This window comes from Sander vitreus, chromosome 24, assembly GCF_031162955.1.
Source record: "Sander vitreus isolate 19-12246 chromosome 24, sanVit1, whole genome shotgun sequence".
NCBI classification, from domain to species: domain Eukaryota; kingdom Metazoa; phylum Chordata; class Actinopteri; order Perciformes; family Percidae; genus Sander; species Sander vitreus.
In genome coordinates this window covers 12058340-12202518 of record NC_135878.1, presented here as the reverse complement: position 1 = coordinate 12202518, position 144179 = coordinate 12058340, and the positions used below count along the sequence as shown (strand labels likewise).

The following is a 144179-nucleotide window of genomic DNA, read 5'->3' as shown; positions in this document are numbered from 1 at the left end:
AGGCAGCATGACGGAGACAACAGCAGGACAGAGAACACTACAGGAGGGCTTTCACCGGTGACCCGATAGCTGCTGGTTAGTAAATACGCAGGAACACCAAAAGTGGGAGGAAGCGTGGGTTAATATGTGGATTGATACTGGGACGTCTACACAACTGTGTGAGTCGATTGACTTCAAAAAGTTCGCCACTTTACTCGAACCAAAGTTCAAAACACCAGTTGATGTATGTCTTCTTTAGTCTGTTGGCTATTTAGGTTTTTTCCTGGAACACGTCACATTTTGCACTTACTGCAGCATCTTGTGTAGACTGTTTACATACTTATGACCATATGTAGGCTACATTTTATGTACCGGTGTTATTGTTGAATACATTGTGAATACATATTTCTAAAATTGTATGATGTTTTTGTTGAGTTATTATTACACAATACTTTTTCTGACCTTTTTGAATATTGCCCTCAACAAATAACCCATATTACAAAAAAAAAGACTAAAACTAAGACTAAAACTAATAAAAAACTAAACTAAAACTAAGCATTTTCAAAAAATAAAAACTAAACTAACAAACCCGCTTTAAAAACTAATTAAAACTAAACTGAATTTGAAAACAAAAAGTCAAAACGAAATAAAAATAAAAACTAATGAAAAATGCAAAACTATAATAACCTTTGTAGTGACAATGCTTAACGTCAACTTGCGACGAAACTACGTTTTGCGTAGTCTAGTTTATTCACAGTTGGAACCGCTTCTAATTTGCATTCTTTTTTGCGACATTTTAAAAGTTTGTTAAAAATGAGCTTGACAATTAGACGGAAACATGACTACTGTTAGGGTTATTGCCTTATTCCTGGCTGACAATGCAAATAAAGTATGTACAAACTATGGCTGTCACATAGTGAAGTGGAGCGTTATTTGTTTATTTTATTTTCCATTTTTGCCAAGTTTCATATATTTTGCTAAACAGCTAAATATGAGCACTGGATACACGTTTCCAATGATTTAACTAAAATGGTAGGCTTTGACAAAAACGTTTGCACTGAATCTCTGAAGCAGCAAAGAGCCGATAAGAAAGAGGGAAAGTAATTGCTCAAAGACGAGCATGAATATTGAGATACATATATGAGTTTTGAAAGAAAAAGCATCTTATTTTAGACAGAGGATGAAAATTAACTCTGCAGCTGGCTGGTTATAGAGAAAATTGTCCACGTCTTGGAATAAAATCACTGTAATGTACGAGATGTATGTCATTATTGTGTTTGGAAACATTACGTGGTCACTGGAGCCACAGTGTCTCTTCCAGAACAGAAGATGCCTATATACCCAATATATAGAACATAGCTGGCCTTTTTGCTTACAAAGTTTCATATTGGACTTCTTTAGTTTACCTGGGGGAATTGGAGCATTTGATAAGTGTTCACTGTATAATTACGCATTTTGGCATTGGAAAGTTAAAGCAACATCACGTAACTATTGTACCTTAAAATAAAAGCTTCAAAATCATTTTGATGCTACACTGACTTGTAATAGGGAAAATAGTTCCTCTATCATTCCCACTCTGCGCCTCGTGAGCAGATACGATCTCCTGGGAGAAGTGTGTAACGTTTTACGGCATTAAGTCACCACACCACCACTGATTTTGGTGAAATTGGATCATTTTTATAGAGATGTTTTCTGGTTTTCCCTCTGATGTTTCAGGTTCAGAAGCCTCTATTGACCGTACGCTGTGGACATCATGGAAGAAGAGAAGAGACCGAAGAGGACCTTAATGGAGGAAGCTAAGAAAAGGAGAGTGTGACCGAGCAAAGAGACTGCTTTTTATGACAGCGGTGTAAAGTTAAAAGTGCACTATGAAACCGTAGGGGCGCCAAAAATCACTTTTACTGCTTTAACTGTTTTGAGGGCTGAGATGTAGCAACATTTCTTCTAAATCCATTTATTGTGACACATAAACATATCCCTTGTCACTTTTTCTGACTGCTGTGAACCTGATATATGAAAGCACAATGCATCGCCCTGGCAATCCGCAAACGTGTCGCAACTGTGCATTTGAAAAGTCTTTTTAATATGAACCATTTTGATGGTATCCCATATGTCCTTGATATGGACATGTCAGAGATTGTAATAAGCTTAATTCATATTATGTGAGGAATGGAAAAGAACAAATCTTGCAGCAACCCTGTTCAGTTGTTACAACACCCCAGAGTGCGACAGTTTTCAACAGCAACAAGCTGTGCTAAAGGATAGTGCATGGAGGTCATTCAGATCTAAAATGTGTATCACCCTGGGATCTTGATTGTACTAAGGAAGCTTCTAGGCTACGTATCCGCCTCTTGGATAATGAGATATCTTGTGTGTGACATTTTTGCCTTGATGGCGACACTAAGGTCAGAGGATCATAGTAAATATGTGGACTATTTCAAGATTTTTTTGTGATACAAAATCATCCTCAATGGACTAAAAATATCCATATCAAATTCCTTCTCTGACAGATGACACAAGTAGTGCCTGACTGGAATTCCACTCCGATTTCAGACTAGGACAGACGCTGTTACATCAACAGCTTTCTTACATGGCTGGACTGTCAAAACATCTAGCTATACATAATGATGTATAGCTAGATGTTTTGACAGATACTGTACGTGTTACAGGAACATTCCTTCTCAAATTATGCGTGTGTGTGCGTGTGCGTGCGTGTGCGCTTGTGTGTGTGTGCTTGTGTGTGTTACAGTACATACGACAGGAAGTTCTCCCATGTATCCAGATAAGGATCATAGTATATGGTTCCCTCCGGTGCCCCCAAGTGGTGTAGAACAGCTTTTATGGGGTGTAGACCCAGAGAAGGCTGCATCTGTTCCAGCAGCCCCAGGCTCAGAGCTCAGACCTGCTGAGGCCAGCTTATCCAAACTGGGGCTGGTCGTGGAAGTCCAGATCTGTTTATTTAAAGTCCAGTAAACTTGACTTGACCTACGTCGATTATATCGACCATAAACTCCATAACCTGTTCCACTGCTCCGAAACACAGAGTCTGCTGGCAGGAGGTGGGAGGAGTTTCGTCTCAGACAGCGAGGAGGGCGGAGCAATGGGCGGGGTGTTATGTTTTCCATAATGACTGCCTGGGTTAAGTGTGTCTGAGCTGTACGTCTGAAGCTTGCATCTTGTACTCCTCCAGTTCTGTTCACCACTTCTTCATCACTCCCTTCCTCTCCGTCTGACTCAGAGCAGGAAGATGGGGAGGCATCTAGTTCCTCCTCCTTGTCTTTCACTCCTCTGCCCATCTGGACTACACTCGCAAGTAACATAGAAGGTCCAAGTAAATGAGGTTCAATAGATTTTACTTTAGAAGGACGTCCATATCGCATTGTTAATCCTACATCTATGATGGACTGTCGCTTCTGTCCACTGGCCACCAGTAAGCCAACACTGGGGCGCCTGCGCTGTTCAATACTAACTGGAGGTAAACCAACAGAGGATCGTCTGGACTGTACTAATGCTACAGAGGGCAGACCAACACTAGAGCGCCTCCTGGCTTTACTGGTCTGAAGAGCAGGACCGGGTTGACGTACTGCAGCCGGATGTATCTGTCCTTTTTGGCGACGGCGGAAATGACGTTGGAAAAAGATATCCATCACGTCTTGGAGCGCAGTGCAATTTGGAAGGTACTAAAAAATGGTATGTGGCATTTGCTAAGATTGGGTAAGGAACATTCAGTAGCCTTCTCCCTGTCTTCTCCGATACCAAGCTAAACATTAAAAGTCAGATCAGTTCACATGTTTTAATATCCGTGCAACAGAAGATGGTATCCATGATAACTGATGATAGTCCAGCTTCTGTCCTTCTCTCCAAACTTCCTTTGGAAATGCTAAAAAGGGACAAATGGGCTTTTGTGTTTATTAAATGTGTTCACTAAATGACATCAACAGAGAGTATTAGAGAAAAGAAACCTTAATAAAATGTACATTTTCTTCTAAACAAATTCAATAGGTAAATTGTTCCCATGCTTAATCATCTAACTAGCTGTTTTAATTAGATAAATGGATCCCTGATGCAGTGCTGCTTTGTTCAAAGGCATTCATGTCCTCAAAACTGGTATCAACCAGTAGTCCCTTCACTGGTTCCCTTAACATTTGCAGTATGATTGATGCATTCACTTGTTTTTCTTTCACAGCGTTTAGTGACTCATATACTGTCATGACTGCATTAGTGGTGCATCACTGTCTTTTGTCCTTACGGACATAAAAGCCAAGATCCTCAACACAGACACTCAACAATATGTGGGACACAATTAGTTCAACTCAAAACGTCCACTTACTAGCTTTTAAGAGCTTTCAAATAATTCAAACCATTTGCTGAAGACCACAAGCTCCAAAAAAAAAAAAAAAAACATTAACTGGACCTTTGAGTGAAAATCATTTTTGTCTCAGACAGGCAGTTCGGTTTACTTTACTATGATTTACTCATTTAAAATACAAGCTATATAATACTGCTGCATACATTCAAACTAAAGGTGAAGCAATGCTGTATTAAAGTGCTCATTATTACTTTTTGGCTTTTCCCCTTTCCTTTGTGTTATATATCTTTTTGTGTACGTTATAGGTTTACAAAGTGAAAAAGGCCAAAGTCCACCACAAAGGGACTTACCATCTTCCAGAGAAAACACTGTTCACAAACTGCTCCAAACAGCTCTATTGTAGTCCAGCCTTTACTTCCATAACGAACGTGCGTCACTTTGTAACACACATTATAATGCTCGCCTAGCTGCTAGCATGGCACTCCCTCATGCTCTGCAACTGAGTAGCTAGCAGTACTTACTGCGCATGTGCAACTCCCCAACAAAGATGGAACAGAAGTGAGATGTCTCACTCTGTAGCTAAAACGGAGAGCTCAACACACAGGGTGAAAAGAGGAGCTGCAGCAATGTGCAGTACAACAAATATATGGTGTTTTCTTAAAATTAAACCACATAATCCTATTCTGGTACAACCTCTAAATACAATTATGAACCTGAAAATGAGCATAATATGAGCACTTTAACAATTAATTAAAGTTATAGTGCGTAGTTTCTGTCACCCCCATGAGGAATTCTAAGTAATGAAAAAACTGTCGGCGCGTCCACATGATACAAGCGTTCCGTGACCGCGGACCCCCCCCCCTCCTCCGTGCAGTTGCTAGTAGCCAAGGAGGACACAGAGGATTAAAAAACATGACGCACTCTTCGGAAGACGTAATTATCTTCACTCGAGTTTCTGCGCGGGAAAGTCACCGGACGACACAATCTTCTGAACATAGCCATACTGAGACATACAGAGAGAGTTGTGTGGAGCTGATAGTCTTAAATAGCTTCGTAGCAACTCATTTAGCGATGGCTTGAATGTAACGGACGTTCATCAATATCAAAAAGTTACGCACTAAAACTTTAAATGTAATGTGATGGGTCGCACTGACAAACTTCCAAAGAATTATCATCGACTATGCAGCCTTTGCCTCATTTAGCTAATGGTACTGTTGTTTCTCAAGAGTTGGTAGAGCTAAAATAGAGTGAATATTGGACGTACATTCATCAGGTAGACACAAACATGACTTCAAATAATTACAGTAGACAACTGCCCTCTCAAATGCCAGAAAACTAAACTAATACAGCATTAATAAACCCAGTGCCACTTAGAATCAGTAACAATTATTGGACAATGTGTTTATATGCTCCACAGAAAGTAGAGCTTTGACTCTCAGCCCAAACCTGAGGCTGCCTCATCTGACATGTCCCTTTTTGACAAGAGGATCTTTTCCAGGAACCAAAAAACGTTTGCTGCATTTTGACTGCCGGATCACACAGTATTCTTATTGTAAGTATTAAAAATCACTGTCTAATCAAACACAAGCCTGGCAACTGTTACAACTTCCAGACAGACTTGATCAAGGGCACTGACTGTTTTTTGATGGTTGGGGGAAACCGGAGCACCTGGAGGAAACCCATGCAAACATGGGGGAGAATATACAAACTCCACACAGAAAGGCGCGAACGACCTGGATTCGAACCCAGAACCTTCTTGCTGTGAGGCAACAGTGCTAACCATTGGGCGACCATTTTGACATGCCTTGACTTGCCCTTCTGGTGCTTTAAATCTTGCTTTTTAACTCGCACCCTTCCTTTCCAACACTTATCAGAAAACACAGTCGCACACACTCGCTGCGCTGTGTCTCATCAGCAAAGATTAAACATATTTTATCGGTCTAATCTTTGTGGTTCTTGATAAACAGTGGAAATGCAAATACAAACTTACTAAATTCACTGCTCACTGATGTAGCTTTTGGATGTCTTAGTTTTTTGTAACTATTGGGGCAAAAAGGCCCTTACGTGTACTAGGTTCAGCCAATGTTACATTCTGATTTCCGCAGGCTTGATGGGACTTTAATTGTGTCTTACAGTGTAGCAAAGTATAAATCTGTCGCTCTAAGCCCTCAGGTATTTGGTGGACCAAATTTTGCTGAGTCTGAAAGTATCCGTTTATGCTGTCACTAGCACAAACGTGAGCTAAGGTAAATTGAGAAAGCACTTTGTCAGATGACACCATTAAACCTAATCTGCACTTTGTAGCTTCACATTAGACCAAGGCCACAGATTTAATTATAGAGAACCTCCATCTATTGATTTGCATGGATTCAGAGACGTTCACAATAATACTGACTTCAGTGAACTTTGCCTGCTTCAAACTGCCTTGACATTGACGACCTTACAATAAAGGTAGGTTAAGTGTTGCACAACCCATGAGTAGTCACTACATCAACACGGTTTTGGCACAGGGTTTTGTTTTGCCGAGCGTAAATGGCAAGATTTGTCTTGTTGGATGGTTAAGGTACTGTGAACAAATCCACCACATGCAAAATATTCATCCTTACGAAAATAAAAATCCTATAAGAACTTTCATGAAGAATTATTGCAGGACTATTGTGTATATTTGAGCAATATGACTCATCCTGTCAAACTATGAGCAATATTTCCATTATAAGCCAACGGGCCTGAAACTGCAACACGCATAAGTACTGACTGTCAAAACATTATCTCTTTTTACCGTATCGGTCCTTTATTACCCGTCAGCAAGGGATCAAATAACTGTTGCGTTTCCTGCTGTAGACACAGTTTAGTACAGTTTACAGTATGCAAGACACTCAATTTGTTGAAAACTATAAAACAAAAAAGGGCTCTGTGGTTATGATAGTGGGGAAATGAACAGAAGATATGTTTCTAGTTTTACCACTGCAGACCACACCACCATAAACTAACCTAACTCAGTACAACAGATGAGACTATAGCTAAGAGAATGGAACAGAAAACATGACATGTGGTGTGATCAGTTTTATTACTGACTCCCACAGTATATAAGTGCAGGATAAAAGTGTGTGCAGCTTACCGAAACCATTACATTATAAAGCCTAACAGGAAGTCCCATCTCAGCGGTTCATCAGCACACTGTTCACTTAATCCCACCCACTGACATTAAACAGACAAGCATTTTCTCTCCAAATGCTTTGTTGCAAAGGTCAGGGGTCATCCCAGCGATGACTACTAACAACAGCCATAGTCTGAGATTATATGCAATTTATTCGAATAAAGTCATTATCATTATTTTGTATTTATTTATTACATTGAGAATTAAAGCTTTAGTACGTCCCTTACATTCAAGCCATTGCCAAATGAGTTGCTACAAAGCTAAGCTAACACAACTCTCTCTGACACTGAAGTGAAGATAATTACTTCTTCTGAAGAGTCCATGTTTTTTTTCAATCCTCCGTGTCCTCCTTGGCTACTAGCAACTGCGCGGAGGAGGGGTGGGGGCGCGTGCGCGATCACGTAAGGCTTGTATCATGTGGACGCGCCGACAGTATTATTGTCAGTACTTAGAATTCCTCATGGGGGCGACAGAAACTATGCACTATAGCTTTAAGGCCAGTTAACCTTTGAAAATATATCCATGAACTCTAACACATGGATGACACCATGGACTACGAGCGAGACAAACGTTTTTTTTCATCACTGACTTCCATTCACACAGCTCTCTCACCTATATAGATAATTTAATAGTTGTACTGATCAGGGATCAGATTAATTCTACCACAGTACGGTATGACTTCTGTATGAGCATATGTGTTGAAGTTGCTGGAGCTATTTCCCTTCGTGAGTTGCTTCTTTCACAGACCACTAACGGACAAGGTTAGGCTTGGGAGGAGTAAACCTCTTTCAAACATCTATTTGCATGTAAACACGACAAATTTGTTTCTGGGTAACGGCTTCGTAGCCAGTCCCTACTGCCTTTCGGTTGCATTTACTCTTGGCTTTTTTTATTTTGAATAGTTCCACGATGCACCCAAGATGCACAAGGAGGTTAAATGGGATAATGCATACATGCAAGGCATTGCAAGGCAGCTATATTTACAGTATATAACATATTTCAAATAGAAATCAAAGTGCAAAGAAAGAAAAGCATTAGAATGACATTCAGATTCAATGTTGTCAATAACCTTAAATGGAAACAATTCTTAAAGAGCAAATCCACAGAGTCTGATGTTAACCAACAGAAATGGTCAGACAGTGCTGGAAATATCAACACCCTTGCTTACAATCAAATCCAGTGTATGTCCTTGACTGTGTGCGGGTCATTTCACACGTTGTGACAGATCAAAAGTTTGAAATAGATCACAGAATTCCCTGGCAGTTTTGACAATGTCGTTGCACTGTGTCAAACCATCCCGGGGGGACTTAAAGTCAGTGGTGGAGGTGAACGCCGAAAGAGTTAGGTCCTGGGTGGGTGGTTCTGTCATGTTACAGACCGTATCTTTGGGGAAAACAGTATATCATGGTGTTCTTAACACATATGCCTTTTACATTTAACAGCAAAATCCCCCACAATGACAGTTTGAGACCCAGTCCTTAGCTTTCTCTGTCAGCCATTTGTGTGAGGATACGAGCATATCCAGGTCATCTGACAGAAATCAAGGGTCATTCAGCAGTGGTGCAAATCTGTTCTCAAGGTATATACTTTGTTGTTGGGGAGGTTTGTTGCTTACTTTCTTTTTTGGCTGTCCACAGCTGAGCACGTACAGTATATGGACGCATGATATTGCAGGCCAGCCAATGGCGTCACAAATCTCAGGGTGCTGGGGTCTGGCTATCACTCGTCTTCCTATTTCCCAGGGAAATTATTTATTCTTAGGCTTTGCTCTAAGAGAGTTCCAGAGAGGATTACAACTGCTTGCATATGTATGCCAGACAGACAGCCCTCCTGATTCTTTGTAGTATTGTTGGTGTTAGTTAGCCATTGTTAGAAAAATGATGCTTAGAACGGTTTTGCTTCAGTTTCTTTGTTAAACCATTTGCATCCAAACTGCTGTTTTAGTATTTCTGTCTTTCATGTGTTAATCATGAAAGCTGAGTGAACTTGTAAATTGCTTTTAGCACACAAAAAATTTAAGATTGAAGAAAAACAATTGCCATTCCATTGTGCTTCCACTGCTATAATTATTATGAGTAATAGTTCTGTTTTTATTGTAGGTAGGTAGATGGAAGCCCACCAAGAACCAGGTTCTGTCCATTTCTGCCTGTTAAAAGGTTTTAAGGGGAAATTGTTGGGTCTATGTAAATTATAGTGTGGTCTAGGCCTACTCAATCTGTAAAGTGTCTTGAGATAACATCTGTTATTATTTTACATAAATAAAACTGAATTGAATATCAGCAAGATAATGTAAAGTGGATAGCAAGCAGCAAAGTGTCTTCCCTGTAAGAAAACAGGAAGCTGTTTTTTTCAGTAAAGCAGGCTACATGCTAAGACTATTTGTGTTAGAACTCCTCAGAGCTGATATATTGGCTAATATTAGCTTTTGCAGTTATATCTTGTATTGGCCAATACGTTGTCTGACAAGTTATAATAAGTGGCAGAGCAGGAATGTCAACAATATGATTAAGGATCTCCAGTTTGTCCGGCATTTTTACACTCTGAAATGTCCTGCTCACTACATGTAGGCCTATATACTGTATCCGAGACACAATCTTTTAATAACCAATTTTCAGTGATAGATATAGAAAATGTCAATGTTAAAAATGACTATTAGCCTGATACTACCATTATCATAAATACTGTCATTATCAGATTTCCATAAACTCTAAACAAATCATACAGTCAGGGATGAAGCAAGGCTGAATTAAACAGAAGTGTACGGTGCCTTTCAGGATTCCACAACTTATTTAATAGTTATTTTACTCATTTACTTATTACATACATACATACTTACTTATACTTAAAAGTATAGTATGTAAGAGTAATTGTCTAAGGCCCTGCTTAATTTTCTATCTCATTGCCTTACATAAGCACAGAGAAATCGGGTTATTCATATTCCCCATGTAAATGATAAATACTAGTTGACGGGAGACGTAACAGCTGTATGATAACACAGCGCTGCCTCACCCTGCCAAAGTCATGGAGGAATTAAACACATAACACATTCTGTGTCAATGAATTTGGGTTAAGCATGCGTTTACGGCGCTCACAATATACATGCATTCGTTCAGCTAAACCTAACGCGTCCAGCATGAGTTTAAATGCCAAAAGCAACGGTATCCCGGTTGCTTTTGGGAAACTCCAGCTAACATATTCTCATAAACAGGATAAGGGCTTGTACGAGTTTCTAAAAAAAAAAAAAAAGGGGATATGGCGTTTACATGCTCAAACACATTAAAGGCATACTCCAAAAACCTGATCATAAACGTGTTATTAATGTACATGTAAACGCACTCATTCTTGAGAACGACGCTCCAAAATAGAAGCCTCATTTGAATTAAGTCTGGTTATTATTTGAATATTCTTGTGTACAAGTGGACAAAATTAAATCACAACATATCTTCTTTGCCCATGCCCTCTACACACACAGAAGTGTTTAGATGTACCTTGACATGTAGCAAAGTGTTAGTTATAGGGAAGATTGATGCCTAAACAAGAACATGAGTGTTCCGTTAGTACCTTCCAAATCAATCAATGTGACAGTTCCATCAAGGTTCCCCAACGGCTTTGGTCTGGTTAAGATAGTGCAACTAAAAATACTTGGTCAAAAAAAAGGGAAAAGATGGCCTTCATGGTTAAAAACAACATCAACCTTGACTATTAGTGGGGCGACCACTTGCTCACCCGGTAGAGCGTGTGCCGCATGTAGGCTGGGTCCTTTGCAGTGGCCCGGGTTCGAATCCAACATGCAGCCCTTTGCTGCATGTCAACCCCTCTCCCTTCCCCCTTTCCTATCTGTCAATACCATCTAATAAAGAAAAAATCCGCAAAAGAAAAAAGGTGAAATAAGTAATTATTTGCTGGAAAGCCTTCATTTGTCAGGATTTCTGGTGAGAAAAAGCACCACCATCAGACCAAAAAACATTAAGAACCATCCGTCATGCAAAGTTGGCCTGAAGTTGTCAAGATGTATTGCTCCAATTGGACCAAAGGTGTTAGACCAGTCAATCGACAGAGCAAGCAACGTCACACAGACTAGCAGACAACCAATCCCTTTATCAATACACAAACAAACTTTTAGATATAATAATACTATCTGGCAAAATTCTGTTCTTACAGATAGATAGCTCTAAACTGCACGCTAGTGATGGCCACATGAAGCTTTATGAACCATTTCCCTTATTTTCTAAGCCCACTAAGACACTCTCTGTTAAATAAAAAGGTTGAAATCTCACTGATTTGCTAAACCTTGAGCCTTTTTCCTTTACACCAATAGGGCCATTTAGTTAGGTCAACGGATACGACTAATGGTTAATGAAGTTGTTTAATTAATTTGCATAGGGCAGATAGGTCTGGTCCCCCCCCCGCCCATTCAGACAGATTTCCAATGGGTCACATCCTGGCTGGGCCAATCACAACCGTTTTTTCTCACATGGAGCATGTTTCAGATGATGACTGGCAACTTCGCACTTTATGCAATATACAGATGACATAATATATATATAGCTCATGCACCCTCGTGTCAGCGACACTACGGCGAGCATAAACCTAGCTTAGTTAAAAAGGAGCAGGGCAATGAGGCATTTTCGAAAAACAACCAAGATGGTTGCAGATGATGTGGAATTTTCTGTTCAAGTACTATTTTTAAATTCTGATGGGACATGTCACGAACGTATTGACGCACGCTGCAACCTGTTTACATTTGTCTATCGCTCAGCGCTACGTCACGTGTTTCGTTGCTCCGATTGGTTGTAGGTCTATCTAATTGCGTAGAGAAGGATTTTGGTCAGCTACAGCTGTGGGTAACGGCCCTTAGAAATCGAAAATGAACCGAGACGTTCTGGACTAATTTGCATTAATTTGGTCTGGCAATGTCTGGCTAGTTCTTAGGTACAAACGAGCGCAACGCCTTTGTTTAATGAGCAACCAGCTCAGATAGACTGCCTGGGTGAAAGAATAGAGGAGTCAGTGTGTGTGAGACTATCCAGAGCTCTGTGCTGTTGGCTTAAATATTTACATGAAGAATAGTGGAATGCTATGCAAATACACACACATAAAGAGCAATGTGGTTTTCCACAGAGAGACCAAACCTTCTAGCCAACTGTAGCAATGCAATGAGAGCTCGCTTTTCTTTCCGTACACCTCTACAAGGCTCTGATGTGCTTTATTGTGAGGGAAGATGTATACAGTATATCGTTTATGTCACACTGCCTTTACAAACTTCCCACTGATGAAATGTGATGTTTGCCTCAACCTGCTTCTTCTACTATTGCAGTGACTATTGTGGTTCCGTAGTTTGGCTGACACATGGTAGATGGATTCATACTGCTGGATAGAGTGCAGTGAATTGTCAGCCTTGCTGCCATTTGCCAAATGCGGTAATGGAACAAAAAATCCAATGCTGCATTATGAAAGAGACACCTGTAAAACTGCTGACAGGATACCTCAAATGCCACAAGTTCAACACCCATCATGAATATTCAAAACCATGAATGGTTAATTATTTGCAAAAACCCTTCCTAGAGCCCAGAAAGGCTATTTTTATGTTTGTGATGTCATCTCAGTGTAAAGTCTTTTGGAGCGTATGCAGTGGGCCACACAATGGCACAATCCAAAACTTTTTTGCTGGGTGAGAACAGGCTCTGCTATCCATAATAAAAGATTATAAATCATTTCTCGTAATGCATGGAAAGAGTGCCTCCAACGTAAAAGCTGATCAGCAAAACCACAAACCAGCAGGCTTGCTACTTCATGTCAGCTCTCATGTCAGATCTTTATAAAGACCATGATCTAAATTCCCTAACATTAACCGGAGTTTGGATGCAAACTCGCACCTCCAGTTTCAAACACCTGCTCTTTGTATACCCGTTCATACCATCCATCCTAAATACCTCCCTATGACTCCTGTGCAGTACAAGAACTAAACACTTCCTGGAAGAAGAGAAAAAAACTTGTAAAAACTTCAATCCGGCAAGGGCCACAAACACGACGAAACAATAGTACTAACATGCATGAAGCTAGGTTTACGGTAGAGGCACGCGCCATAAAATGACGTCCCCGCGGCTGTCGTTTCCAGCACGAAGGCCCCGCAGACTGTCGCGTTGCATGGCTGTGCACCTCGGAATTTTTGTAACTACACGCCCACTGCGCGAGCTGCACTTTCAGTTTAACACAGTCAGCTGGGAAGAGCAGGTTCGTCTGTACAAACGAGAGTCAAACAGCCTTAAATATGTGGTCAGAGAGAGGCACCACACTGGGAAAAGAAGAAACATTTTGCTGGAGAGTGTGGAAAAACATGAGAGATCGTTTTATCAAAGCTAAAAAAGCGGCTACATGGAAAAAGTGTTCTTAACAGTGTTACAGGCGGACAGTCATTTTGGTTACATTAGTGATTAGAGTAGATAAATGTAAAGTTTCGCGGTACGTCAGTGTTTTCCATGGACGGGTTTACTAGTGTTGCCAGGCAGCCTGCTTTCCTAAATTCCGGTTTCTTCTTCTCTACTACTTCTTGCTCATTCACAGATTATTTTGTCTGTACGCCCTCTGGTGTTTCTGAGAGTACTGCAACGAACAATGCATTGAGCATAAACGTATCCGTGCGTGCTCGTAGGGCGCGCGCCATCTGCGGCGGCCCCTCATGGTGTTGCGTGAGAGTATAAATGGTAAAACATTGAGCTAAATAATTTTAGCTCAATGTTTAAGTTGCCATTTACTGACTGTCTTCTAGGACTACCTAGGTCTATAGACTACCCCGACTAAGAATTGACATGGTCGAATCAGATTCTAAGTCTTGCCCATCGCAGACCGATCATCGAATCGCGTGATGAAATACAGTAATGAAATATTCAGCTGTGATAAGGTAAAGGCAAAGCTCCTTTTGTATGAAAACATACAACCTATTAGGACACAGACGTTAAGAGAGTAGCTTCTTATCGTACATGTGTTGCAGGGGTGTAGAAGATTAATTGAAAGAGGTTGGGAGCAAGCACTCGCGTATCGCTTAAGCAGTCAGCAGCTGGCACGCTGGATCACGGCTAAGCTGTATCGGGCGGTGGCACGCAACTAGCATCTTACTCTTTCACTATTTCAAAGTGCATTCACACTTTAGATTTTCTTTTCCCCAGACATTTTCAGTTAAAAAAGGTTTAAATCCCTGCCGCCAAGATGTGTTAAAAGCTTCTTTCTTTGCACATTTTTATTTATGGCATTATATGTTGATATATACATATAGCATACTATGCTGTATATTAACTTATTGGGAGAAAACAGGTAGTTATTGTAAAATCGGACATTGAGCCTCGCCTTGCGTCAAATCGCGCTCCTTCAATCGAAGCGTCGAATATTCGACTACTCGGGGTCACCCCTACTGCCTTCCTTTTGAATCTGCCTCCACAATTCTACATTCATTTACTTGATGATTCTACTCTTGCAGTGACAATATATGAGCGCAAGCCAGAAAAAACTAAGTCAAGAAAACGGTTTGAAAAGCTTCTTAAACTAAGTAATCAGCTGTTCCTTGGAATTTGCTTGTCTTAGGCCCTGCCCAAAACAAGTGTATAGAGAACACTAAAAACCACCCCTTTCACATTACACATAATCGTTTGTTTTAATGTAAAGTAAAGCATGAAATAATATGAAATGAAAAAAATAGATCAATGCAGTGATTACTCACTGTCTTAACAGGAGTTGGATGAGAAAATAAATATGTTTCAGTTTAGCGCATCCAGCACATAGATAGGTCTGTCATATTTAGCCTAGCTTAGCAGAAAGAGTGGAAACGGGGGGGGGGGGAATGTTGTCGTTAAACTTGCTTTATAACCGATTATCTGGCCACTTGTGGGCAGCAAAAACCCTGACATCACATCTCAAGTTGATAATGGCAAACCTGGGAGCATAAAGTTTCCTATTTACACAGTAAACTACACACTAAGGTCTTCACTAAGCTCTCCACTAAGCTCACAAAAATATCTCTGTCTCTTTAGCTTCTACATGCTCCACTATGTTCACCAGCTTGTCTCTAACTGTGTCTGTCTGCAGTATGGGGGCTGGACAGCTTGTGTACCGTGGGTTTTACAGCTGCCTGCTGCTGGAAGCAGCACTATAAGAACGGTAAGACTGAACCAAGACAGTATAGTTGCAAGCAAGAAACCCAAAACGATGAGCTGAAAAAAAGCAGTCGGGTGATAATGTCCTGAGCGATCATTACTACGATAGACAAATTTCACATTGCGCCATCCAATGTTTTTAATGAAAATACTGATTAAAGCCGCCGTATTGCATCTTGTTAGTTAGCAACGTACCCACCAATATGTCCAAGAAATGCTCCTTAAACCACAATGTCTCTCTCTCTCTCTGCTTATCTTTTTTTTGAATTTAACACGTTAAATACACACTAACACACACTACACACACACACACACACACACACACAAGTAAATAAGGCCACACATGTAAATAAGGCCATTTGGAGTTGTTAGAACACATATTTGTCAGAGGTAGGTTAATCTTTGGGCTATGCTAGTGTGATGCTATGCACAACACACCACTGAGCTACCACCATATTGAATACACAGAATCCAATTATCTTTTCAGCTTCACATTCACACCTGGCAATTGAGAGTCGACATTTAACCTGCGTGTCTTTGGGTTGCGGTAGGACGGCGGAGGACCCTGAGAAAACCCACACTGACACAGGGAGGACACGCAAACTCAACACAGAAGGGCCAAGCCTGCCGCCAGGTTCAAACCTCTTGCTGTGACGTGACAGTTCACAGACTCTGCTTTTCAAGTACGTTAAAATGTTAGCAGATATTTGTTTCACTGAGAAACAGTAATGCATTTTGAATTTGCATTTTCGATAAAAGGACAAGTGACTTTGTTTAAGACGGTACTAAGAATCTTCCGAAGGCCTTCTGTGACAGAAATCATCCTCTTCCCACAATGGAGTCAACCAACATAATTAAAACCTAAAATTGGTTGGAAACACCGGAGGTAGTATGACCTTGTTGTTGGCCAGATTCATTTTGATCCGTATTAATGCCTCTTTCCTTTTTGTCTGAGTTGACTGAGAACTAGGAAGAACACACAGCACTGCATCAGCCCACTAACAACCTGATCGACATCACAGAGCATTACATTAGTTCACTGAGCTGTTGATTTTAGTTTTCATAATTCAGCATAACAACCAAAAAAGTCATTTCTACCTTGTTAATTTAACATTTTGAGAATGTTAGCTGAAGCTCATGCAATATTCTGTATCCTGATAAATATAAAAAATAAAAAAGAAGAAATTTGGAGCAAACCTGATAAAAATGGAGAAAATTATCCGTCCATGCTTGCACTTCACTTTCTCATCTATCCATCGGCCAAGCTCACACTGAACTGTGGTGTACAGTGACTGCTAAGGTGGATCAGACAGAGAGAAAGAGGGAGGGAGGAGTGAGAGACACCCGCCAGTGTGGTGGGAGGAAGAGAGAAAGAGAGCGGGCGTGGTGCAGGGAGAGAGAGAGAGAGAGAGAGAGAGAGAGAGAGAGCTAGCGAGCGAGCGAGCCTGGAATAGGACTAAAATAACTTCCTGTGTACTTCCTTCTCATGCTAAGTGAAACGCTGTCTGACGAATGTTCACACAGACTCAAACATCAAGTGCACTGAGAGAAAGAGGAAACAGAAAACGGTCTAAGAAAGACCAAAGTAACAATTATTGTGAGCGACATCCCCCGTTCTACAGCACACTGTTTATAAGGAATTCAAGATTGAATCACATAAATTAAGGTGTGAATTACGGATTTCAAAAGGATCATGATAGCGCTGAAATAGTAAAAAAATGTGACCTATTTATGCATAATGTCATAACTGTTTTCTTATATTACATTTTAACAGCATACTGTGCTCACTCATGTTTAGTGTGTGGCTGTTACATTTGTCTGTTTGCATTGTTTGTGTTTATTGTTGTAACAATGTTTATGCTGCCTTCTTGGCCAGGTCTGACCAATGAGTTTTTTGGTTAAATTATATATATACACACACACACACACATACATATATATATATACACACACACATATATATATATATATATATATATATATATATATATATATATATATATATATATATATATATATATATACATACACACACACATATATATATATATATATATATATATATATATATATATATATATATATATATATGTGTGTGTGTGTGTGTGTGTGTGTGTATATATATATACCAAAATCTGATTCAATATTTGAATCCTTATTGGATTAGCCTGCTGCCTGCATGTATTTACATTGACAAAACTTGACAAGTTGAATTATTTAAAAAAAGATATTATTTAATCCGATGAATCACTTTATTCAAATCGAGGATTTTGTTCAAGGATGGTTTTGGGTTTTTTTATGCTACGATGTTGTAAAATATGACGACAGACATCTGAAGCTGCATTCGAAAATCTCAATAGAAGCTTTGAAGGTAAAAATAAATTAGGTAGTGTATTTTTTTTTAAGAATACCACTAATGTAAAACTTTAAAATGTGAGATATGCGATACTGTGATAATTGATCTGTTTTTCGACATATTTGTCACATTTGCCAAGATTGTCCCGGATAGGACAAGAAGGAAATTAATAATTGTACCCGATTATTTTAAAGGGGAAAAAAAATCATGATACAAACTTAACATGTGAAACAATCTTATCTTATAATACCACAGGCCTGAAGTTCATTCTTTGAAATCGTAATCACAATATTGGTCAGAAGAACTGCACTTGTTTTCCTCAAATATTTTAGCCCTATGATAATGATTAATCAGGATAAGTTGATAATCTATAATGCCCATGAACCTCTTCTGATACACAAAGTCAAACAGTTTCACCAAGGATATACAACAAATGCAACACATGCATGCACAAAGATCTCCTGCCTTCTAAAGAGGCACTAGACAAACTAATTCAGCCTCTGGTGTTGCACCAGGATCTCTAGCTTGAGTCTGTAGCCAAGCTCGATGCACGACGGTCATCGTTGTAACTGTTGGCATGACAACTGCGGCCCCTGTTGCTGTGGGAATCATGTCCCCTCTCCACATGATGACAAGTGACCCACTGGCAAGGTTACACACACAAAAACACACACAAATATAAACCGGATCCTACCCCGACTCGCAGGAGCTAAATGCACTGCGGGAAAAAACGGGTTTTATTCCCAAACGTTTGAACTAAACCTTTAATTTCACAGGAGGCCTTATCAAAACGGGTGTGTTATCTAATGTATGTAGATCTAGGGTTGTGTGATGGTCTATACTTGAGTTTGTTTTACTAGAAATGTGCTATGTGTGTCAGAGAGGGTCTACAGCAGGGTGTGAAGGTGTGTGTGCATAGATAAGGCTTGGATACTGTTACTGCAGCTGTGAGCTGCCTTAATAGGACTTGCAAGTACTACACATCTGTTCACATCCGGTCTAATCAGGTCAGGAGGCTGAGTCTCAGTCAATGGCTCTACCTGCTGGTCAATACAAGGTATTACACCGGTGCAGGGTAGACCACCATTATTTGTCCACAATCTTTTTTTGAAACCGTATTCAGGATCTTGTTTTCATTCTTTTTCACCAATACTGTCTTACCTCCTGGTGAAGAGCTTGAGTCCAGTGAAAGACTTGGAGCAGCCAGTCAGCATCTCCTTCTCTTCTTCCACGCAAATTGGGTGGGATGAGGAGAAGCATGGAGGGAGGGTGGAGGAGGAGGAGGGCAGAGAGGAATTAGAGGAAGAGGATGCAGAGCTGAATTCTCCATCGCCTCCTTTTACATTTAGTGAGCCCTCTTCTTCTCTTTCTGGCTCTTCCCTTTTTTGTTCAAGAGCACCACCACAGGCCTCAAGTCCAACCCCACGTCCCAGATGAGTGTCTGCTCCCAAGTCAGAATCCATGACATAAGCTACAACTCATGTAATTCTTGGTAGTTCTTGCTAAATGTACCGTATTTTTTTTGGAAAGAAAAGTCCTTATGTCACTTTAATCCTGAATACTGCCTGTGAGGTCCAAGCAATCCCAACGGAGAACTCCAAACGTTCCTTTCCAAGTATCCCACATATTCCCCAATGAATTCTTGGATATTAAAAGAATGTAATGTAGAGTAGCAAAATCCTCCTGATAGCAGGTTCTTAAGGCTTTCCACGAAACCACAAAGTCCCCATCCTCTCACCTACTCTGGTTAGATACTGGAAAAGGCTCTCAGACCCCAGCTGCCTGCTTCATAGTAGAAAATATGACCAATAACCATGAGACAAAGACTGAAATAACTCAGGGTACAATATTAAAATCACTACATTTAAAAAGAATTATGCACTATGTTCCAAAAGCTATACTCCAAGTACTTTTCTCAGACACTGGACTCAACCTACTATATGTACTATACTCAAAGGACTACACAGAGCATTATAATTGAACTGCTCAATCAAATGTATTCTTTGCCAGCTACAGCTAGAGCACTACACACTTTAGTATAAGGGTAAAGCAATAACACTCTAAAAGTTACAGTCCATAAAATACTATACCCGAAGAATTTTAAGTGTTAAAAAGTAGTATTGTGAAGTACACTCAAACTGCAAATCTTATTACGCTCAGTCAGACAATTAATTATTGCTACACTTAAGTGCTCTAGGACTTCAAACATGGCTACCCTGCAGAGGCTACAAAGTCAATAATCCACACGCCAAAGGTCTTTTACAAGACATACAAGGAAGGGGTGTGTGTGTGTGTGTGTGTGTGTGTGTGTGTGTGTGTGTGTGTGTGTGTGTGTGTGTGTGTGTGTGCGTGTGTGTGTGTGTGTGTGTGCGTGTGTGTGTGGAGAGAGAGAGATTAGAGTTGAGTAATGAGGGAGACTTAATCCTTTCCAGCATTCCTCTCTATGTCTCCCACTCTGCAGTAGTGCTGTCAGCAGCAGTAGTATCAGTGCAGTAGAAGTCCAGTGTTCCTGTGACTGTCAGTCAGTGTTCACTCTCCTCTTTGTTTGTTCTTCAGCTTTTCACTCCTCTGCCTTCCTCCTCTTCTTCTTCTATTTAGTAGTTTAAACTGTTTCCTTTCCTCGTACTCTCTTTCTCCTCCCCCTCTTCTTCTTTAGTGTCTTGCTGAGTTTAATTACTCTCCATGTGAGGCGCACATTGACACACAGGCTCACACAACTGAGTTGCACACTGCTACACACACGCACGCCTTAATAAACACACACCGATCCTCTACTACCCGCCCGGCTAAAACCAGGAAGTGTATGATAACTACAATCAGGGCCTCACTGTTAGCTGCCCTGTCACATGCCTGACTGAAAATCTCTCACTGACTAACTGCTGCTCACTGCTGTGATCATGGTTTCTCTTGCACTGTTTACATTATGTCTTTAATGTGACGTATGTGAAGGTTTGACACCAGTCTGAGCAAGTCACACTTCTTCATAAATGCATTCTATTTAGCAACAATGAACACATTTCAATGCTGAACATTTATTAATGTCACATAGACCACATTTGGAGGTGGTCTGGGCCACATTTTGCTACATTCTTATAGCATTGTGTAAGCATTTGTGTCTTAAGTGGAACTACGTACTCATTCAAAGTATTTCTCAGGTCACAGAAACCACTTAAAGTGAATTGTGTTAGGATATTACAACTCCAGATAGTCCTGCTCTATTGTCACAACTTCTCCTTTTGTTATTTAGTAGTCTCTCATTGCCAGACCTATCTTCACAGCGCTGCATCAGCACTGGAGTAGTCTGAAACGACGACAGTTCATTTCTTGTATTAATCGCCCGCTGGATGTCCCTCGCCTTGCAAAACCCGTTTTTGGGAAACCACAACAAACTTTGAGTTGCAAGCTCCATGCTGAAATTGGCAAGTTTTGAAGAATATTTGGATCGTGCAACAAGGCAGGCCTGCTCGATTCTTTCGTGTAATGATTGTGAAGATTTACAAAAAGATATGTTGACAGCATTTACTATCTAACTGGGAAGTTTTGGGACCGATTGGAGGGGAAAAAATACACAGGGGTATAAGTGCAAATCACATTTAACCATGTATTCAGCTAATTGAATTAGCTCACGTTACTGTGACAGTTGTAACAGTTCACTTCATTCAATATTGTGTGTGGCATTTTCTTTTATGGGGTGCAAATGTTCCACCAAAACAAGTTCCTTCCCGAGAACATTTTGCACCATCGCTGCATCCGGAGCTTAACGTCGCCCAAGACGATTGGGATTGGTTTAAAGAAATGCAATCAACCCAGTCAATTTGTTCTCCTATCCCGGAGTGTATGTGTGAAGTGGCCAGACCTCACTCTGCAGCACCGTGTAGTAAGGTCTGGCAATGCGAGACTAGCACTGGAGTAAGCCTGGTGAGCCTGAGTGGTTAAAGGAAGGGCTGTGAAATGGTGGAACAGTTTAATTTCCTATACATTTTATAATATTTCATTTTTATTACAAAGCGGCCAAATCATTAAGTGTTCCGTCTTCATCAGCAGTAACTTAACACGACTCTTATAAGCAAACACGTAAAAAATAAAATAAAGCCGATATAGAAGCTAAACTTTAAACCACAGAGATTCAGTTAGATGCTACTGTACACACTGAGCTGAACACACTTTGACTTTTAAAAATGTCTTTCTCTCCTGCACAGGTGCTGGCACCCGTTGGTAGACATCCTTGACAGTGATGTCATTGCAAGTTTCTAATGTATGATTTATGTGAAAGTAACAACTGACATTTATATAAGTAAATACTAATGCTCTGTAACTGATTTTTTCCTTAGGAATACATGTAACTGGATCTGTGGGTGGCTACCTCAGAGACTACCTTACCTATAGGCCAGTGAGCCTATCATCAATGGGTTTTTTCACTAACAGGTTAATACATTTGCTAATAATATGTTAGATTCATGTTAAGACGTTTTCAATAATTAACACTAATTTAGTGGCCCTCTTGCAGTAACTCTGAGGACCCCCTAGAGTGCTTCTCTATGTAGGGTAGCCTACATTCTAATCAATGATACAGCCTTGTGTGCAAACACATAAAGGGCGTTCCAGGATGAGTGCCAATTGAAGAATCAAATATATAGTTAGGATTTCATAAGTTAAGATAAGATAGGATGTCTGAGGTAGGACAGGACACAGTCATGAGTTTAGGAATTGCTTTTGCGATAGGGAGATAGGATTTTTCCTATCTTTGAAAAGTTATGATAACTTAAGATAGGACAAGCAGTTAGGATATTTTTCTGTATTGAGGCCCCAGGTGGTTAGTAGTTACATTTCAGAAGCAGTTGTTTTGTATGTGATTCCTGTGTCATCGCTGATGACAACTTGTTTGATATCGACAGAATTGTGTGTGCCTGCGCAGTTTACTGTTTTGATGATAAATGACGAGACAAGTCGTGAATGCTTAGGTGGTCTTTATCAATTTCAAGAACAACTGACATGCCTGGTACCTATGGAGTCAGATCAGTCTCAATATTACAACACTTCCCCACATGAGGGTGCTGCCTAGCAGGCAGACAACCAGACAGTCTATGAGTACTTAAATTTTTTTTCAAAATTCTGTATCCAGTAACAGGGTGGCCATAAGTATGGAATTATTGGAATATTTGTTACTAGTACGATACAGTACAGGTTACTATATATACTACTTCATTTGACCATCACTAAAAACGGGCTTTTGATAGTTTTGAAGTCTGGTGGGTTTGGCGATAGCAATTTTTCACAAAAGATCGACAGCTGTAGGGATCCTTTCCACTTAGAATAGAAAGTTTGCCAATTTCCGGTGTACTGCCGTACATGCAGATGAATTGTGCCAGTGTCCGGAGGACCGCATTTACCCGCTGGCAAACTCCACACATCCGCATAGCATTTAGCTTCGGGCAGCGCCACTGAAAGCATAGATGAAACTGGCTAAGCAAAAATCCGTTTTCAAAAAACCAAAAAGCCTTGTGTTTGGCGACACAGGCATCACCATCTTGCTTTTTTTGCAACCGGATGTGACAATTTTTGTTAAAAGGGTGGACCTCAGTAAACAGTCATCCAGTGAAGATAGACCGGTGGGTAAACACGGACCTCCAGGTACTGCTGCCATTCATCTGTATGTACGGCAGTACAGAAAATCAGCAAACTTTCCCTTAAGTTACCAGCTAACACTACTGGTAGCTAGCTAGCTTGGTTCGCATAGCACTGAACATTTTTAAGTGACCAAATGTTCCAATTAACTTTGATGAAGTAAAAACACACAGCGAGAGGTATGGGTGTTGCTAATTTCAAGGCTGCTGCTCAGCACTTGTGTACTGATATCGCAAGACACTTTTTACCTTGACGTGAAATCTCGTCACGTTTAATCTCGCAAGATCTCGTGGGGACGAGAACTCTTCACACCTCTAGTGAAAAGGGTCAAAGTTTAAGATAAAACGCGTATAACACCCAAAAACAAGTTGACGGCTATTTCAATGAACACAGTGCCATGGATACGCATTGCTAAGTCTCCGTCGTGATTGACAGGTCGGTGTGTAGTCACACCCCTTTTCAGGCTCGGAAGGCTTCACTTTTTAGGCCCGGAAGCTTTGTCCATTATTCTACGATATAAACAGATGTTTTGGAGCATTTGCTGAAACCACTGATTACCGTATTTTCCGGACTATAAGTCGCACTTTTTTTCATACTTTGGCTGGTCCTGCGACTTATAGTCAGGTGCGACTTATATATCAAAATATATATAATTTAACATGTTTTTAAATGTTATTTCATGCTGAAAACATTACCGTCTACAGCCGCGAGAGGCGCTCTAGGCTTGTGACAACTATATGCTGCTCCTAAAGACAACTGAGAAAGAAAAGAAAATGCAGGCGACTGCAGGTAGTAAAATACGCAGCCGAAAACGGTAATCGAGCAGCAGAACGAAAGTTTGGAGTGAGTGAGAAACTTGGGACTGGCGAAAAGGTTAGTCTTACTGCAATGAAGAAAACAAAGAAAGCTAGTCGCACGCTGAAATCCAGATGGCCAGAGATGGAGGAACGAGTCCACAGATGGGTGCTTGAACAACGTGCTGCTGGGAGAGGCTCGTCAACAGTGCAGTTACGTTACGTTAACATACCGGACACCTACCGTATTTAGCCCCTTGTTCTGGGTGCAGTGTGTGTGTAGTTTAATAACTTGCCTTTCCAGATTAAATGTCTGTTCTTGGTCTTGGATTTTGTGAAATTAATTTCTAAATAAATGCGACTTATAGTCCAGTGCGACTTATATGTGTTTTTTTCCTCTTCATGACACATTTTTTGACTGATGCGACTTATACTCCGGATCGACTTATAGTCCGGAAAATACGGTATGTCATCTTTCTTCGGAGGACAGTCTCAAACTGGCCTAGCAGTTTTCTGGACCACTGCATACTTCAAACGCATGGAAATGCTGGTGCCATGAAAAATAATGAAATAGTCCTGCAGGTTCTTAACATAAAATGACCAAAGCTGCAGTTGCTTTTCTATTAAAACAATTGAAAAGTAGAAAACAACAAAAATGCTTCCATTTTAAACAATTCCTAGTTAGTTACATTAAGATTAGTCTGTGCAGATAAGGCAGCCAGGATGTTGAACAGGGCAAATAATAGATAAATTAACATAAAACTTCCCCACTTACTTACATATGGCAATCATTTTTTGTATTACAAGTTTCCTGAAACGTTATTTTTAAATAAGCAACAGAACAGAAATGGGAACACTGGATAAAGCCAGGTTCAAAATTCAGGAACACTTTATTTAAAGGGGTGTGCATAAGACTGACATGACACTGTCATAACCATGACATGACATCGGTCATGAACATGAAGGAGTCTTAATGAATGTTTATGACAGTTGTCATCAAGTGTCATTCGGTAAATTGTGACACTTTTAATGCGAGTACTGAGATGGTTTATGACAAGTCCAAATTGTTTCACTTTAACAAGGAGAAATATTCATGACACAAATATAATGGTCTCCTGACAGCCAATGTAAAAACCAACCACTTAATAATATAATGTTAACACATAAACCTAAATGGTTTCTTTAAGTTTGATAATTATGCCTGCTAAGACATATTTATGACAGGTCATGTTGTCTTGCCTCTCCGGGAACCATCACCTTATCGTGGTGGAGAGGTTTGTGTGTCCCTATGAACCTGAGGGCTGTGTTCTCTGGAGCTTGGTGCTCCTGGTAGGGTCTCCCATGACAAAGTGGTCTCAGGTGAGGTTCAAAAACCCTATGAGTGAACGAGGAAGAGGTAGAGTTAGCCTGCCCGGAGGAAGCCCGGGACCCCACGTCTGGAGCCAGGCCCAGATGAAAGGCTCGTCAGCGAGCGTCTGGTGGCCGGGTTTGCCACGGAGCCTGGCCGGGCACAGCCCGAAGAAGCAACATGGCATCTCCCTCTCCGTCCCATGGGCCCACCCACTGTGGGAGGAACCGCTGGGGTCGGGTGCGCTGCCACACAGGTGGCAGTGAAGGTCAGGGGCCTCGACGGACCAGACCCGGGCGGCAGAGGTTGGCTCTGGGGACGTGGAACGTCGCCTCTCTGTGGGGGAAGGAGCCGGAACTTGTGCGGGAGGTGGAGCGCTACCAAGTAGAGAGTGGAGATGGTCCGATACCATTTTTTGCTTCCCGATACCAATTCCGATACCTGAACTTGCGTATCAGCTAGATACCGAGTACTGATCCAATACCAGTGTGTCATATATTTTATTATGTTTTAACAACTACTATCCCTGTATGGATGTGATATGATTTCTATCTTTGTTGTCGGTCTGGCTCAGGTTAAACTCTTTGTGAAACATGAACAAACACAAACAATTAATGCCACAGAACTTTCTTTTATTATCCAGTTTGACAGTCAGTTATAACGGAAAAAGAACATAAATGAACTACTTTAATGCAGATTTTCTCAACCTCAAAATTGATCAGTGCACGGTGCAGTGCATTGACCTGAATTTGCTTAGTTTAGGTATTGAGTTATAGATGGTTAAGCTTAGGTACTGTTTAATGTCAGAAACGGTTGACACATGAGTTGGTGGAGCTTTTAGCGACAATTCACAGCCTAGGACAGCACAGAGTCTGATTTGATTATATTGGAAAATGAAGAAAAGGGCAGTGATCGGTCACACTTACTTGCATGTTCCCTTTTTACAGATATTTTACAAGAATTGGATAAAATTACAGGGTCTAACCATACATGTGGAGGATGTGAATATTCATTCTTTCTATGTCAGAATCTAACTGACTGAAAATAGACTTTGTTTCAGGATTTTTATTATTATGGTGTCAGCATGACTTAACTGTACTGTGATTTTTATATAAAAATGTTAGTTTTTATATAGCAATAAAAAAAAAAAATATATATATATATATATATATATATATATATATATATATATATACTGTATGTAGGAGAGGGGATGACTAACAGTGAGAAGAACACTATTTTTATCTAGTTTTTAGTAAGGCATCTGCCCGGGTCAGATTTGTGACAGGCCTTACAGTAAAACATTCTGATGGGTCACAGATTTCTTTGTTACACCGGGAAAGCATGTGTTAGCATATGCCAGCAGAGCCAGGTAAAAGGAAGCAGCAGATGTCTTTATATAGGCGTAATTGTATTTTAAGGTTATTTTAGAAGTTATCTTTTCTAGTTATGGCTGATACTGGGGCAGGACCATCACAGGAAAGTCACACTCGGTCAGGCTTTCAACAGATGGAGACAATTATGGGATTGTGAATGATTCAAAAGCGACTCAGAATTGGCCATCAGGTATGTAATATGTATATTATTATTATTATTATTTTATGAATATTATCTAATTCATAAAATAACTTTACAGTACGCGATGTGGTTGTACATCAGTAGCCAACATTAAATGATGTCCCCCTTCCATTTAGCACGGACGTTTTCCTTTCTTTCTTTTTTTACTCCGTGTTTGTGTTGGCTTACTATTTTCTTTTCCCCTGTCCCCCTGTAACATTACTTGTGTAAAGCATCCATGGGTTTCATGAAATGCGCTATATTAATCTAAGTTATTATTACGTTGGGATGCTACAACAATCTCTTAATGCTTTGGCTCGTGACACAGTGACAGTGATAACGTTACCCAGTTTAGCTCACGAGACATCCAAAGTAGGCTAAGTTACCGTATGCAACACTTGAAATGCAACGATGCATCTGTAACTTAAGCAAAACGTTCATCGCGACTAAATGACCTCTTGGTTACGCTAACTCAGTAATATACAGTGGGCAATACAGCACCGTAAAGAAAAGACCTTTACGACAGCAGGTGTGGTAAAAACACTACCGCTTTTGTCCAAAGGGGCCACTAGAATCAACACAAACTGAAAGTTACATACAGCCACTTTAATGTATTAAAGGGATACTTCACCGATTTAGCATTAAGCCGGTATCAGTAGAAACCCGGTAGTATTTTTGAATGACCATGCTTCCCTCCCTCATGTCCCCCTGAGAGGGGAGATCTCTGTATTGTGGGTCTGGAAAAAAGCCTCAGATGACGCAAAATGACGATTTTTGCGTCAACTGAGGCTTTTTTGCCCAGAGGCTATGGACTACAGTACAACTTCCGCATATTTCAAACCCGCCCATAGGGGGTTGGACTCCGGCATTCTCCGAAATTCCACAAAACAAAACGAGTGTCAGCCATCTTGAATCCTCGCATAGCTTTAGTGGCTTCTCAGCATCAAAACTTTAGATAGATATTATTCATCCCAAAGGAAATTTTAGAACAACAATTATGTGCGTTCAAACTACCGCACACGTGTACCAACGGGATACATTGGTACAGATCGGAGCTATGCAGGACACTTTATTACAGACGGAATACTCGACACAGCTTCGTCCGCCCGCTATGGAGACCAGCGGTGCTGATCGAAGCCTCTGGCCGGTAAAGGGACATCATCAGCGGTGGACGTTGAGCGAGTTTGCGGGTGGAAAACTAACGTTAGCCGGCCATCTGTTCCATCAATCCTGCTTGCAAGTGTCCGCTCATTAGACAACAAACTGGACTACATCCAACTTCAGCGAAATCCCAACGCGAGTTCATAGACTGCTGTGTTTTTGTTGTCGCCGGGTAAGACTAGTGGAGGTGAGCTGTGTTAACACGAACTGCCTGCCGCAGAAATGGGGGTGCTTGTATCCAGCTAACTGCTAACTGCTGGTGGAGTTTGTGACTGTTAAATGCCGACCATTCTACATTACACGCAAATTTGTACCAAGCGCTAATGCTAGTAGCTAGCTATGTGTTAGCTGAACCTTACGGAGCATATCATGTGTACTAAATGTAGCCTGTTTTGTATGTCGTTTTTATATAATGTCGTTTTCATATATTTTAATTGTGTAACCAATTGAGCCACGGTGAAACGATGTTTCGTGTATATGGTCGAAATGACAATAAAACAGACTAAAGTTGAGTTGACTGTCTCACTCATGGTCTCACTGTCTGTCTGTAATGGTAGGCGTGGCTTGGGGGTAGACGCTAAAGCAGCGAAGCAAGTGCATTCTGGGATTTGGTGTCTTTCATCCACACGAGCCAAAAACACATTTTCCGGCTTTTCTCGGCCTAGAAGCCACCAATTTCTAAAAAAAATTCACATTTCTACTACATAAGTGACCCAATTTAAAGATATATTCATCTTTCCAACGGTGAAATATCCCTTTAAACCAAGAGTATTACTCTTAGTCAGGGACGTCCACAGGTTCGGGGTATTGTTGCCCGGGCAACTGCCCGTTTGCCCTGATTGGCTTAGCTGCCCTTCTGGTGAAAGAGCCTAAATAAACTTTTCTTTCTTTATTTTATTTTTTTTGCTGTGGTGGCTGCATCAATACGATAATACGATAATATGACCATCATTACCAAATTTAAATCAAATTAAATCGCTACATCATCCAATCTTGCCCTCAGCGATGCCCTCTGCCCCCACTCACGTGACTTTGTTTTCTCACACACGGAGCAATGAATATGAAAGAGGGAAAGCCAAGCTGTTCTGCCTTCACGTGAGTTTTTTAAGTTATGGAGATTATGACAAATGCCCTGTGAATAGTAACCAAAAAATCAACTTGAGCTTTGAATAAAGTGCAGCTTCAGCTTGTAACGTTTGCATCACATCGCGCATGTATAGCATTGTGAATTAGTTATTATGTTAGTTAGTAAGGATATCAAAAGTTCCAGTTCACAGAGCATTTGAGAACCTGGAGATCGAGTAAAATACTTTTACTGGCTGTAGTCATGATCGAGTAAAATACTTTTACTAGCTGTAGTCATGTTGTCATTGTTCATATATATAAGCCATTATTTTCCAATTTTTGGTTCACCTGGTTTCCTTGTGTGATAATGCTTGTATAACTTCAATACGGTGGCCGACAGGGGCAAACGCCCTGCAACTTAAGAAAACACACACAAATAGACAAAACACAAGCAAATTAAGAAAACAACTTCATTAAAGGAGAATTCCGGCCAATTTTTACGTTAATCTTGATCGCTATAGCTACACGAGTACTTTCGATAGAAAAGACCCCGAATGAGTGCAGGTAACACGGAGAAGCTGCAGCTACGTACTATAAGCGTCCCCTGAGCTAAAACGGCAGTGGTCGGGGCAAGTTTTAGAGTGCCTTTGTGCCTCTTAACAGACCCAAAATGCAATTAATATGTCTGTGCCACATGAACAGGGACCTTACGTGTCAACAAGATGCGTTTTCAACTCAGACATTGTTTAAATTCACCTACCCTGGTCCTTGTATCGATCCTGCCGGTAGCTAGCTTGCCCTGCTAGCTGATAGCCGTTAGCCGTTAGCTGCTAGCTGCCGTCCAGTGAGTGTATTCAGACAGGCTTCTGTAATAATCATCCCAATAACAATCCACGGAGCGGTGGTGGTGTGGATATGTCACGTCTTGAAGTGTATTCCCCCCTAAAATAAACAGTAGTGCGGTAGTAGCTGTTAGCTGCTAGCTGCCCTCCGGTGAGTGTAGGCTATGAAATGTCTGTATCGTCACTGCGCTACATTTTTATGATCTATGATATTCTGGCCATGGTTCACATCTCTCACCCAAGTCCAGCAGGCTCCGTCTCACAAGCTATTACTCAACCAACTGAAGTTAGTTGCATTTCTTCTAATGTGTTTTTCGCTGTGGTGGCCGCAATAACAGAGAGTTACCAGCGGAAACACTGGTACCAATACAGGTTTCCCTCTCATACTTAACATTATACAGCTGTGTGAAGTCAACAGCAGCGGAGCCGTGTGTGCATGAATGGGGGCGGGGCTGCGCGGAGGAGAGATCCAAACACAGGCACGGCTTTACAGAAGGAATGGGTCATGTAACGCAACATTAAACCATATCGATATAAACGACATCACTTTGTTCGTGGAGAGGCAGCGGATGCGAGGACGTTAGGTGCACCGGTGCACCCTTACACATTTTTTTAGTTCAGTGACACCTCACACAAGACTCTACCTTAAACGGTTCAAATGTTATGAAAGGAGCGTGGTCTGAGTAAGTGGGCGTGGTTAAAGTATAGGGGGCGGCTCAGTATCACATGTAGACCACACATTATAAGTTTCATGTGAATCAGATGATGTTTGTCATATAAGGCTGATTTCCTGTTGCCAGCGGGGGGCGTTATGACCAAAAGTCAATTTTGGCCTGTAGGTGTCCCCAGGCCTGGACCCTTGTCAACCGTGAGAAATTTCGGCCAAATTGGACAATGTACACTTAAGTTACAACAACTTCTTCGTTCATCGATAAATGCTCAAAATGGCCGCCACGCCCACACCGTTGGACGGAAAGTTTTGCTTTTAATAACTTTTCATCGTTAAGGTCTTAAGATGACACGGACCAAATGAATTGAAGTCGATCTGATGAAATCTCTAGGAGGAGTTCGTTAAAGTATAGCACCTTGACTTTTAGGCCTACTTCCTGTTGCCACTAGGGGGTGCTATGACTTTGAGCCAATATCGGCCTGTAGATGTCGTCAGGGTTAAGCGGGAATTATACTGGACGAAGCCCAGCTGGCGCGTACAAATGTGACGTCATGGGATCGCCGTTACTATTTATACCCGCGCTGGTGCTCGCGACACTAGTTGCAGTCTTCTCCTGAACAGCGGCGGCGCTAATGAGCAAAGGCTGTCGACGTTGCTCTTTCTACGGACTAGAAGAAGAAGAAAAAAGTAAACAACGACAGAACTGGCTGCAGCATTGCCATCAATGCTTCGATTTGATGACCTACTTCGTCGGATCAAGCCCTTCAAAATCAATCTTGTCATGACCCTGGCTCATTTTGTTTTGATGTGGCCGCTCCCTCTCTCCTCCCCTCAGACTGTGTGCATGTGTGTGAGTGTGTAAGGGTAATGGCAACAGGTGTGGTATGATTGGTCCATTCGAAGGGATTGCTGCCTCTGGATTGGACCAACTGATGAAATCAGTCCTTTTAAACTCCAGCTGACAGCAAATCGCCCCTCCTTCACCTCTACTACTTCCATCAAAGAGCCAGCATCTAGTCTGAGAGTCTTGTGTAAGTAGTTCTTTAGGCAGTCCTTTTGGCAAAAATTTGTTTAGAGTTGTGTTTTGGAGTTAGTGAATTTGCATTTCTGTAAATTTATAAATTTGCAATTCAAACTCACTGCATTCAAACGACTCAAGCCGGCTATGAGTTAAAATGATTTGATCATGAGGAAGACGAGTTTTTTTCTGTTCAGACTGATGGATTTTTAAAATTGTAAAATTGTAAAAATAATAATGACCATCATGAGCACAAAGGATGCTCGTGTGTGTGTGTGTGTGTGTGTGTGTGTGTGTGTGTGTGTGTGTGTGTGTCTTCTTCGTAACTTTCACACAGACAGCGAGGCGGCGTAAAGGCACATCAGTCCCGCCAGGCTGTGTGAAAGGGGCTAATGTATACTGTATTACACCAGTGGTTCTCAACCTGGGGGTCGGGACTGGGGATCGCCAGATGGTTGGAGAGAAAAACCATAGCCAGGGGAATGGTTTTTACATGACTGTGTGAAGTTTGGTTCATTTCATGTGATATAGTCAGAGCTTTGTTTGTAAATCAGGAAGTCCTGGATCACAGAAAGGGGTCTGAAGGCGGGTCGGGGTGAGATAAAAAGTCACAAACATTGGACAAGGCTAGGTGCTAGGTGGTAAAAGAGAGATCTTGGTCTTGTCCTGTCTGTCCTTTGCTTTTTATCTCTGCCATCTGTGTTTGCTTCCATCTGGTGTACTGTTGTGTTACATTATGCAACTTTTTGGCTTGGGGAAAGAGTTGCATTGTTCCTGCCCTCCCACTCCCTCAGCTGGTCAAGTTAATGCATCAACCCTTGTCAATCATGATCACCAATATGATCATCGGTGTCTTGCCTGAGGCTGAGGTAAAACTACCACAGACAGCATCAGTTAGCAAACACAGACAAGAAAAAAAGATTAAAAGACGAAAGGCCCGCTACTGCTGTTAAGAGACTAAAAAGATAACTATGACTCACAATACAACAAAAACATAATTTTACTATTCTGAGAGCCTTGCCAGCAGATAAAATATAAAGTTTATACTGAGGGTGGAACTAAGGTTAACTTTTTGTTTATTATGATTGTGCTCAACCAGCTTTCAGACCGAAATCAGTACTGCGTTCAAAAAGACAATGCCCTGCTTTGGTGGGTGCCTGTTGCTCCAAGTACCAGTGAGACAATGAAAAACAGTCAAGGAAGTCCAGTTTGACTAACAGATCCGCAAAGGGCTTCTTACACAATGAGATGACGGTGCAAGACAAAAACTCACCTGACAAAAACTGACTTTTTTTTGGAGCATGTCCTGATAAAATTCTGACATTAAGATGTACGTTTTTGTGTAGACGTGAACATTTTGTCCAGAAGGTAGCACGAGACACATACCTGTGTCAAGTGACAAGTAAGAAACTATGCATATGTGACGTCAAGACTGACTGCGTTAGTAGACATCACAAACCTGACAAAAACCCTCATCGTCATTGTGTCCCTCCTCAGCAGTGACGACTCTGAACACGGTTCTGTAGCCAGTGGTTTTATTGATTGGTGTAAATCCTCCTTTTTAAACATCAATGTGGCAAAAACGAAAGAGATGTGCATCGACTTCAGAAGAAATCCCACTGTCATTCCCCCGGTTGTAATGGACAATCAACAAATTACCATCTCGGGGATAATAAAGTGACCTTGACCCTTTCTAATCATGGTTGTCTAATCTGTTTTATTTCCATTTTGCATCCTTCAAACAATAGACATATCTAATTATACAGAATAAATGCAATTGTATTCCAATTAGTAGTATTATTGCCAGGAAGACAGTGCTTGATGTCCGTCTTATCATCATCTGTCAGCTGCAACACAACATGTATGAAGTATTTCCCTTTCAGCTAATTCTCTGACTTTACAGCTGTCTGAAGGCAGCAGGCCTGTGTTCCATCTGCAGGCTCTATTGTCAGTGATAACCATTGCGAATGTGTGATTACAAATACCAGATGCAGTGGTAACCTTGATTACATTTTGTATTGTTTTATTCTGTACAGCCTCACAGTTTATGCAGTAAATATGAGAGGGACAGAAAAGGAAGGTGACATTTAATGCCAGAATCAGACTACATGATATTTTTGATACTAATGTTTCTGTATGTAATCAGGGTTCTCTAAACGGCTTCAATGCATTTAGGCACGTAGTCATGGTCAAGACCATCTGCTGATGTTCAAACCAAGCATTAGAATGGGGAAGAAAGGTGGCTTTGTATGCTGCATGGTTGTTGGTGCCATGCAGACACGCAACCATCTTGAGGGTTTACAGATAATGGTCCGAAAAAGAGAAAATATCTAGTGAGTGGCAATTCTTTGGTCAAAAATGCCTTGTTGATGGCAGAGGTCAGAGGAGAATGGTCAGACTGGTTTGAGCTGATAGAAAGGCAACAGTAACTCAAATAAGCACCCGTTAACAACCAGAAAAGCATCTCTGAACGCACTGAACACGTCGAACCTTGAAGTCTGCTTCAAGGTTCAAAGTGCTACAACAACAGAAGACCACACCGGCAGAAGACCACACCGGGTACCACTCCTGTCAGATAAGAACAGGAAACTGAGGCTACAATTTGCACAGGATCTTCAAATTGGAACGGTAGAGTCATAATTTTGCGTAAACAACATGAAAGCATGGATCCATCCTGCCTTGTATCAACAGTCCAGGCTGGTGATGGTGGTGTAATGGTGTGGGGGATATTTTCTTGGCACACTTTTGGGAACCTTAGTACCAATTGGGCATAGTTTTGAGTGTTGTTGCTGACTATGTCTAGCCCATGACCACATTTTACTCATCTTCTAATGGCTACTTCCAGCAAGATAACTATGTCACAAAGCTCAAATCATCACTGTACTCAAATGGCCTCCACAGTCACCAGATCTCAATCCAACAGAGCACCTTTGGGATGTGGTGGAAGGAGAGATCGATGTGCTGCCGACAAATCTGCAGCAACTGCGTGATGCTATCTTGTCAGTATAGACCAAAATCTTATTAGGAATGTTTCAAGCAACTTGTTGAATCTAGGCCACGAAGAATTAAGGCAGTTCTGAAGGCAAAAGGGCGTCAAGCCTGGTACTGGCAAGGTCTACCTAACAAAGACTAGAGAGAAGAGTTGCTGATGATCTGCATCCTAATAAAATCCTAAAGTAAACTGATGATCTGCATCCTAATAAAATCCTAAAGTGGCAGATGAGTGTATATCACCTCGTCTGAGAAAAGGCAGTTTTCACAAAATGAAGTACACACAAACACACACACACACAGTATTGCAGTTCCACAGATACAGACACTGAGCCTTACATAACTCCTGTGGTGAGTCAGGAGAATTGAGAGTCGTACCAGCCTGCCCTACCCCCACAACTAACACACAAACAACACACACACACACACACACACACACACACACACACACACAATCCCATAATCCCATCTGGATTACTGATAAATTATGTTGCGACTATGCCTCATGCTGGCGGTGACATAAGAAGCTGACTGATGAACAGCTTCACTGTGTCTTACTATCTGGCCTCCAACACAGTCATGGAAGATTGCTAACCAGACTGTTCATCTCCCAGGCTGTAATCCTTTCTCTCGGCAAAGAAGTCTCCCTGCGGTGGGAGCGGAGCGGGGGGACCGAACCCGAATGGCCCGCTGCTGGCTGGTTAGCTAACATTAGCTTGCTAATTTCACCCACCTAACATGCCTTCATCCCACAGATGTTACAGAAAATTAACCAAACAAAGTTGTCACTTATCTGGCAATAGTCTTGCTTCCACTTCCATCCTATCATAGAGAGAGCGCATTTAGGTCCCACCCACAACGGCAGCGAAAATAACTCCACAAAGTGCCGGTAGCTAGCTAAAAACACGAGATTTAAGCATGTCAAACAATGATTTTAGCACCCTTGTCTACCAGAGAGGGCAAGTTAGCTGTTAGTAAGCTAATGTTAGTTATGTATTAGCAAGCCAAGGCACTTGCAAACATAGAACTATAGCATTCTGATTTATCAACATTTCACAATAACACACGTGTTACATACTGTGTACAAAATGCAGCTTTAGCTTAACTTACAGACTTATCACTTGTTAACTTACGTTATACAAGACATCTTGATGACAGCTTAACCTTTAGCCATCTAGCCATCAAGAGCCAGGCAGCCTTTTTGACTCAGTGAGTACATTATCATACTCTCTTACTTAGCCTACCACTCCGCTAAGTGGGAGTAGGGGCTGGTATGCAGGGTTCAACATCAACGTTTTTGTCCACCAGCTAAATGGTTAGTGAATGTTAAAGATGTCTTTGTCTTTGTTTTTTGCTGGTGAGTCAAGCAAATCTACCAGCCACTTACATATTTTACCAGCATTTGGCTAGTAGATGGTGCTAATTTTGAACCCTGCTCATATGTTCATGTGTTGACGGTGACTGCAAGGACGGTTGGTATCCGTCCGATTGTGGTGGGCTGGTCTGGGTCTCAAAAGTCCAGGGCTGATTTTTTTTTACCCCAGTCCAGCCCTACAACAGTTGGAAGTATTCACTAACCTCCAGTAGTTGAATTTCTCACCTTGCTGCAGTGATGTAGAAGTGTACTCAGAGATGTGTATGTGGACTTCACTGAAAAGTCCATTCTCAGTGTATGAGAATGGACACCACACAAAGTTTGGATAAGGGGCAACAAGCGTGAAAATTTCAACCAAAGAAGTCAGTAAAACAATGCTTGGTACCAGCATTGTTTGTTACTCTTTAAATACTCTTTCTCTTTCAGTCTGTGTATTCATCATCATCTGTTTTTTGACCTGTATAGGTTTGTATGTCTGTGACAACAAGAAAACATCCAGGTACAGAAGGTTTGCCCGGAGCAGTGAGGACAGCTATTAAGACAGAGGCCTGTTTACGGAGGAAGAGGAACAACAATCAGATTAGAGACCATCACATGCCAACCGTTTCTAAGGCAACAGACAGGCCAATGTTTCATCCATAGAGAAAGCAACTGCAACAGTGTTAATATTAGCATACAGGGGGCTGTAATGTGAAGGTATCCTGAAAAAATACAGCAGGAACAGTTGGTTAAATCTACGTTAGATTAAATCCTTCAACTGGCTGCCAAACGAACTGACTTCACATCAGAGAAGCTGCTGGTAAATGAATTGTTGAGGATAGAAGACGAAGTTATGGGAAGATTCCACTTCGGTTCTCATTCAGTTTGGAAATGTGTACATTACCTGATGGTAATGGAGGGGAAACCCTTTGTGAAAACAACACAACAAAACTCCCTGAATCCTTTCAGAGGTCTTCATGTGGAACATTTTATGTCACTTACAATGACCTGGCAACAGATCACATTATGGTTAGCTATGTTGACACTCTTAAGTAAAAAGCAATGCTGCTTAGTAAAAGTAAAATTGTAGTAGTGGCTGTTGCCATTCTTCTTGAATAGTGAGTTTTTGTACAGTGAACATGTAGAACATCAGTAAATGCAAAGAGTTTTTTTGTGATTGTTGCGGGCAAAAACCCTTGATTATGCGGCACGTTTTCTTAAAAGACGCGATGGAATACGCGGGATATTTATGCAATCGTATGCGATGAAATTGCGGGAACTTGCAAAAACTGCGGTTTCGTCGTGGCTTCATCGCGGGGTTTGCAGCTTTTCGACGATGTTCACGTCGCGCAATTACGTCACTTCATAACGTTCCCATGGCAACAGGGGGAAATGGCTGCTTTTGTGTGAAGTAAACGCAACATGTTTCAACTTTCTGAATTTTGAAAAAAGTCACTAAATAAATCGTCATCTAAACCAAAACCTTCTTCTCTCAGAACTCGTTTCCTGGCCTGGTTGTTATATATTTAGTCAATATTTGTGCATAGTCACATTTCCAGTGGACCACTGGTTAGGTTGCTGGGGATTGTATGACCTAACTGCAAGTGAGCACTGTTTTGGATGGTCCTCGTATGTTTATGTGCTTATTGTATTTTCAAATGTTTAATGTTTGTTTTTTATGACTGTTTAAAAAGGCCCTTCTAGGGACAGGAAATTGGAAACTAGCAATAGCAATAAATGCTGTGATGGTGTACGTTGGAGATTTGTTGCACAAATGTCCTGTCGTAGCATCTGTCCCATATTCAAATAAAGATGAAATGAAATGAATGTTTACGATTGTTTTGGATTTTAGATTCTGTCTCTCACCTTATGTTTGTGTACCTTGTATACGTTGGTCTGAAGTCTGCGTGAGGTGCACAATCACTGCACAATCTGATTTTATACCAGTTTCTGTGTAGGTACTGCTGACGCATGGTTTTTGTACATATGCATCTATTTTACATCTAGTCCCAGGAGTCAGTAAGCAGATGTTGAAATATAGGTATATATATATATATATACATATGACCATTGACATCCAATACCAGAGACCATCTTTGAACAGAGAAAGGGGTTACTATCTTTCCCCATATACCACTTGTGATCATGTGACTAAAGATATGTAGGTTACATGATGAATACTAAATATAGCTCAACAGTGTGGTTCCGGAAGTATAAATCTCTATCATTTTGTGAATCCAGATTTTGTCATCTGTGATTATTTGCCATAACGTCTTACCATCCAAGGTAGACTTACCACGAGCTATGAGATTGTGAAATGATGGTATATACTCCTGTAGAAGCCACAGGTCTGTATGATATCAACCTTGTTTAAAGGAAAACATGTTTTATTTGTCAGTGGACGGGGCGGTGGCAGTGGCGCCGCGGCATCACAGTCCCGCCTATACGCCTGCCCGACCAATTGCGAGACAATCACAGCTCTCAAACGATGACGTTTCACCCCTTTTTCATAGCATCAAACTATAAAAAGTAATAAAAACCAAACTTATCAGAAAAATTAACACTTGGACAAACATCAGCGTGATCCGAACTACCTAAAATGCCAGAAACCATCTTTGGGAAAAATGTATCTATTCACTTTGGATATACACAAAAACATGTGAGACAGCACCTTTAACTGTTTCTTATCTTACAAACACACACACACACACACACGTGACAAACATTAACACAGACACTACAGCAACCTAGTCAGGGACAAGGCTTTAGTGTAACATTCAGGTAAAACAGGTTAGCAGGAAGTGGGCCTCATTCCACTTTTTCTGTTTATTGTATCCTACCTATATGACACCTGCTTCTTGAAGGTCAGCTGGGCAAACTCTGTATCCATCTGGGACACTGACAGCTGGCCCTCCTCCTCCACTGTCCTCTCCACCTCCTTCTCTCCAGGAACCTACAAACACATTCTCATTTTTTTTTATCTGTAGTCTTCAAAAGCAGGTTGACTGAGCTCATCTGGCTCCAGTCACACAGGGACACATCTTGTACGCCAATATAACCAGCTGTCAGTGTAGCTTTACCAGTTCTTTTAATGACAGCTTGTGCTTAAACACAACATACTGCACCAGACAACAGACAAACGTTTATGATGGTCAGACGATTGTATTTTTTCTATAACGATGTAGGCTACTAAATTAGGTGGATTTTGACTATGCTGGCTGTATAGTAGGAACAGTAGAATGAAGCACTCAGTTTTACAGTACAGTGAACACACACACACACACACACACACACACACACACACACACACACACACACACACACACACACACACACACACACCTGAAAGCTACGGCGGTCCAGCGTGCTCTTGGGGCTCCCGTCCTCGGCGAATAAGTCCTCCTCCTCGGCCACGTCCTCCAGCCCAGGGCGGTCTCTCATCATCCCTGCGGTCTCTCTGTCCCCTTTGTTTAACGATTAATAGTGTTCTAATGTGGTAATTATAATCCGCACTCTGCCGACTCAACTGCTTCCTGTTGTGTTTCTGTATTTTAGGAAGTTACTATTTTGGTGCGTATGTAAGTCTGTGTACCGCGCGCTCACCAGTATTACCGCGGAGTTGTATCGGTCTGCGATCAGTCAGGACTCCAGCTCACTGAGTAAAATGGACTAGACGTCCATGAGCTCTTAACGCAATGAAAAGTTGCCGACCGAAGGTGAGCGGTGTTCAGGTCCGACGTCCATTTAGATATTGCAGAAAATCAGCTGTGAGCTCTCGCTCTCTCTCTCTCTCTCTCTCTCTCTCTCTCTCTCTCTCTCTCTCTCTCTTTCTCTCTCTCTCCTCCTGTCATCCAAGCTATTCAATAATACAACTAGGCCTACTAAAAACAGGGACGAATTAAATTACCAAATGATGTATTCAGATCTTTGTTTCCTATTGGATCTTGCATTATATGCCCGTCATCCTGACCACGCCCCCCTCCGATTAAACAATATGCATACAATTTCACAGATCGCTGTCCAGGTCACCCTGCATAAGAGGCTCATAATAGTTATTATAATAATAGTATTAAGCTAATGGTTTAGTAATGTTTAAGACAATAATAATAAGGCTTTATATCAACTGAAAAAGAGCGCATTCATTGCAATTAACATTTACAAATGAATATTGACTTGGGGGCGTTTTCAGACCTGTTTGTTTGCTTTGTTCTAATTCATTTCTTGCATCTTATCTTTATCTTCATCACCACAGCACCAGGTGCTTCCATGACACTATCAGTCATTATGCGTCCTCCTCTTCCTCCTTTTTTTTTAGCCGCTTGGCAAAAGCATTACGCCGGTGTCAGTACCCGATCCGTACCGCCTGTAAGATTACGTAGTAGATTTGTACCACGCATGCGTTGAAACACTACGACCAAACATCACAACTTTTTTATTAAATCTTTATTATACAATAGTCATAGCTACAAAAAATCGAGACTTGTCACTGATCCAAAACCGTGTAGCGACGTCGTTGTTGTGTTGTTTATGTTAACGTTTTTACTTTTAATACTTCGTCTATTATTAATGCGATGAAGTGTAAACGTACATAAGTGTCCTTTCGAAGACGGGATGAGCTCTTCCAGCCACCACTGCTATATACCACTAGTAGCTACATGCTAACGGCAGTAAACATGTCATCTTAGTTGGCAATGTTATTAAATTCTCCCCAAATCCGAGTCACATTCCTGCTGAAACATGTCCGATTATGTAGTGTTTGGTTCAGAACCCTTTATTTTGACGTTAGAAAGTGCTGCTTCGTTCCACTACAATCTAACGTTAGCATAATCATAACTAACTATTATGTAGCTGTATGCTAACGCAACATAGCAGAGCATATATAGCTATTTATGTATGTGTGTAGCAGGGCTTTGTACCGTAAAAAAATCACCAATAAAGGCTTCTAAACCAAATACTACACAACCGGACATGTCCCAGCAGTAAAGTGACCGAAATTAGGGGTGAAATGTCCAGCATTGAGCTACATAATAGTTTGCTAGGAGTTTGCTGGTCTCTCACAGAGATCTCATTTAGGCCTGTTTTTACCTGATACTTTCATAAAAGTACAAACACATGAAGTGAGAGGTATACACATGCTTAAACTTTATTTAAAGCATGATTAACCTGAAGTAGGACGGAGTCATGACTTAAAACACCAAAGCAAGGCTTCTAGCTCAGGCTAGCTAGCGTTAGCAAATTACCTTCAAAGCTGCAAAGAAATGATGAAACATAAAATTTGAAGCCTTTATTCAATTTGCTACGTGGTGTTGTACTGGATGGCCGGACGACCCTCCGTATATCATTAACAGATACTTCAGGCAACTCCAGCAAACACCTTGTAAACTTCATCTCTGCCATCATAACTACTGTCCCTGTCTAATGTTTTCTTCCGGTAACTGGGAATGTCCAAACATCCTTACGCCAATGCGTGCATAGAGCTGTGAAGTTTGCCGGTGTTCTCAGGGACGCATTTCAGTAATTACGCAAGCATAGAACTGATCAGGCAGTGTCGTAAAACACTTTAAGTTTCTGCGCATGCGCTGAATTATGCGCATACGCAGAACGGATCTTACAGCCGAAATATAAACGGACACGCCACGTAGCTGACATGCTCGCGCGACACATCCAGTGTGTAACCGGCCTCAGGTCACCAACTGGGATGGAGCGTGCATTATCTTTGCAATTTAGGAGCAAAGATACTTAGGGGAAATGTAGTGGAGTAAAAGTAAAAGTTTCCGGAAATATTTAATAACAAAGTAAAGTACAGATACGTGAAAATTCTACTTAAGTACAGTAGCGAAGTATTTGTACTTCGTTACATTGCAACACTACAACAAGGATAGGCTTATTATGTATAAATACATTTTATTTTCTTTATTTATAAGTGTCTGCTTAGAAAAATTGTGGCCCTTGTCAAAATGTAGTTGATCGCTTGATTTAAAGAAATACAAACAATGGCAGAGGGGTTTTCCCCTATCCCAAAATAGATCATTGATGTAGCCAGACTATACTCCATCGCTGACACAGCCAGTGGAGATAGGTCTGGCATTACGAGACTAGGACAAAAGTAACACACAGGTGAGTCACAAGTAGGCTAAACAAAGGAGCTTATTGTTGACTACAGGAAGAGATCAGTGTACTAGTCTAGCTCAACAGATGTACAATGCTGGGATAAAGCCTGACATTCGGCGTGAGTCCCTCTCACTATCACCGCTATCGGGGCTAAGCGTCACCCAGTATTGTTTTACTACCTATTTACATCTTTGTATAGACTCTTTACTGTATGCATATACAATTACTACATTACATGCCATTAACATTTATTGATTTTGCAATTACTGTACACCTGTCTTCCACAAATATATATATATATATATATATATATATATATATATATATATATATATATATATATATATATATATATATATATACACACACTGTAGACACACTGTAAGGCATTATAAGACATGGAGGTATAAGGTTGAGTTACATAATAGGAAATTTAGCATATATGTTTTTGGAGCTTGACCCATACAATACACTAATAGTCAGACTACCTGCGTCTCTACTTCTTTGACCTTTTCTTTTTTTGTTTGAATTATTGGAGTGCCCTTATAACTATAAACAAGTACCTCTTATGTGTCTCTGTGCAGTTGATGGGGTGCCATATCAGCAAAACACTAGGGTGAGATATTTTACGATGTGCACACAAATTACCTTTTTGTTGTTTAGGTACAATGACATGTTTCTTCATAAATGTGTCTCAGTAGGACCATGTAAACTTTAACCATCACAAGAAGTAAGTGATAAGTCCCATGTAAGCAGAGCTGTATAGTAACGAAGTAGAACTACGTCACTACTCTACTCTACTCACTACTGTGTAGTTACGGCTATTACGTACCCCCGAGATCGCGTCGTGTTTCTTTTCATTACGGTTGCCCGTTCAGAAGTCAGAGACGATGTAAGTTTGTACTCTTTCTATTTAGCTATTTTTGCAGCAGATTAAGCTATTCCTGAGTTGTTTCAGTCTGCAATGAGTACTGAATGTTAACCGTTTTACCCTGTGATAAGCTGCTAGTTTATCTGTATTTTGCTAGCTTGCTAACTTTCCTGTTCATCACATGTGATACGTTTTTGGGGGCTTTAATCGTTACTGTGCTGGAGAGGATGTTCATTTTACTTGCACAGTGTGATAATTGTACATTTTATTTCAGTATTTGTTAATATTTGTTATTTTTAATATAATATATTTAATATTTGTTCATTCCTTTGGCTACAGCCTTGGCTAAACATTTGACATAATATAAACAATATGATATTCAAACTTTTGACTGCTTTCTTGAATAACTAAATAACACAATACTTGTACTTTTACTTTCAGTACTTGAGTAGTACATTTTAAAATCAACTACTTGCAATACTTAAGTACAACAAATGTTGAATACTTTAGTACTTCCACTTAAGTGTGGTGCTTAAAGAGCACTTCAACTTCTACTCAAGTCACTTTCTTGATAGAGCACTTGTACTTTTACTCAAGTATGGGTCTCTAGTACTTTATACACATCTGCATGTAAGCTATAAATACTTTGTTAATAAGGCCCATGGGCTGGTCTCTTTGTTTACAGTAATGTCATAGTTAGCAAATAGCACAACATTGATTGAACTGAAACATGATATAAATAGTAAAGAATCAATCCACATAGAAGTTGCCTTTTGTTAATTACACAGCTTTATTATATGTTTCTTTAGTATGGACTTCTCAGTAATGAGCAGGTATCCATTGAACAAGGCCTAGACTACAGTACAGGATATATTTAAGACAAGAGAGGAGAGGGTTCAAAGAGTCAAGAATGGAAGCAGCCAGGACCTCAGAGATCTTCACTGCTGGAAAATCTGGGACAGCACGTGTGACATTTACCTCCAAGCTTAACCCCAACCATCTGTATTGTTAGAGGGCTCACTCTGACACAGATCAACAACAATCAGCAGAATGAAGCCAGGTCATATGATTATCTCATCCTTAGATGAGTTTTTATCCTTAGAAACTCCAGCTGCCCCTCACTTAACAATCCTCATGGAGAGATTTTTGTTAAGCTCAAAACAATGATAGGCCTACTAATAAAACTGTAAGAGTGTGCCAAGAAAAATCAACAAAGAAGAAAGTGAAGCGAAGAGGACAAAGATATCCTCTAAGGGAAAGGGAGAAGAAGAAGCCAACGGGTGGAGGATAGAGATTCTGTGGTCGTCCATCCCAGTCGATGCAGGGTGTATGGGGGCCGAGCCCCTCCAACACCCCTGATCAACCCCTACTACTTGGCCTTTAGGAGGACGCAGCAGCGTTGGTCTTGTCGTCACGGGTGACAGGGATGCTGCGCTCGCTGCGGCCGGATTCACTCCCCCCGGTGATCTTTGGCCCGGTCAGAGTCAGCAGACCATCAGTTGACAGGGTGCAGGTGATTGCTGATTGGTCAACACTGGATGGGAGGCGGTAGCGGCGGTGAAACTCACGAGAGATGTAACCGTGGTCGTCCTGAAAAAACAGCACAGTGGCAGGGTCAGTCAAGGAAAGACTAAACGATCAAAGGAGCTGTTCGCTCCAAGAATTCAATTCTATCTTTATATAAATGGCCATATATTCTGTGCAAAGATAACACTTACGGAAAATAATCAAAGAATCTCACAACAAAATAGCAACAGTGAGCTGGGATAAAAGTTTTATTTTGGAGGTTTTGAGATTTGGAGGTACTATCAGGAACTACAACAAACCAACACACCAAACTATTTAGCAGCTCCTGCAGCATATTTCAAATGTATTGCAGCTAAACAGAATGTGTATGAAAGTGATGGATTTGCCTCGTGATGTTATGTATTCTAAGTGTGCTGTTAAAACCAGGTGGTCTTGCCTGCTGACAGGAAGTTAAAGGAAGTTAAAGTAACCTGTTGACCAGATGTATTTCATTGTACTAAGTAAGGACACGGGAGCACATTCCAGGATAGGAGAAAAATGTACTGTGGTTTATTGGCATTTCTTTAAACCAATCACAATCCACCATGGACAGAGCCGTGGTGCCTCTGCAAAATAGCCTCTGGAAGGAGCTTGTTTAGGTGGAACGTGTAAGTTCAAAAGTTGTTTTTGTCGTGCAACAGAAAACATAGATTGGACAGATAGTCTAGCTAGCTGTCTGGATTTACCCTGCAGAGATCTGAGGAGCAGTTAACCATAGTTCTCATAAATTGACCGGAGTTTAGAATGCCAACACAAAGAAAGCGGATGGTGACAGACATCCGGCCGAATATTAAGGACATCCGGTGGAATTTCCGGCGGCACGCGAACAATCCCGGAAATAAAATGTCTGATCACCTGTTTTCTAACTTTGTGTTTCCACTCACAATATATATATATATATATATATATATACACAGTGTGCAGCTATGCAATGGTGACCCTCCAGCAGAGGGCACAGTCCTACTAGTTAGTTTAGTTTAGATTCCAGCTGATCCAGAATGCTGCAGCCCAGAACTAGGAAAGGAGATCATATTTCTCCCGTAACATCCAGGATTGAATTAAAACTCCTTCTCCTGACCTACAAAGCTGTTAATGGTCAGGCACCATCATATCTTAAAGAGGTTAAAGAGCTCAAAGTAGCCAATTGCCCCACTAGAGCACTGCACTCCCAGAATGCAGAGTTACTTGTGGAACCAGCTCCCAGTCTGGGTTTGGGAAGCAGACACCATCCCCATATTTAAGAGTAAGCTTAAAACTCTCCTCTTTGATAAAGCTTATAGTTAGGGCTGGCCCAGGTTTGTCTTGGACCAGCTCTTAGTTATGCTGCTATAGTTTTAGACTGCCAGGGGCTTCCTTTGAGCTCCTCTTTCTCTTCATCTGTGTGCGTTCATGTCCCTTTAATGCATGTTCCTAACTTAGCGCTTCTTCCCCGGAGTCCTTACGCTTCTCGCCTCGCAGATTTCCTTGGATTGTGGTGGCACCTGGATTTTTGCAGCTGGTGCCGTGGTCCTGCTCGACGCCCTCCTACTCCCTGCACTGCTACTACTATTATTTTTAGTCATAGTTCTATTATCTTTATTGTTACTATAATTGCAGAGCTGTATAGTAACGAAGTAGAACTACTTCACTACTCTACTTAAGTACTAAAAGGCTGTATCTGTACTCTAGTAGAGTATTATGTTTTTCTCCTACTTCCACTTTTACTTGAGTACATATTTTCGATGAATGAAATACTTTTACTCCGATACATTTTTTAATGTGCTGCATCGTTACTCGTTACTGTTGTGAATTCCTCACGCTACGGAGACTGTGTAGGCTACGGTGTGTGTAGTTACGGCTATTACGTACCCCCGAGATCGCGTCATGTTTCTTTTCATTACGGTTGCCCGTTCAGAAGTCAGAGACGATGTAAGTTTGTACTCTTTCTATTCAGCTATTTTTGCAGCAGATTAGCAACTTCTACTCAAGTCACTTTCTTGATAGAGCACTTGTACTTTTACTCTAGTATGGGTCTCTAGTACTTTATACACATCTGTATAATTGCCACTGCGCATCATGCCAACTGCTATAATTATTATTAAATCATGTCTGTATCTGTGTCTCTGTGTCCCAACAGTAAGTGGCAGATGGCCGCCCACCATGCCTGTTTAAAGGAAGTTTTTCCTCACCACTGTTGCACTAAATGCTTGCTCTTGGGGGGAGTTGTTGGGTCTTTGTAAATTATAGAGCGCGGTCTAGACCTACTCTATCTGTAAAGTGTCCTGTGATAACTTCTGTTATGATATGACACTATATATATACAATTGAATTGAATTGAATTTAGTGTGACTATTCTGAAATATTGATAACACAATGTTTCAACTACAGAGCCCCCTGTTAAATGTATTCCGTTGAACATTAAACCATGCCTCCTATCAATACCTTTAAGCAGTTATATCACTTATTCTGAGACAACTTTTTCAATATATGTTTTACAAAATATAGTACTGTTGGATCAAGGTATCATTGCTCTATGGAGGGAAATGAACCAAAATATTAGACAGCCCTGTCCGCAAACATTGACCCCATGCCTTATTTAACAGTCTCACTAACTAATATTAAAAGTGATGTATGTATAAGAGACAATAGAAGCATTACCTGTCTTTCTCCATGCTTGCCCTGGATCTCCACATAGTCATCAGTGACCTTCACACTGAGCTCATCGGGAGAGAAGTGCTTGACGTCCAGGTAGACTGTGTACTTATCCCTGTCAGACCTCACCTGTGGGACACATACAAGCACAGAGAGGGTCCATTGTATCATAACATTGTCAAAATATAGATTTCTTTAAGAGCTTGAACCAAAGTTTAGGTTCTTAAACTTTTATAAATGCAATTTCTTGACTTTGAATTGCGATGAGCACAGTAGAAGTTAAGATGTAGAGTAACTAACTCAAGTCACTGGAACAATAAATAAACAAAGATCTTAGACATGATCTTAACTTCACTAAAACCATTCTTGTTTGGAGGCAGATGAACACAATCCTTCTCTCTTTTTATATCTGTTCTCCTATGAACATATGGGTTAAACAAACGTCTACATATTTCTCCAAAGTACTAGATGCGTAATGATGTGATTCCTGGCGTGGAGGAGCCTGAGTCTGGTCTTGTTACCTCAGAGAAGCCGGAGTTGGAAGAATCCAAAAAGTTGCGGAACAGCGACTGTCTGTAATAGGGGCTGATGGTGGAGGTGGTGTAGGGGAAGAAGTCGTGGTCAAACATGCCCTCTCCAAAAAACTGGTCAAAGAGGCGGGCAGGGTAGGCAGAGCCCAGGGCACGTCTGAACCAAGGGTGCTGGATGGCAATATCCATAGTGACTGTAGACTGTTTTGTCTAGCTCGGCTTGGTGTGGCTCAGGTTGGCAGATGTACCTGCTCAGCTCAGAGTCCAGCAGCTGAAGGAAGGGAGGTGCGGCAAGATGAAGAGAACAGAATTTTGATGAAAAGCAATGAGTGAAGAATGTTTCCAGAGTGCTTTGTCCTCTGCTCTACAGCTGCCTCCTATTTATATACCTGAGAGCCAGAAAGAGAGGCTTTAGCCACGATCCCTCTGGAATGGCATTATCTCATGGTGGGTTGGGCCCTGTCAGCAAAATCAGGGTTGAGGATGGGGGGGCACTGTTGGGTCCAGACCCTGGTGTGACCCAGTGCCACCCACACATCAGACACCCAGGGCTGCCAAAACAAACCCTGCTGGACGGAGAGGAGGGAGGAGGAGGGCATGACAGAGACAATGAGGTCACGAAGCAAACTAAAGACACAAAAGAGTTTACCTGAGTGATAATACATCAAACAGATACACACATATCTATTCTGTCAGTCAGTCGGTGACATAATACTGCTATATTGTTCTGCCTGCGTGGTTGGATGGAGGGCAGATTTAAAAAAAACAATGCTGCCCAGGGTCACTGGAGCAACAACTGTCACAGAGAGAGGAGAACAGACGGTCATATTACTAACATATTACTAATGTAGATTACTCAAGTCGAAAGAATAGCAGCATTTCAAGGTTTTCATATAATAGTCATGATTACTATTTTAAATGTCAAAAATTGAAATTAACTTTTAATTGTCCCAATTAAAGGGGGACAATAACAGAAAAACCCAGAAAAGGCTGTTTTACAACCGCGGTGTTGGCCCTAAAACAACTGTTAAGATGTTTTCCAGCAATGAGACTGCTCTTGGGTCTTATTGAAAGCAACAAAATATCTTACCATGCATTGTATTGCGGCCAACACACAGATATAAATAACATCACTGAGTCACTTCAGTTCCATACAATAACTACACAGAAGAAATCGGTGAATGGATGGGCCAACATTTCCTCCCGTTACACAAAGATAGATTACAGTGTACAGACAGTTTATTAAAAAGATAGATTATAAAGACAGTAGCGTTCATGTTTACATGCGGGCGCCATCTTGGAAAACAGTCATGAGTCATTCGACTGGACGAACGCCGTGCAACCAGTAACCAGTAACATAGCTCAAACACAGCGTTCGTGTAGGGACGCAATGCTGTGATTGGCTCTTGGAATTCATGGCCAATTCTGGTTGGTTTAACTGAAACGTGACGCCCCGAATCAGCTGATCAGTTTAGGAAAGAGAGGTAAATGAAACTTAACTTAATATATATACTAATTTTCAATGCAGAACTTTTACAGATAATTTTTACAGTGTGGTATTAGTACTTTAACTTTCACCACTGGTGAGTCCAGCCCCTATCAAGGAGTTTGGTTCCAGAGCCAGTGCAATGTGTATACGTTAGCCCAATTACTGCAATAAATAAACAAATCGATATTAATTAATAAAATAACACCACTTCTTGTGTAAGTGTTCTACTGATGAATACATACTGAGAGACGCTCAACCTAAGGAAGCCTTTTACAACACAGATATATACATTACATAGATGTGACAGCATGAATACTTGTACAATTTGATCCAATTAAAGACAACAGGCCATCATTTGTAGAGTAACTTCTAATGTAAAGGGTCGCTTCCCATGCCTGTTGTTTCACCACCAAATGACTTCCCGCCACCTGCATTAGTCTAATCCCACAGGGCTTTGGCCAGCCAGCACAGAGGCTTAGCCGCTCCATGCATCCCCAGGCCAAGAGCAACTAGGCCAGCCAGCCGGGGTTGGGGCTGTTTTAGGGGCAGTTTGGGGAGGTTGTTGGGGTTTGGGGTTACTAGCTGCTGCAGACCGGACTTAGATGCCGTTAGACTGGCTGCAGTTCAGCAAAGTCAGCATTCTGGGTTTGTATCAATGGGACAGACAATGCCTGTGTGCCCTGTGTTTCCATAGCTCTGAAAAGCCTTTTTGGCTGACAACCTGACGGGATGGACATCCTCATATTCATTCATAGATTTTTGCTCTTTATAAAGAGCTAAGAAAGTTCAAAAGGACAAACACGTAAGAAGGAAAGATCTTTAAAAACAAACATCATGTTATTGGAATATATCTGACATTAAACTCACTGTCATCTTAGACTTCACCATACCTTCTGTAAACTTTGGCATCTTCCAGTGTAGGTTTGTAATAATAGTTTCACATTTCTTTTGAGTCCATCTAGAAATCTACACACTGACATACATTTATATTGCAACAGCTTTTGGTTGCTGTAATTACTCCTCCTGTTTATACTGAGATCCGTTCCTTACACAACCCTTTCTCCTAGAAATCGTTGGTTCGTTCCCCAGCCCTCCAGTCTACATGTCAAAGTGTCCTTGGGCAAGATTCTGAACCCCAAATAGCTCCCAAAGCTGTGCCATAGGTGTGTAAATGATAAGATTAGATCCTGATGAGCAGATTGGCCTTACCTTACAACATAGAACAATTTTACAGGTGTGTAGTTGAGATCAAAATGAAGGCTCGAAGGTGGGTGTTGTCCGAGCAAGGGCGCAGAAAGAAGGGGTGTGCAGTGACCCACCCACACGTTACACCCCTGGCCCAATTTGGCGTTGCAGTTGGTGTGATCCCATTGCAAGATGGTCTATAGATTCTCTTGATTATTTGTTTATTTATTTATGTAGCATGTGGGTTTAAAATAGTAGATATATGTATATTGAACTATGTATTTGAGACCTAGATACCCCTGCTCTTTGAGAGCTGAGAGGCCAAGTTCTGCTGCCCCCTGCTGGACTGACATCATATCACGTTCCTCACCATCTAAACTCTAAAAGCTCCCTGACCCAGATGGAAAAATAAAACATAAAAGTGGGACTACAGTGCTAGTGCCTATCAATTCTAACATGCAAGACCATTTGAATGACACAATGGGATTTTGAAAACTGCCCAAATGTTGTGTAGGACAAATATAGAGACAACGTCTTAATTTGGATGGATCTGTGCTTAGTAATTTCATGAAATGTGTGTGTGTGTGTGTGTGTGTGTGTGTGTGTGTGTGTGTGTGTGTGTGTGTGTGTGTGTGTGTGTGTGTGTGTGTGTGTGAACTGTGCATAACTCCACACTGCACCCTGCTGGTGTTTTGCTGCCCCATCAGATGTAACTTGTTCATCCTTCCTGTTGGATCATTTAACTGGCTTTAATATTGTGTTATTTGACACACACACACACACACACACACACACACACACACACACACACACACACACACACACACAAACACAAACGCTCAATGGTGTTTTAAGCCCCCAACGTCTCCTTCCAGGCAGCGCTGCGACCGTTGACTTCAAGGCACCTAACCCTAACCATAACGATAACCATTGCCTAATCCTAGTGCCTTCCAGGCAGCCGTTGGGGGTTTAAAACACCAATACACAACACAAACACACACAACACACTCACACACACACACACACACACACACACACACACACACACACACACACAGTGATTACAAAAATTGAAGAACTGTGTGTTACCACACCTCAGACTTGAAGTAAAAATCAAACCCTACTATTTCTTGCATTCTTTTTCTGTGAGATATGTGGTGGTGACTGTATCAGCTGGTAGAGAGGATCTAGTGTTGGTTCACACCTGAACCTGTGCTGGCGATATGAGAGATGTTAGTCGACTTACTGTATTGACTGGGTTCTGTGTTAACTAGTAGATGAGTGTTTCGCAACTTTTCTGTGGCATGCCAACACTTTTGAACGTGCTTCCACGTGTATATAATATTATTTATTCATTCGTATCGCCTACCTCGTAGGTAGGGATTGACAGGAAACAATGCAGCATGTAATCAAGTGCTAATGTTTCTAACTTGAGCTGATTTATATCAGCATCACTGTTCACTCCCCTACAGATTAGTGTTGGATTAACCCAACATTTCCTACTGCTGCTGCTACCCATTAAAGGCATTCAGATGTGAAACATGGAGTGGCTTTTATTGTGAAGCAGTCACATAAACAGTTTAATTGTAATTGTTCGAAATTGTGCAAAATTGCATGTGAAACAAGACAACTGACAATCATTTTGGGTACTTTTTGTCAGTGGATGAATATTACTGTTCCACTGCTACTTGTTCACACGACCCATTAATTAAACAGCAATAAACAAATAGGGACCTATCAGAACAAAATGCTCCATATAATAGCAATACTAGGGGTCTAAAACTCCAAAGGAAAATAATAATACATTCATGGGTGTGATTCCCTAAAATTAAGTCAAATGAAAATGACTTGGATGAGCTGTTTATTTTGATAAAATGAAATCAAAGACGACATAAAGAAAACCAAGAGCAGGGTGTGGACAATTCTGAAAAAATGCATCGTAGAAACAGAAGGAGGGCAGGGGTTGGACACTAAAATACTTACTGTGTTTGAAAGTTTTGCTCTCTTTATGTACGTGTGTGTGTGTGTTTGTCTTCATTAAAGGACAATTCAGGCGTAAATTGAACCTAGGGGTTAATGACATATGTGTACCGAGTCGACCGTTCTCTGGGATATGTTTTCATGCTAATCGAATGTGTCTCTAGCTTGAAACAAGAAACCGCAAACCGCTGATTAGCTTATAAAGCTAGCCTTCGGGGCAGAGGGTAACTCACTATTTCTACACCACTAACAAGGCTCAAAATAGAACCATACTTCAACGGTAGCATAATGAGGTGAGTCCCCAAATGAGTCCCTACATGTAAACCGAAGCAACTTTGTAAGTGTACAGACAGTTTAGATGGCGCCTGCCTGTATACATGAACTTTTTAATAAACTGTCTGTACACTTACAAAGTTCTCAATGCGTCTGTTTACATTTAGGGACCCTCATTATGCTACCGTTGAAGTGTGGTGCTATTTTGATCCTTGTTAGTGGTGTAGAAATAGCAATTTTCCCGTTCTAGCGTTATAAGCTAATCACCGGTTTGCGCTAGCTTGTTTCAAGAGACACATGAAAACATATCCCAGAGAACGGTCGACTCGGTACACGTTATTAGCCCCTAGGTTCATTTTGTGCCGGAATTGTCCTTTAAATTAAATGAAACATATTCCTGCGATCACCTTCAGAGCTCTGCATGGTCAGAAACCTGCCAATATTAAAGAACTACTGCAGCCTTATATCACCAGCAGGTCTCGGAACTTTGTTCAGGGTTTGCTGGGACTTCCTCACTCCAGATGCCAAACTAAAGAAGACTGTGCCTTTAAAACCTGTGGCTTCTAAACACTCCCTGATATGTGGACACTTTTAAAAAGCATCTAAAGACCCGCCTTTGTTTTTATTCATTACTCTTACATTGTGGCGATATGCTGTTTTGCTTGGGTGTTTCATTGTAAAGCACTTTGATAAGCATTTCTTACATGAAAAAACTCTAACCAAAACCAAATATTTTAATAACTAAACCTTACTTTAAAACCCCAAAAGTGTGGGGTCAATTATCTTATTTTGTGTTTGAAACAGGTTATGTATAAACCAGAAATGTTTTCAAGAGCACATAAATTATGAAGGAATCATGATGGATTTCAGATACATGATGAAATATATATATATATCAAACAAATATTTCATCAATCTCAGAATCTCATAGGACATTTCTATGAAAACAGAGACAGTGCTTTGAAAGTGTGCAAACATCATCTTTAATGTGTCTTGTACAAATCTGTATTCACATTAAGTGGATAACAACCATTAAGACACAATCATGGGAACAAATCTGAAGGTTGAACAATGAACAATGAACAGTGCAAGTAAAAAAAAAAGCTATTACAATTTAGAGATAAAAGGCTGTTGCTTTTACCTTGACAAATAGGTTTAACTTTGATGAAATCTTTCATTTCTACTTCTCTCTCCTTTTCTTCTCAGTTTGAACATGTAGTGGACAATCACAGACAGATGTAAATGTGACATAAAAGGAAAGTTAATGCGGAAGAAGGGCTGGACTGAAGATAACTGAATCCACATCAGAGGCTGCTCTGCTTACATCCCCGACCCTGGAAACACACAGACTGATTTCTAAATGCATTTATGTAGACACTAATCTTTGGTTTGGGGTTCAGGGGGGGTTGAACAAATGTTGCGACAGTGGCACCTGTTGGAGGGCCTGCAGGTCGTCCATGGTCTGCTGGGCAGCCAGTCTCAGGCTGGGCTGCACACTGGAGGTGAGCCGGCTGACACGAGCGCGGAGGTCTGGATCAAGCAGAGCAGAGCCCAGCAGGAGCAGCACCTCCTCCTCCAACAACACCGACTGCAGGAGACGCAGAGAGTGGAGACACACCTCCCAGTCGCCATCTGTCAAACAAACCGAGATCAGAGGCACCGATTCTTTTTTTTTACCGAGGCGTAGTCTGTGGAGTTTCCAATTTAAATCTATATAGTTATCGTTCTTAGTGGACGGCCCTTACCCCACTTTCCGTCGCCTGGTCTCGCGCTCTCTGTTCCACTTAGTGCCCTCCCCCTAGAGTCCCAGGGAACTTCCATTGTGTTTACTATATTTGCAGTGTTTTCTGTTGCATGTGTTTTTGGGGGTTTGTGTGTTGTTGTTTGTGGTTTTGGTGAACAGTGCCCTGTATCGCCGTACTCACTTTTCACCACAACTGTACATACCAGCTGTTTAATGTTCCTTTATTTGTTTAGCTGTGCCTTTGGTGCACATACTGTTCATGAATAGACAGTTAATGACTTTCCGAGGGCTCGAAGGCTGAGGTCACTGTATTGCGAAGACAGGAAGCCTAACTGTGCTGTTACTATGTAACGCACATATTTATGTTACATAGTAGCATAAATGTGTCTTGTTATAAGAATGTGTCTTACAGTTTGTACCACATTTGAGCTGTTCTGAATGAGACTGGTGTGTTTCCAAAAAAAAAGTCTCCTTACCGTCCAGCAGGGTCCAGATGAGAGGCAGGAGTCCTGGGTTCTCACTGATGCACTTCAGTCCTTTAACACTGATGCTGACATTATACAGAGCCATCAGCATCAACCTGCAGCAAAACAGAACTACTGTGTACTGCAGAAGTACAGCACTGCCACCTAGCCTACTGCCCACATCTAGACACTAACATGCCTGTCTGAATCTACATTCATTTAAGCTTTTAATAACCAGTAAGTGGTAAATGTGCACACAAATGGTGGCTTCTCTACGCTATATAGTGCAATACGTGATAATGCTCCTCATTTCTTGTTATATGTGCTTTTGCTTAGAACAATGTTGGAAATTATAGCGATAAGGTTTTAACTTCAAGGGGTAAAATACCAGTGGGTTTGTGTTATGTATTCTACCACATCTCCACGTACACTTTCAGTTTGGGGAAGACGCCGGCCTTCATCAGCTCCAAAAGCTTCATCAGAGTGTCCAGTAGGACGGAGCTTGACAGGAAGTCCCGGCCACGTGTTACTGCTGCTATGTCTGATTGATGAGAAATAAAGACAAAGCAGGTGATTGTGGGCGATTCCTGGTCTGTAGTAGCAGTAAGCAAATGACACATTTGTAGTCTGTGTTGCATTCAGGTCCTGCAGGAGGATTTGCACAAATGAAATCAGTGTACTGTATTTAGCTTATTGACGCATTTTGTTTGATATGGTCACAATGTCATGACTGCAGTTTTCTGGTCTTCTCCATCAGCCTGATATTACATTCTGACAGTACATCCACCTTAGTTGCTGAGAGGCTGGTACAGTGACTAATGACCTGCATACATATTAACTGAGGGCCAGAAATGAGATCGGAAGTCCCGCTCACACACCAATCGCAAGTCAATCATCAGCTGTCAATTCATGATGTTTCACCCCATTTTTTAAAGCATCAAATAACTAATAAAAATCAAGCTTTTCAGGAAAATGACGCTTGAACAAACATCTAAAATGACCTTTGGAAAAAAATGATTTGACGTGTCCTTTGTTTTTTTTAGTTTGGCCCATGTCACATCTACTAACATGAAGGAGGTGGTGTTTATGACCTATAGTGCAGCCAGCCAACATGGGGGGGATAGAGATGTTTTGGCTTCACTTATACAGTCTATGCATCAACCCCTGGTCTTTGGCTGCAGGAGATACATGTTGTTAATGTTAATGTTTACGTTTACCGGCCGAGGGTCAGCCATCGGTGGGTGCTGCTGGGTGGGTGCTGCTGGGGTGCGGAACTTACCGGGGTCAGGTTTAGCGAACAGTACAAATGCAATCAAATTAGGGATCACATCCTTATGGGTTATAGTTAGCATTATTGTACCTTGGCATAGTACTAAGTGTACCTAGTGTGTCAAACAGCTCTATTGTAGTCCAGCCTTTACTTCCGTGACGAACACGCGTCACATTGTAACACACGTTATATTGCTCGCCTAGCTGCTGGCGTGGCACGCCCTCATGCTCTGCTCCTGACTGGCTTGTAGTGCTGACCTAGCTACTGCGCATGTGCGACTCCCAACAAAGATGGAACAGAAGTGCGATGCCTCACTCTGTAGCTAAAACTGAGAGCTCAACACACAGGGTGAAAAGAGGAGCTGCAGCAAAGTGTAGTACAACAAAAATATGGTGTTTTTTGAAAATAACACCATGTAAACCTATCCTGATATAACCTCTAAATACAATTATGAACCTGAAAATGAGCATAATATGAGCACTTTAATTAAATGTGTACACAAGTACAAGTACTTAAATGGCTTTAAAGTAACAGAACGTTTTACATTCAATATTATAGTACTCTGTCCACCTCTGCTCAGTGGTATAGAATCTACTGATGTACAGAATGTAGACCCTTTGCACGTGACGTCGCGCTCCACTCGCGCGAATTATGAACGCCGTGACGGACGGCCAGAAGAGCTATGCTGTAGACGGACGGCTAGCTAAACTTGTACGTTTTCGTTCGTGTTTGTGTTCTCGCAATCACAATCTGCAGAGTAATCCTCACCAACACAAGCATGTGTATGTATTGCCTTTCTGTTTTAAATGAGTGATAAATAAAATTATCCTCAACCAGCTAGCTAGCTGCCGTGCTAACCAGCTGTTCCTGCTAACAAGACCAACCCGATGACGACCCACATAACTAGCTCACATCGGTTATTCACTGACCCAGCTACATATCCAAAAAAGAAAGCCGTTCCCTTGATCATTTAACTTAACGCACATACAAAAAATATCGGTTCAATTAAAGATGACATGGCACGGAAACTAGCTTCAAAAAGGCCCAAAAAAAAAAACGAGTTCATTGCGGGTCTGTGGAGCTCCTACCCCGGCTAGCTGACGAGCTAGCTGCAGCTAGCTTTGGATTGCTCGCTAGCTGCTGCCCATCACGTCGTAATATCCACCGGTCAAATCTTAACATAGGCTACGCAGCGAATATAATCACAGATAAGAAGATGGCTAGATGTTACAATTATGTGTGGTTACTAGCTACTGATCATATACACTCTGTGATTTACTGCATTGATTAACGTGCGATAGATAATTAATGACTGCACTTCCCAGAGTTGGGATGTGTTCAGGCATCCATTAGCTAGGAAGTTGCATTGGCACACCCAGTGAACAACGGTATGTGGGTAGCCACGACCGACCATGTCCTCTAAAAACATGGGCTACGTGTTATATATATCTTTACTTAAGTAAAGAATAGCTTTTAATAAAAAAAAAAAACCTAGATTGATATCTTATCTTTGCCATTATCAGGTACCTCCCCCCGCCGTTAGCGTAGCATCGCGTACCTGTAACCCAGCCAGCTACAAAGAACTGGTAAGCATCCAGACTTTTAAAAGCTTTGAGATCAGCACCAGTATATGGGGATACCCCGTTTACCACATAGTGGTACAGATCAGCACCAGTATATGGGGATACCCCGTTTACCACATAGTGGTAAACAGATTGTGTGGACTGAAGTCGGGCAGACTCGGTGATTTAATGAGGTCCGTGAAAACGGAGGGAGGAAGAATTAAGGGTCGGTATCCAATCCTGCTATCTCCAACTTCTCCAAATACCGCTTTTTGTGAGCACCTACCAGATGCCCTACCTCGACCGATAACGGCACGGCAACTTGTTGTTCAATAGAAAAAGCCATAAATACAGTTTATTTAGTGTTATGTATTTCAAACTGATTGAAACTATGAAACTTTCCGCTCGTCTACCACTGTTTAGCCTGTGCTTCCTCCGTCCGTCATGGCGTCGTCACGTGGTCGTGGTCACGTGTTTGCAAAGGGTCTATATAACTACTATATTTTTACTATTACTATTACTACTATTAATGAGCAATAGAAAAGTGGTGCAAAATATAAATCTTAAAGTGTGTGTGAATACACCAGTGTGTTGCAATTACATAAGCTGTGAACTCACTAGTAATGGTTCCAGCCATAGCAAGCACAAACTGGTGCTCCTGGGAGTTGTGGTCCTCAGTTTGAGTTTTCGCCTCCTCATCCAGAGACCTGACGAAACTCTCCAGAGTCTGAGCAGCTACAGCCAGGAAGGATTGCAGCTTCCCCTACACCATATCAGCACACACACACACACACACACACACACACACACACACACACAGATATCAAATGATCTCACTGTTTAATGTGAAACCCTGAGAGCTTACAGTTTAGTCTGGTTGTCATTGGCAAGAGTATAACACACACACACACACACACACACACACACACACACACAGACAGTGGAGACGACTCACATCAGCCAGCCAGCGTGTGACCGTGTCCTCACTGGAAGAGCAACTCCACAGCAGACTGCAGGCTGCAGATCCCAGACCAGAGCAGAAGTCTGCCTGCTGCTGCAGCTCTGCTCCGCTCTGCCACAGCTGTTCGCGTAACAGCAGCTTCTCCTACACACACACGCAAGTGGTAACACACAGCAAGGTTTCCTGATATAACAAAAATAATGGCCGAGGTAAAGCCATAGAGTGGAGTTTTCTCCACCAAGGATTTATTTTCTATATCGGAACATTTTTCAATGCTATTGATATATACTTATGATTGTGTTCATCTAAAAATGACAAGCTGTCTGCATGGCTATAAGGCAGTGGAAGACTGACCTTTTTTTTGTTTTTTAAAGCCTGATCATTGATCTCATTGTTGTGTCAAGTAACGAGTCCATTTTACAGTCATACAGTATACAGACAACATGTTGCCTGCACTCTCTCACCTCCCTCTCTTTCTGACATTCAGTCTGCACTGCATCCAATCGGGACTGAAGGTGTAGACACTCCTGTCGCAGCTGCTCCTGTTCCTGCGCAAGGTGCTCCTTCACTACACACACACACACACACAGACACACATTTTTCGTAAAAACAACAGCAACAACCAACTAGTATTTAGAAATACCACATGAATTAAACATAATCTTTTAATGAATTGCTTATAGCTAACCGTGTAAGTATAAACATGTAATGTTCTGTACGGTAGTGCGGAAACAATGTTGTCATTAAAGAAAATACATCTTTTGTGCATTTTAAAGTAAAATTTAAAGTAAAGTAGTAGATGACGGAAATTTGCTCTAGGATTTGGAACTGCACATCTAGCTTTCCTACTGGCTAGTGCCTACTGAGCTGGTAGATAACTGTGAAGGTTTTCAGTCATCCAGGTCATAGTTATCCAAGGAAGGGTTAAAATCAAGGGCAACTGGACTTGGTTAAAGGTCTTCCGAAGACCTTTTGTCTCTCATCCAAGCGTCTTCTTCAGTTCTGGAGCTGGTAACCTCACCACATTCGAAACACACAGGAGTAAGGTGAGACGACGACGAGAGACGAGTGAACTGATCAATCCTAGGGAACTGAAATCCAGTTCCACTGTTCATGAAATAAATCAGCAGCACCAATCACAACTCTCATATGGGGGAGTCTCTCACAATGACGTGGCATTTACTATATTAAAGTATTTAATTGTATGTAAGCGTACTTATCTGAGCTGCTCGAGCTTTATGCAGCATTTCTATCAGGTCCCCATTCAGAACTCTGGGCAGGAACTCCCTCAGCTGCATGACTTCTGTGGTTAACTTCTCTAACTCACTTCTCCTCACTCTGACAAACCCATCCTAAAAGACAAAAGATAAACTTCAATGCATTGATCTAAAAAGATGTTAAGATAGTATTTTAAAAATGATCTATCCACCCACCAAATAACTAATCTGCACACAACAAAGGGTGAACATAAAGTGACACATCATATCATTCGTTTTCCGAAAATTGATGGCTAATTGCAAATTTTGTCCGACTGTGTGTCGGAGTTCAGCTGCCGGTGCTGCCTGGGTTGCCGCCTCGCCGCCCGGCCTGTCTTCCTTCACAGACCCCGGCCCGCTGTGAGCTAGATGGATCTCCGTCACGGCTGGCAGCCCACAGTGCTCGATACCCGCGCAAAGTCACCGTTTCTGGGTTAGTGGACTACCAAACGCCGCTGCCCTGACAGAGCTCCAGGGCCTACAGCTCGCTGTGCTCCCTCCCCTCTTCCTGCTAAATGGCCGGTGTGTGTGAGTGAGAGCCTGGTCAGCGAGCTTGTTACGCCCGCAATCTCCTACCACAGGTTCCAGTTAATCTTATAATGGATATGTGTGTTGAGTTATCTAAACAACAATCGGGGAAATAAACGACTCTTATCCGCGGGTCTCATTGATAGAGCTCTATCAATGAGAGCTAGCTAGCCTCCTCCTAGACCTCTGAAATTCACAAAAATGCATTAAATTGAAATCTGACACAATTGTTAGCTTTATAAGACCTTGGGGTAGCTGTAATATTAAAGTGGCGTGACGAAATTCAAACTGTATTTACTCTAGTTATGCCGAAAGTTTAGCTAACTAGCCGCGATCTGTACACATAGGATTGAAGGGACACTAGCAGCTAACTAAAACCCCTCATGTTCACAAAAATGCATTAAATTGAAATCTGACACAGTTGTTAGCTTTATAAGACCTTGGGGTAACTGTAATATAAGTAGCGTGACGAAATTCAAACTGTAAATATACTCTAGTAATGCCGAAAGTGTAGCTAACTAGCCTCGATCTGTACACATAGGATTGAAGGGACTAGCTAGCTGCTAACGAAACCCCTCATGTTCACAAAAATGCATTAAATTGAAATCGGACACAATTGTTAGCTTTATAAGACCTTGGGGTAGCTGTAATATAAGTGGCGTGACGAAATTCAAACTGTAAATCTGTAAATATACTGTAGTTATGCCGGCAGCTGGCAGCCGGCCAGCTCCGGTAGTCCAGTAACCGAGAAACGGTGACTTTCACTGAGTATGGAGGTTTCCGCTTTCTCGTCAGACTGTGTGGAGCTCCTAAAGTCCGACACGTCTTACCAAATTTGCCATAAATTTTCGTAAAACGGCCCATATTTGATTTATATAGTTGAGTTCTCGCATAAAAAAGTCTCAGACCTGAATTTAATAACGAAATAGTAGACAAACAATGTATAACTTTGCAGTGTCTGAAATATGAGACCTGCTGTCTCGTCTCCAATGTGTTTGTATGTGGTTCGCTCAAACCAATCAGTGCGCAGCTCATCTAAATATTCATGGCCATACCATTGAAAGAAAAGCTCTTGTTACAAACAGGGCCATATTCACAGGGTAGTTAAGGGCCCATAAAATAGCATTCGGGCAATTTTCAGCCCAACCAATGTTACATACCCTATTAGGAGACCTTAAGGAACAGTGTGAAATACCCTATATAATCATTCTATCACCCCTTTAATGATTGTAGTATTGTACTGCTTGCACTGTCCTAGAATAAGTGGGGCTGTTAAAGACTTTTTTTTTAAAGCCACCACCGAGCATCCTAAACACTTGAGAGACCGGATTTTAAACTAATATGTGTTGTTTTGTGCTGGGGTCATATAGACTGTAAAAATGAGTCTGTGGCTGGAGTAGAGCCAAACAATAGAAAATGTCGAAGTGCTTTCGATTCAACCTTGACAGCAGTCTGGTATGAATAGGTCAATCATAGATTGAGTGTGTGTTCTAGATTTTGTTGAGGATTTATTACCTGTTTCCTTGCCTTCATCTTTGCGCCATGAGTCAGAGCTAGCGATTTCCCGCCTAATGATCCTGACATCTTGTTATGGACGGAGTGTTTATGGTCTTCTTCTACTTCTGCTGTTGATTGTACTTTTCCTGTGTGAGTGTTAGCATTGTTGGTAGCATTAATAAAGTGTTTAGTAAAGTTACCTCCGTGTTCGTCAAACCCAGCACCATAACACAAGCTAAAACATGTATAATGCAGGCTGGAGTTGTTCAGCATAAAGAATATTTTCAAAAAATAATTAGATAAATAATGTTCACTCGCGACCCGACCCCGGATAAGCGGATTTAGATGGATGGATGTTCACTTGTGAGTATAATTTCAAAGTTTCCCTCCGACCTCTAGGCGGCACAACGGCGAATGGTGTTGCTCCTGACCGGTTTTGAACCAAAACCGCCTAAAACAAATAACTAAAATGCAATCTGGTCAAAGTCACACTGCCTAGTGCGAGACTCCAGTCCGGGTTTTGTGATTTTCCAGCCGCGAAGAGACAGAGACTGGCTTATCTCTTCTTCCTTTGTGTTTGAAGGTTTGAACCTTTTTTAAGTCTGCTCCGTGGGACAATCGGCGGGAACATTCGAGAAAAACGTTTCTCTCTGCCACTTTCGTAATCCACTAATGTCTGAGGGACTAGAACCCGACTTCTCCAGTGATGAGGTGTTTAACAGCCGGTTTCCCATCCACCGCGCCTGTCGGGATGGAGATGTTGGCGCTCTGGTCTCACTGTTACAGCAGCTCTCAAACCAGGCTCATCTGACTGCTGAGGACTCGTGCTACGGATGGACCCCTATACACTGGGCTGCTCACTATGGGCAGGTAGGAATTAACGCTAATTACTAGCCAGATTAACAGATTTAGCTAACGTTACCTAGCGAAATGTAGTTTTCATTAAATATATATTGTTTTATATCTATGGGTAAAACTACGTCGGGGATGTTTTAGATTGTGTGAAGACATTCCGATCCTGCATAACTTAATATTAACGTTATAACGTTACCATAAAGTAACGTTAAGTTAACGTAAGGTTAACGTTAACTGCAGTGAACTTGAATCACTGCTTCGCTAACTTGAAGTGTCCATAAAATGGGTCAGGACAGTATAGCGACTAGCGTTAACCATGTCTAAAGGTTGATATTTTAGGGGAATAATGTGCTATTAGTGAAGTCTGCTGTTGCCCGCCGTTGTTTTTTGCCCATGGACGTATCACGTATTATGCTGTCATACAGTTGTGTCTGATTGTAACTGTACAATAAAGTTGTCTTGGTCGAAAAAAATAAATAAATAATTAACGTAACGGGTTGCAGGATTGTCATTGGTTCCAGTGGAGCCAATGGCTACACAGGCGCCAAAATAGCTCTAGGAAAACAGGAAAGTGTCTATCTGTAATGTCTGTAACCTGTAACCTGACAGGCTTCTATATATGTCTATGGTAACAGGATATATATATATATATATATATATATATATATATATATATATATATATATATATATATACAAATTATTATAAAAACATAGTATTAATAGAGTACAGTATAGTATGGGATATGAAGTGTAATATAAGGTGAAATGTAGTGATAGTATGAAACATAATGTACAGTAGCAGCATAGAATAGCATAATATAGTATAATGGCTATAAAATGGCTGGCTGGTCAGAGTGATTGGGACAGTCTGTGGTTTCCACTGCTGTTATAGTCTTGATGCAGTGCCATCCAGTGTCATGGAAACCTGGTATTTTAGCATTAAAACTCAGCAAAAAATGTCAGCAAAGGCAAATACTTCCTGTCCTTTATTTAACACCAGCATCTCTCAACCACGGGGTTGACCCTATACAGGGTCAGTTGATACTCAAACAGGGTTGTGGGAGATTTGTTACAATAAAAATGACTCAGTGCACACCAGGAGGCTCCTATCCTATGGTGTGTGATGATTGATTTGATTCTCTGTTTACCACCGGATGTTTTCAATTGTCTCATTATCGGCCTGTACTGTGTTTCCGTGCACATAGTTGGAGTGTGTGGTGTGCCTGGTGCAGATGGGTTGTGAGGTGAACACAGTGACCAGCCGATTCAACCAGACTCCCACACACACTGCAGCGTTTGGAGGACATCCTCACTGCGTTGCCTGGCTGACTCAGGCTGGAGCCGACGTGAACACACAGGTCAGTCTTCCAACACCATCCAGCAGCAGTGGAACCAGATGTAATCGTGTGCAATTACATTGAAAATGTGAAATGTGAATATGTGTCATATCGTAATCTATTGTTTTGAATCTAGAGACAGGGTTATTGAAGAGCTAATGTATAACACACATGCGAATGGATCAACACTAGTCTAATATATGAAAATAGGACCGGTGGTTTTACCATCACGAAAAGCACGCCTGTTGTCTTTTTGTCAAAATTCCATAAATCTGGATGTGGATGTTCATCAGAAATGCCTATGTCTATAGGATTACAGCTCTAACATTATTTGAGGCTAGGAATAATAACAATGAATCTACGACCGATTAACTGGTCGTTGAGAAAATATTAAAGAACGTGAATTTTAATTGATCTACTATCAATTAAAGATCGGAAATATAAACAACATGTGTATGACCAGGCTGTGCTCCCATCTGAAACTCCATCATGTTAAAATGCTAATGTTCCTTAATAGGTAGGCTAAAATCAGGACACTGTGAGCCTGAGATATTTTTTTTAGGTTCTATTGTCTTATTGCTCAGTTGATTTTTGAGCATCTTTCTTCTCTTTCGTTTTAGAGTTTGTCTTTGGCAGCGTTTCACAATAGACACATTCCTTCTGTTCCCTTTATTTCAAAGTAAGAGTGTACAGTTATCTAAGAAACTCCATCAAAGTTGAAACGCAATCCTACACATGTGCTTAATGTTTGCATCTGTACAGTATATCAGCTTCCAGGTTCTGATCTTTACCATGACGAGTGTGTCTCAAATCCTCATCTGTAGTAAAGTACTAATACCGCCAATGTTGTTATGTTTATTTTATCTGGACAAGGTGGAGCTAATTCGAATTATTTCAAACACTTAATCTGCAAAGTAACCAGCAACTATAGCTGTCAGAGAAAGAAAGTAAAGTAAACATGTCTACATTTCCCCTTTAATGTAGTGAAATAGAAGTAAATGTGCCTTGTTACTTTCCACCTCTGGCAATGATGATGTAGCGAGTGACATGTAATGAATAAAACATAAATAATACCACTGGATTACATTTAATGTCACCTAGAATCAGGGTTCAAAATTAGCACCATTTACCAGCCAAATGCTGGTAAAATATGCAAGCGGCTGGTAGATATGCTTCACTCAGTAGCCCCAAAAAAACAATGGCAATCTATTGAGTGGCTGGTTAATTCAATTAATTCAATAGCCATTTGGCTGGTGCTCCCATGTGCTGGTACTAAACATATTCAAGAATGCAATGTTGTGTTTGTAATAGCCTTTATTATAACCTTTTATAAATGGATATCCCCTAGGGTGGAACGGTTCACAAAATGTACAGTTCGGTTCATATCCCGGTTTTTGGGGGTCAGTGTTTCTCGGTTCAGTTCGCTATATTTTTTATACGTGGTGGGGGGGGTGCATTGCCGACATAAACACTTCTTCATTGTGAAATCTTTGTTAAAAGAATATGTTTTCTAATTAGTGCAAACAAAAAAATGCAGCTATGTCATTTTCATATAAAAATGGCCATCAACATGAAGTGAAGCAGCACCAGACGGGCAATAGCATGCATGTTCTTAATGGAAATATATTTTAGCAAAAGAAAAAAGTGCCACTGTGTTATTAAAAAATTTGGGATTTACTGTGTTGCGGAAATGCTGGCAAGAGGGGATATTATAAGCGCGGCTCAAGTAATGTTACATCAGTCGTATGCTGAAACTCTGCATCCACCTTACTTTTGCTATAAACCCGCCCAATGCTTTAGTTATAAATTGGCTTGTCTGTCTGAATCTGGGTGGAGAGGCTGTTTAGATGCTGCGGAGAGAAGGAGTGGCTCTGTCCTACCCGACGCTCTCCTCCTTGCGCTGTCAACGGACACACTGGCGTGGTGTCTCCGTAAATGCGCCATCATATTGGAAGTATTGCCGCTAGCATTAGCAGCACGTGCTGCACAGCGCCGGCACACAGTCGCCCATTTAATAGTGCGTTCCATTTACCTCAGAAGCCGGAGCTGGGAATGATGTTGAATGCGTTCCATTTACAAGTCCGATTTTTCATTGTGAAAATCCGACTTCCGAGTACAAATGGAACGCACTATTATCCTCCGCTTTTTTCCCGTCATTGTCAGGTAACACTAAATCCATAATGCTCCCATACAGCACACCTAAACTGACTGTCAGCTGCACTCTGTGCCTCATTCGTACCAACTGCGATTTCGCTGGGTTATCGGCTTTCCCCCCCCCCCAAGAACTTTATTTGAAGTTTATTTTTTTCTGCACAAGCCTTTTTGCCTGAAACCTTGAGGTTAAAATGAAACGGACAAAAGAAACATGCACCCGAACCGCGACTAGCGGAAAATAATCGGTTCAGATTACTTTTACTTGAACCGTTCCATCCCTAATATCCCCGGAGTTAAACATTGTGTCTTTAGGATTTTGTAGGTGAGGCTCCCATCCACAAGGCGGCTCGTTCAGGTAGCTTGGAGTGTATCCAGGTCCTGTTGATAGCAGGTGCTAAGCCACAGTAAGTATTCTGCAGGTCTGATCTCTGTGCAGCAACACAGCAGCTCTGTCATGCTGAGTTTGAAGCATAGCAGCAGCTACACATCTCACATCCCGCCTCTGCTGTTTATAGATACACTCGCTGGTTTTGGTGAGAAATCCTCCTAGCTCGGTGTCATCCTTCAAATGTCTGCCATTTACCAGCAAGAGGCGGTTTCCAGTGAAAACGTTCAAATGTAAATCCAAAGGAGTTTGTAATTTGCAACATCATTTCTGCTCAACCATTTGCATTTTCTGCGTGTTGTGCATAGTTTGATCAGAAAACTAAAGGTGACATTTACATCCTGAATAAACAACAGCACGGATTTGGCCACCAGCCCAAATGCATTTTATTTACGTCCCTTAAATTCGGACATATTTCTCAACGTTGTAGAAGCTCTGGTGCTGTGGTGTTAGTGTATTTTCTGTTGTCATATAATATCAGCGTGTTGCTCAACATCACATCAGCTGTTAGAGAGGGAACTGGCCACACTGGCAGGTCGTGTAAGTGTAAATATGCCTTTCTTCTGTCTTTGCTTCAAGGTATTGACACTCATTTCTAGAAAGTTTCTTGAACAAGGGAAACTGCACTCATTTACGTTGATTGAAGCGTAAAAATATTCCAGATTGGCCCTTTCCCTCTAAACCAGCTGATTTAAAGTGGATGTAAAGTAATGTTATTTGTGTTTGTTGTGGTTTTTTTTTGGTTTTTTTTTTTCAACAGCTGCACAGGTAAAATGTTCTCATACAGTATGCCAAATAATAGAGATAAGTCAATAAGAATGTTGACAGTATGCTAAAGCGGAAAAGCTCATGTGTTTCTGTTTACGTATGGCACACTGACAAAGAGGCATTGTTTTAACTTGGAGACAACAGAAATTCATTGCATTTATATAAGACATGTATAATTGGGGGGGGGGGGTCGTCATAGGAGGCTTGTATCATGAGGACACGCCAACAGTTTTGTTGTCATTACTTAGAATTCCTCATGGGGGCAGCAGAAACTACGCACTATAGCTTTAAAGGTAAAGCAAGAATAAATACTGTTGCATTTAACATATTTGGCCTTTTTTTTTTATTAAAAGAAGTAGGGCATAAAAGACAACATCATTTGGTAGTGTACGAACACTCAGGTATTGTATGGGCACTGATTTGGAAACATTTCAAATGTCACCCAGCCTTCAGTATCAGCGGCTTCTGCCCATGTCCATTGTGGCCTTGCAGCAAGAAAGAAGGTCAATGGATCGAATGGATCCATCAAAGTGATGGTCTAATTTTGCATTTAGTGCATGAAATCAGCTTTATATATGTATCTACGGTATTTCATTTGGTGATCACTTAAATGTTGATTGATAATTAACTGTCAAACTAACGTGGCTCTAAAGAGTCCGGCGCGGAAAACTGCATTTTTCGAGTGTACATGTCATCTCCGGTGTTATTAAATGGTTACAATTTGTTGGTGAGCTCCCCCGCCTATCAAAACATAGTTTTAGAAAGTGAATTATTGTTAGACGTGCAGCAGCTGACTGACTGTGAGGGTCTTAGTATACTCTGAAGTCCTCGGGGACCGCTAACCTGTCTCAGACTGAGGAGCTACTTTAAACAATAAAACAAGTATTAAATGTATAGTGTATTACTATTAGGCCAAAAAACATAGGAGTCCTAAAGGTAGGACTGACACAAACAGTTTTTCTCTTTAACTCAGCTACTTTTAGCCGTATCAACAGGAGCTGACAGTGGTGATAGATGATTGTAGTAGTCCAGTGATCATGAGGAACCCCCCCCCAAAAAAAAAAAAGGCTCTGTCTTTACCGGGTGTGTAAATATACAACTGTTGCTAACACGTTCAACATATGACCTTTATAAGTTGGAAATATGTCAGTTGAGATGTCAGGTTTTTCTGCTACCCCCCCTCCCCCCCAAAGACACCAATTAATCCATTAATGCAGCTCTAATATTTGCTCTCTTTTCTCCTTTCTTCAGTACAATTTGTGTTGGCTCCAACAATGAGTTGTGGTTGATTTAGACATGGAATCAGTGTCAGTAAAGAAGCATCATGAGCTTTTCAGCCTCGGGGGAACTTCACAGTCAACAATAGCGGAGGGTGTTTAGAAACTTGTAGTACCTGTTACTTTTATTTTTTTTTATTTTAAACTGTTTAATTTGTCCTAACATGTTAAATATTGAACTGAATATTTAGAGTTATGCTTTTGGATCATGTGCTATATTAAGTCAAGAAAGAATAACCATGAGCTTGATTTTCAAACTGCAAACACCCCTGCACGTTCTGATGTTTTACAGCTTTTCAATTTGAACACGATTTTCTTGAGTAATCCCAGAAAGAGGGAGCAATCCAAATAGGCACTGCAGAATCTGCCACATGTGCATCAGCGAGCATCTTACAGTTGTTCGCTTCCTACAGTTTCTGCAGCTGGCAAACTGGCGAGGTATTTCCTGCAGCGGTTGGTTTCACGTTTCAGAAAGCACTGATGATGATAGTGTTGTGTCTTGACTTGCATGCTTTACTGTGCTAACAAAGGGTGAGCTCACTGGTCGCACTTCAGGAGTTACTATAAAAACCACAGAAAGCTCAGTCTCAGCTGGAGGATTAGTTTTGCCGTAGCGGAGGGAAAGGAGCTGATGGGAAGAATCAAAGCACGTTAGGAGACGGAATAAAATGAAATGCTTCTTTTAACAGGTTCTTGGCTAAATATGATAATTTGACTGCCCTTTACGCTCCTCAGTTTCCACACAGACCTGTACAATCTGGAAAGTGTTGTTGTTGTCCTTGTGCCGATGAGCAATGGCACCGTTTGTAACACCATCCATTTAAACGTTCCGACTAGGGCTGTAAATCGATTAAAAAAATTAATCTAATTAATTACATACTCTGTGATTAATTAATCGAAATTAATCGCATACATAATTAACGGTGCCTGAACCGATACTTTTAAAAAAAAAAAAGGGTACTAAACAACACTTGGTGACATTAAAGAACAGCTTGTTTATTGCTAAGGCCATATGGTCAAAATTAAATGATTTAATAATAATGTATAACAATAACTTATTTCACTAGTAAATTGCTGTTGAACGACAAAAACAACCACCAGATGGGAAAAGGACATTTACAATAACTTCAAATGCACCACGAAGCTGTAGTTTACCAGTTTCATTGATCGCACTGCACTGTCTGTGTTGTTTCTCCGACGGCATCTACAGATTGTTACATACCAGTGTTGAATCCTCTACAGTAAAACACAGTCAAACTTTACACCGTTTAGCGTTAGCTGTCAGCATTTTAACCTTGTTTAATCCAGCTACTAGCTAACGGTAGGCTAACGTTAGTTGCTGTCGAGTATAGTGTTAACTAGCGTCACGTGCAGCGGTGTTTGTGTTTCCTGTAACGTCTGTTTCAGAGCAGCAGAGAGAAGCGCAGACATATCAGTGGCACCAGATTTTTGTCTGTATGCAAACGTCAATATGGAATGGATTAATCTGCGTTAATTTTTTTAACGCGTTATTTTTGCTCAGATTAATTAATCGAAATTAACGCGTTATTTTGACAGCCCTAGTTCCAACGTATAGTTCGGAAAGGTGTGACAAAATAGTTTCGACGCAAAGGTCCACTTGCTAGCTTTGTTCTGAGGTTTTTCGTCCGCATCACATCTGTCTTCATTAAGCGAGTGAAGCCGGGCTCAGGCGTTATCTCGTCTGACGTGGTCACGTAATAACAGATGGTCACGTGCGCGTATCCCATGATGACGTGACCGCCATGGCGACAAAACAAACTCCGCCCACTGTTGAACACGAGATGCGGTTTAAAGAAAAGCTACCCTTAAATTGAGATTTCTTTCGTCACTCGCGCTGATGCTCAACATCTGTATGATTTCCGATGTAAACTGTAGGAATTCTGACAAGTGAAGCTTCTCTCAACACCAGACAAGACACGTGTTCAGACTTACTGGAGAAGATGATCAAATAAAAAAATAAAAAAGGCCTAAAACCTATAATGAGTTGTTTTATTTATATCCGGACCGTAGAATGTTTGCTAAAACCTTTTAAACTTGAATAGCTTTAATAAAAACCCTTGCTGTTGTTCAGCACTCCCATAATGGCCACCTCTCTGTTAACAATTCATTCTCCGAAATATGCATATTAGAGCTGAACAACAAACTGCTAGTTTTAGCTCGTCACAGATGTCATAGCAGCATGCGCTGTGTGTCAGCTGATAAGCTTACATAATGGACAGAAAATGCAGTGTTTCAGAAAGTTTTTTTGTTGTTGTTTTTTTTTAAACATTCTATGGTGAAATACATGAAGAACTGAAGGTTTATGGAACAGAAGACCCTATACATTGGTCACAACTTGAGCTTTTACTTTTTTAGCTCTGGTTTTAGCTCCTTTTAGCAATAACTTAACCCCACTTTAGAGCTGGGTAAATTTTTTTCTATTCAGGGTTATCCTCAAAAACACATGTATATGTATATGACGAGATAGTATACAATGAACTAATATAAGATGATATATTGATATCCGATTTTTTTTTTATCCCTCCATGAGCAATATTAGTATTGGCACCTTAAAAATCGGCTATCAGCTAAAGAAGTAGTTCAAACTTGGAAGCTTGAATACTAGGTGTCGAAAAAAACTTCCTTTTGTTGGACCTTTTTATATTTTGTCTGGTATTGAGGAAGATACATAATATCTAAATTTGGTTATTTCAGAGCCTAGTTAGAAGATATTTCATTTTATGTAAATGGTGTAGAGCTAAGATTACTTTACTAACATTTCATAACGGGACCCTGTTCTTTATTTAAAGTGTACTTTATTGTTAATGTTTTGTACTACAGAGGATAGCTATTTTGTTAAATAGCACATATACACATACAGTGGGGAAAAAAAGTATTTAGTCAGCCATCAATTGTGCAAGTTCTCCCACTTAAAAAGATGAGAGAGGCCTGTAATTTTCATCATAGGTACACTTCAACTATGAGAGACAAAATGAGAAAAACAATCCACAAAATCACACTGTAGGATTTTTAATGAATTTATTTGCAAATTATGGTGGAAAATAAGTATTTGGTCAATAACAAAAGTTCATCTCAATACTTTGTTATATACCCTTTGTTGGCAATGACAGAGGTCAAATGTTTTCTGTAAGTCTTCACAAGGTTTTCACACACTGTTGCTGGTATTTTGGCCCATTCCTCCATGCAGATCTCCTCTAGAGCAGTGATGTTTTGGGGCTGTCGCTGGGTAACACGGACTTTCAACTCCCTCCAAAGATTTTCTATGGGGTTGAGATCTGGAGACTGGCTAGGCCACTCCAGGACCTTGAAATGCTTCTTACGAAGCCACTCCTTCGTTGCCCGGGCGGTGTGTTTGGGATCATTGTCATGCTGAAAGACCCAGCCACGTTTCATCTTCAATGCCCTTGCTGATGGAAGGAGGTTTTCACTCAAAATCTCACGATACATGGCCCCATTCATTCTTTCCTTTACACGGATCAGTCGTCCTGGTCCCTTTGCAGAAAAACAGCCTGAAAGCATGATGTTTCCACCCCCATGCTTCACAGTAGGTATGGTGTTCTTTGGATGCAACTCAGCATTCTTTCCCCTCCAAACATGATGAGTTGAGTGTTTACCAAAAAGTTCTATTTTGGTTTCATCTGACCATATGACATTCTCCCAATCCTCTTCTGGATCATCCAAATTCTCTCTAGCAAACTCCAGACGGGCCTGGACATGTACTGGCTTAAGCAGGGGGACACGTCTGGCACTGCAGGATTTGAGTCCCTGGCGACGTAGTGTGTTACTGATGGTAGCCTTTGTTACTTTGGTCCCAGCTCTCTGCAGGTCATTCATTAGGTCCCCCGTGTGGTTCTGGGATTTTTGCTCACTGTTCTTGTGATCATTTTGACCCCACGGGGTGAGATCTTGCGTTGAGCCCCGGATCGAGGGAGATTATTAGTGGTCTTGTCTGTCTTCCATTTTCTTATAATTTCTCCCACAGTTGATTTCTTCACACCAAGCTGCTTACCTATTGCAGATTCAGTCTTCCCAGCTTGGTGCAGGTCTACAATTTTGTTTCTGGTGTCCTTTGACAGCTCTTTGGTCTTGGCCATAGTGGAGTTTGGAGTGTGACTGTTTGAGGTTGTGGACAGGTGTCTTTTATACTGAAAACAAGTTCAAACAGGTGCCATTAATACAGGTAACGAGTGGAGGACAGAGGAGCCTCTTAAAGAAGAAGTTACAGGTCTGTGAGAGCCAGAAATCTTGCTTGTTTGTAGGTGACCAAATACTTATTTTTCCGAGGAATTTGCAAATAAATTCATTAAAAATCCTACAATGTGATTTTCTGGATTTTATTTTTCTCATTTTGTCTCTCATAGTTGAAGTGTACCTATGATGAAAATTACAGGCATCTCTCATCTTTTTAAGTGGGAGAACTTGCACAATTGGTGGCTGACTAAATACTTTTTTGCCCCACTGTATAGGCACATTCTATAAGAAGTGAGGTATAATTTTAGCGGCCCACCAGTAATATTTTATTAATTTAGCTAAATGAATGTGTTGCAGGGTAGATTGTCAAGACCAGAACACATTTGGGCCACGATAATCTCTCCCTGCAATAGTAAAGCCCTCTTACTTCTTACAGGCTTTAATTTGGTCAGTGTAAACCTAAGCCAGTCAGTGATGAGTGCAGGATGCTGTTAGAGATGAAACACTGTGATGTCTGAGAGGGAGCAGCTTGTCTCACCCTTCCCTGTTCTTCGTTCAGTTTAAGGAATGCCAGCGGGCAGACAGCAGCAGAGCTGGCCCACGCTCATGGCTTCCTCGACTGTTTCCGCCTCATGTCCAAAACCAAGAAGCACCTGCTGCAGCTCAGTGGACTCCATGTGACTGGAGTACAGAATGGAAACGGTGCCCCATGTGGTCAGGGCCTGCTCAGCAGAAAGAGGCTGCTGACAGCGGCAGACACTGGTCACATGAAGAAAGCCAGGGGAGCTGATAGTAAGACATTTGTTGGCTCTTTGTATTGCACTTCATACTGTGAGCTTAACCGATACAGCGCTGCGTCTTCGCCCAGAAAAAGAAAAAGGATATTGAAAAGAGCAAGAGACTGTTTTGTTTTTTTAAGCGTGAAGGCTACCGTAGCTGTAATACGTACTTTGAACTGCGTGGCACGAGAGAGTTGATCGCGATATATGATCTCAACGCTAGATGGGAGAAATTCCTACACATTGGACCTTTAAGAGTGCATTAAAGACAACAACATACAATAAATGATATAAGCCATGGCGTGCTCCTCACTCTGCATCAATGACCATATAAGCATGAGCATGCAATAACAAAAAAGATTTCCTGCTTCAGATTTGTAATAAAAGACTCGTCTTTTATGCCTTTTTAAACTGATTGATTTAGGCTTTATGTTCAGGTTTGATGGTGTACAAAGAGAGAGATCCCAACCCAAATTTTATGACACGTTTAACTAGTATTGTCAGAAAATGATTATCCCTACTGTTTGGTGCGCAGGAGTACATGGCGTTGTCGTTTCCAACCCAGCCATTTCAAAGCATGGAGAAGAGCACAAACAGAAATGTCTCCTATGAAATAACCCAAAGTGTTGTAACTTTGGTATAAAATGTGTTTCTGTAGGACCCCCATCACTCATACGGCGAAAATAAGTACAGTCAAAGTGGCGATAATACATATTCCTGTGGAACCCCTGTTCTATATATATAATATTATAACTCTGTTATGAAATAGCCAAGCACACCCAATCTTAGAAAACAGTGACACATTCCCATCAGAATTTCCCAAGCTGTTCTTCTTGTCTCATTTAAAAAAAAAGAAATATATATATATATACTCAAATACAAGTTAATTGGTATTGGTAAAAACCTAATGTTATTAGCTTAACCAAACTAGCTAAACTAGAAACAACTCTGATTCGAGATATAGACTATGAACAGCTATTTGATGTCATTTCCATGCAGCTTTCTTTACCATTCTCACTGTCTCCTGCTGCAGATGTTTTGGTACAGATGCAGGGCAGTGGAGGTGAGGAGCTGGAGAGCATGAACATGGAGTCTGCACAGGAGCTCAACTCAGGTGGGACTGGAGCTGCGTGTGTGTGTGATTGTAACAGATGTATTTGCTGATAAAACAAAGAATACAAAATAATAAAGTACAATGTCGCATGGACTGCTTTTAAAGACAATTTGTTTTGTTATTAAAAGCAGATGACAACACCGAAGCCACCACCAATGGCCATTATCAAACACTGCCTCACGCTGACCAGGATGGCCGTGAGACACCCAAAAGCATCTCCTCACCGCCTTCCGCTCCAGCCAATCAGCAGCCGGCGTCAGCAGCAGCACCTGCTCAGCATGCTGACATGTGTGGTTCCCTGCATCTGACCGGCAGTCCCAGCAGCTGCGTGTCCCACCGCCCGCCCCGGCAGGGGCTGATAGGAGCAGACTGTGGGGACTTCCTGCATTACGGACACTACCACGGCTTCGGAGACACCGCGGAGGAGCTGAGCGACAGCGGCTGCCTCGACTACAGCAGCGGAATCCGAGCTGAGCACAGATACAAGCAGGCTGTGGCCGGCACCATCCGCCTCTACCACGACTCGTAAAGGACACACATCACAGAGGATTGCCTTTCACAGCCAGCCTCCTGGAAACAGGGAAGCACTGTTCTTTTATATGCCTTCTCTTAACTCGCGTTAAAGAACACTCTCACATTTTGGGGAATAATTCATTTGCTGGCAAACCCAGAGTCACTCCTACTACTACTACTACTACTACTACTGCAGACATCCGGGACATGTTTAACCTCGTTTGATGTAATATTCCAAACCCAAAGTTCACTCACTAGCTTTTTCAATCATCAGCTCACGGTCTTCATCAGTGGATGGAGCTTGCTGGAGAAAGATCAGGGACAGCATTCACATCCGACACCAATGATAATCTTTGAACAGAGACGGGGCTTACGATCACACTCCCCACCCCATATCGGAAAGCCTACCTTCACCAAAAGAGAAAGAACTCAGACGCTAATTAGTACAGTCTAATTAACATATTGTATTCCAATATAGTCAAACTAAGTAACAGTGTGTACCATATACATTATGTACCATTGTCATAGTTTATACATTTGCGTTGTGCATTGCTTTGTGCAACAGTGTACATCACACTCAAAGATCTAGAACCCAGTCAGTCAGAACTGAAATAAACCCAGGTGTGTCTTGGGTAAAGTGGTGAATAGCTTTTTTTTTTTTTTTTTTACTTTTGCTCAGCTAGGTTTAACATAGCTCTGTACTGGAAGTACAGAAATTAGCGACAATAATACAATTTTTTGAAGTTCGTGAAGTTTTCTGTTGTCCTGGAGATGGATCGCTTTTGTCTGACTCTGAGTATTACAGCTTTTTCCTCAAAATGTTAGACTGCTCCTTTAATGCTAGCGTTTGCAAGTCGAACGTCGGATTTACACGAAATGGTCTGAAACATCCCCGCTCCATACGTTGCATTGTAAAAAGCACCATTTTCTCTTTAAACCAATCACAATCGTCTCGGGAGTTTGCTAAGCGCCGGATGGAGCCACGGTGCTGCAAAAATAGCCTTGGGAAGGAACTCGTTTTGGTGGAACGTTGTGTACGTTCATCATGGATATAGACTAGCACCTGTGTGACCAATAGACAGTTTCTACAAGGCCAGTGTTGTTTAATTATTACCTGCGTTACCTTCTCCATTAATCCTCACCGAAGTATAAAGAGACACACAATATTTTCTCCAATGTATTTCTGTATGTACGACATTGATCTTTCTGTCTCTGCTACTGCTGGCTGGTTTGCACTGTTAAGGGCTGTGTGTGTGTGTGTGTGTGTGTGTGTGTGTGTGTGTGTGTGTAGCTGTCCTCTCTGAATGTGGCCTGATCTGCCGTACCTTCATCAGCGAGGAACTACTGCACTGACAATCCTTGCAAGCCTCGATCTACCAAAGGGAACGTTAATGGTTTTTATTTTGACATAATTTGTTATTTATGTTTTAGAGCAGATGAACCGCTTTTTGATTAAATAATGTACTGTAATTTTATAAAACATACTGTAGGCTTTTTGGGAATCTTTCGGATGTTGTATCTGAAGGAACGCCTTTTTTTGGAAACACTACGTCAGCTGTGTGGGAATGTGCACCGCTGCTTTTGACCGTTTTTATACTTGTTCTGGTTTTGCCTCTTTTGCTATTAAACATGTTTTGCAGTTTCATAAAAATGGTACAAGGTGTGAGTCTTTGATTTTTTTGTGATGTGTGCTGCTACTAAACTCGAGTAAAGTCATTACAACCAAGAAAAAAATAATTGAAAATGCTTTATTTCCTATCTGAAATATAATAAAAAAATATCACTAAAAAAAATGGCAAAATGCAGAATACAAAAGAGGGTATGAATTACAATATATATACAATATAAAAAGCTGTAAGATTGTGAGTGTGAATCACTTCCCCAGATCCAGTTGAATAGTCTTCTGCAGACTGGCTAAGCTGGCGTCCAGAGCTGCCAGGCCATCTCTGAACGCCGTCTCGTCTCTTGTGTCAAAGGTCGACCGTGACCTCGTGCTCCGATCGGACCACGCGGATTCCACGTCGCACTGGGACAGCGTGGAGTTCAACCCGTGTGACTGGCCTTCGTCTGAACGATGCGATCGGTCGACATGAGAGTTTTGGTGATGGGCTGAGTCTTTGGGTTTGTCACCGCGCTGAGATCTGACGTCGGGGTGCGATAATGCGTCTCTCGGCTGGACTGAGCTCAGTTTCTTCTGCTCTAGTGCGGAGTTTCCTTCTCTCTCTGCGGCCGCGCGCACGTGCTCAGCGTGCGTTGGCTCCGGCTGGCCCAGAGACATCAGGAACTGGATGATGCGGTCGGTGGGGGGCTCTGCTGGATCCTGTCTGTGCTGGTATTGGTTAAAATGTTGTTTTGTTGGCACAGTGTCTAAAACTGAGCTGTCAACAGATGATGGACAATTTAACCAATCCTGATACTGAAGAATCCTGAAACAGACAGAGGAGAGGAGAAATTGGGGGTTCATGGTGACTTTCTCACAATCATGTGCTACGCTCACATTTTCTCTATTAAAAAAAAGGCATTCTTGTGGTCAAGGAGCTTTCAACACTAAAATTTTTGCACTCTCATTATGGAAGAGACCCAGAGAGAACAAACCCACCATCCACACAAACATTTACACAGTAACACACACACACCTACCTTTTAAGGTTTCCTATCTCTTCCAGTCTTTGCTGGGCAAGTGACTCCAACTCCCTCTTCTCTCGCTCACTGTCCAGCAACCTGCTTCTAGTGGCCTCTAAGTCTACACACACACACACACACACATTTGCATTACATAAATAACCCCACCAATGTCCTCATCATTGCTCTTCTATATAATTTGCGTTTATTGATCAGCTCAAAGCGATCACACGTGGTTAGAGCAATGTGAGGAGAAGTTAGAGCATCAGCAAGTAGTGGTCTCAGTGAGACTGCATGTGGCATGATCACATAGTGGATCTCGGGACGTCTGAACCTGTTTTGAGGACTGTATTATCTGCTTCTCTGTCTGTCAGCTGTCTCTGTGAGTCCTGAAGGGCTTTCCGTAGTTCTGCGAGGTCATCCTGGAGGTCTTGCAGTCGGGACTGAGCGGTCGCGAGATCCTCCTGCAAAGTCAACACTGTGGAGAGACACACAGGATTCAGAAACTACAAATACATCCCTTTAGTCCTAAAAGTAAACTTGAACACAGAGAACAACAAAGACACACACACAGGCTTTACCTTCTGAGTTACAGAGTGTATCCATATTCTGTTGCCTCTCAGCTTTCTCCTTTAACTGCTGGTTAAGAATCCTCACACGTCTGGACACACACACACACACACACACACACACACACACACACACACACACACAATTGTGTGCTTTTAAGAGTTTTGCCTCTTGTGTGTTTGTGTGGTCTGTTCTCTTCCATATCTGGAGATATGGAGAGGAGACCATGTGGCTCTGGTTCAATCCGTTAAGCAACACAAGTTGTGATTTGTGATATTGGGCTATATAATGAATGAAACTGTCTTGACATACAATGCGATCACTGAGGTGGGTACACACAGACATCGGTTACCACCAGCTGGAGCTTGAAGTGAAAGATGAGGTACCTGCGGAGCTTAGCGTTCTGGCTGTGTAGCGGTGAGAGGTCCGGTGCAGTCGGGATGTTTGAGCCATCAGCAATCATCAGTGGTGAAGACACCGTGTGCTCCAGATGACTGAGCAGCCTCTCTGCTACACTGCCTAGACAGAGACACACACACACACTATGTTTTTTATGGTCTCCATGTCACAGCAAGAGGGGGAATGCAACACTGTAAACTGTATCATACAGGGCAGGAAAGATGCTGAAAACGGTGAGAGCTTCTGTTGAGAAAGGACAGCTAAAGTCGAGTAAAACAAGGTTTTGACATCGAAATAAGCTCTTCGGAGATGCATTCCCACGTTTGCTACTGAGAAAGGTTTTCAAGGCCCTCAAGCACTTTGTTTACAGACGTTCACTCCAGGTGCAAACTTCACTAATAGTGAAATGTGATCACGTAATATTCTGCTTTTACGTATACATTTACCTGTATAGTGAAGCTCACTGTACATAAATGGCTGAGGCACGTTCCAGTTAGACCCATTCAGATAAATAATATATTTGTATGGAATACAGGTTTGAATATCTCTGAATAGATCATCTTCGTGGCAAGAACTGAGCTCTGAAGTGGACATTTCAGACATCGCAGTAGATAGGTCGATATATTATTGTGTCGGTAGATTCTGTGCTGACAGACAGCCGTGTTACCTTGTCCAGAGATCAGAGCCTTGAGTTCGGCAAGCAGATACTGTACGGTCTTCAATTTCACTTCTTTCTCTGCACTGCAGTCCTCCCCACTGTGTGCGTCCTGAGGGACTTTATCAACTTTTCCAAGCTCTAGCTGCATGTTTGACATCTTCAAGGCACAGGCGTTTATGTGCGAGTGTGTGTGTCGGACAGCTGCGTGCGGGTCTGCGGCAGTGCTTTGGGCACTGAGGTCTCTCACAGGAACAATCTCCTCTTCTCTGTCGCACTCGGCCTTACAACGTGTGCGTGGAGCTTCAGAAGCAGCCTGGCAGTCGTTCTGAGGGAGAGGCAGCTGGCCTGAGTGAGGGTTGGGCTGAGGTGGATGGACTGAGGGCTGGGGTGAAGAGATGGAGGTCTGGGGCTCGGGTGGAGGGTTGGTGGCAGGGAGATGCTGCAGTTTTGGGCTGGGTGAAGAAGGGACGCGAGACTGCAGCAGGGTGGGAGGGTGTTTCTGAGGTGGATGGAGCTTCACTTGTGAGTGTGCAGCTGGGACAGCAGACTGATGAGATGTTCTTGGAGTTGTGCTGCCTGACTGACAGCTCTTCTGGTCTAGAGGTGGAGATGAAGGGAATGTGTAGCAGCATTAGGCAGGTGTGTAACAGAGGACTGTGCCAGCCTGGTTTCTGAGACATCGCCACTGATATTCCAGCTGCACCCACCCGCCTCGTCCCACAACCGCTGCCTGCAAAAGTCGGTTGTCTTCATTCTTGACTGAATCGTTCTCACATTCTCATATGAACAATGACTGGGAGCTGAGTACACATACCAAATTAATATGGTTTTTTTTTTATATATCCCACTTTAGGGAATCAGGTGAGCTAGGTGAGCTAGGGAATTGCTTATAGCACTACCATCTAGAAAGGCGCCAAAGAAAGAGAAGACATTTTTTTTTGTAATTCATTTCAGGCACCCAATCTACTTTCAAGTATGTCACACTGATGTCCAATGCTGCATTACATTGTAAAAAGAAATGTGGGGGACACTCTGCTGGTTGACCTGTTGCTAATTTTGTGACGCTGCAATAGTACTTGTAAGGATGACGTATGACCCATGTTCCGTACAAACAGGACTAAACTCATAACTGGGATAAGGAATATTGGCTAAGAGTGCGGTTGCGACCTAAACTAGTCATGTAGTGGCCAGAACAGGGACAGGGACTAGTGTAAAAAAGGTACTAACTGAGAGGTTGTTGATGTTATGAACCAAAGTTGAGTGCGAGTCGGACACCAAAATGTCTACAAACGGCCCCGTTAATTACAACATTAGGTGCTTGAGTTGCCGTCGCTAGTCAATCAAGGGCAACAATGGAAATACATCTTGGGCTTTATTGTGTCATCTTTGACATATGTCACAACGTCAAATAACTAAACACATACACTCACTTACCTGTACTCTTGATGGTTTTCTTTATTCGTGAGGTAGATGGTCTTGATTTAGCTGCTCCACCCTTCACTGCTTTGGGAAGGCCTGGCAAGGCGCACACGCACACACACACGTGCTTTTAAGAGTTTTGTAACACCTGACACTGCTCAATGTACTTGTGTTTACAATATATTGATATTTTTTGTACTCTCAGAGTGCCCTACTGGTTAATTCATGTATTTGAGTATTAATTCAATGCGAGTCTGTTTGTCCAACCAACATGCTAAACACCCAAAGATATAAATGATAGAAAACAGATATGAAGCAGAGAGAAGTAGAAAATCTTCAGAGTGGAGAAGTTGGCATTTTTTGTTAGATTAAAACGGATTATGAAATTGTTCTTTTCTCTTAAATCGACTAAACAAATCGATCAAATGACTGTTTCAGCATCACTTACAACAAACTAGTGGCTGCTCTGTTCACGACCATTTAGTTAGGAAACCCAACTGACCTGTCTTCTCAGCCTGAAGGATGCCACTGAGCAAGGCAGCACACCGGTCTAGACCCTTATGGAGAGACGTAACCTGAGGGGACAGAACAGCTGTGAGTATCACGAACACATTCCACCTCCACTTTAAGGACGTCCACGTGTAGTCAGGATCCTAAGTCAGAGGGGGAATAGATGTCAATAAGTCATAGCCTTCATAGCCTATATTACATTTGTTCAGCTTTAGTCGGACAGGGGCCAGCTACTGAAGATGAAAAATATAGTTGAAGATTTAAAATATCCTTATCCTGCTCAAAATGTCCTCTTGCGTTTTGTGCTGACTGTAAATCTGTTCACTGCACTACCTGGTCTTCAGAGTCTGTGGAGTACAGAGAGTAGGCTGGTTCAGGGCAGGCTGCTGGTCCTGGTTTTGGAGACACTCTAACAACACAGAGAAGCACAGGACATCATAAGAATGGGGGGAGTGCTAACAGGAACGTAACAGTGAGAAGTATGCAAGTATAAAAAAAAAAACTGAACTATAGCCATGAGCTGCGATGATCGGGGTCCTAGCACATTGCAAGCATTTGGATGGTTGTTTCATATTTCATTGACAACGTGCAACCCACCAAGCGATGTTGGCGTTTATTAGAAGTTTTACGGTTTTTGCAGCACAAACACTTTTGAAACACAGAAAAAGAAAGAAGATGGAAGACAAAAAAACAATAGGGCTCGAGCAGCGAGCTTTGCTCCCTAATGAAGGCCAGTGTACTCACCGTCTCCTGGCCAGCTGCCCTTTGACTCCACCCGTCAGCCTCCCTGACGTCACCACCTGCCGGTCACAAACCAATTTCCCAACAGTTGTAGCACTGAAGCATCCTGACATTCTTAAAAAAACCTGTGTGTGAGACAGTTCTGTCCACGTGCCTGTCACTGTGAGAGCTACCTGCCAATCAATACTGGGCAGAAAGAACCACTGGAGCTGTGGCATAAATACACTTCTAGTTTAGAAAAATACATGTTGTATTCATTACCCTGGCTTGCAGCCTGGAATGAAGTTCCTTACATCCCCAAATGTCTGTAAAATAAAATCATAAACTACTTGTGCAGTGTCTACACTGCATATTATACTACTGGTATGGATATATTGTCGTTTTTTTTCTAGAAATGCTCAATGGACGTATTATATTTTCTGGGTAAAAACATTTTACAGACATCCTTATTTGATTCCATACCAGGCTGTGTGGGAGTCCCAGCTGGTCCAGCTTTTACTCAACCCTACATCCCAAATCTGAGCTCACATTTACACCAGTAAGGTGTAAGCACTACCAAGGAGCCAAGTCATTATATTATTGGAACATATTTGATGTTTATAACATGCATGATGTTATGCTAGGTTGCACTTTGGACTTTATACTACTTGCACTTTTTTTTTTTTTCATTGCACTTTGCAAACTTAACGTTTGCTATTCATTCTTTTTTAGTGTCTTTGTTGTTGCCCTATGTGCAGTATGTTTCTTGTTGCTTGTTGTTGATGATAGTGTGTAGCCATAGACGCTATACAGTCTATGTGTGTAGCCTACAGCACGTTTCTGCCATGTTTTCTGTTTTTAATGCTGCACCTGAATTCCCCCCTGGGGACAATAAAGACGTATTTTAATTTTATTTAATTTTTAATTATATAATTATAACCTTCATTTAGTCATTTTGAATGCAAGTCTGTCAGATATACTTTTTTTAAAGTATGCATTTTGCATTGTTAACGCTTATATTACGCGACACAACTACAGCCCTGCAATTTACTATGCAACACCATAGATTGTTTTCTTCTAACAATTGATAAACAACAAACAATACATCTAAAAATGTTCACTACAACCGCATTTTCGTTGCAAAAAGTCACATATATCTAAATAATTATTATATCTTAGCAAAAAGTTGAAAAATGTTGCGTTTACTTCACACAAGGGCAGCTATTTTCCCCTGTTGCCATGGGAACGTTATGAAGTGCCGTCATTACGCGACGTGAACATCGTCGAAAAGCTGCAAACCTCGCGATGAAGCCATGATGAAACCGCAGTTTTTGCAAGTTCCCGCACTTTCATCGCATAAAATTGCATAAATATCCCGCATATTCCATCGCATTTTTTTAAGAAAACGTGCCGCATAATCAAGGAGTTTTGCCCGCAACAATCACAAAAAAACTCCTGACTAGCTTCAACTTCAAAGCAGTGTCATGGAGTAACGTTAGATTAACCCACTGGTTATACTGTTGACCTACGAATGTGTCATGTATCCACGCATACAGCAGAGTAACACACTTAACGTGGACACACTTAAAACCGTATTAGATCTCTCCTGTGTCTTTGTGAAGCTACTCTTACAGATCCAATCTCTGCTGCCGTCTTTGTGACGCTAACGTTACTCCAATGACAATAAACAGCTAGTTATGCGTCAGTTGTGTATTAAGTCAAATGTACTGTAGTCGGTTAACGTTACCTTGCTTTTAGCAGTTCCTTTCATGGCGAAATACAGCAGCTTCAGTCAACTAACGCTACCACCTTGCAAAATTTGATTTCTGTGGGGTCAATCACAATGGCGACTGTTTTGACTATTCTAGCTATACTGACGATAGCTGAGCTGATAGGTTTAAAGCGTGTTGTCGGCTTTTTTTTAATTATTTCTACAGCTTCCGGTTAAAGCACAAGTTTAAAACGGAAAACATGTAGCTGACCAATCAAAATGACACGGAAAGCCACACACTCAAAGTGGGCGGAGCTGCAGGCTGAGTTAAGCCTAGCATACTGTGTACAGTATGTTACATGGACTAATCACAGAAACACGGGCTGTTTGGATAATGAACCAATCTAGAAGTTATGTTATGACCATTGATTAGAACTAGTTCAACTTGATCAACTACATTTTGTCCGTTAGCTTAACTTGTCCACAACCGTTTCTATGGAGACGACGCCAGCCACCTCAGAGGCGCGAAAAACAAAACACCTTAAATTCATTAAGTAGTACTATAGACTGTACTCAAGTACTCATACCACACTGTAAAAATACTCCACAACTTTATTGTGAGATCAGAAAACAGCCCTGTTTCCATCTGATCCAAGGCGGGTTTTAAACAGACTGTATAATATGGTTTTAAATCGTTTATTTAGCTTAAGAAGTACAGTTGTCTCAACTCAAAGGAACGGTCAAAATCACCAAATTTGGAGATACATGATTTAACATGGAAGGGTATTTTAAAAAGCGGTCAGCCGAATGTATGAGTAAAAAGTGCACTCTTCGCCTTTGAAATGTAGTGGAATAGAAGTAGAAAGGAAAATACTCCTTTGCAGAGCAGCACAAGGAAATACATTAATAAATATAATAGTGGAGGAGTCTTGCCATTTAGGATCTTTAACATTAGGCAATTGTCAGTGTATTTATATTTAATTTTTTTTGGACTTTTCCGCCTTTATTTGACAGGTCAGCTAGGTGAGAAAGGGGAGAGAGAGAAGGGGAAGACATGCAGGAAATAGTCACAGGTCGGATTCGAACCCTAGACCTCTGCGTCGATTGTGTCTCAGTATATGTGCGTGATGTATTTTAAGTATTACAGTCAACTGTTCTTCACTGTAATTAGGTAACACCTTGAAATATTTTTTTAATTATGGGCTGCCTTTAAGCCTTTATACTTAGATGAGCTATTCCCCTGGATTACAACATCGCTTTTTATTTAATGGAATACTCATTCAATGCTTAATTAGAATCACTGCTTGCACCATTTGCAGTCAAGTATTTTACCTGGACATCATTGCAGGGTTATGTTGCCACACCAATAGTAAGTCATAGCTGTCGATTCCTGTGGACAACTTTTTTTTTTTTTTTTTTTTTAAATGAAGTTTAAGGACCATAGAAGAACTCCATTATTCTGATTAACATGGCAGTGATTTGAACAAACTCTCCTGGGAGATCAAACTTCAGCAGCCCCATTACTTGCAACACCAACACAATCAGACAATTTAACCATTATCATTCAACCATTTACATGCCCGCTATTGAGACACTTCTCAATTCATAACATTCAAAATCAGTTTTTTTCAGGGATGACTCACTTAATGGGTTAAATGCTTTTGTTAATACATTAACCAAGTACTGGACTGCCTTACAGTCAACATTCGAAATAAAGTGTAAGCTTTGGTTTGAACAATTATTTATTTATTGTTATCCTAGTAACAAAACACAGTTGGAATATGACATCCTCAAGTTTTGACTATTGGTTAAATGCAAGTGATGATTTAGAAGAAAAACAATTTAAGTTTCCACAATATGCCAGTCAATGAACACTGATAAGAGTTGTCACATCATACAAAACACCTAGTTTCCACACTCATCTCGCTTGACTTTTTTAAACTTTGATTGGCCTGAGAAACTTTTTTCCTTCAAACTAAAATACTTACAACTATAAAGAAAAATAACTCCGGTCAATACTGTGTGTTGCTCTAATATTCCCTCTATTCCCATTCTTCATCATCTGCAGTCTGAGCAGCGGGCTGGCTCCTCGTATCGTTGTCTTGGAAAGATCCTCCCTGAGGACACATACAATGACAGTGAGACCGGGTACCCCAGGATCCTCCAACTTCAAATTCAAGGCTTTTTAATACCATTTCAAATGAAATTCAACTTCAATTAAAATAACATAATTGGATTATAATATAATCCAATAAAATAAGCTACATTACACTGCATAATGAGCACTTTTACTTTTAAAACAGTGAGAGGACAGACGGCTACACTGAGATCACAAATAGTCCAGAGGGGGGAAAAAAAAAACAAGCAACTATAAGACAGAATAGTCAACCCAGTTACCTTCCTAGAGTCTGTTGAGGCAAAGCCCTTCCTGGAGGGGTTGAAGCCTGTGGCCCCAGGGCCTCTAAACGCAGACTCCTCCAACCATGAGGGTACTTCCTGCTGGGCCTGTCAATCCCAGTCAACATATGGAAACATTAAAGGCCAACACTGACTGTGATTTAAGTCCTTCCTAATGATGCATAATTCCTTTAACGTAAATTACCTAACAATAGTGTTTTCCCAGGGAGAAGAACTCGTGCAGGAAGAGTATTACTGCTCATTAGTGATATAAAAGCCTTAATATAAATGTCAAAAAAGTTCGTGCCTTCCAGATGTTTTTCCTGGAGCGGACGGCTCTCTTACCTTGGACAGGATTGTGACGAGGGAGCGGGCCAATTGGCCATCAGCTTCAGGGTCATAGAAAGACACCGCCTTCCCAATGTTACCACAACGGCCAGTTCTCCCAATACGGTGGACATAATCATCAATGTTATTAGGGAGATCAAAGTTCACCACATGCTGTACATCTTGAATATCCAGACCGCGGGCGGCTACCGAGGTTGCCACCAGGACTGGACATTTGCCAGAGCGGAAGTCTGCCAGAGCCTGCTCTCGCTCCCGCTGCTCACGATCACTGCCAGACAACACCACTCATTACTATCTGCATTAATACCAAAGTAAAAATATAGATTCCTGGACACAACACTTACCCATGAATGCTGGTAGTCAAAACCTTCTCCTGGCACAGGTAAGTGGCAATGAAATCAGCTTGTCTCTTGGTCTCCACAAACACCATGGTGCGCTCCGTTCCTGCAACAAACACCAGTTGTCAAAATTAAGACTGCAAGACAATCAACACAAGCTCCTGTTCCATCATGGAATACAATGTGGTTATATTTTGAGCTGTAATGTATTAGTCAGTCTGCAAGAGCTGCAGAGTGCTTCATGTTTAAAAGTTATATATTGCAATGTAGCATTATGTAACTTATAGGCATACATTGTACATGCATAATTCTGTACAAATAACCCTTTGAGTTTCCAAACTTATCTGAATACATGAAAACATTTTTTAGTGTCTAGTCTTAGCTAATAGAATTCTAATTATTTGCACAAATAATCTTTAAAAAAATTGATTCCTGTCCTTGCTTTTATTTTGATGTTTTCTGAAGTTTGGAAATCAAGAGGCTGATAAAATAGCTACGGAAAACTATACCAGTGGTCTTGAGAAAATCAAGGAGCTGCTCCCTCTTGGAGAACTTGGTGACTTGGATAAATGTCTGCTCCACATCACTGCAGGCTCCGCCGACCACACCCACAGCCAAGAACAAATAGTCTGTCTTGAGAAAGTCTGCTGCCATTCTGCAAAAAACAGTTTCATATTCATATATGCTAAGCTCATTTGTACTGTAGAAAAAAAAGAAAAAGAAGTGATTTAACAAGAAATAGACCTCTGGATGTCTTCCGGGTAGGTGGCACTGAACATCAGAGTCTGGCGGTTCCCTTTGGATGGCATTTCAGGGAAGCCCACCAAGCGGCGCATGTCAGGCTCAAAACCCATATCCAACATCCGGTCAGCCTCATCGAGCACCAAGTACCGCAGCTTACTCAACCCAACCTGGAGCCATTCACACCATTCAGTTACAGTATAAGCCTTCAAATAAAGACTATTTAACTTTGATATTATCAAATGATTGAACATTTCTAAATTAGTTTACCTTTCCTCTTCCAATCATATCCAACAGTCTCCCTGGTGTTCCACACAGCACATTGCACCCCCTTAAGATGTCTCTTATTTGGTGTCCAGTGCTGACTCCACCGTAAACCACTACTGGACGCACACATGTCCTACAACAGTCATGACTCAGATTAGAAGCCAGGAGAATGTGCATAAAGTTATACATTGCATCTTTAATCTGTGGGATGTACAGGGCTGAAAGCAAGGAAAAAGTTTATGGCGGAAATATTTTTGGTGGTTAGGAGAAAGAATGGAGGAATTGGGGGGGGGGGGGTCGTCACAAAATTAAGAAATCAATTAAAAATGAACATGTTGGGTATCGTTAGGACTTCATCAATACTCTTATCGATACTCCATATAGGTTCAGCTCTATCTTTATGCTCTTCTTTTGCGTTACTATAATTGCTTTTTTAAATATATTTTAAAAATAAAATTTACAACTTCCCAAGACCCCCGTATCTTACTTACTACCTGCTGGTTAAAGTGGAGGGGGTCAGCCACAGAGCTAGCGTCAACTTCAGCACAGACTCAGTGGGCTGACCTTTGAGGGGGACAAGCTATTCTCATTTTATTGACAAGCCGCTTCAAGTTTTGCTTTAGTGATCTCTTCCTTGCAGCAAATGACAACCACTAGTCTTTATACAAATAATTGCGCGATGACATCACCAATATGCAAATGAGCATACGATATTATACGAAGCGCTTTATTTATTTTCTTCAAATGGCCTGAGCCGGAATTCTGGCACAATGGCGCAGAACTTTAAGCCCTGGGGGTGTTTTAAACATCTTGCTGGGTGATTAAGGGGTTTGGTTTAAAAAAAAATAATAATAATCTTAAAGCCACAGTCTAAACATACCCATAAGAAAACTTCCTGGCCTCCAGATATATCTGGTTGATGAGCTCCCTGGTTGGGGCCACGATGATGGCTTCAGGCTCCTGCAGCTCACTAAAGCTGCTGGCTGCTACACCATCTGCCATCAGCTGCTGCAGAATAGGGAGCAGGAATGCAGCCTGGTGGAGGAAAAATGGTTATACTCAATCCACATGCAAAGTAACAGGCCAGTGTTTGCTCTCTTATCTCACCGTTTTACCAGATCCAGTCTGGGCACAGGCCATGAGATCTCTGCCAGCAGAGATGATTGGGATGCCGTGCTTCTGCACTGGGGTTGGCTTCACATAACCAGACTTGTTGACATTTTTTCTCAGGGACTCGCACAATGCTGCCTCATCAAAAGTCTAAAGGAAAAAAGGTTTGAATTGTTGACTGAGCAGTCCATCCACCACTTAAACAGATGAAACACACCAGCTTTAAGGGACAGTTCATTTGTTACCATATGGTTGTTTTAAGGTACACCCTAGTAAAAGCTATTAATGCGAAGGTCTACTGATTTTATTGGTAGACATCCCAGTGAGCTGGAAGCTTGTCAGGCAAGTTACAATATCAGCGTTTCCACTATATACATTTAGCAGCGGCACACATCTGCTGCTGTATTATTGCAGAGCTGTCTGCTTCACCGAACTTCAACTCAAACTTCGAACTCAAGCGAAGGGTCATCTGCTCTTTTTTCCTTTGCTCAACAGTACAAATAAAATAAATAGAATAACAAAAATAAATTGTTAAAATAATTTTGTATGCCCTTATAACTAAGATATTTAAGATGGGTGTAATATAACTATTGATTGAGTTACAGAATATAATTTGTACAACCTCTTAAAGTCTAGATGCTGTGAAACCGTTTACACTTCTGATACTCATGTAACCATACACAACACAGGTGCTACTGTCTGGTTGGTCATTTCTTTTGTTGACGTGGTTACAAGGGTAGTGCTTAATAAATCCATGGGGTAGGGTAAGTCAGAGAGCAGATTCAACGCAGAACCATAAATCAGGCATTAGTGAGAGCGAAAACAGCAGCTGCGTTAATAAGTGGCATCAGTGTTTGAGTAGTGAAGCAAGCGAGGAGAGGGACCGGTGGGCGGTGTCTGAGCGACTGTGCGAGGAAAAAGAGATAGCAAAGACGATATAAAGTGAGTCAACAGCAAAAATAAAAACGCCAAACTTCTTAAGACAAGGTGGCTTCATCTGCTAATACTGTCGGTTAAGTGAAGGGTGTTACAACGTGGAGAATGCAGTGCACACAGAATAGTATCACGCACAGCACACCTTTTTGTTTACTTAAACCGCACAATTCTTGCAGTTATGTAATCGCACAGAACGACAATGTGATCGTGATTAGATTAATCGTGCAGCCCTAAGTAGTGGGTAGAGTGAAAATGTGTTCTGAGATGCCCACTGCAAAATGTGTTATGTATCTGGAATTGAATTGTTCATTAGCTATGCGTCATATCTCTGAGAAAAACAGTACAACTGGAATGTAATTTGAAGACGTGATGCTTTTGACAAACCATTGCATATAAAGCAAACTAAAAAAGCTAAAAAAAGGACATACATGCTGTAGTCACTTGTAACGATACGGTTAACCTTTTCAGCTGTGTCAGTATAATCTGTTCATATGGGACCACAACCCTCCCTTTGTGTGTTGTAATCTGAGCTTCTCCATTCTGTTTTGTAACCTGTCCATCCACACGTGCATGATAGTGCACCTGAGTCCCTCCAAGTATGTTTAGTTTGACAAGTCTTATTGCAGTATAGCGCTTTATTTTTTTACCTATTCAAATCCATGCTGCATGTGTAGACACACATAACTCACCACTATGACTGCAAATTATAATTTTGTCCAAGATTGTTCAATTGGTTGATTAATCAGCAAGTCTGTAACATTAAATGCCCATCCACCACTTTCCAAAGTACCCAATTGCTTTTAATGTCTTACGAACCAGCTACTATAAATACTTTAAATATTTATCAACGAATTTATGAAATATTTCAGTACTTCTTACCATGATAGCCTGCGGTGGGTTGGTTCCACTAACATCTACCATGATGTCATCATACTTGTCAAAGTTAATGCCTGACTCATAGTGGGAAAAAATTGAGTCCTCATCGTCAGGGAGGGTTGGGGGAACATACGTGACCTTCGGCCCTGCAGGTCAAAAGGAAAAATGTTATGTGGTGGAGGAGTAGAACAGGCTTAACGATACTGTTCAATATATTTACACTGATTAGTTTGTTAACTTACTGTCACCATCGTCTGTATCCTTCCTTTCTGGATCATTATCACGCCCTGTGTCAGATAGATGTCAGTCACATCAGTAAAATGTTACAATTCCAACTGAATAGCTAAAATCAGTTAATCATCAAAACACTATTACAACCATGAGAGAAGATCTCCTCATCTTTCCCACGGTAGCCTGCAATGATACAAGACACACTCAACATTGGCCAATATTAACCAACATGAAATAAATGCTCTTCCAAAAGATTAAGTGATGCTTACTCACCTCCACCAAAGCCTCCTTTGGCACCCTGGTCATTACCTTTAACATATTATATTTATATATTACATATATTACCATAACTGATCTGCTCATTACATTCAAATTAAGACTTGATTAGCAAAACTTCTGGTTTTTAGAAAACCATCTTTAAGAAGAAATCTGGCCTGCTTCCCTACAACATGACTAAATCAAGATACAGGATTCCTAAGTTAAATAAAAGGACCACCTAGGATAAAACTGAATGCCAACTTCATAGCCATATAATTAAAATAAAAGTGTGGATTTTAGGTCAAGGAAAGAATTGTTTACCAAGTAAATTAACAAGTACAATATAATATTGTATATAATACAACACAATAATTAATTCACAATGGCTTTGTGAGGTTGTTTATACTATAAAATAAAAAATATTTATCGAGGTGCCTGAACAAAAGACAAGACCTTTGTAAACGAAATGTAATTCTTTGTGAATGAAATTTAAAACTTTTAAGGCTTTGTTTTTTGAATATTAAATTTAAGACCAATACTTTTAAGCCCCCGCAGGTACCCTAAAGCAGGGGTCTTCAACATTCTTTAAGCCAAGAACCCGTTAACTAAAGAGAGCAGGGACCTCCTACTATATTGTATAAAATGAACATGTATGGCTGCCTAGAACCTTGATACATACCTATAGGTCAGTACGCCTATCATCAGTGGGGATTTACATTTGCTAATAATATGTTAGATTCATGTTAAGACTCTTATTGAAAAATTAAGACTAATTTGGAGGCTTCTCTGCATTGACTAAAGATGCCTGCCCTAAAGAAATACCTTGTCTGAAACCACCTCCCCTGCTGCTTCTTCCTCCTCTGCTTCCTCCTCTAAACCCTGTTCAAAACATACAGTATTGAAATAAATATTCACATACATTAGATAAAAAGTATTACTTTGTGTAAAAAAAAAAAAAAAACTTCAGGTTAAACAGTCAACTAGGTTTGGATACCGGAACAATTTGGTTCCAGTGGTACCTTTTTAACGGTACTTTCCTAGCCTGACAAGCCAGACCCACATCAAGATGTTGGGTCTGGGAACTCACCATTGGCAGGGCTCAATCCGAGGGGCGGGATAAACAGCTGTCTTTCAAATTCCCTCTGCACTCAATAGCCAACCACACAACACATCTTCCTTTAAGAATGACTTCAGTGCTTAATTCCAAGTCTTCCAGTCATGCCATGTTAAGCCCGCCCACCGACTCTATACACGATGTGATTGGCCTGACCAGAATTTGTTTTTTCCAGCTCGCAAGCCAACGGAGAGTTGCTAGACTGACCCTGGCTGCAAATTACATTTGCTGCCGCTAGGGTGCGTCTAGATTTCTAGTCTAGTACTTTCCCTCTTTAATAACAAATTAATTTGTTGTAAAACATAATTCCAAACCTATTTAACATATTGGACCATTTTTTAAATCTAGAACATTTTTCAAAACACAAAATACAACACCTCCCTCTCCCCTCCCAAACCCGTCCCTACAACCTATTAAGTCAAATTAATTTCTTACACTGCATTGCAACTTATTCTTATATCTGTATCTTAATCTATTTTATCCTGTTTTTTTATTTTTTTAATTGCCGTTTTAAGTAAAGCACTTTGAATTGCCTCGTTACTATAAATGTGCTATACAAATAAAGTTGCCTTGCCCTACAACCTGTAGCCTGTCAGTCAGTCACCGGACAGGAGAACACCGTTGGGCCTACAATCTCCATCTGTCAGTCAGGCAAAAGGGCATAGAGAACCCTGGTGTGCCTGCCTGTCTTGGAGAAAGTGTAACGTTAACTGCACCGTGACCACTTTTGGCTCGCTATTATTATATTGCAGTGAATGCTGTCTGTGTGGAGTTCTGAAAAGTGTAACCACACTTGCAACCGCTTTCCCGGCCTTGCCGTGACTCACTGTAACTTAAAACTGCCAAAACGACATACTTTTGCTCCGTACGCACCTCTGCGTGTCGGAGCCCTGCTCTTTGTCAACATGCAGAGAGGACATAAGCTTACGCACTCTCAGGTACCGAAATTTTTCACCGTTTGATTTAACGTGAATCAGTCCTCGGTAGTACTGACGTAATTCGGTTGGTACCCAAAAAAAGTACAGAATTCGGTACCCAACCCTACGGTCGACACCTGTTATGTGTGAGGGCGATAAAAGAAAAAAAGCACCAACCATTTTCACACTCTCCAGCGCCATCTCCTGTAAAACCAAGGCAATTCATGTAGTCAGCTGAAATGTCTTCAGGTCAATCATTGTCAGAATAGACCCGATTCCAGCATTCTCAGAATCAAATATATAAAGACATTACCATTGAATTCACTGCGATCCGTCCTGCCAGATCCCCTGCCACGCCCTGATTGAATAAACATGCCATCAGGACACAATTTAAAAAATCCTGTACAAAGCATTCAATTGAAAAGAAATCTGCCAACTGACCCCAACATGTTCTGCTAATACAATATTCTCTTTATATATTGTTCAGAAGGTTTAACAGGCAACTTCATGATGACAATTGTCTCAGGAACCAGTCTCATTCAGGATGCTTCTTGTGATTTGTTAAATTACTATGAATGTTTTCATACTTGCAACAGCAAGCTGACTTTCTCCAAGAAAGTCATATTTCAAACATACAGAGACTAGTGTTTATTATTCACAAAAGCTTTCAGAGGAGTATTTGAATTTCCGGGCCAATAACAGCTATAATTAATACCATGTTGGTCATGTTTTCGGCTTCGTTTTGTCGGTCTGTCAGGAGGATTACTGAAAGGGTGTAGCACGGACCAACAAAGACCTCTAAATCTTATGGGTGATCCGAATCAATTTTTCTAAACTTTTGCTCAAGTTGGCAAGATAGAGCATTTCAGCTGCATTCATGTGGCATCTGAATAATTGGACAAATGAGATCCTGACTGGAAAAAAATTAAAATAAATCATGTTTACGGCCTCTCAATTTGGAACTTTAACATGGCGGAAGTCTTAAATTTCCTTACTGAACAAATAGTAATTTTAATATCTTACTTATCGACTAATAATATATCAGCAACCGCTATATCATGCATCTCACTCTACAGCCAGGACAATTAGTAAATTATAAATAAATAATTTTTGTTCCACTGTATTTAAAAATTTACATTTCACTCAGGACTACAACTTTTACATAATCAAATCTGAAGTAGAACGGTACATTTTCTGTCTGTGGTTAATTACAGTTCATGTCTCACCTCTGCCTCTGAAACCACCTCTATCTCCTCCTGTATTGTTCCAGTCACCCCCATCTAAAAAACAAAACAAATTGGAGGATCAGTAGCACCAATGACTGAGTAACTGCTGACACCAGTTAAAATAATACTGCGCGATGCTTACCATTCCCATCACCACCTACAAAACAAATTATTTATTAGCACAATTCAAAAGGCAATTCAAAGTGCTTTATACAATCATTAACATACAAAGCAAATAAAACAGAAAATTCAACAATCATAAAACTGTAGATTTAAAAAGTCAGAAGTGTAGGCACGCAATCTCTAAATGACTGCAGACCTACTCTATCTGTAATGTGTCCTGAGATAACGTCGGTTATGATTTGAAATAAAAATTGAACTGAATTAAATACCGAGTAGTTTTGCACACTGCATTTATTATCAGTGTGAGGCAAAACTGATGTTTTGCAGTTCATATTAGGGCTGCACAATTATGGCCAAAATGATATGATTATGTTTGATCAATATATTGATCACGATTAATTATCACGATTTGTTGATTTTAACCAAAACAAATGTTATTGTCACATAGGCTAATAACTGCTTTCACATCTGTATTGTGCTACATTCCTCCTTTGCTGAAGGATACTATGAAGGAGTATGCCATTTAAGTTGTTGTGCGACCGCTTTCCACACATACGCGTTTGCTGTGAAAAGATACAGGCGTTTACGTTTGCCCTATTGGCATTCGGTGATACGGTATCTACCGGACGAAATAGCAACGCGGATTACGGTGCCACTTAAATGTCTGCGTTGCGCTCTGATGCTGCAAAACAGACGTTAGAGGCAACAGAAACATCGCTGCATGTCACGCTAGTCAACACTAATAACACGTTACACAGCAGGTAACGTTAGCCTACCATTAGCTACAGTAGTAACTGGATTAAACAGTTACGTAAACGTAGTGTGACTGTATTTCATTGTAGAGGATTAAAACAGCGGGACGTACAACAGTCGGCCGCTAAAGCTATGAGCTAAAAGACTCACTGATCACTGCTGTTGTCTGAAAAACAGACGGGACAAAATGTTGCGTTTACTGGTAAACCTTGTAACGACTTATGACTATCTGTTGTGGAATTTTCCTCACGTTACTCTGTGACTGTCTACATCTAAGATAAGCTGCGCGGTGCAGGGAACAACTCTGATTGGCTCATGGAGGTACGTGATCAGAGAGTGGTTTACGGAGCTTTGAAAAAAAAAAATAACTGATACAGAGCGGAATGAAGCATTTTAAATATTGCTCGATAACGTAAATTTGATCGTGGGAAGCCAAAATCGTGATCAAAATTCGATTAATTGTGCAGCCCTAGTTCATATTGTTACTTAAGCTATTTAAAAGTCAAAGTATGCTATTCAGTGACTCAACTAACAACAGTTTCACTACTTTTAAATAAATATGAGATGGGTTGGAACCTGAGGAGAATGAGCTTTTAAATCCTCCTTGTCTGCCTCTGCCACCACGACCTGGAGAGAAACAGAAAAACATTCAACAATTTCCTCTAGGGCAGAGGTGGTTAGTGTTCATCCTTTCTACACTTACCCCTTCCAAAGTCACCAACGCCAGTGTTCCAGGAGTCTCCTTGTGTGCCTAGAAAGGTGTTCATGTCCAATGATGCATCATCTTAAATGATATAGTAATTGCTTGCACCCTTTGTTTGCAGTTACAAGAGGTGATTCAGAAGATGCTCAAGAACAGTTCATTTTACATGCTAAAAGTGAATGTACAAGCACTATTAAAGCTTCAATTCAAAAAAATAATTTAATAATTTGCGTACAGAGGTGTAGACATACCTTCACTTGAGGTGTGGCTGGTTAGTGCAATAGTACTAGTAGAAGTTTCCTGTAATGATGAGTAAATTCATATCAGGTGTTCACAGTCTGGCTCCATGCCAAGAACAACAAAGCTGGACATAATTGACAAATAGTTCATTTTCATTGCCGCTTTGACAGGAAACTAGCTTACCCCTTCATTCCACTCGTCCATTTTTGTTCACCTAAAAAAATTAAATAAATTAAACATTCAGATACTAGAACTGTAGTACAATTGCACAATGTTACATAATGGTGAGACAGCCTGGTTACTGTTACATGAATCCTACTGGAGACTCAGCAAAGCAAATCAGTTTTGGAAAAAAAAAAAAATCATATCAATGGATTAATGTAACATTAATTTGGAAACTGCTTAAAAAGGTGTCTTTGTTAAAGGCAGGGTTGGTAAATATTTTCAACACACACTTATATCTACCTATATATTGTTTGAAATGGTCTTTACACCCGACAGCAATAAATAATTTATGGAGTCTGATCTGTAGTTGCTATAATCCTGTAAAAACGCCCACCAATCACTGGTGGTCCGCTTGAATAGAACCAATGAAATGCCTCCGTTTCCCGCTGCATGTATGAGCCTGCAGCAGGAGTTACTGCAAGTCTACTGGAGAATGTAGTCAGCATGCACATTACCAGGGCCTCTCCTATGTTGAATGCAGCCATCATTAATGGTTTTGACTACACCTGTGCTTTTCCTACTATGACATGTCAACATGTCTGCCGTGAAAGAGGCCTATTGCGGTCCTTCCGCCTCTCTGCTCTAAAGCAGCGGTGCACGTCTGTGTGTGGGGGAGCCCCCGAGGAGATGCTACTTTTAAAATTTATCTAGCAAGCTTTTCAACATTACCGACCCTGCCTTTAAAGCAACATTTTTCTTTCGTCCCACAAAAGTAACGTTATGAAAAGATTAACTTATGTCACAGCACCAGGGTTTACAATTAGCACAATCCACCAGCCAAATGCTGGTAAAATGTAAGTGACTGGCTGGTAAAATGTTAATATTCAAAGACAATTTTGAACCCTGCACAGCAAGTGTCATATGAAACCTTAACCACCGACCTCGTGCTTTTCGCAACGAAACCGTTAGGCTAATGTTAACTTTAGCTAAAACACCAGACATAGCTAAATTGTGGGTGAACCATTAAGGACAAATATTAAATGCACTGGGTTGTACTTAAGTTTGAGAAGTTACACAAAAACCCTTTAAGACTAACGTTAACCTTATCAAAGTAACCCAATTTACCAGCTAACATCATTGCTAACGTTAACCATGCATCTGCCAGAGAAGTGTGCAAAATTATCTTGCGCTACTTTTGGCTAATCCCGATTCGACATGGCCTCATTCGTTATCAACACACCCAAGTAAAGTCGATATTTTTAAAGAAAAGTGGTTGGTAAGAAAATGTGAATTAACGTTACATTTTGAAGGTGACGGCCATGTACGAAAATTGATGCCTGTTGGAATTACGTTAGCAGGGTGTTGGCGCTAACGTTAGCTAAAACAAGCTAACATTAGCTAAAAAGAGCTAACTCCGCATTAATAAAGTAGAATAAAATTGATAAAATATCCGTTCCGTTCATTAAAATGGTTTACGAACTGACGGCGCCAATAAACATTAGTTAACGTAACTTCTATAACCATTATTTACTTTACCAAATGCTTCTCAATTGCAGTATGATGATTATCACCCTCGTGGCGTAGCTCCGCTCAGTCAAGTGTGTCGTGCGCAGTGTGCACACGTCTCCACTAACCAGCTAGCTAAGGTTGCCAGTTCCGCTGCTTTCCCGCCCAACTCGACTAATTTGAAATACAACTAAAGATTATTTAATATGAATAATAATAATAAACTGTGGCCAGATGGATAAGTGTCTATTTCTGTAAATTGCGCCTGCTAAAAAAGACGATTGCATTTTTGGTATACGTTTTTTTGGTATTGGTAAAATGGTTAATCTGTTGCATACGGGATATTGAAAGGGTTGTTGCCTTAACGATACTGCACTCTTTTTGAGTTGTTAACAGTTTCTTCCGTTTTCAATTTCCCTTGAAATATTTGTTTCCCTCCTTTAGTCTCGTTCTCCTCCGAAAAACCAAACCACTAGGACTACTTATTTGAGTCTTTCCTTTTCATGCCACTTTTCATTCTTTTTACTCCACTACATTAATCTGGCATCTTAAATTACAATTTACTTTACAAATTAAGATTTTGCACACAAAACCCACGTAGTTTATAAAATATGATAGGCCTACGTTTTATTATAAATTAAACTACCCAACAATATATGGGTCTACTAGAAGTAACGTTACAGCTTAAATGATAAACCAATTAAACACAGTTGCTGCACATTGCTGTTGCAGAGATTACCTCTATTTGCATTTCATCCACGTATGTTACGTGACCTCGTAGCATACGCAAGACCCCAGGAAGAGCGCCATGTCTAAAAGCCACCATGGGCTTAGTGGATAGGGGTGGTGGTACTGCACCCCATGGCCCAGAAAGACTTTTCACATAGACTTCGCATGGCGAAAGAAACGTCTAAATTTCAGCGGATCATTTGTTTCGGGGTATATCAATTTACCAGCCCGAACAATTAAAGGGTCCTTGTTTAAAACGTCACGTTTTTAACATTTTTAACATTCACTAGTAGCGAATCCACAATTATTAAATTAGGCATGATGAATGTTCTCTTAATACATCCATGATGCTACCCTGGTAGCAAATAAAAAAGGTTAAAAAAAAAAAAAAAAGGATAACTGTTTACTGTGTTGTTCATCTGTACTGTGCTAATCACATTTGCCGTGTTGTCTTTATCATCTGATTACCATTATTTATAATTCACTTGTCATACACAGGTCTACCATTTTTTGTCCTAGATCATGGACTTTGTGAGGAAAGGAAAGTTTCTATTGCTCAGATATACTCTTTAATAAATAATTTGGCCTACATTATGTTATTTCTAATCCCAGTTTGTTCTACTAAGAGTCTGGAAGCTGTACAGTGTACATACAGTAGGCCTACAGATACCTTTTACAGAGCAAAATTTATGCCAGTGCTTTTAAAGTTTTTGCACCTTCATGTTGGTGTGAGCTACAGTGTCACTTTAAACTAGAGTATTGGTAGGCTATAGAGACACTTGTGCCAGATGTGTGCAGATGGATTTGACATTTGGCATTTTATTATACATATATAAATTGTATTTGATCACCCACATATTTTGCACCTGCTCCCTAGGAAATACATTTGTGCCAAATTCAATTAGAATATTAAACACATAGCCTCTTTATGAAGTTTTGACATCAGTGTGCACCTGAGCGGTAGCACTCACCCCACATGCAAACATACAGGAACCTATTGTTAACCACAGGTGTGATATGTGCTTCAGTCACTTCCAAATATAAAAAAAAACACTACACTCAATATCCAAATTTGTGAGAATAAAACAAGATGAAATGTACTTTGAGTTTAGTCTTAATGCACCTTCAGAGTGCAGTGGTTCTTAGTACTCCGAAGGTGTGTTCTCTCTATGTGAACTCTTCTGGAATGCACTTTCTCAGTGCTTGATCTGGATTTTCACTGCTTGCTGATAATGGTGACCGCTGGAGTAGAAATTATGAATTTGGACTGGACAAAATGCAAAACGCACTAGAAGTTTAACTTTTACTATAATAAAAAAAAAAAAAACTGATATGATTTTGGGCTATCAGAAAAAAGGATTCCACATGTTCAGTTGAGTCTGGTTTCATAAAGGCAAGGCTAGATTACTAACTAAGTAAAATATAGCTGCCTGAGGGCCCTAAAAGCCATTGGTAGTTTTAATTTGATTTGGGAGGCCTGTCCAGTAGAGGGATCCTGTATTCTCTTTATAGCCTAGTTGTAAGTTACAACATTTAATTGGTGGGGATATTCCAGCATCTGGTTGTTTTTTTTGGGGCTATGGGCAAAATATAATTTCACTGACCTGTGTAATCTACTGTGCGCTCTGTACGTGATAGGAACATAACATATATGTTATATGTGCAATGCACAGAGAATACAAGGCTTTCATGGACAGTTCATTTAAAAAAATAAAAAAAAGATCAATAAGAAATATGGAAAATGTAGTTTATTGTATTGTTGCATCACTGCATTAAACACTTGCTGTTAAACAGTAAATATTATATATTAGAAAGATATAGTATACAATGTAAATATATATTTCTCATAAGTCTCCAGTGCTCCGTGAGCTACGATACAGCCACAGTATCATAATGAATATGATGAGTCCAGATCCATTTAGTATTATGATCCATTCCAGCAGGTCTTGTAGCTTGAACGCAGTGCATTGTGGGGCGTGGGTTGATGGTGAAGTCAAGATGGCTGTGAACCTCAAGCAGAGCAAGGAGCCTGCTGTAGGAAGGCCGTGAATGAAGTTTTGAATAACAGATTATTCGTCGCTGCCTGTTTAGACTTAAACCGTCGTGTTGTTGAAGTTGTAGTCAACCTGTGGAGGACTTGATACATTCACAGACAGCAACAAAATCGCAAACAACTGAGGATAAAGTCTCGTATGAATTCCGACGAGAAGGAGGACTGTGAGTGTGCGCCACCACAGGCCGAGACTAGCCCCGCAGGAGGACCATATAGGTGGGGACGCCAACAGGAAAGAGTCGGGGATGCTGGAGATGCTAGGAGAAGCACTGGAAGTGATAGCCAGCTAGATTGAATGTTGCTACTAGCTCTGTGGAGCTCTGTTTTATCAGTATAATAAGGCAAAGTTCATGGCAAACATTGGTTTATTAAAAAGTGAAAATTGATAGTTACAACTTTGGAAATTTTATATCTGCATGAATAATAGTTGAAATAAGGCCGGCGGGCTAGCTAGTTCTTGCTATATTAGCTCGCTAAGGCAGCGTTATGATGTTCAGGTCTCTGTCATTTCTCCTACTTGTTTAAATTAGCCTACTGCCCCTTTAAGATTGCAATGTATGATTTTGGTAAACGCTAATTTTGACAATCAATAACAGCGTATGATTCTTAACCATGGCTACACATTTAGCAAAATACACTGACTGTGGCCCTAATCACTGTAGGCTAACCTGGTTCTACAAGACATCGACTTTAATATCATTTTCTCATCGTAACTAAGGCACATGCAATTTGTAAATGAAAATATGTTATAATATTGCCCCGGAGTCCCTAATGCAGCCAACAGAGAGGCAACAGTATTTGTTTTAATTTCCATGTCAATGCAACGCAGCGTGACCTCTGCTGTAGTTTTGATCGTTATTGTCTGTTGTTTAATTAGAGAATACGAGGAGCCTGAAATAGAAAACCCAGAAGCAAGCCGAATGTAAGTGAAATTAATTCTATACTATACTAGTATATACGTGTGTCTGTGAGCTTACTTAAGACTTCCACACCAGCAGCTCAGACCACTATTGTTTTTGTCTGTTCTCACTTCTTGTTTTCTTTTCTTGCCGTCAAAGCCCCGTTGACTGTTTGTTACAACCATTTCATGTGTACATCGTGAACCATAGTGCTAGAACTTTGCAACAAAGTAAGTGACACTATCATGCTAAAATCAAAGAGGTCTTTTTTTAATATATTCTTCCAAGATGATCCTGTTGCAGTGGTGTGCATTAATTATCACTGAGCATTGTTTATTTTAAACAGTTTGAAGATCATCTGAATTAAATTATTATTAATGCACTACGGTTTAAAAAAAAAGCAGAACAAATGGTCTTCATCAGCAATGAAGAAGACTGATTGATAGATATGGTAGAAAACGGTACAAAGCCAGTGCTTTAAGTAGACCTTGAGTTGAAATAGTTTTGTCAAACTACTACTGACAAGGTAAAGAATGTACTTTTATGTTTAAATTCAAGAGAGCCAAACCAAAAATGTTTGGGGAAACTTTGTGTTTATGTTAATAAATTCATACCACCTGATATATCAATATTGGATTCATTTAAGTCCAAAATTGACATTGGTATCAAGCTCTCAGTCTATATTACAGGAGTATTTAATTAATATTCTAAGAGGTCCAGTTGCTAAATATTTCCTCCCAGCAAAGGTCCAGACTCCAAACCTCATAATGTCTAAATTGCGTCCTAAAGCCAACTGAATAAATGATTATCTATTAGTGTGGTACTATTAAGCGACCCGACAGTACAAAGTAGTTAAAATTACCTTCACCTTTACCAGCTGCAACATTAAAGTGCTTCACAGCTTGTATTGTAAACAAATAGCTTTACTATAAATACAGTTAGTCCTAGCACATTGAATTTAAGCCTGCATTTCAAGTAAAAGAAAAATAGACAGAGTCTTCGCTGTTGTTCTCTCTAGCGAATTGTATACACATGGTAAATGATATATTTGATTAGCTCAATTAAGTGAAGCTATTGCCTTATTAACAGGATTAGCTGCGTCCATCTGAAAAATAATTGTCCCTGGGTCTGGAAGAAAAAATAAAACGCCATTCTGTCCGTGTCTGGCCATTTGGTGATGCCCACTCTATTCAATATACAGTTGTATGCTGCAGTTATCTTTTTTTTTTTTTTTAAACTTGCCGTTTAATAATATGAAGAGAATAGAGAAGGCAAAGTATGGATGTCAGCCAAAGTCCATCATTCAAAAAAAATGTTTACCCAAATGTAATGGATGTGGTGATATATTTATTAAGGCTCTGTATTTTAGCACTCATACAACTGTGATTCCTAAGTTTAAACATGGGAATCATTCTTTATACCAATCCGTCCCATATTGTACCAACTGCTATTAATGATTTAAAAAAAAAAAAGTGGATTAACCCAGTACCTTTTGTGCCTTACCTCTGAATGCAGGAAGCGAGCAGCTGCCAAACATCTAATAGAGCGCTATTACCACCAGTTAACTGAGGGCTGTGGGAATGAGTCGTGCTCCAACTCCTGGTGTGCCTCATCAGTCGGCTTCAACCGCATGGATAACAACGCAGCGGCGGTCAAAGCCTTGGAGCTCTACAAGGTCAACGCTAAGCTATGTGACCCCCACCCCTCAAAGAAAGGCACGGCCTCAACCTACCTAGAGAGCAGCGCTCACAGCAACTCCTCCTGCGGCAACAGGAAGTTGAACCATAAAGATGTCCACTCTGTACGGGACAATTTCAAAGGTGAGTTGATGCCAGACATTCAGGATTTACACACTGTTAATGAATAAAATAGAGCAGAATACGCTGTTATGTTCATACAGTTTATGACAGTGGAGAGTTTAATCTGTTGATTTAAGTTAGTTTTTAATGTTAGTTTTGTTATCCTACAATTTTTAACCATGTGATGTTTGATTCTGTATATAGATGTAAATTACCTGACAGAGGAGAAAGTGTATGAGATCTTGGACATCTGTGGAGAGAAAGAAGATTACTCGCCTCTGATCAGGGTAATTGGTAGGGTGTTCTCCAGTGCTGAGGGCCTGGTGCAGAGCTTCCGGAGGTCCAAACCTCACACTAAGGAAGAGCTCAAGTCCCTCCAAGGTAAGGATGAGGACAAGGATGAGGATGAGAAGGAGGCCGCTGCCTGTTCTGCTACAGCTATGGAGGAGGACTCCCCTGCCTCCTCTTCGTCATCAAGGCTCGGAGAGGGCTCCTCAGGGGAAAATGATGTCCAAAAGTTGGCCCCTGACGAGGTGTCGGTGGACATTGAAGCAGTGCGGCGGGTCTACGAGCGCCTGCTCTCCAATGAGAAGATAGAAGCCGCCTTCCTGAATGCGCTGGTCTACCTCTCACCCAACGTAGAGTGTGATCTGACGTACCACAATGTGTACTCGCGAGACCCAAACTACCTGAACCTGTTTGTTATAGTGATGGAAAACAGCAACCTCCACAGCCCAGAGTACCTGGAGATCGCCCTCCCGCAGTTCTGCAAGGCCATGAGCAAACTCCCGCTGGCAGCCCAGGCCAAGCTGGCAAGCTTGTGGTCACACTACAGCGCAGGGCAGATTCGGCGCATGGTAGAGACCTTCCAGCAGCTCATTACCTACAAGGTGATCAGTAACGAGTTCAACAGCCGCAACCTGGTCAACGACGATGACGCGGTAGTGGCGGCCACCAAGTGCTTGAAGATCGTCTACTATGCAAATGTACTGGGTGGCGACCTAGATGTAGAGCACAACGAGGATGAGGATGAGGAGCCCATCCCAGAGTCTAGTGAACTTACCCTGCAGGAGCTGCTGGGCGAGGAACGGCGGAACAAGAAGGGCCCTCGGGTGGACCCGGTGGAGACGGAGTTAGGGATCCGCACCAACGATTGCAGACGGCCACTCATTGTCTTTGAGGAGTTTGTCAATGAGCCTCTTAACGAGGTGCTGGAGATGGACAAGGACTACACATTTTTTAAGGTTGAAACTGAAAACAAGTTCTCCTTTATGACCTGCCCCTTCATCCTGAATCCCGTCACCAAGAACCTGGGCCTTTACTACGACAACCGCATCCGCATGTACAGCGAGCGGCGTATAACTGTGCTCTACAGTTTGGTGCAAGGTCAGCAGCTCAATCCCTACCTGAGGCTCAAAGTGCGGCGAGACCACATCATTGACGACGCTCTGGTCAGGGTATGAGTGTGCCAGTTCAATACATCCAATTAATATTAAGGCCCCTTTCTAATACATTTGGTTTAGTACAAAACACATTTCGCTGATCTGTTTCTCTTGTGTCTCTGTAGCTTGAAATGATAGCAATGGAAAATCCTGCAGACTTGAAGAAGCAGCTGTATGTGGAGTTTGAAGGAGAGCAAGGTGTTGATGAAGGAGGCGTTTCCAAAGAGTTCTTCCAGCTGGTGGTGGAGGAGATCTTTAACCCAGATATTGGTAAGAAAATGCTCTCTGCCACCACCAATGTGTAGCACCCACCTGGGTGATGCACGGCAGCCTTACGACACCAGACGCTCACCACACATCAGCTCGTGCATCATCATCATCATCATCATCATCAGCATACATAGACATAAAGATAATTACAGACAATATATATACAGCAGTTATGTTGAATGTTGACATGACAGACAACGTGTAGGGGAAGTGTGTATGAGTGTATGCATGTTTGGATGGAAAGCAAGGCGTACACGTTTAGTGAACCTTTAGTAGAGTGCTATAACAATTGTGGCAGAGACGATAATCATAATGAAGATAAATAGATAAACAAACAAATAAACCTGAACAAAAATAGACCTGAATGATAATAGTAAGTAATTAAAATAATATAATTGAATATTGGTGTATCTACATCAGCACTATTGTTTGTCATATATAAAATATTAGTGTTCAAAAATGTATGGTTAATATATATAATTATAATAATGGTTATGAAAGATTAATAATAATAATAATAATAATATTAAATAGATACTGTGCTTTTAGAGGCCAAAGGCCTGGGTTTAAACCGGATTTTAAATAGGGCATGATCATACATAGGCTGCTGTTGCAAATAATTACCTTGTAGGCTATAGTGATTCTGCAGTTATCCCTTTTTAAATTGCATTTAAAACAGATTTAAAAAAAAAAGTGTGATTAAATATTTAAATCGATTGACAGCCCTCATTTTTTATATACGTATTAACACTTTTTCTATGTTATCTTTTCCTCCTGCAGGCATGTTCACATACGACGAGCGCACCAAACTGTTTTGGTTCAACTCGTCATCACTCGAAAATGAGGGCCAGTACACTCTGATTGGCATCGTTCTTGGTCTGGCCATCTATAACAACTGTATTCTGGATGTCCACTTTCCTATGGTGGTCTACAGGAAGCTGATGGGCAAGAAAGGAACTTTCAGGGACTTGGCTGATGCCAACCCGGTAAGAACTACCTCATCCAATGTTCTTATTGCTCTTTAGCTGCACAATTCGTGTAGCTATGGAGCAAATCCATAGCTACAAACGTTTAACACTGCCATTTTCATGCTGGAAATTCACTTTTTTGAACACCCATGTTCGTCACTTGATAAGCAATGCTGTATATGATATCCGACTGTGCTGAACTGTGTTGTAAAGGTTCTATACCAGAGTCTGAAGGAGCTGCTGGAGTATGAGGGCAGTGTGGAGGAGGACATGATGATCACTTTCCAGATTTCCCAGACAGACCTGTTTGGCAACCCACTCATGTATGATTTAAGGGAAAATGGGGACAAGATTCCAGTCACAAATGAAAACAGAAAGGTGAGCCAAACAGAAAACATGAAGCATTTTCAAACTGTATTGAAAACTTTTTTTGAGGTCTAAAGCAGGGTCTTGGTCTGCATCTAAATGGACTCTAGTGCGGTTTGTATGGGTCATGAAAATAAAGCAGACCAACCACAGGACTGTAAGACAGTAGATATGAGAGTTCTGCAAGAACTCAAAAGCTGAACTACTAACTTCTAACTTTAACTTCGTTTGGCTCATTTTCTGTAACCAGTGTAGCATGAAAGCATGGTGGGTGAAATTAGCCAGCTAGCTAACTAGCCAGCCAGCCGCAGCCGTTTGCTTAGTCCCACCACAGGGAGACTTCTTTGCCGAGAGAACGGATGACAGCCCACTCTCTTAAGCGGTGCTCCAATGTTAAAACTCAAAATGAAAGTAACGCTACTTTCAGATGGTTCTATTTTAAAGATGCTTTTCCGTTCTTCATAGTAAATAGCCTACTATAGTCGAGCATTAGTGCGTTTAGGCTACGGCAAAGTTTTTGAGCAACGCAACCAGACGTCGCGCTGCAGTGGCCAATCATGTAACCAGCGATCAGACTTGTCAGACGGTTTTGAGGCGGTGTGAGAGTCCCATACAGTAAACGGGAAACATCACTGCCTTTTATCGCTGCCACAAGAAAGTTTTAAAACACTATGAGGGTACGTTTCTGTGTGTTCAGCTCTCAGTACGTTAGTAGCTTCTAACAGAATCTCTGTGGTTTGAAGTTTAGTTTGTATTCTACCTGCTTTATTTTACATTTCATGTTCGTTAGGAGGCGCAGTTACGTTACTGCTGACGAAGACCCAACATTTCCTGATTTTTGCGGCTTCATAATAAAAACATTAAAATACCAAAATAACGGGGGGGGGGGGCTTTTATTGTGAAGAATTTTTGACGCACTGCCGCTGCTTTGACCACTCATTTCACCGTCAACTCCAGACAGCGCTGTGTAGCTCTGGTAATGCGAGACCAACAAATAACAGAAGGAGACGACATAATAGCAGGACGTTTTGTAGTAATGTCGGACATATTGGTGAATTTGGGGATGTTTTGTGAAACTGAAAATAGTGTTATTTTCAAGGCAACAGCGCTGCAGAGAGCTCGAGACAGCCAGGGTTATTGTAGCAGGCAGCATGCAGGAACAAAAACACTGACGCATAACTAACAGCATATGATAATAACACCCAAACACACAATTCACTCTCAGTGGTTTATGTGACATGAGAATAAGGCTACTTTCAATGAGTACATACTTCCATTTACAATTGAGTGGGTGGTCTTTAATGTGGACACAGGACACATTCCCGTTCTCACTGCTATTAGATTGTGGACACATGCGGCTCAAACCACCTTCAAATGTGCTTTTTGCGATCCGATCTCACTGCGTCCTGAGAGAGTTTTCACCTGTATTTAGAGTTGTCCGCTTGTGATCCAATCACACAATGTTAATGCCAGTTGAAAACGGGGTCAACAGGACATCAGACTAATGGGCCATTTAAGTAACATTCCAACACCCTGCAGAAAATCACCAAAGCGCTGTTTCCTGGTCTGAACGCAGCCTTATATGGTCTGTTCCCCCAGCTCTTTCTGTGGCCCAGCCAAAAATGACTACAAAATAGCTATCCGTCGTAGTATTACGATACAAGATGCAATGTTTCCCTCATGTTTCTGGCTGCTTGTCATTATTTCTGACACATGACATACAGTCAGGACTAATAATACTTATTATCAATTATTTCCTGACAGATTTGACATATATATTCTCCTCAGTCACAGGGATTTTTTTTTTCTGGTAAGGTGTTTTGCTGTTGGATGTTTTAGTGCTGAGAAAAATGAAATTCCATTCTCCTGCATTGTACGAGCGTGGCAAGAGATGTTTTAGTAGCGAATGCACCTTTTTAGAAAGTCCATGGCTCATTTTGAGGTCATTATAGCACACTGGTAGAGCTGGGTAATATGGTGTGGCAAATAAAAACAGCTTCTCTAAAGGTTAGATACAACTAGGTGGGAAAATGTTCCCTCGAAAGCTGAAGTACTCATCAGGTTTTTGACTAACAGTGACTGTTCCTGTTGATGTGCGTTTGTGCAGGAGTTTGTGGCTCAGTATGCAGAATACATGCTGAACAAAAGTGTGGAGAAGCAGTTCAAAGCTTTCAGGAGAGGCTTCCACATGGTCACCAACGAGTCTCCACTCAAATACCTGTTCAGACCAGAGGAAATCGAGCTCCTGATCTGTGGAAGCAGGGTGAGATTTGGCAGCAGACATTTGAGTACGTTATTAAGTCATTTAAAATTGCTTAAATGCTTAATTTCCATCCACGTTTCCTGTTTGTCATATACTGCAGAACCTGGACTTCCTAGCACTTGAAGAAACAACAGAGTATGATGGAGGTTACAACAGAGATTCTCGAATCATCAAGTAAGAAATTGCGTGTTTGTTGGTACATGTGCACCAAAATTATGAATATGGTTTGAATCATAGACTGTATACAAAGATGGACGATGGGTCTCCACTTCTTCCCACTCTGCCGGCGAAATCCCGCCCATACGCCTGCCCAACCAACTGTGGGTCAAATAGGCTCAATCGAGATGAGCCAGGTGTGCACACAATCGATCGGTGGCTAATAGTTACGTTTAGAAGTCAGAAATACATTTTCAGTTCAGATTACAGATCGTCTACAGTCTGTTGGTGATTAACATCAGCAGCAGATTGCATGTAGAGCACTTTTTTCATAATAAAAAACAACTGGAGACTGTGTACAAGCTGATATATGGGTCTGATAACATTTTATTAAATCGGAATCGGATCTAACAGGATGTGAATGTTTCTGTGACTTCCTGTTCAGCCCGAAGGCTGATGGAAACGGCTGTAAACTGTCCGACTTGACCGTGGCTTTTTGTCGCCGCCCCCGGCTGCTGCCGCCTGCTCTCGTCCACTTTACAGGCGAGGCGCAGCTCATCTCGAACTAGCCTAATTACAGCTGTCAATCCTGACTTTTCACCCTATTATAGCATTAAATAAGTAATAAAACCCAAACTTATCAGGGAAATGAACACTTGAAAATACACCAGCATGATAAGATCTACCTAAAATAACAGAAACCATGTCACATCTACTAACATGGAGGGGGTGGGATTTATGACCTATACTGCAGCCAGCCACTGGGGGGGGGGCTTCGAGATGTTTTGGCTTCACTTACACAGTCTATGCATCAACCCCTGGTTTAAATGCATACCCAATGTGCTATTGACCTGGAAACGGGTTGCCTGAGATGTGCACGATAATGGTGGAAATAATGAGGAGGTTGTTTTACAGCTTTTAATTGTCACATTTGAGGTATCATCCTTTCTATTAGTTGTTGTTTGGACCACAGTTAAATAACCACTAGTGCTCTTAAAAGGTAAACTTTTAATACAAGTTAAAATGTACAACACATAACATGTCTTTGTTGTTTGACAAAGAGGATTGTTATTAATTCTATTGGATCCTTATATATTTTTTTAAATGTTATCACTGCACTCATTTTGACTGTTGGGGATGCTCGTTTGCATTGTAGGGAGTTTTGGGAGACGTTGCATTCGTTTGGTGAGGAGCAGAAGCGTTTCTTCCTGCAGTTCACCACCGGCACTGACAGAGCACCTGTGGGTGGGCTGGGCAAGCTGAAGATGATCATTGCCAAGAACGGCCCTGACACTGACAGGTGAACCACCTCTATCCATTATGCTGCTCCTTGGCTCTTCCTGTAATGTACTCATGTATACACAGTATATATTTCTACACCGTTTGTGCAGACAGTCATTTTGTTAATTGAAGATCCATGACTTTCTGCTCCTTAAAGTGATTGATTTGAATTTTGAACTCATTTTCTCGTCATTTTCTTCCAGGGATTTTAAAATAGTAATGTCCCTTTGAATGTGTCAATTACTTCATTAGGCTTGAGTGAGCAAGTAAACCTAGTTAACCTGCTTGCTACACTATGCTTTACTTAAAGTGCTCATATTATGCTTTTTGGCTTTTGCCCTTTCCTTTATTGTGTTATATGTGTTTTTGTGCACATATTATGCTTCTTTTTTTTTTTAAATGTTATCAGTGCACAACCAGTTGGGTGAAAGTCCTCTGGTGGCCCCTGCTGTACTGACAAAAGATGTGGAACAGTACTTACTTACTATGAATGAATCATTGCTCATCCTTCTGACGTTTAATAATAGTGATTGTTAAGATATTATCGCGACATTGGTTTGCAGAAACATGATGAATCAGTGGTATGGTCGCTATAAATAGCCACGGCTGTGCGCATGACAGCTGCTCTGGCACGGTTGGAGAACCTCACCGGTGCAACGCAGTCTTGAGAGACTGCACTTTCTTCCCCGTATTTCTCATTGACAGGTCTGGTGAGCGGTGGAGCGGGCACAAGTATCGATATGATTTAAGACATTATGTCTCAGGTACACCTTTTTTTTTTTTTTTATAGGGGATTTTTAAAATTTGGCACAAATGTCCATTTGGACTCAAGGATGACAATTAGAATTTGTTGTGACTGTCACTGTGACCTCACATAACCTATTTTGGCCAACTCAAGAAGTCATACACTAATCACGTCAAATCATTTTTACACAAATGTATGAAGCTGAAATGATGATGATGAGGAAGTGATGACATTTAATACCCAAAGGGTTAGTGGTCAACTTCGCTGGGACATCGTAACGTTCTGCGAAAATGCTTTTCTGGCCGCAATTCAACGCCACAACGCAGGAACGAAAGGGGACGTTCCCCACAGCAAGCGCGCTTACGTCGTCCCATTCACTTTGTTACACAAGCGATGGCGGAAAGTTGCGAGGTTGCTTCGTTGGTGAATTTAAAGCTACCGCTGTGCAGCTGCTGTGTTCCTGTTGTTGCGGTCACTGTAGAAAGTAGGGGTTGCAGCGAGCAAAAGGTTAAAAGTGGAATTGGCATTGCTTGGTTTGTGAAACTGAAAAGGACTACCAAGTCTTTTAATTTAATGTGAACAATCTCTACCAGCATCAGAAACATGTAGAATTGGGGGTTTTTTTTAAACCCTTTATTTCCCGGAAATAGCCTGGTCCCAAGTAGCTAGCTGTTAGCTAATGATGTGTATACTCAAGAATTGCTAGAGGACACTACTACGTCATGGCTGGCGTATTGTCCAGAACCCAAGGAAGCACAGTGATGAGTGTGAGGCTGTTTGCATGAACAGTTCTCGACAATAACAATAGGCCCCTTCGTAACGGGCATCTTTTCAACGGGCATCTTCTGACTTCTTCGAGTGTTTATTTGGAAACCTCCGTTTTTAAACGTTTACGTTAACGCGGTCCAATTAAATGCGAAGGATTTGATTTAAATCCCTCTTGTGTTCAGTTTCACTTGGAAATGCGTCACGTCACGGCACATGAGCTAAACCCCCTCTAACTTCCGTTTCACAGGGACTTTAAAGCTGACCAGCCGTGTGTTTTGTCTTGGCAGGTTACCAACGTCTCACACTTGCTTTAATGTGCTGCTGCTGCCTGAGTATAGCAGCAAGGAGAAGCTGAGGGAGAGACTGCTGAAAGCCATCACCTATGCCAAAGGGTTTGGCATGCTCTGAGCCCCTGCTCCAAACGCACAGCAAAACGGACTCCTCCTCAGAAAGCCCATCAAACCCTGCTCTGCCCTTCCTTTATCAAAAGGTGACAAAAGACAGACCAGAGTATGTTTCGAGGAAAAGCAAGTCAATAATGAAAAGAGGAGAAATGGTTCCAATAGAGTGCTCCAGTAGTTCTTCTACTGTGCCTGCATCATCCCACATCAGTCAGTGTAAGCACAGAGACCTCCTGATCAAAATACCCACCCCCCACATCCACATTATGTGAATGTGCAGCAGCCTCCCCGTCTTTTTTTTTTTTCTTTTTTTTTTTTTTCTTTGTACAGAGAGAATCATTTCCTTATTATTTATTTTAAGGTTAAAATGGGTTATTTTTCATGCCTGCCTGTTGTGATAGCTTCCTTACTTGGGAAAGGGGGACGGTTGTTATTAAACTGTAAATTTGGGACGATGCATTAACAAGTCAATATAAACCCCATTTATTGACCTTATTGATAGACAATTGACAGAGATAATCTAGTTTTAGACTAGTCTTTAGTACAAAATATTGTATTCCCAACAGAAGAAAGAGCTCTCGCTGACCATTCCACTCACAGCCATTGGCTATTGATTCTATCTAGTCCAAAATGGCACATTATCAAATAGCTGTTTTTTTTTTTTTTTTTTTGGCCTTTTTTCGTCGGGGGGGGGGGCGGACACCGCAGGTTAGACTAAAATCTTGTCAGAGCTGTGTAAGTGCACTTAGACATTTTCAGAATGTTTGTTTTTTGGCCACAGGTTGCCATGATTGTTTGAAGCATTTTATTTCCATGTCTTCCTGTGTTGACAATTCTAAATAAAAACAGTATTTATATATCAGTGCGGTTGGAACTACAATACCGTATTGTGCACGTTTTGGAGGATGTACACATGTAGACCGGTTACTGATGATGTTCTCAGATACAGGCATAGAACTCTTCTTGTGCCAACCTAGTCTCACACTGCAGAGTCTCTGTTCAATACAACTTCAATTTATCTGGAACTGCATACGTAGAGTCAAGAAAACGGCGTGTACATTGTCACTGGCAACGCTTTGGTAGCTTGTGATCTTAAGTCCATTTGGCCTTAGTCTCTGGTTGTGGTTACACCTGTCATTTTAATGCATCATGAATCTTCTGACAACACGACAAATGACCTGACAGGTTCAAGTGTTTGTATCCACATTGCCATGCCAGATGGCTGGAACTGTGATCGGACACTGGGCAAGTGAGGACAGTAGTCTAAGCACAATCTGAACAAACTAATTGTTGTGTAAAGCTGGAATCCAGGGTCAGTCAATCCTGTAGCCACTGAGTCTCGGAGAAGCCCCTGATATGTTCCCATCGGTCCTTCCTTTGCTGTTAGACCCACAATGGAAAAATAATCAGTGTAAAATGTGTGGTGTGATCTGATCGCTCACTGATATATGCTTATGACAAATGGGAAAACATTTAAAGAAAAACATTTTGCGAAATCTCATCCACCATTAAGTGAGGGGATGAATTTAAATGTCATCTTGTTTGCATCCAGTTGAGCATATCTTAAAGACTGGAAGCAGGCAAAAAAAAAACCCACAGTTAACCTAGTACTGTAGAACAAACAAATCCACATTCTCTATAGCTGTCACATTGTATCCTTTAGTAAAACATTATGTAGCAAGGCTAAGCTAACTGTGACCCCCCCCCCCTGCTTCCAGTCTTCTTCTAAGCTAGGTTGAACATGTCCTGGACCTGTGTACCTCTGTACTGAACGCACAGATATAACATTGATATTCACTGACTCTGGGGAAGACTGTACTGTGTGGACACATCACTGTGATCAGATTTATATTTGGATTCGTCACATTCAATGAGAATGAAAACAGCTGTAACCACTGTCAATGGAAAAGTCTAACAAAAAGTGTTCTAGCACTTTTTTTTTTTCTTCTGTTCAACATGAATTGGAATATCAACTGTGAAATCATCCTCCCACAGATCAGGCCAATTTTTTTTGATAGTTCTGTTTTTGTTCAGTTGAATAGGCTGTACCTGTAAAGATGTCTGCATGGTGTTCTTGCACACAGACTGTATACTGACACTGTCAATAGAGTACGTAAGGGAAAAGCAGCATCAGCCACCCAAACGGGTTTAAACGGTACAGTTTAACCAAATCAAACCACTTATTTGAAAGTGAAAATAAAATGGACTCGCCTGAAATATAAGTTTTTAGCAGTTTGTTGCATTTTGCGCACCCAGTAACTATGGTAAGTATGGTAGGTCACTGTGTATGTCCTTTTTAAAGGACATGCGTGGTTTTATACATGTATACCCACATACATTACAGCCAATCCTTTTGCAAACTGTGTACATTTCAAAGAGTCCGCTTATAGATTTTCATATTGGGCGGAAATGAATGGAAGTAATGGAGTGAAAATTACATCCCAAAAACTATAGTGTACATTTGAACATGGGAATCAAAAATGTAAAGCATCCGCTAAAACATGCATACACTGATCCTTTAAAATGTACCTTTTTGTTTTACTTCCAAATAAGTGATAAGTGAATAAGAGATTATTTGGGAAAAACTTGCCCTGCACACTGCTGTAAAGCTGTCTTAACAGCGTCCCCTCGTCTTTAGATTTGCAATGCAATTAAATTAATGTCCACTTACTAATCTTTCAACTACATCTCATAGTCCTAATCAGTAAATGAAGCCGGCTCGGGGTGGACATCACTTGACCTACATATGGATCTTCGGTTACGGGATACCAAGTTGTCTTACGTGGGAGGGAGATGGTCCAAGATGGTCTTTGGCGTAGAATGTGAATGTCCTCCATGATCTTTATCCAACGGTTTCGGTTTTAATGTCAAGGACCTTTTTTAAGAGACTGAATGAACGCTGAAGCGGGCAACATCAACTGTCTGCGAACAGACCAAAACCATTCACAGCATCCACTGGAAAGATGTCAAAGGTCTTGGTCACTGGACGGCTGGAGAAAGATCAAGGACATTCACATCTGTCGCCACAGACCGTGTTTGAACAGAGACAGAGGTTTCCATCTCCGCCCATATAAGACCAGCTGTTATCATGCAACCAAAGTTATTTTCTCTGGTCACGTCACTACACCCAAGCCAGCTTGATAACAACTGAGCAAACTCCATCCATTGATGAAAACCAAGAGATGTGGTTGAAAGCTCCCGAAAACAAGTAATTGGAGAGTCAAGTTATGTCTTTTATTTTAAAAAAAACAAAAAAAACCGTTTTGATATATTCAAAGCTAGTCATGGACTACAACATTGTTGCTGATGGTCACTGATAAGTTGTTCAGAGCAGACTGGTGTTCTGTGTGTTGTCATGGACTATTCAGTAGTGGTTGTTGGCCATGTATTGTCTTTGGAGATTGAATCTGTGACTTCTCACTCACACACTGGTGTGTCTAACGATGAGGTTCCTGCTGTCCTGGTGATGTGTCTGCAAGAGGACCATCTATTTTTTTTTCTTTAAACGCTGCTCAATTTGTGAGCGTGATGGTACCCACAACATACCACTAAACCACAGTGCTGAGACCACAGCAGTAAACAACAACCCTGAGCCATTCTGTCTGTTCCATTGCTCTTACTTTCCCATCGGACCTGGGCAAAATTATTTTGGAGAATACTTTTCATTGCTTGTTTTTAGCCTTTTTATTTAAGTTACTTTGGACGGACAGTACATGGAGTGTCTGGCAATGTGGACAAACAGTGGACTGTGTTGGAAAGTCACTACAGCATACTGTATGTTTGTGCGATTAACAACTTAGCTGGCATTGTTATACTGCAGTAACCTCAATCATGTGAAACTCTGTGTATGTTAAAACAAAGGTTAAGGATTACTTACAACTGTTTTGAGCCCAGGTCTGGTTTTAGCTGTTTAACATTACTTTGTACCTCTGTTTTGTAATGCTGAAGATGCTAACATGGACATGTGAAAGGGCTCTAGAGGCTTGTAAAGGTAAAAGGTGAAGGGTCAACCTGATTTTGGAAAGGGAAGCATTTTGACTTAACAGATACATTCTAAAAGATACAAACTGATGAACGGCAACAAGTATTCAGTGCTGTGAAAACATGCTAAATAAAGATGACAGCTTTTTTCCAACTTGTATTGCCTTATAATCCTGATTTGAGTCCACAGGTCCTTTGGTATCATGACAATGAATCTTACCCATGTTTAGCTGTTTATTGTTAATCCCAGTCAATGTCGCTTAGGCACGGAATAACTTCTGTCATTAAACCTCGTCTACTGAATACACTCAAATATTTACATCACAAACATGAAATGAATGTCATGCTAAGAAGCTAACCTTTTTGGACCACTTTCAGTTGTTAATGGCTTTAACAGGGCTAAGAGTCTGAAGCCAAGCCAGCTGTGACGCTGTACATTGGTGCTTTGGGCTAAATGCTAGCATGAGACCAGCAATGTGCTAACAACATGCTGATATGTAGCAGGTAATGTTGACAATGTTAGCATGCTAATATTTGCTAATTAGCAATAAACACAAAGTGCAGCTGATAGGAATGTTATTATTTTTGCAGATATATAGTGATGGCGCTAGATGAAAAGTCAGGGGATCACTTGACTTACTACAATTCATCCTGATTCACCAAATGTCATATCAGTCCATCCAGTTGAGACATTTCAATCTGAACCAAAAGTGTCGACCTTCTGGTGGTGCTAGAGAAATTTAAGAAAAATGTTAAGGATCGTTATAGTCAGTAGGATTTATGCTCTGTGAACCGCCAGTGTCTATATGAAGTTGTGTGCCAATCCATCCAAAAGATGTTGCGATATTAACACTGGATAAGTGAAAATGTGTGACCTGCTTCTGGCTCTAGATAAAAAGTCAGGTGGATTACTAAAAGCATTACATTTCATTTTCAAATGACCCTGGATGTGAATAAAGTTTGGTTCCTGACCAGGATGGCTGCTATTATCGACGCAGAGATAAAAGCGAAGAAGGTGGGGTGTGCCCATCAAACCCTGTAAGTACAGGTATACTCTAAGACAAAAGCAGCATACAAAGGAATTAACCCTGAATTTGGCAATCTTCCAAAGATTTAATGATGCATTGTTTAGACCAACAGAGTTTCAGACAAAAGGACGTACTTACCAGCCACATACTGTATGATAACATTAGACTTATCTTCCCCTATAGTAATAGTCCCATAATATTAAAAATGTACTTCCTAAATGGACTCATTGTTGGTCTGTTGCTGCTTCAGATGAAAATAGACACAGACGGGGCACCCTCTGGCTCACCCAGTGGGAGTGTGCGCCCCATGCGGGCTGGGTCCTTTGCAGCGGCGTGGGTTCGAGTCCAACCTGCTGCCCTTTGCCGCATGTCATCCCCCATCTCTCTCTCCCTTTCCTGTCTATGTTGCTGTCTAATAAAAAGGGAAAAAGCCCCAAAAAATAATCTTTAAAAAAGAAAATAGACACAGACTGACTTCAAATCGGTTTATTTCAAACAGTTTTTGAAAAACAGACCCAGGACACAGTACTTCTGGTAACTTTTAAAATCATGCTGCAAATATCACAAATGATAATGAAAAAGGATAGTATTTTGTTCAATCACGTACTTGTTACATTTTGGTCAGTGTGGGAGAAACTGCATTTTACTGAATAACTAGGCAAATTGACAGTTGTATTACGAATATGTATCGGATTCTTGAAATGACGTGTGCAAAAAGTGACAAATTTCAGTTCTGAGACCAAATTCATACCTTTTTTGTTGCCTTTTGTTACTCAGTGAAAAATGTTATTTTGTAATTTAACCAATCAAGCCAGTAGAGCAAGTAAATGATCAGAGAACACCTGTTTAAAGGTTGTAAATAGGACTCCGTTCTTTGATACTCCGTAGGGACACAATTTAGTTAATACTTATTAAGTATTGAGGTACCCAGCCCTCTGAATATCTGTGTTTATGAGGATGGTAAACTTTCAAGGCAACATTTCTATGTGACCATATATGGGGAAAATTAATGGAGACAGCCACTGTTTAGCTGCTGGTCATTTACCATTTGGTGTGTACAAAAAGTCCTACAGAAAGGATGACCGTGAATTGTACAGTTGTGTTCAAAATAATAGCAGTCCAACATCACTAACCTCATAAATCAAATTTTTTTTGTAGAAGTGATATTTCTACATGGCAAATAATTTACTAGTAAGTGTTGTAGAGTCATAGAAAACCAACAGACCCAACAGTCATGACATGCATGCTGCTCATTCTGTGTAATTGAATCTGTAATTGAAAGGGGCATGTTCAAAATAATAGCAGTGTTGTGTTCAATTAGTGAGGTGATGGATTCTGTGAAGAAATAAGTGTCAATTATGGCCCATATTTAAGGAAGGAAGGAAGCAAATGTTGTGCATACTGGTTATAGTGCATTTCACACTGAAATACTCAGCAAAATGGGTCGTTCCAGACATTGCTCTGAGGAACAGCGTTGATAAAACAGCGTTGATAAAAAAGTTGATTGGAGAGGGGAAAACGTATAAAGAAGTGCAGAAAATGATAGGCTGCTCAGCTAAAATGATTTAAAATGCCTTGAAATGGCATCCAAAGCCTGAACGACGTGGGAAAAAACGGTCAACTACCATTCGAATGGATCGAAGAATAGCCAAAATGGCAAAGGCTCAACCAATGATCAGCTCCAGGAAAATCAAAAAAGACTTAAAAGTTACCTGTGAGTACTGTCAGGATCAGAAGAAGGCTATGTGAAGCAAAGCTATCAGCTAGAAGCCCCCGCAAAGTCCCATTGCTGAAAGAAAGACATGAACTGAACAAGTTGAAATTTGCCAAAGGACACATTGACTGCCCAAAGGAGAAATGGGGCAACATTCTGTAGACTGATGAGAGCAAAATTGTTCTTTTTGGGTCTAGGGGCCGCAGACAGTTTGTCCGACGACCCCCATGCACTGAATTCAAGCCACAGTACACTGTGAAGACAGTAAAGCATGGTGGTGCAAAAATCATGTTATGGGGATGTTTCTCATACTGTGGTGTTGGGCCTATTTATCGCATACCAGGGATCATGGATCAGATTCAATACATCAAAATACTTGAAGAGGTCATGTTGTCTTATGCTGAAGAGGAAATGCCTTTGAAATGGGTCTTTCAACAAGACAATGACCCAAAACACACCAGTAAGGGAGCAAAGTCTTGGTTCCAGATGAACAAGATTGATGTTATGGAGTGGCCAGCCCAATCCCCAGACCTCAATCCCATAGAAAACTTGCGGGGTGACATCAAAAATGCTGTTTCTGAGGAAAAACCCAGTAATGCAGAGGAATTGTGGAATGTAGTTCAATCGTCCTGGGCTGGAATACCTGTTCACAGGTGCCAGAAGTTGGTTGACTCCATGCAACACATATGTGAAGCAGTTCTCAGAAATAATGGTTATGCAACTAAATATTAGTGTAGTGTACAGTAAATGTTTGAGTTTGTAAAGAAAAATGCAACAGCCTAATATTCCTTTTTCTTCGCTTTCTGTAAAGGTATAACACAAACTTGATCAATTTTGGTCATGTTTTGATTTGGAATTGAATGTATTATTCTGAACACAACTGTATGTCCTGAACATTCCAAAGACTGGCAGTCTGACTGGTAGTGCAAAGCCAAGATCTACTCATTGTCTACTCTGAGTGTTCGAACCTGGTTCGACATATTACTGAGCCGTTGCTTGATTTTACGCTGGGAAGATTCATACTGGCTTGTCAGCTTTCGATATTTAACCATCATGACATCCAAACTGGCTTCAATCTGGTTGACTTTGTCCTCTAAGTCTTTGGCGTCAGTAGCATTGACCAGTGCCTCATCAATGAGATTATCTTTCATCAGGATGGCCTTTCCCTTCTCCTCCAGTATACTTTTAGCATCAGGATACTCAGTGAGTGCCTCCATCAGATCATCTTTGGACAGTGCAAACAGATCAGAGTAGCCCACACTTCGGATGTTGGCTGTTCTTCGGTTTCCTGCCTTACTGCCCTTGATACCGAGGATGCTAATTTCTCCAAAGTATGCCCCATCACTTAGGACCACAAACTGGGTAACCCCATCATCTGCTACCACAGCCAGCTTGCCTGCTTTGATGATATACATTTCCCTTCCAATGTCCCCCTTCTTACAGATGTAGTCGCCAGGACTGAAAACTTGAGGCTGAAGTTTAAGGACCAACTCAACAAGCAAACCTGCTTCACAGTCTTGAAAGATGCGCACTTTTCTTAGAGTCTCCAGATGTACATTGATGGCTATCTCAGCCTTTAGCTTGTCTGGCAGGTTCTTCAGTACCAGCTTCTCATCACAGGTTTTCTCCTCTGTCCACAGGTAGTCAAACCACTTCACCACCCTAATCTCCAGGTCTTTGGTGACCTTCCGAAACTGCATGTATTGCTTTATTGAGTCAATCTTAGCCTGGAACTCTACACGTGCAGCACTCATGTTGGAAATCATGGCTCCAACATTGCCTACAATTGTAGCAAAGATCAGAACCCCAGTGAGGAAGTCAGCTACCACAAAAAAATATTCAATGTCTCGGACTGGGGGTGGTGTCTCACCGATAGTAGTCAGGGTAAGAGTGGACCAGTAAAAGCAGTAAATGTACTGCCTGGCCAGGCGAGAAAACTCAGGTTTCTTTAAGTCTGGATATACCCAGGTGTCTGAGCCAAAGCCAAGCATCTTGGAGACGGCAAAGAAAAGGCAAGCATTCCAGTGGATAATGATGATAATGTAAAGTACAAGATTAGCAATTCGAAAGATGTTGGGATAATTTGTTCGAGTTTCAGTCCGGTCAAAGAACTCAAAAAGACGGCCAAACCTAAAGAGACGGTTGAATCTCCACTCTGGGTTGTCAACTCCAATTATGAGAAATATAAAATCTGTGGGAATAATTGCTATAATGTCTAATTTGAACTGGAGTGTCTTCACATACTTTTCTTTCAGGATCTTCTCATCCCTTACAAGAAGACCTTGCTCCAGAAAACCTGTTGACACATTTAGACACATTAGAATTAGTAAGATTATTAGAATTATCATATACTCAATGCTTCTTTAATCTTCACACATTCAGCCAAGTTCCTGGCACTCACCTGTCCTGGCTCTCACAAAGGTGTCAATGTAGTAGAGGACATCGGAAGTGTAATCCAAAGCCATCCACAGCTTTACATTTATATACTGCAGGTCATTAAAACAAGACCTAAAGGGAAGCAAAACCATGATAAAGACCTCTAAAAACAGTAAGGTAAAGAGGAAATCCTAAATGCCATGAATTCAGACCTGGCCACTAGGAAGATAAGGTTGTAGAACACTGGGATGGATATTATGCTCAGCCAGTAATAGTACATATCTGTGGCAGGGTCCATGATCCACACCTCCTTTCTGAGTGAGAAAAGGGATTTTTTGTTTTGTTAAAAAGCATGTTTATACTCAGCAAAATAAGGTACTTACAAAGGTTGTTGGTACATTGTATCTTAATACTATCTATTTAAAAATGATAAATCAAGTAGAAAGTTGCATCCATAGAAAATTGTATGTGGTACTCACGGTTCTTCCTTTTTAGCATCTTTCTTGTCATCTTTCTTGTCATCCTTTTTAGGTTCCTCTTTCTTGGCATCTTTTTTACTGTAAATGTCAGAAACAGGCAGGCGAGGTAAATATTTTGAAACTTGTCATTCAGTAGTGTCAGAGAGCCTGAGGGGGGCGCTGTGACACAGTACAGTCATGGAAATGTAGACCAGGGGTCATCAACATTTTTCCAAGGGCCAGAATTTCTGTAAGCAGACACTCTGGGGGCCAGACTTTCAAATAAAGAAAATAAAATGGATTATACCTAATACGCCTGTCACTTTCTTACTAAATTAATACTATATTTTTTACATGTATTAGTGTGAACAGACTCCTAAATAACATGGAAAAGCCACAATGATAACTAGGCTACTTAACTAGAAAATGATCTTAGACTATGAGGCAGTTCATTGAAGAGTGATGGTTAAAGTCTTTGATTACGGAAAGGTTGTTGTAGTATGCAGTGTCCTGATTGGTGGAAAACACTTAAGGTAAAAATGTCACTGTCAAAGAGCCTGAAGCGAAAAGTTGACGTGGAAAACCGCAGCTTTAATGAAGAATGGACTGATAAGTAGGCTATGCGTTCGTTTTGCCGACTTTCAGTAATGCTAAACACGCATGTACTGCCCAAGGACACTTCAACATGTAGACTGCAGGGGCCAGGGATTGAACCACCAACCTTTCAATTGTAGATGATCCCTTTGCCATAGCTACCCCTTCCCCCAAGGGCTTTCTCCAGAGCCACAGAAGACATACAACTGTTTTATTACTAGTAAACTGAGCTCAAAAATCCTTTAGTTTAAATTGTCATGCACATATTGATACAACCGAATAAGAATGTAACTTCATTTGAATTTGAATGCACTGGTTTTACTGGTTAGGGTTACCCTTTTTAAGCTTGAATTACAGTTGCAGGCCCACTGATGGCAAGGTCAGTCTGACCGACACTTCGGTCTAGAGTGAGAAATAATCAACTACTGAACAGATTGCCATGACATTTGCTGACCATGAACCCTGACCGTTTTAGGGACCCTTTGACCTTTACGCTGTTACCACTATGATGTCATGAAGCTCATAGTTAGCTTATAGTTAGGGCTGGCCCAGGTTTGCCTTGGACCATCTCTTAGTTATGCTGCTATAGTTTTAGACTGCCGGAGGACTTCCTATGACACACTGAGCACCTCTCTCCTCCTCCCTCTTTTTCATTTGTGTGCATTCATGTCCCTTTACTAACTTGGCTCCAGGGAGCTTCTTCCCCAGAGTCCATGCTTTCTCACCTCGCAGATTCCCTTTGGGGTGGCACCTGAATAGTTTTTGCAGCTGGTGCCGTGGTCCTGCTCGACTCCCTCCTACACCCTGCACTGCTACTACTATTATTTCTAGTCATAGTTCTATTATCTTTATTGTTACTATAATTGCCACTGTTCATTGTACCAACTGCTGTAATCATTATGAATCATATTTATCTATATCTGTATGTGTGTGTCTGTGTCCCAACCGGCAGCGGCAGATGGTAGCCTACCAAGAGTTTGGTTCTGCCTGAGGTTTCTGCCTGTTAAAAGGAAGTTTTTCTTCACCACTGTTGCACTAAATGCTTGCTCTTGGGGGCAGTTGTTGGGTTTCTGTAAATTATAGAGTGTGGACTAGACCTACTCTATCTGTAAAGAGTCCTGAGTTAACTTCCGTTATGATTCGACAATAAAATTGAACTGAATTTAATTTTACAATTTTCATTTGACCAACTTTTACCTTTTTGGTCCATAACAATGTCTCAAAATCTCATGGTTGGACTATTTTCCTTTTTTTGTGTATTTTTCCAATCAAAGAACAAAGAACACTTTGATATGACAGTCATATTTTATGGAATTGAATTGGCTCTAATCTCTTTACATAGTGTACACATATACTGCAGCAGTTGGTACACAATCTCAATTTAAATGTAATCAATTAGTGTGATTAAGGGCATGTAAGAGGATTCATATATCATCTTACCCATCATTGTTGTTGCAGTTGTTCATGTTTTGTGCAGCCAGGGCAAGCTTACCATCACTGGAAGAGAAACAAATGATTGCATATATTTGCGACCAAGACATATAGTAACTCAACTCAGAAGAATGTAAAAAAAGGTTTACATCAGTCTAAAGTATCTGCCAGCAATCATGAAGGTAATACACAAGCAACACACCAGAGTGGGCTGGAGAACCTAAACTGACATAAAACAACCACTGCACTGCACCGCAGGCAGGAAATATTCTGATGTTTTGCTTGCTAGTCATAAATTACACCTGATATTTTTTCAACAAATTAAATAAGCTATGAAAAATCACATCACACTAAAAAGTAAAATAAGGTTTATTTCCAAAGCACAATTAAACAAAGCTTAAGCTGACCAAAGTGCTGCAGAAAAAACACTAATTTGCTGTATAAAAAAAACATTAAAAGAAAACAGAAAGAGAACATACCAACAGAAACAACAATTCAGAAACTCTGAATTGTACTGAATTATAGACATGATAACAGATTGAGGGATTGGTGTGCTAAAAAGGCAGATGAATAAAAATGTGTCTTTAGCCTAGATTTGCCAATTAAGAGAGGCCAGCACTGGGGTGATATGCTCACAATTTTTAAGTACCAGTCAACATCCTTGCAGCTGCATTTTGGACCATCTGTAGGCGAGTTAATGGAGACTGGGGAAAGCCTAAATAAAGGGAGTTGCAATAGTCCAGTCTGGATGTAATGAAGGCGTGAATTACTTTTTCCATATAATTGGCTTGAGTTTGGAAATGGTTCTTAACTAATAGTAACTATTTAACAACAGAACTGATTTATTTGACAAGACTCAGAATCAAAAGAATCAAATATGACACCAAGGTTTTTGCATGTGACTTTAGACTTTACATATAGGGTGAGGTGTCCTAGCTTACTGGTGAGATAACTTCTGGACTTAGAGGGACCAAAGGTAATTACTTCAGTTCTTTTATAGTTTAGCTGACGCAAGTTATTTGCCATCCAACCTTTAATATCTTTGAGACAGTCCAGGAGAGGCTGTAGGTAGTCCCTAGTTTTTAGCGGGAGATAGAGCTGCGTGAATTCTCAGCGTAGAAGAGACAGGAGATGTATTTTCTAATAATGTTTCCAAGAGGTAGCATGTACAGGCAGAATAGAAGTGGACCCAGGATGGGACCCTTAGGGACACCATAGGTGTCAAGGACAGTTTAGGAGGAAAACTGACATAATTCTACTGAGAATGTCTTGATTAAATTATGATTTAAACCTGTTCAATGTTGTACCCTTAATGCCAACCCACTGTTCAAGATGTGTCATAAGGATGTCATGGTCCACAGTATTTAATGCTGCACTAAGATCTAATAAAACCAGAATGTCAGCAGAGAGTAAAAGATTTGTCCCTTCTAACAGACCTGTTTCAGTGTTGTGGAGGGTTTTAAAACCTGATTGAAAAGGGGGTCAAGGATGTCAATAGTGTCAATAGTGTTCAGGAGTGGTGACAGGACATTTTTTTAAATAAATGGCAATTTTGAGATGGGTCGAAAGTTATGTATTTGACATTAAGGTTATGATGAACAATTGCATGTTTAAAACCTGCAGGGGCATGCCAGTGGCTAAGCAGGAATTTGTGATAGTTTGAATACTAGGGCCAATTATATTAAATGTATCCTTTATGATATGTGAGGGCACAACATCATGGGGGCAAGTAGTAGATTTCAATTGCATAACAATGTCCCTCAACGTAGACAAAGAAACCAGTTAAAATTGATTAAATGTAGATAGGCCCCCTAAACAGTGGTGCCGGGTGTCAGGGAGAGGACAGAACTGAGATCTAATGGGCTCAATTGTTTTGTTAAAAAACTTCAGGAACTTCTCACAGATGTCTGTGGATTCTTCAACAGTGTGGCATTCAAGGAGGGGCTTCTCTGAATTGCCTTTACTGAGGCTTCTGACATGGTTTAATTCCTTATACATTTCCTTACACTTAGGATCAAGGCAATACCAAAGTTAAAGAGCATCAATCCAGTGCCACAGTGTGCCAAAATAATCCCAGGCTCAGCTCAGGTACAGTACAATAGTTGTTCAGTGGAAAAGCAATATGTTATGCAGGAAATGTGAATGCATGGCCACAAAAGTACAGAAATCACTTTAAAATACTTTGCTCTTGCTGTCTCAGGGTACAGCAGGTTGTTGAAATGAAGCCTTAATATGCTTGCTCTCTCCATCCTTTCCTATCTGTCAAAACTAATGTCACTTGCTATGTTCTTGTGTGTTATATACTACATGCAACCTTGTGACACTTGTGTCAGGGGTAACATGGCTTGGATTGCCCTCATTTGTACATCACTTTGGACAGAAGAGGTGCCATATACATGTGAATGTAAACAGGCTTGCCAGTAGGGCTGCATGATATTTTGTTTCATCGTCGACATCGCGATGTGCGCATGTGCGATAGTCACATCGCAGGACGTTGCGATGTCGACGCTACAACTTCTTTGCTGCTTGATAAAAAAGTAAACTTTCACCGTTCTCCTTTTCCATGATTGTTACCGGCCGACCCTTCCTCTTTAAGACAGGTGGTCGTGTGACGTAACGTTAGTCCGACGGGGGGAAAGTGTGTAGAAAAGTACTGTAAGCCTGCAGCTGCTGCTGACACAGTGATGCACATGCTTTTCCATGGGTATTGAAGCTACAATAGTCAGTGTTTTATGTTTGCTGCAAAGACAAACTAAATCACCTGATTAATGCAACGTAACCGCGACATCTCCTGGCCATTTTTCACCGCAGAAAGCTGCTACCAGCCAGGCTAAAGCTAACATAGTTAGCCTAAAGAAACAAGGTGTCTGTCCCAACTAACGTTATGGTTTGGAGCTGCGACGCTGGAAACGTAACACTAATCTACAACAGCAGTCTGTTTCTAATATAACGTCATTTACACTGATTTAAGTGCTCTTATGTGAATACAATGGTGTCATGTCAGTCAACCAGTGCATTTCTTCCTAATTTCCCTCTCCAAAATCACTTCAGAAGAGTAATCACAGCCTTACTTGCTTTGGTTTTTGTAAAGCATTAAAGTTCAACAAAGACTGGTTCACATAAGAACATTTCCTTTTTCATTTTTATTTTCTTTGTAGATGCACTCCCCTACAAAATCACCACAGTAGTTGAGAATGATTTAGTATTTCTAAATAGGGCTATTTATGTCCTCTAAAAATTAGTCTTTTTTTTCCATATCGCAATATATATATCGCAGGGGGAAAAAAATATTGCAATGTAAGTTTTTTCCAATATCGTGCAGGCCTACTTGCCAGGTTTAGAAAATGATGTCTGGAACCAAGACAAATAAGTGTCTTTAGTTACATCAATAGGTCGTGCACCAAGGCACTCTATAAACATTTCATTCAATGTCATTCAATATAAAAATGTTCTTTTTCAGCTTTAGCTAAATCTAATGGTGACTACAATAACAGGCTGGGTGTAAAACCTTAATGTGTTTTGTATAATGACTGAATTTTGTGTGTGAGTATGGAATGAAAGATGGCACTAAAGTCTTGGTCAGATCCTCCAGCAGTGTGGTCCTGGACTGAGATGTGCTTGCAAGTGTACAGCTCACCTGCTCCTGCTCCTCGTGTTGTTCTCTGTCCTCTGGCTGCTGAGGCTGGACTCTGCAGGCCCAACACTGCTCCTCCCAAAGTGCATCATGTGTGTCAGCCTTGGGAAAGAGATATAAATCACCTACATTCTTTTATCAGCACATACACACAAACACATGGTAGGAAAAAGTGGGCGGAATAACATCTGTAAATCATGCATCAGGGATTTATTTTAAATAAATGACATTTGAGTTGGTAGGTTGTATCAATTTAATATCAGTTCACATCACTATGTACATTATCTCTTCATTAGAGAGACTCACCTGGACAGCAGTCCTGTCCCCTCTAAAGATGTTTGATCCTGGGTGTTCATCAGCCTGGAGACATGGAGCAGAAATGTTTGATGAGCTTATCACAATGTCAAACACAACAAAAAACACAGGTGTTTAGCATGGGAATGTGTGTTAGACCAGTGCCAATCAGAAGGTTTGGGTCCATGGTTTAATTATTTAGAAGGAAAAATGTCTTTGTCTACTGGATGTCTACTAAAATGCTACAGACGTCAACATTTTTCAGAAGGCTTTGCTAGTCATTTGCACTTTTCCTGAAAGGCACATGAAAGAGACATGAAGGTGCTTAACAGAGTGTTGCCCTTTTTCAGAGGGCTCAAAATGAGTTCTAGATTGATAGAGACTTAGAGACAAAAGATAGTTGTAGAGCTTTCTGTTTTAGGTCGTGTTATGCCCACATCATGTATTGTCCCGATTAAGTTGTGTTTAAGCAAATTACTAAAACAATATACAGTACATATTACTCCATCGATTACGTATACCTGCGCTTTGCCTCTGAAGTCTCTACACTATGCTCTGTGCCATACGTTGCGGTTTAACCGCTAAACATGTATAGGTGGCTTTAATGACAGAGAAAACTTCAGTGGTTAAGACGTCTCCCTGAGACGAATAAGTTGAGGTGCACTGGACAGCGTTCCTTTGGGGTTTTTTGGTTGACCAATAGTGTGTGTCCATTGTCAGCATCATTTCAGCGCTTCCTATTCATTTCTATGGGAGCAGCCGTGCAATGCATTCTGGTAGCGTCGCAGGGACTTTGGAGAAGCGGGGCGCCGAGTCACCGGCTCATTTGCGTAAAGTTGAATCCAGCCAACTTTATGCAAATGAGGAGCGGCCGGCTCAAAAGCAGACGAAAATCTTTTAAACTGTCCTTAAACCCAGAATTTTAACCATGACCTTGCTTCAGGCTTACTACTGGAAACTAAAAAACGAAAATAAATAGAATTCAGACTGTGGACAGGTATTTAAAGCCATGTAAAAGGGTTTGTTCATAGATTGTATATTACCATTTGTACAGTCTATGGTTTTGTTGCATGTCCTCAGTATTACCCTACAAATAGGTACACACACACACACACACACACACACACACACACACACACACACACACACACACTTTCCTTCGTTGCCTAAATGGCAGAGTACATACAGTAGGGCCTACATGTGAAAACACAAGGATATTGAACAACATTGCTTATTTGAGACAATCACATAGCGACCGTAATCATAATTAGCCAGGAATGGTTTCATTTACTTCTCAAAGTACTTTCCTAGGCCTGTACTACGAAGCAAGATTTGGCGTTAACGAGGTCACTTCAGGTTCAACCCAGGGTTTTGTGTATCACGACGGTGGATCACTTGTTACCGGGTTAAATCGCTGTGGTAACTTATGCTGAACACCTAACCTGGTTATGTTGGAGATTAGAGATCAACCTGTGTAAAAGCACCGGCTACTGACCAATCAATACTCGATTGATAACGGCGTCACCGTTCTTAGAAGATCCGATAGAGCTTGGTGCGCAGAGAGAGAGAGAGAGAGAGAGAGAGAGAGAGAGAGAGAGAGAGAGAGAGAGAGAGATCATAAACGTTAAAACATTTAGAGACCGATAACCCCGTTAACATTCCTGATAGGTATTTTATTTTCAACGGAGGAATTACGTATAGGCTATTTGTCGGCTTGTTGAGCCGTGTGTTGCCAATGCGCACATCGGTTTGAATTAATATTGAATTAAATATGTGGCTCTGGTAAATGTTTGACGTTCATATAAAAGAGGCGGTGTTTGCACAGCACGACCAATCGCAAACATCTACCAGAGCCGCATATTTTACATAAGAAGAGCAAACTATAATTCTACATAAATATGAAGAACATGGACACAGTTTTGCAGGCAAAACGCAATACAATCGCTGCTTCCTAAAACAGGAAGGAAAGCCGGCAAAACAATAGCCGTCGCTGTAGATGCGTCAATCACAACGCTTATCAATATCACTTCCCCATCAGTCAGGCACAAGATCTGACCATAATTACACTTGTCCTTTCCATAAACTGCCGTTGCTTAGCCTATTATTTCAGTTACAACCCTGGCATCCATCCATCCATCCATCTTCGTCCGCTTATCCGGTATCGGGTCGCGGGGGTAGCAGCTCCAGCAGGGGACCCCAAACTTCCCTTTCCCGAGCCACATTAACCAGCTCCGACTGGGAGATCCCGAGGCGTTCCCAGGCCAGGTTGGAGATATAATCCCTCCACCTAGTCCTGGGTCTTCCCCGAGGCCTCCTCCCAGCTGGACGTGCCTGGAACACCTCCCTAGGGAGGTGCCCAGGGGGCATCCTTACCAGATGCGCGAACCACCTCAACTGGCTCCTTTCGACGCGAAGGAGCAGCGGCTCTACTCCGAGCTCCTCACGGATAACTGAGCTTCTCACCCCATCTCTAAGGGAGACGCCAGCAACCCTCCTGAGGAAACCCATTTCGGCCGCTTGTACCCTGGATCTTGTTCTTTCGGTCATGACCCAGCCTTCATGACCATAGGTGAGGGTAGGAACAAAAACTGACCGGTAGATTGTAGAGCCTTCTGGCTCAGCTCTCTTTTCGTCACAACGGTGCGATAAATTGAATGTAATACCGCACCCGCTGTGCCGATTCTCCGACCAATCTCCCGCTCCATAGTCCCCTCACTCGCGAACAAGACCCCAAGGTACTTAAACTCCTTCACTTGGGGTAAGGACTCATTCCCTACCTGGAGAAGGCACTCCATTGGTTTCCTGCTGAGGACCATGGCCTCCGATTTAGAGGCGCTGATCCTCATCCCAGCCGCTTCACACTCGGTTGCGAACCGATCCAGTGAGTGCTGAAGGTCACAGGCCGATGATGCCATCAGGACCACATCATCTGCAAAAAGCAGCGATGAGATCCCCAGCCCACCGAACTGCAACCCCTCTCAACCCCAACTACGCCTCGATATCCTGTCCATAAATACTACAAACAGGATTGGTGACAAAGCGCAGCCTTGGAGGAGGCCAATTCTCACCTGAAACGAGTCCGACTTACTGCCGAGAACCCGGATACAGCTCTCGCTTTGGTCGTACAGAGATTGGATGGCCCTGAGAAGGGACCCCCTCACCCCGTACTCCCGCAGCACCTCCCACAGTATCTCCCGGGGCACCCGGTCATAAGCCTTCTCCAGATTCACAAAACACATGTAGACCAGTTGGGCATACTCCCAGGCTCCCTCCAGGATCCTTGCCAGAGTAAAGATCTGGTCCGTTGTTCCACGACCAGGACGGAATCCGCATTGTTCCTCTTCAACCTGAGGTTCGACTATCGACCGAACACTCCTTTCCAGCACCTTGGAGTAGACTTTACCGGGGCGGCTGAGAAGTGCGATACCCCTGTAATTGGCACACACCCTCTGGTCCCCCTTTTTAAAAAGGGGAACCACCACCCCGGTCTGCCACTCCTTAGGCACCGTCCCAGACTTCCACGCAATGTTGAAGAGGCGTGTCAACCAGGACAACCCCTCCACACCCAGAGCTTTAAGCATTTCTGGACGGATCTCATCAATTCCTGGGGCTTTGCCACTGTGGAGTTGTTTAATTACCTCAGCGACTTCCACCAGGGAAATTGACGACAATCCCCCATCATCTTCCAGCTCTGCCTCTACGTATTAGTCGGATTTAGGAGTTCCTCAAAGTGCTCCTTCCACCGCCCTATTACCTCCTAAGTTGAAGTCAACAGCGTCCCATCCTTACTGTACACAGCTTGGATGGTTCCCCGCTTCCCCCTCCTGAGGTGGCGAACGGTTTTCCAGAAGCACCTTGGTGCCGACCGAAAGTCCTTCTCCATGTCTTCTCCGAATTCCTCCCACACCCGCTGCTTTGCCTCTTTCACGGCAGAGGCTGCAGCCCTTCGGGCCCTTCGGTACCTTGCACTGCCTCCGGAGTCCTCTGGGATAACATATCCCGGAAAGACTCCTTCAGTCGGACGGCTTCCCTGACCACCGGTGTCCACCACGGTGTTCGTGGGTTACCACCCCTTGACCCTAAGACCACAGCTCCTCACCGCAGCTTCAGCAATGGAAACTTTGAACATTGTCCACTCGGGTTCAATGCTCCCAGCCTCCACATGGATGCACGAAAAGGTCCGCCGGAGGTGTGAGTTGAAAGTCTGTTGGACAAGGGCCTCCTCCAGACGTTCCCAATTTACCTGCACTACCCGTTTGGGCTTACCAGGTCTGTCCAGAGTCTTCCCCCACCCCCTGACCCAACTCACCACCAGATGGTGATCGGTTGACAGCTCCGCCCCTCTCTTCACCCAAGTGTCCAAAACATATGGCCTCAGATCAGATGAAACGATTATAAAATCGATCATTGACCTTTGGCCTAGGGTGCTCTGGTACCAAGTACACTTATGAGCATCCCTATGTTCGAACATGGTGTTCGTTATAGACAATCCATGACTAGCAGTCATGGAGTCCCCCACTGGAGCCCCATGCAGGACTCCACTCAAGGTCTCCAAGAAGGCCGAATACTCCGAACTCTTGTTTGGTGCATATGCACAAACAACAGTCAGAGTTTTCCCCCCCACAACTCGCAGGCGTAGGGAGGCGACCCTCTCATCCACCGGGTTAAACTCCAACGTAGCGGCGCTCAGCCGGGGGCTTGTGAGTAGTAAACCGAGCCCTGGGTATCCTGCTCTGCCTTAGAGAAAATGAAAGCTCAGATGGGCCAATCTGGAATCTTGCTCCTTATGAGCTCATAAGGAGCAAGATTACCTCCCCTTTCTCTGCTTTACCAGAGAAGTTGGCCCACCCATGAGAGAGAGACATCATGGCTTTCAAACGAGCAAAGTGGCAGTTGGTCAAGGCCACACCCCCACTCTCCACCTTGCCCCCCCCCCCTCTCTCCTCCTCAATAGCTACAGACACAGAAATGGCACATCCTAAGGAAAGCTCATTGTGGGACTGGCTCTAGTGGCTGTAATTCTGCACCAAGGCTGAATTTCGGGAAAGAGACTTCAGATACAGTATTAGGGGACCACTAAGGTCGATATAAAAGAGACTTCAGATACAGTATTAGGGGACCACTAAGGTCTATATAAAAGCATCCAAAGAGCACCATGTCATGGGACCTTTAAGCTAGAATGTCCTCTTATGTGTTTGTTTCCCCAAAAAGGTGGCAGTGGAGCAGCAAAAGGAGGTAATTTTATCTTGATGAAAATAATTTATAATTTTATAATAAATCTTATGTTATAAAACTGTAATCCAAATATTTAATTTGATAAGCTATACAAAAAAATAAGAAAATAGAAGAAAAAAGAGGATCCTTTTCATGTTAAATAGTGTTAGGTTACAGGGAAGATGTAGGCCTATTAAATGTGGCCATCATTACCCAACAGCCACTCGATTAGTAAAGTATATTAAAACACCTTTTGCTCTTTATCTCAGTGTCAATAGCTTTACATTAGTCATAACCTGTTGGTCAAAACGTTCATACAAATATCTTTATAAAGTTGACACAGTGTGTATACATGAGCTAAAAGAACACAAGAAGTAGATGCTGTAGGCAGATGATACATAACTACAGTTGCAGTAAAGTCTAGAGAAGCTACATGGCTTGTGATTTAAGTGTATGTAGGCTGTGTATGTACGTAAAAACCTGCAGCTTGTAACCAGACGTTCCATTCCCAGACCCTGACCAAACGGGTAACTACTGAAAATACTGGTTTTGATTTTGTGACAGCTGACAGACAGTAAAACAGCTTCTGTATGTGTTTAGTCCCATTAGCTGAGCATGTTTCTTAGCAGTGTTAACTCAAATCCTTCTCTCCCAGATTACATCAGCTAAAATTAGATTTTCAACCCGATGTAACTTGTTAAGCTCAGGACTTCAGAGCAGTTTTTTTTCTTGTAATCACACTGTAACAATAAAAACAATCACTATCTGCTTTTAAATGTAGTTTACCTGAATGTGAATGATGATGATGAGCAGTTCAGACAGCGAGGAGAAGTCGGGGTGAGCTCTGCATGAATCCCAAATTGCTCCTTATTTATTCTTCCATTTTCACATCAAACATGAGACTGACAGGCGAGCTCAGTTCAGTTCAGATATGTAGATCCTCTGTTTTCTAACTTAAGTCACAGAAGCAAACCATACTTGTGCTTTTCTATGGACAAGATCTTGTCCTCCTGCTGTTGAGGAGTTCCTTCTGTTTATCCAATCTGCACCACCTCAGAGAATGAAGGGGGGGGGGGAGGAGGAGGAGGAGGAGGAGGGGGGAATACTTTTCTATGCCTTTAAACTACAGTACATGAGAATCAGCCAGTGTGAGTTGACTAGGAAATAGAGCTTTTATTAAAAAAAATATTGTCCTGGATTTTGGATTATAGTAAATAATCATACAGTTTACCTTTGTTGGAATGTAAATGTTGCTATATGATTTCTGAGCTTATTTTCTACCTTAGTTTCTACCTTAATATTAAAAAGTACTCAAGACAGACGTTTTATTTGGACACTGTATTAATACCTCTTAAGACAGAAAAAACTTTGTACGATATCATCTTAGATGAATATGGGCATGTTTTTTTGTTTTGTTTTTACAAGTATCACCGGATAGATAAACGGGACTGATTGGAGTTGAAGCTACCTCTTTATTTATATCCCTTCCAGTCTAAGTAAATCCTCTTAGTGTGTGGACAGCTAAAGTGAGACATCAGACTCCACCTCCAGGTCTCAGAGAGGAGCAGGACAACCCCCCCTACAGCCTTAGCTAATCTCGCCTCTGCTACTGCTTTCCTCAGCCACCTGGACTCTGAGCTCTGTGTGTAACAGCCGGGAGCTGCTGTGAAAGTGAGATCAGCTGATCAGTTAGAGGTGCAAACACAGTGTGACAGGCCACAGGCAGAGAATACATCACATGGTTCATCAGTCGGTGCAATGGTCTTCTTCAAGATAACTTCTTCTCATTTTGTCTAACTAGTACAGTGCCTGTTTGGAATGAGCCGATTGCTTGGCCTGTGGTATTGCTGCTTGTAGGATTCTCCAGACCCAAATTGTACCCCAAAATTTGGTCCCCCAATTTAGGACCCCAAACCACTTAATGTGCAACTCCACTGTATAGCCTACTACTGACTTACAGTGTAATTCTACATCAGAGGAAGACATTGTACTACTACATTTAGCTGACAGAGAACGTTGCACATTCAGAATTCAAGACATTCATCTCATGGACTTATGGCAGTGTGCTACCCATCCGGACCGTTATGAGAGCCAATCAGCAAAAAGCTGAGTTAATCAACCACCAGAACCAGATGGAGCAGCTTACAGAGACAATCTCACATTCAGCTGTGAGTGTGTGTGTGTGTGCAGAGAGAGAGAGAGAGAGAGAGAGAGAGAGAGAGAGAGGTGGAAGGCAATGCAAATAAAGAGTGTTTTTGTTCAACTACATTTTAGTGTTGTCTTTTTCGTCAACAATATTGCATGTTGATATCACCACAGACAGCGTTTAATGATGGTGGTCTTGTATAGTCTCGTCATTATTATCGTTAACAAATTTAACACTTCAGCAGAGTTGCTCATTTCCATACAGGTTTAGTGGCTTCATTGGGTACCCAGGAAAAAAGATTAAGATTGAGAAGTAGATTCACAGTTCACGAGATATTTCAAAGACAGGCCACCACCCACCCACACACAGGTGTCCAGATTTATTAGCTAGATGTTATGTAGCCCCCCCCCCCCATCCCATGGGCTCACCATTCATGGGAGGAACCGCTGGGGTCGGGTGCACTGCCACACAGGTGGCAGCAAATGTCAGGGGCCTCAACGGACCAGACCCTGGCAGCAGAGGCTGGCTCTAGGGATGTGGGACGTCACCTCTATGTGGGGGAAGGAGCCAGAACTCGAGCAGGAGGTGGAGCACTACCAGTTAGATCTGGTGGGACTTACTTCTACGCACAGTCTCGGTTCTGGAACCGTACTCCTAGATAGGGATTGGACAGGGTGTGAGGCGCCAGGTGGGTGTGGGAATACTCACAAGCCCCTGGCTGAGCGCCGCTAAAGTGGAGCTTACCCCGGTGGACGAGAGGGTCGCCTCCTTATGCTTACGGATTGTGGGGGGGAAAACACTGACTGTAGATCAGCAGCTCGGAGTATACGGGTTGTCCATGACAAACGGCATGTACGAACATAAGGATGCTTATAAATGTACGTGGTCCCAGAGCACCATAGGTCGATGATTGATTTTGTGATCGTATCATCTGATCTGAGGCTGCATGTTTTATACACTCAAGTGAAAAGAGGCGTGGAGCTGTCAACCAATCACCCTGTGGTGGTGAATTAGGTCAGATGTTGGGAAGACTCTGGACAGACCTGGTAAGCCCAGACGAGTAGTGCGGGTGCACTGGAAACGTCTGGAGAAGGCCCATGTCCGAGAGATCTTCAACTCCCACCTCTGGCGGAGCTTTTATGGCATCCCTGTGGAGGTTGGGGGCATTACACCTGAGTGGGCAATGTTCAAAGCTTCCATTGTTGAAGCTGAAGCAGGGAGCTGTGGTCTCAAAAACCCTCAAACACTGTGGTGGACACCTGTGTCAGGGAAGCTATACGACTGAAGAAGTTATCCTGGAGGACTCCGGAGGTGGTTGTAAGTTATAGACAGGCCCGAAGGTCTGCAGCCTGGTGGGAAAAGTTCGGAGAAGTCATGGAGAAGGACATTCAGTCAGATGCGTCTGGAAAACCGAAAACAGGGAACCATCCAAGCCGTGTACAGTTGACCTCAACTGAGGAGTTAATTTGGTGGGGGAAGGAACACTTTGAGGAACTCCTGAATCCAACTAACCTCTATGTTAGAGGCAGAGCTGGAGGCTGATGGGGGATTGTTGTCAATTTTCCTGGTGGAGGTCACTGTGGTAGTCAAACAACTACACAGTGGCAAAGCCCCAGGGATTATTAAGATTCATCAGAAATGCTGAAAGCATTGGGTGTGGAGGGGCTTGGGTCTTGGATGACACGCCTCATTGCATGGAAGTCTGGGACAGTGCCCAAGGTCTACTGTTAGTCTACTTCAAGATGCTGGAAAGGAGGGTTCGGCCAATAGTCAAACCTCAGATTGAAAAGGAACAATGCAGATTCTGTCCTGGTCGTGGAATGGACCAGCTCTTCACTCTTGCAAAGATCCTGGAGGAAGCCTGGGGGTAATCCCATCTGGTCTACATGTGTTTTGTGGATCTGGAGAGGACGTATGACCAGGTCCCCCTGGAGATACTGTGGGAAGGGCTGCGGGAATATGGGGTGAAGGGGTCCCTTCTTGAGCTGCATCCAAAGTGTGAGCTGTGTCCGGGATCTCAGCAGTAAGTCGGATTTGTTCCAGGTGGGGGATGGCCTCCACCAGGGCTGCAATTTGTCACCAATCCTGTTAGTGATATTTATGGATATCGAGGCTTAGTTGTGGTAGGGAGGGATTGCAATCCGGTGGGCTGGGGATCTCACCGCTGCTTTTTGCAGATGATGTGGTCCTGATGGCATCATCGGTCCGTGACCTTCAGCACTCACTGGATCAGTTCACAGCCGAGTGTGATGCAGCTGGAATGAGGATTAGCACCTGAGGCCATGGTTCTCAGCAGGAAACCGATATAGGGAATGAGTCCTTACCCCAAGTGAAGGAGTTCAAGTACCCTGGGGTCTTGTTTGCAAGAGAGGGGACAATGGAGTGGGAGATTGGCCGGAGAATTGGAGCTGCTCTGCACTGTTTACTACACTGTTGTGACAAAAAGATAGCTTAATTGGAAGGAAAAGCAGCCAAAATGGGTTTTCTCAGGAGCGTGGCTGGTGTCTCCCTTAGAGATAGGGTGAGAAGCTCAGTCATCTGTAAGGAACTCAAGAGTAGAGCCGCTGCTCCTTTGCGTTGAAAGGAGCCAGTTGAGGGGGTTTGGGCATCGGTAAGGAAGCCCTCTGGGCGCCTCCCTAGGGAGGTGTTCCAGGCACTCAGGGAAGACCCAGGACTAGGTGGGCAAATTATATTTCAACATTGGCCTGGGAATGCCTCGGGATCTCCTAGTCAGAGCTGGTTAGAGTGGTTCAGGAAAGGGAAGTTTGGAGTAGCCTGCTGGTGCTGCTGCCTTATTGACCTGACCCCGAATAAGCAGTTGAAGATAGATAGAGTGAAAGAAAATTAGTAGTGATGGCCAAATGAAGCTTAACAAAGAGTTGAAAGCACTCTGAATTGTCATTCTTTCAGCCTTTTTCTTTAAACCATTTCAGGAAGGAGGTTTAACAAACTCTGAGTATAACCCTGATCTCTGAGTTGATTTACCCTGAGATGGGAAACTGAGTTTTCGGTTTCACAACAGCTGATATGAGTTGGTTCAATCAACTAAGAGTAGGTTCACGCGCGTGCACCACCACAATAAAAAGGCAGCATGAATGGAGCTATGATACTATGATTCACCATGGTAACAACCACAAACGGGTCGGCGGAAATACTCATGCACACATACAGCGAGTTAAAAAAAAAAAAACAGCAGCTGCTGCAAAAGAGAGAGAATTTGCATGGGAGAAAATTGCTGCTAGAGTAAATGTGTATATTCTAATTTAGTGTATATCATATTTAATCATAAGTATAGCCTAATATTACTGGTGAAATGGTATAGAACCTATAATGTATTTCATTTAGGTGCAATACTGCATGCGAAAAAACACGTTTAAAACACGTTTCAGAGCGAGTCACATTATTCTGACGGCGCTTTGCTACAGTGGCTTTACTAATATGCTCCGCATCACCAATGTTGTAAAGAAAACTGCCGTTTGCAAAAAAAACTTAATGCGACACAAATTCTGCTAATCTGCTGGGATGTAAGAGCATAAGATGGGTGACTTTAGGGATATGAGGACGGATAAGGTTATGTAGCCTATAGGCTGCATAACAGACTGGGAAGAAAAACGATACCGCTCAAATCGGAAGTTATCTGAAAATTAAAATGTCGGGGTTTCAATATCATCTCCCAACATATAACACCCTGCGAAGTAAAGCAGAAGTAATACAGCTTCTTTATCAACGGGATCGTCGACAAAAGGAAATACCATGTTTTTAGAAAAGAAATGTTTTATAATCTGCAAATAAAACATAAAAACATTAACCAACACAATTTTTTTATTCATGCCGATAAACTGCGCCTGATACAGACTGAATGAATGAATGACGAAATGAAAGAGGGCTGTGTCAGCATGCTGGGCTGGTGTCAGAGGGAGGAGACTGAAAGAAACTCGAGGGATAGGTTCACAGGCTCAGTTAATATAGTAACTGACTCTGAGGTGAAGTTACGTCTCTTTCTGAAACAGAAAACCCATAGTTTCCCTTATCTCAGGGTTAACAAACTCAGAGTTTTCACTAAACCTGCTTTCTGAAATGTGGCCCAAGTGGGGTCAAAATAAAGAAAATGCCTCATGAAGCTTAAGATGCTATATACATTAAGATCACAATAATCATGAATAGCCTATACATTAAAATAAATATTGGACGTATTACGTCTCGTCGCTTTGGTGTGTTCCGAGGCACTTTTTTGACCAACTCGGGGAGACTGATCAGTCCAACTGCCTTTTCTGCCGAAGGTCGGCCATCTGGTCAGTGTGTCTGCAGCTTAAAGGGAAGTGGTCCTTTTCCTCCACACTGATGTGTGTGTGTGTGTGTTTTTAGCATTTGAGCTAAAGGAGTAGTTTTTAGTTTTTGTTTGTTTTCGGTTTAGGTACCAGATCCAGGGGCCAACGGCGGAGCAGTGGTGACGGCAGTATTCGTTGATGAGCCCACATGAAGTATAGGAAAGGAAAGTTGTCACGCAAGACACCAGAGACTATTTTAAAGTTGCCGGGCTACGAGCAGGCTGCCCATTGATTTTACCATTTCCCCACTGACAGAAGCGGAGTGGCCCCATGGAATTCCTGGCTTTGGATTTCTGGATTGGAGTAGGCTACTCGAAGCCCTGCTGAAGCAGACTTTCTGTGCCGGCGTCAAGGGAAACAGGGAGCTGACTCCAGGATGGACTGGACTTGGGTATTGTTTAACCCTGGTGCAGAACATTGGACAATCCACGTTTTCTTCATTGTCGGCAGCCTAGAAATCTAGACGCACCCTAGCGGCAGCAAATGTAATTTGCAGCCAGGGTCAGTCTAGCAACTCTCCGTTGGCTTGCGAGCTGGAAAACACAAATTCTGGTCAGGCCAATCACATCGTGTATAGAGTCGTTGGGCGGGCTTAACATAAGGACGGCAGAGTTGCGACGGTTCCGCGTGAATTCCCTGCTATTTGAAAACAAAGAAGATGGCTGCTGCTGCTGGCGAACATCGGTCTTTCGAATCGGCTTTGGCCACGATTCTGGAAGACTTGGAGTTAAGCACTGAAGTCATTCTTAAAAAAGGAAGATGTGTTTGGAGTTCTGACCGGATACCGCAAAAGTTTAATCTATCAACTAGCGTTGCTCTGGTTGGCTATGAGTGCAGAGGGAATTTGAAAGACAACCGTTTATCCCGCCCATCGGATTGAGCCCTGCCAATGGTGAGTTCCCAGACCCAACATCTTGATGTGGGTCTGGCTTGTCAGGCTATCTTCCGACCACACATCCAACGAAGCGCAACCCAAGGCGGTGTGACACAGCAATGGGGATTGGAGACTATTGTGCCCACATCTTTGCAGAAACCTGGCTCCATAACGTGACATCATGGATCGGGCTGTTTAACTTGTTCCACGTCGATAGAGCGCAGGAGTTTTCAATGTTAAGATGAATGTGAAATTATCTTCCCAGAGAATTAGAGACTTTAACTGCATTTTGTTGTGCAATACTGTGTTGTACAGTGACAAAAAAATGAACCTTGAGCCTTGATTTGACCAACAAGCTATCATGACTTCAGAGAATGTGGAGGACCCAAATGCAGAGAGCAGGCAAGAGTAATGTTGCTTGAGGATTTATTAAACAAAAACAAAGTACAAACCAACAAAAGGAATCCTGAAGGCAGCGGGCAAAAATCCCTCCAGAATGTGTAGGAAACAAAAGACAGAAATACCAAAACTGGAAACACAGAGACAACAGGGTAGACTCCACAAACGACTACGAAACAGAATACACAGTACAGAAATACAACGAACCAACAAGACAGCAAGGAAACACAGAGACTAAATACACAGGGAAACGAGCAAACAAGGGACAGGTGAAACAACAGGTGAAACACATCAGGGCGGGGCAGAACAATCAAACAGGCGGGAAAACACAAGACAGGAAGTAAAACAAGACTAGGGAGGAAAACAGAGACTTCAAAATAAAACAGGAAAAACTACCAGACAGAAACCACTAACAAAACTACTTAGTTAAGTTTAGAAAAAGATTGTGGTTTTGATTAAAAGCATGGACTTGGATTTGTTACGAAACTTCACTTCTGGTTACGCATGTGACGCAGACCATGACGTAGTTCTGTTTGTTCTGTAAAGTTTAAAAAAACCTCACCGTTTAGTTTTATTTTCAAACGGACATGAATCCTCTGTTTGTTTAATCCATCCACCACCCCAACCTACCCTATCTCCTTTCCCAAAATTTGGCGCTCTTATACTTCGTCATTAGCTAGCATGTAAGCATTTCTGCCAAGCCAGTTTGACAAGTTCAGTCTGTCTTCAATTTCATCTTTTGTTCATAATTACCCGTCGGAATCGCTTGGAAACCTCAAGGCTTGGATTCTTTTTTGGGGGGCATTTTAGGCCTTTAATTCCACAGGACAGATGAAGACATGAAAGGGGAGAGAGAAGGAGAATGACATGCAGCAATGGGGCCACAGGTCGGAGCCGAACCCTCGGCCGCTGCGTCGAGGTGTGAACCTCTATATATGTGTGCCTGCTCTACCAACTGAGCTAACCCGGCCACGTTATCAAACATTTTCAATAAAATACATACCTCTCTCCTATTCTATCAAATCATATACATTGTATACAGTATGTACATTGTTTTCATGTGCCATTGAGGTTGGACTGCAGTCATACAGTAGAGTCAGATTAGCTGCTGTAAATGAGATTAGAGTTAATCTGTTGATGCGTTTGTTGAGGGGATAGAGAAGAAGTGATGGATCACAATTCACTCTGATAAACACCTGTTGAAGTGGCTGGTGCGGACGAAAATGTGTTACAGCATTATTGTGTTACAGTTATTGCAGGGGCGATTCTAGGATCAGACCTTTAGGGGGGCTCAGCCCCTAATGAGAATGTGACATGGATACAGTGCCTTGCAAAAGTGAAATTTTTTGACACTATTAACACTATGATGGAACATAACCTGACACTTTATAAGTCACAGTAATAACGACCCAATTTGACACAAAGTTCTAACATTCAGCAATTTTAGTTGCTTACGTTTCAATTTGGGTTCTAAGCCATGAAATGACCAACTTCTTCTCTGGGGACTACCAATGTTAAACTTCACAATAGCACTCCTGCTCTCCCTCTGACAGATCAGATAGAGACTCGGCCAAAGGTGGGAGTCTGGTACAACCACCTCCGATTGGCCAAAACTACGTTACTGTTAACCCTTACCTTGACTGGGTTACAGGTGCATAGCATCGGCGACAGACACACAGGATATTAAACCTGTTTCAAGCCCCTTGAACCTGTAATTGTTTGTCCTCTGTCACTAACAGACAAGTTTGCAAACTCTAACTTGAAGCACAAAAATTGATTGAGCCCCCCTAAAAAGGGTCTAAAATCGCCCATGAGTTATTGTAAACCATGGTTAATAATTTCGGAATGTTCTTTAGGTTTTTTTCTGTTATTACAGTGTTATGTATATAATTTATCTTAAATCTGTAGTGTTAGATGTATTTAGTCTAGATTAACGGAAGTACATTTCCAAGATAATTGCCTGACACGTCCCTCACATTTCGCTTTCTGTGTGTTACCGTTCTCAATCTCTGTTCGCTTTGGGAAACAACAACAACAAACTTCAAACTAGCAAGCTACACGCTGAAAATGGCAAGTTTTTAAGTAAATTTGGATCATGCAACAAGGCAGTACACACGGCGATACACTGATAAGAGCAAATTATGTTTAATCATGTATCCAGTTAATTTAAATAGCTCATGTTACTGTATTGTGTAAACAGTTAACAGTTAATTTAATATTGTATGTGGTGTTTTCTTTTGTGTCATTTCATTTCAGTCATGCTGTTTTCAGTGGTATTTAAAGAGCAACTTAACACCCTGTTTTAGCTTGAACAACCCTTGACAAATAAAAAAAAAAATGAATTGGAACCCTGACAAACCAAGCTGTTCTCACTCCCAGCTTGTCACAAACTGACGCTTGGTCAGTGCCCCCTAGCCCCTATTTTCCACTGGGAGCGTCTGTGCTGCGTTTCCGACTGCGTCACGTTTTTTTCCGTCCTCCGCCATGCACCATACCACAACGGGAACGTCTCAGAAGCAGAGCGTCTTGCCTGCCCGACTCACAGTTTTCATTGTCTCTACAGGTACTTGAAAGAACAATCATGTGTTTAATAGCTAGTATCTACCTTTCACTCCATGCCTTCTCTTTTCTGGCGTTGTCCTTATAAAAATGATTTGTGATGTCTATTATGTTTTTCAACCTCCAAGATGAATCTCTCATCGTCTATGGTGTTGTAGAGGAGACGTATATGATATTGGGTGTGTCTTTGGTAAATTGTGTGGATACTCTCACTGTTCCACTTCCTGCCCGGCTGTTCAAAACACCCCTTAGCTCTCGTGAAAATAGACCTGCCGCGTATCTTTAGCAGAGCAGAGAGCTGCTTCACACATGCTTCTGGGACACGCCTCATTGCAGCTGGTGGAAAATAAAGCTGCAGGGCTCGTGGCACCTCTGTAACGCAGCACAGACGTGCCTGGTAAAAAATAGGGGTTAGCGTCAGATACCAACGCACAAGGCATCCTTTAGCGTCTGTATGGGATGCA

At 41.5% G+C, this 144179-nt stretch overlaps 7 protein-coding genes and 1 pseudogene across 19 annotated transcripts in view; 2 read left to right on the top strand and 6 right to left on the bottom strand.

Annotated features, from left to right (window-relative positions):
• Positions 1-40281, bottom strand: part of LOC144512787 (diacylglycerol kinase zeta-like) — a 126108-nt gene extending 85827 nt beyond the window's left edge. For 4 of the 9 annotated variants that reach the window (XM_078243715.1, XM_078243716.1, XM_078243717.1 and 1 more), the window contains exon 1: positions 19110-20730. In XM_078243715.1, the coding sequence (XP_078099841.1) occupies positions 19110-19411 (302 nt within the window). In that variant the 5' untranslated portion in view covers positions 19412-20730. Of the gene's footprint in view, positions 1-2735; positions 2944-16789; positions 16874-19109; positions 20731-39213; positions 39327-39715 lie in introns of those variants that run through there. The other 5 variants (XM_078243721.1, XM_078243722.1, XM_078243718.1 and 2 more) reach the window with 4 other exon arrangements.
• Positions 40282-44176: 3895 nt separating this feature from the next.
• On the bottom strand, positions 44177-48451 carry cryaa (crystallin, alpha A). The gene is made up of 3 exons (XM_078243725.1): positions 48074-48451; positions 47559-47681; positions 44177-44945 (listed from the first exon to the last, which is right to left on the bottom strand). The coding sequence occupies exons 1-3, from the start codon at positions 48269-48271 to the stop codon at positions 44736-44738; spliced, it is 531 nt and encodes a 176-aa protein (XP_078099851.1). The 5' UTR covers positions 48272-48451; the 3' UTR covers positions 44177-44735.
• A 5517-nt stretch (positions 48452-53968) lies between these two features.
• Positions 53969-62564, bottom strand: hsf2bp (heat shock transcription factor 2 binding protein). Of its 3 annotated transcripts, none has more exons than XM_078243303.1 (9): positions 62310-62564; positions 60227-60362; positions 59475-59578; positions 59005-59154; positions 58668-58812; positions 55647-55758; positions 55230-55333; positions 54442-54641; positions 53969-54365 (listed from the first exon to the last, which is right to left on the bottom strand). In XM_078243303.1, the coding sequence occupies exons 1-9, from the start codon at positions 62562-62564 to the stop codon at positions 54330-54332; spliced, it is 1242 nt and encodes a 413-aa protein (XP_078099429.1). In that variant the 3' UTR covers positions 53969-54329. The 3 variants fall into 3 exon arrangements, with proteins under 3 accessions (XP_078099429.1, XP_078099430.1, XP_078099428.1); XM_078243304.1 differs by having other exon boundaries at positions 53969-54343; XM_078243302.1 differs by having other exon boundaries at positions 53969-54641.
• A 283-nt stretch (positions 62565-62847) lies between these two features.
• ankrd10a (ankyrin repeat domain 10a) lies at positions 62848-77350 on the top strand. Of its 2 annotated transcripts, none has more exons than XM_078243305.1 (6): positions 62848-63161; positions 64354-64506; positions 66952-67043; positions 73841-74073; positions 75094-75174; positions 75303-77350. In XM_078243305.1, the coding sequence occupies exons 1-6, from the start codon at positions 62964-62966 to the stop codon at positions 75701-75703; spliced, it is 1158 nt and encodes a 385-aa protein (XP_078099431.1). In that variant the 5' UTR covers positions 62848-62963; the 3' UTR covers positions 75704-77350. The 2 variants fall into 2 exon arrangements, with proteins under 2 accessions (XP_078099431.1, XP_078099432.1); XM_078243306.1 differs by having other exon boundaries at positions 62850-63161; positions 75306-77350.
• Positions 77351-77421: 71 nt separating this feature from the next.
• Positions 77422-84524, bottom strand: ccdc14 (coiled-coil domain containing 14). The gene is made up of 11 exons (XM_078243301.1): positions 84333-84524; positions 82610-82665; positions 82199-82274; positions 81858-81930; positions 81371-81451; positions 79946-80533; positions 79266-79398; positions 78891-78970; positions 78644-78787; positions 78328-78430; positions 77422-78113 (listed from the first exon to the last, which is right to left on the bottom strand). The coding sequence occupies exons 1-11, from the start codon at positions 84354-84356 to the stop codon at positions 77561-77563; spliced, it is 1911 nt and encodes a 636-aa protein (XP_078099427.1). The 5' UTR covers positions 84357-84524; the 3' UTR covers positions 77422-77560.
• Positions 84525-86338: 1814 nt separating this feature from the next.
• Positions 86339-97078, bottom strand: ddx4 (DEAD (Asp-Glu-Ala-Asp) box polypeptide 4). Its single transcript, XM_078243481.1, has 22 exons — positions 97058-97078; positions 96886-96934; positions 96635-96682; positions 96508-96558; positions 95198-95212; positions 95056-95109; positions 94143-94187; positions 94007-94033; positions 92621-92677; positions 91814-91849; positions 91688-91723; positions 91552-91596; positions 91313-91455; positions 89495-89647; positions 89268-89422; positions 88391-88520; positions 88124-88290; positions 87889-88034; positions 87386-87485; positions 87039-87309; positions 86694-86801; positions 86339-86413 (listed from the first exon to the last, which is right to left on the bottom strand). The coding sequence occupies exons 1-22, from the start codon at positions 97076-97078 to the stop codon at positions 86339-86341; spliced, it is 1932 nt and encodes a 643-aa protein (XP_078099607.1).
• Positions 97079-101248: 4170 nt separating this feature from the next.
• Positions 101249-114288, top strand: LOC144512598 (ubiquitin-protein ligase E3A-like). The gene is made up of 11 exons (XM_078243407.1): positions 101249-101543; positions 102205-102249; positions 103742-104046; positions 104230-105482; positions 105593-105737; positions 106518-106723; positions 106919-107083; positions 109179-109334; positions 109435-109508; positions 110647-110790; positions 112572-114288. Exons 1-11 carry the CDS (start codon positions 101467-101469, stop codon positions 112690-112692), a joined length of 2691 nt encoding a protein of 896 aa, XP_078099533.1. The 5' UTR covers positions 101249-101466; the 3' UTR covers positions 112693-114288.
• A 5280-nt stretch (positions 114289-119568) lies between these two features.
• On the bottom strand, positions 119569-127993 carry LOC144512763 (cyclic nucleotide-gated channel alpha-3-like; annotated as a pseudogene). The gene is made up of 6 exons (XR_013501034.1): positions 127905-127993; positions 124277-124333; positions 122260-122341; positions 121997-122145; positions 121810-121916; positions 119569-121704 (listed from the first exon to the last, which is right to left on the bottom strand). The product of XR_013501034.1 is annotated as a cyclic nucleotide-gated channel alpha-3-like (transcript).
• Between the last annotated feature and the right edge of the window lie 16186 nt (positions 127994-144179).

Coding starts and splice junctions, on each gene's coding strand:
- cryaa (XM_078243725.1), bottom strand. CDS start 48,271: ATGGATATTGCCATCCAGCACCCTTGGTTCAGACGTGCCCTGGGCTCT. Junction 47,682..48,073: donor CCAACTCCGGCTTCTCTGAG/GTAACAAGACCA, acceptor TGTGTCCCACAG/GTGAGGTCTGACAGGGATAA. Junction 44,946..47,558: donor GCAAGCATGGAGAAAGACAG/GTAATGCTTCTA, acceptor CTGTTTTTTCAG/GACGACCACGGTTACATCTC.
- hsf2bp (XM_078243302.1), bottom strand. CDS start 62,564: ATGCTGAACAACTCCAGCCTGCATTATACATGTTTTAGCTTGTGTTAT. Junction 60,363..62,309: donor AGATGAAGGCAAGGAAACAG/GTAATAAATCCT, acceptor TTTGTCTTTTAG/GATGGGTTTGTCAGAGTGAG. Junction 54,642..55,229: donor CATCTGGACCCTGCTGGACG/GTAAGGAGACTT, acceptor TTTGTTTGACAG/ATGGCGACTGGGAGGTGTGT.
- ankrd10a (XM_078243305.1), top strand. CDS start 62,964: ATGTCTGAGGGACTAGAACCCGACTTCTCCAGTGATGAGGTGTTTAAC. Junction 63,162..64,353: donor GGGCTGCTCACTATGGGCAG/GTAGGAATTAAC, acceptor CCGTGCACATAG/TTGGAGTGTGTGGTGTGCCT. Junction 75,175..75,302: donor TGCACAGGAGCTCAACTCAG/GTGGGACTGGAG, acceptor TGTTATTAAAAG/CAGATGACAACACCGAAGCC.
- ccdc14 (XM_078243301.1), bottom strand. CDS start 84,356: ATGAAAGGAACTGCTAAAAGCAAG. Junction 82,275..82,609: donor GGGCAGCTGGCCAGGAGACG/GTGAGTACACTG, acceptor CTGTGTTGTTAG/AGTGTCTCCAAAACCAGGAC. Junction 78,971..79,265: donor CAGAACGCTAAGCTCCGCAG/GTACCTCATCTT, acceptor GTGTGTGTCCAG/ACGTGTGAGGATTCTTAACC.
- ddx4 (XM_078243481.1), bottom strand. CDS start 97,078: ATGGACGAGTGGAATGAAGGG. Junction 96,935..97,057: donor TGGACGAGTGGAATGAAGGG/GTAAGCTAGTTT, acceptor TCATCATTACAG/GAAACTTCTACTAGTACTAT. Junction 96,683..96,885: donor CAGCCACACCTCAAGTGAAG/GTATGTCTACAC, acceptor ACACCTTTCTAG/GCACACAAGGAGACTCCTGG.
- LOC144512598 (XM_078243407.1), top strand. CDS start 101,467: ATGAATTCCGACGAGAAGGAGGACTGTGAGTGTGCGCCACCACAGGCC. Junction 104,047..104,229: donor TGTACGGGACAATTTCAAAG/GTGAGTTGATGC, acceptor TTCTGTATATAG/ATGTAAATTACCTGACAGAG. Junction 105,738..106,517: donor GATCTTTAACCCAGATATTG/GTAAGAAAATGC, acceptor TTCCTCCTGCAG/GCATGTTCACATACGACGAG.